The 133,283-nt window shown below is 33.7% G+C and overlaps 16 protein-coding genes across 48 annotated transcripts; 9 read left to right on the top strand and 7 right to left on the bottom strand.

The window, feature by feature from the left end:
• Positions 1-15,674: 15,674 nt before the first annotated feature.
• LOC110643972 (uncharacterized) lies at positions 15,675-19,453 on the top strand. Of its 17 annotated transcripts, XR_009151202.1 has the most exons (6): positions 15,682-16,103; positions 16,194-16,230; positions 16,653-18,330; positions 18,540-18,601; positions 18,687-18,812; positions 19,190-19,453. XR_009151202.1 is itself a non-coding variant. In XM_058152818.1 (5 exons), the coding sequence occupies exons 2-5, from the start codon at positions 16,029-16,031 to the stop codon at positions 19,361-19,363; spliced, it is 348 nt and encodes a 115-aa protein (XP_058008801.1). In that variant the 5' UTR covers positions 15,685-15,908; positions 15,997-16,028; the 3' UTR covers positions 19,364-19,453. The 17 variants fall into 17 exon arrangements, 3 of the variants coding, with proteins under 3 accessions (XP_058008801.1, XP_058008800.1, XP_058008799.1); XR_009151201.1 differs by lacking the exon at positions 18,687-18,812 and having other exon boundaries at positions 15,683-16,103; XR_009151199.1 differs by having other exon boundaries at positions 15,683-16,103; positions 18,540-18,812.
• Positions 19,454-19,912: 459 nt separating this feature from the next.
• On the bottom strand, positions 19,913-22,257 carry LOC110643970 (glycosyltransferase family 92 protein RCOM_0530710). Its single transcript, XM_058152815.1, has one exon. It carries the CDS (start codon positions 21,858-21,860, stop codon positions 20,103-20,105), a length of 1,758 nt encoding a protein of 585 aa, XP_058008798.1. The 5' UTR covers positions 21,861-22,257; the 3' UTR covers positions 19,913-20,102.
• Positions 22,258-24,502: 2,245 nt separating this feature from the next.
• LOC110643983 (TORTIFOLIA1-like protein 4) lies at positions 24,503-29,269 on the bottom strand. Of its 3 annotated transcripts, none has more exons than XM_021796540.2 (5): positions 27,952-29,269; positions 27,677-27,785; positions 25,995-26,572; positions 25,183-25,695; positions 24,503-24,724 (listed from the first exon to the last, which is right to left on the bottom strand). In XM_021796540.2, exons 1-4 carry the CDS (start codon positions 28,762-28,764, stop codon positions 25,228-25,230), a joined length of 1,968 nt encoding a protein of 655 aa, XP_021652232.2. In that variant the 5' UTR covers positions 28,765-29,269; the 3' UTR covers positions 24,503-24,724; positions 25,183-25,227. The 3 variants fall into 3 exon arrangements, with proteins under 3 accessions (XP_021652232.2, XP_021652231.2, XP_058008797.1); XM_021796539.2 differs by having other exon boundaries at positions 25,995-26,578; positions 27,952-29,265; XM_058152814.1 differs by lacking the exon at positions 24,503-24,724 and having other exon boundaries at positions 25,060-25,695; positions 25,995-26,578; positions 27,952-29,267.
• An 8,053-nt stretch (positions 29,270-37,322) lies between these two features.
• LOC110643968 (paired amphipathic helix protein Sin3-like 4) lies at positions 37,323-48,509 on the top strand. Of its 4 annotated transcripts, none has more exons than XM_021796516.2 (24): positions 37,323-37,483; positions 37,835-37,994; positions 38,547-38,729; positions 38,833-39,019; positions 39,110-39,208; positions 39,312-39,479; positions 39,559-39,820; positions 40,762-40,898; positions 41,446-41,521; positions 41,605-41,634; positions 42,156-42,436; positions 42,524-42,678; positions 43,007-43,134; positions 43,263-43,517; positions 43,724-44,398; positions 44,523-44,614; positions 44,990-45,628; positions 45,747-45,847; positions 45,926-46,064; positions 46,181-46,333; positions 46,429-46,592; positions 46,663-46,762; positions 46,931-47,105; positions 48,230-48,509. In XM_021796516.2, the coding sequence occupies exons 2-23, from the start codon at positions 37,921-37,923 to the stop codon at positions 47,072-47,074; spliced, it is 4,242 nt and encodes a 1,413-aa protein (XP_021652208.2). In that variant the 5' UTR covers positions 37,323-37,483; positions 37,835-37,920; the 3' UTR covers positions 47,075-47,105; positions 48,230-48,509. The 4 variants fall into 4 exon arrangements, with proteins under 4 accessions (XP_021652208.2, XP_021652207.2, XP_021652205.2 ...); XM_021796515.2 differs by having other exon boundaries at positions 39,559-39,892; positions 46,675-46,762; XM_021796513.2 differs by having other exon boundaries at positions 39,559-39,892.
• Positions 48,510-51,657: 3,148 nt separating this feature from the next.
• LOC110643980 (pyruvate dehydrogenase E1 component subunit alpha-1, mitochondrial) lies at positions 51,658-59,098 on the top strand. The gene is made up of 8 exons (XM_021796529.2): positions 51,658-52,545; positions 52,643-52,722; positions 53,385-53,462; positions 54,163-54,258; positions 54,357-54,428; positions 57,734-57,787; positions 57,955-58,020; positions 58,780-59,098. Exons 1-8 carry the CDS (start codon positions 51,846-51,848, stop codon positions 58,822-58,824), a joined length of 1,191 nt encoding a protein of 396 aa, XP_021652221.2. The 5' UTR covers positions 51,658-51,845; the 3' UTR covers positions 58,825-59,098.
• Positions 59,099-60,721: 1,623 nt separating this feature from the next.
• LOC110643989 (vacuolar protein sorting-associated protein 25) lies at positions 60,722-64,534 on the bottom strand. The gene is made up of 7 exons (XM_058152813.1): positions 64,132-64,534; positions 63,935-64,035; positions 63,466-63,605; positions 63,120-63,173; positions 62,278-62,366; positions 62,121-62,196; positions 60,722-61,064 (listed from the first exon to the last, which is right to left on the bottom strand). Exons 2-7 carry the CDS (start codon positions 63,991-63,993, stop codon positions 60,943-60,945), a joined length of 540 nt encoding a protein of 179 aa, XP_058008796.1. The 5' UTR covers positions 63,994-64,035; positions 64,132-64,534; the 3' UTR covers positions 60,722-60,942.
• Positions 64,535-65,154: 620 nt separating this feature from the next.
• On the top strand, positions 65,155-71,654 carry LOC110643993 (phosphomevalonate kinase, peroxisomal). The gene is made up of 10 exons (XM_058152812.1): positions 65,155-65,565; positions 65,820-65,970; positions 66,277-66,413; positions 66,626-66,735; positions 66,825-66,877; positions 67,309-67,680; positions 68,640-68,744; positions 69,495-69,722; positions 70,482-70,604; positions 71,225-71,654. Exons 1-10 carry the CDS (start codon positions 65,558-65,560, stop codon positions 71,495-71,497), a joined length of 1,560 nt encoding a protein of 519 aa, XP_058008795.1. The 5' UTR covers positions 65,155-65,557; the 3' UTR covers positions 71,498-71,654.
• Positions 71,655-77,849: 6,195 nt separating this feature from the next.
• On the top strand, positions 77,850-79,928 carry LOC110643987 (probable galacturonosyltransferase-like 9). The gene has a single exon (XM_021796545.2). The coding sequence runs from the start codon at positions 78,472-78,474 to the stop codon at positions 79,630-79,632; it is 1,161 nt and encodes a 386-aa protein (XP_021652237.1). The 5' UTR covers positions 77,850-78,471; the 3' UTR covers positions 79,633-79,928.
• A 1,045-nt stretch (positions 79,929-80,973) lies between these two features.
• LOC110643988 (germin-like protein subfamily 1 member 1) lies at positions 80,974-81,806 on the bottom strand. Its single transcript, XM_021796546.2, has one exon. The coding sequence runs from the start codon at positions 81,761-81,763 to the stop codon at positions 81,092-81,094; it is 672 nt and encodes a 223-aa protein (XP_021652238.2). The 5' UTR covers positions 81,764-81,806; the 3' UTR covers positions 80,974-81,091.
• A 1,004-nt stretch (positions 81,807-82,810) lies between these two features.
• LOC110643981 (protein WVD2-like 7) lies at positions 82,811-89,877 on the top strand. Of its 11 annotated transcripts, none has more exons than XR_002492756.2 (10): positions 83,682-83,980; positions 84,193-84,837; positions 84,974-85,399; positions 85,502-85,566; positions 86,349-86,469; positions 86,589-86,660; positions 86,893-87,003; positions 88,738-89,135; positions 89,253-89,304; positions 89,463-89,877. XR_002492756.2 is itself a non-coding variant. In XM_021796532.2 (9 exons), exons 2-9 carry the CDS (start codon positions 83,954-83,956, stop codon positions 88,762-88,764), a joined length of 1,494 nt encoding a protein of 497 aa, XP_021652224.1. In that variant the 5' UTR covers positions 83,293-83,654; positions 83,852-83,953; the 3' UTR covers positions 88,765-89,174. The 11 variants fall into 11 exon arrangements, 9 of the variants coding, with proteins under 9 accessions (XP_021652228.1, XP_021652224.1, XP_021652227.1 ...); XR_002492755.2 differs by having other exon boundaries at positions 89,215-89,304; XM_021796532.2 differs by lacking the exons at positions 89,253-89,304; positions 89,463-89,877 and adding an exon at positions 83,293-83,654 and having other exon boundaries at positions 83,852-83,980; positions 88,738-89,174.
• Positions 89,878-90,417: 540 nt separating this feature from the next.
• LOC110643994 (formin-like protein 8) lies at positions 90,418-93,231 on the bottom strand. The gene is made up of 2 exons (XM_021796557.2): positions 91,952-93,231; positions 90,418-91,866 (listed from the first exon to the last, which is right to left on the bottom strand). Exons 1-2 carry the CDS (start codon positions 93,031-93,033, stop codon positions 90,570-90,572), a joined length of 2,379 nt encoding a protein of 792 aa, XP_021652249.2. The 5' UTR covers positions 93,034-93,231; the 3' UTR covers positions 90,418-90,569.
• Positions 93,232-96,910: 3,679 nt separating this feature from the next.
• LOC110643995 (two-component response regulator ARR5) lies at positions 96,911-98,520 on the bottom strand. Its single transcript, XM_021796558.2, has 5 exons — positions 98,147-98,520; positions 97,981-98,060; positions 97,795-97,872; positions 97,641-97,711; positions 96,911-97,541 (listed from the first exon to the last, which is right to left on the bottom strand). The coding sequence occupies exons 1-5, from the start codon at positions 98,304-98,306 to the stop codon at positions 97,154-97,156; spliced, it is 777 nt and encodes a 258-aa protein (XP_021652250.2). The 5' UTR covers positions 98,307-98,520; the 3' UTR covers positions 96,911-97,153.
• Positions 98,521-107,761: 9,241 nt separating this feature from the next.
• Positions 107,762-112,318, top strand: LOC110643991 (uncharacterized). Of its 2 annotated transcripts, none has more exons than XM_021796550.2 (11): positions 107,762-107,930; positions 108,069-108,182; positions 108,297-108,415; positions 108,911-108,924; positions 109,027-109,127; positions 109,462-109,549; positions 110,470-110,578; positions 110,813-110,984; positions 111,155-111,226; positions 111,391-111,504; positions 111,608-112,318. In XM_021796550.2, the coding sequence occupies exons 1-11, from the start codon at positions 107,829-107,831 to the stop codon at positions 111,698-111,700; spliced, it is 1,098 nt and encodes a 365-aa protein (XP_021652242.2). In that variant the 5' UTR covers positions 107,762-107,828; the 3' UTR covers positions 111,701-112,318. The 2 variants fall into 2 exon arrangements, with proteins under 2 accessions (XP_021652242.2, XP_021652241.2); XM_021796549.2 differs by having other exon boundaries at positions 108,911-108,960.
• A 435-nt stretch (positions 112,319-112,753) lies between these two features.
• On the top strand, positions 112,754-117,248 carry LOC110643976 (uncharacterized). The gene is made up of 7 exons (XM_021796526.2): positions 112,754-113,410; positions 113,717-113,857; positions 113,939-114,304; positions 115,132-115,374; positions 115,755-115,847; positions 116,536-116,736; positions 116,839-117,248. Exons 1-7 carry the CDS (start codon positions 113,069-113,071, stop codon positions 117,049-117,051), a joined length of 1,599 nt encoding a protein of 532 aa, XP_021652218.2. The 5' UTR covers positions 112,754-113,068; the 3' UTR covers positions 117,052-117,248.
• A 492-nt stretch (positions 117,249-117,740) lies between these two features.
• Positions 117,741-119,379, bottom strand: LOC110643978 (non-functional NADPH-dependent codeinone reductase 2). The gene is made up of 4 exons (XM_021796527.2): positions 118,884-119,379; positions 118,542-118,785; positions 118,269-118,442; positions 117,741-118,157 (listed from the first exon to the last, which is right to left on the bottom strand). Exons 1-4 carry the CDS (start codon positions 119,210-119,212, stop codon positions 117,933-117,935), a joined length of 972 nt encoding a protein of 323 aa, XP_021652219.1. The 5' UTR covers positions 119,213-119,379; the 3' UTR covers positions 117,741-117,932.
• Positions 119,380-123,905: 4,526 nt separating this feature from the next.
• LOC110643997 (metalloendoproteinase 2-MMP) lies at positions 123,906-125,286 on the top strand. The gene has a single exon (XM_021796563.2). The coding sequence runs from the start codon at positions 124,070-124,072 to the stop codon at positions 125,165-125,167; it is 1,098 nt and encodes a 365-aa protein (XP_021652255.2). The 5' UTR covers positions 123,906-124,069; the 3' UTR covers positions 125,168-125,286.
• The last annotated feature ends 7,997 nt before the right edge of the window (positions 125,287-133,283 follow it).

The following is a 133,283-nucleotide window of genomic DNA, read 5'->3' as shown; positions in this document are numbered from 1 at the left end:
AGATTAACACAATACCCAATGGGTACCAACATTGGGCAAGTAAATCAAGCACACAAGGAAGGAATCAAAACTCATATTCATATAAAATAAGGAAATACCCAATCCAAATCCACAAATTAATCTAAAACATATTTCCCAACTCTGAAATCTAAAGGAATTACTCACTCATTATGGTATTTACAAGAAATATAGATGGAAGAATAAAGAAAAACATGATAAAAGGACTGAAATGGGAAAACCCAGGTGGAAGAACCAAAGTCTCTGGTTTCTGGAGCTCCAAATGCGTGCAGCAGCTCCTTCTTCCAAGAGAGAATGGCGTCTCCTCTTCTTTCTATTAAATTTTCTTTCCTTTTGTTTTTCCTCCTCCCTTCCTCTTCTGGCAAAAATAAGGAAATGATGAATTTATATGGTCCCTAAAAGTTACCCTAAAAGTAAATAAAAGACAAGGAGTAGATAGGAAATGAGGTGTAAAATTATCCAAGTCAGCAGCACTTTCACGTTCTGGGCATTCTGCTTAGGGTTCGGCTTAACCCTAAGCGGCTTCTTAGCAAATTTAGCCTCGACGACCGTCGCTTAAGGTTGCAGACCTTCAGCAAATCTCGCAGGACTTATAGTAAAATGGACTTTTCTCGCTCATGCTTGACTTGTGCCGCACCTTAAGCATTGCCGCTTTACTCGAGCATGACCTTAAGCAAGGTCTCAAGCAAATTTCTACTGGTTTGTTTCTCTTTCAAGGCTTGATTTCTTCAATTTTCCTCTATGGTTAAAGGATTCCAAATTTCTTCAAATCACTTCCTAATGCACTCATTGATCCTTGATTTGCCACAAAATCCTATCAAAAACAACAAAATTACAAAAATCAAATATAAAGTATTTAAATTCAACAAATAGGCTAAAATAAAGCTAAAAACATAAAATATACTAAAATATAAGTGCAAAATGAATGCAAAACTACCCTAAAATGTCTATATGAAATGAGTGTAACAAATTCCCCCAAACTCAAACCTTTGCTTGTCCTCAAGCAAATTTAAAACAATTAATGCAATTTGGGGTACCTTACCTTAAATTTATGAAAATTACTTATCCAAACTCTCAAGCTTACTTTTAGCCACCAACAAACCATATACCCACTTTCAAGATACAAAGAATTCAATCCTAACCAAAGTTATCACCGCTTAGCCTTGGGTCAATTATCCATATCATCATGCCCAAACCAATCAATCACAAAGAATAATCGTGCCTAAATAGACTATAGGGTAATCCATAAGCTAAAGTATCTCAAATAATGATGGAAGTAAATGAATGGATTAACGATATCACAATCCCATAGGCAATTCTCCTATTCCAATCTCCACTAATGTAACAAAAACACCATCAAAAGATCAGTCATCCATTCTTGAAATTCAAAAAGTTCTTTGAATTGAAAATTTACCTGACCAAACTAGTCCCATTTTATGAATTTACAATCAAGCAGCGCTTTATCAACAGAACCCGAAGATTGTGCAGCACCCTTTTTGAGTTGGGTATCAATCCCGCGCATTTTTCTCCCTTTTTCTTTTATGGTGCCGATACAGCAGGTTCGGCTACCCTAGATGGGTTGGAGGATGCACTAGTTGATTCAGGTTCTGGTGTTTTCTTCTTTTCCTTCAATTTCTCATGTAATGCGGCGACAGAGAGATCTTCAGATGGCAACGAGGACGAAGAAACAGCAATAGCAGCAGGGGTTTTTCTTTTAGTGCAAGCCATAGATGGGAAATGGAGACTATGAAGAATGGTGAAATCTAAAATGGCTTTCAGTACAGTGATGAATGAAGGAGAGATGAGAGAGATAGGTGTTCTGATGAAAATGGGTAGGTTTGCCAAAAAAAATTTTGGAGGAGTAATGCCGTAGGCCAATGCAGAGGAGAGAGGAAAGAAATGGGTGACGGTTTCGTGTAGCAGAGGTTTAAGTTTCTTGAGTCCCGCGCTTTTCTATTCTAGTGTACCTTATCTAAACTTCATATATATATATATATATAAATTTCTATATGTCTGACACAGCACTGAGAATGTGACACCAAAATGTGAATAGGTAAGTGCATTGTTTGACGCGCAGAAAGTTTCAAGCACAATTACTTTTTGGTTTGAAATTTGAACAGTACACGATATAGCAAACTAATTTTAGTCACGCAACATTAGCATACAACTTAGCAAACTAATTTCTCGAGTATATAAATAAGTTAGCTAATGTTCTTTAGAGTTTTCTCAGCAAACTTATATCACAGCAAATTACTCACACATTGGATAATATGCAGATATATTAAATTACTATGAATTAAATTTGAAGTAAGTGGTTCACTCATACAAATTTCCCTTCTAATTTTACAAAAGGTTTCCTCATTAAGTGGTTTTGTAAAAATATCAGCAAGTTGATCTTCAGAGGCAACAAATTCTTTTTTGACATTTCCATTTTGGACATGATCTCTAATAAAATGATGTCTGATCTCAATATATCTTGTTCTTGAATGTTGGATTGGATTTTTGATCAAGTTTATGGCACTTGTGTTGTCACACCTAATTGGAACAAGATTATTTTTTAAACCAAAATCTTCCAATTATTGTTTCATCCATAAAATTTGAGCAACATAACTACCAGCAGCTATATATTCTGCCTCAGCTGTAGATAAAGCCACTGAAGTTTGTTTCTTACTGTGCCAAGAAACTAGTGCAAGACCAAGAAATTGACAAGTACCTGAAGTACTTTTTCTATCCAATCTACTTCCAGCAAAATCGGAATCACTATAACCAATAAGATTAAATGATTCACATTTTGGATACCATAAACTAATTAAGTATGTGCCAATGAGGTATCTAAAGATTCTTTTAACTGCACTTAGATGGGATTCTTTTAGACATGATTGAAATCTTGCACACAAGCAAACACTAAAGTGTATGTCTGGTCTAGATGCAGTAAGGTACAAAAGAGAGCCAATCATACCTCTATAAAGCTTTGTATCTACTTCTTTACCTTTTTCATCATTGTCCATTTTAATTGTTGAACTCATAGGAGTGGCCATGCTCTTCAAATCTTCCATTTTAAATTTCTTGAACATATCCTTGATGTACTTTGATTGATTTATGAAGATGCCATCTTTCATTTGCTTAATTTGAAGTCCAAGGAAGAATGTGAGCTCCCCCATCATGCTCATCTCAAATTCATTCTGCATAATTTTAGAAAATTTCTTGCAAAGAGATTCTTTAGTAGCACAAAAAATTATATCATCAACATAAATTTACACAATGAGCATATCATTATGATACTTCTTAACAAAAAGTGTTGTGTCTACTTTGCCTATTTGGAAATCATTTTATAAAAGAAATTTACTAGGTCTTTCATACCATGCTATAGGAGCTTGTTTTAAACCATATAAAGCTTTAGTAAGTTTATAAACATAATTTGTATGCTCATGATTTTCAAAGCCTGGAGGTTGTGCAACATACACCTCCTCATCAATATAACCATTTAGAAATGCACTCTTGACATCCATTTGATAAATCATAAAATCCTTGTAACATGTAAAGGCACACAACATTCTAATAGCTTCAATTCTAGCAACTGGAGCAAAGGTTTCATCAAAATCAATCCCTTCCTCTTGGTTGTAGCCTTGAGCCACTAGTCTAGCTTTGTTTCTAGCAATATTGCCTTTTTCATCCATTTTGTTTCTAAAAACCCATTTAGTACCAATAATTGAATGATCTTTTGGTTTAGGCACTAAATTCCAAACTTTATTTCTCTCAAATTAATTTGGTTCTTCTTGCATGGCAAGAATCCAACTTTCATCATTTTGGGCATCTTCAAAACATTTAGGTTCAATTTGTGAAACAAAAGCAACATTACCAAAATATCTTCTCAATTGTGCTCTAGTCATCATCCTCTGAGATGAATCATCAATAATGTCTTCTTGGAGATGATTTCTATAGAATCTCCATTCTTTAGGTAAATCTTCATGTTGGGGCTCATTCACTTGTAATTCTTTCAAATTTGGCATTTCTTCATTGATTTGATCATTGTTGGCATTATGGATATCTATTGTGGTATCTCCTTGAGTTTCTTCATCTTTGTCATCAATTTGTTCCATTTCTTGACTTGATATTATATTTTCTTTTCCAATCACCTGCTCATTATTATCATCACAAACATTTTTCCTTCTAATAGAAGGGTTAGTCTCATCAAACAAAATATAAATAGTTTCCTCAATAACTAAAGTTCTTCTATTGAACACTCTATAAGCTTTACTCTTTGTTGAATACCCAAGAAAGATTCCTTAATCAGATTTAGCATCAAATTTCTTTAAGTTATCCTTCTTATTATTTAAAATATAGCACTAAAAACCAAATGCTTTGAAATATGAGATATTTGGTTTTCTTCCTTTCCACAGCTCATAGGGGGTCTTTTTCAAAATTAGTCTAATCAAAATTCTATTTAACACATAGCAAGATGTATTAATAGCTTCAGCCCAAAAGTACTTTGGCAAATTATTTTCATTCAACATAGTTCTAGTCATTTCTTGCAAAGTCCTATTTTTTTTTCTACAACCTCATTTTGTTATGGTGTTCTAGGGGCTGAAAAATTATGGTTGATTCCATGTTTATTACAATATCTCTCAAATAAATAATTTTCAAATTCAGTTCCATGATAACTTCTTATAGATATAATGCAAAAACCTTTTTCATTTTGAACTATTTTATTAAAAGAGGTGAATTTCTCAAAAGTTTCATCTTTGTGAGCAAGGAAGAATGTCCATGTATATCTTGAATAGTCAACAACAATAACTAACGCATATGTCTTCCCACCAAGACTAGTAGGAGATACGGGTCCAAATAAATTAAGATGAAGCAATTCTAATGGCCTAGTGGTAGACACAATATTTTTAGATTTAAAAGATGCTCTAGTATGCTTTCCTAGTGCACATGCTCTACATTGAAATTCATTTTCATAATTAATCTTGGGAAGACCATTAACAAGTTCTTTCTTAGACAATTTTGAGAGTGTATGCATGCTTGCATGACCCAGTCTTCTATGCCACAAATAACTAGAGTTATCAAAAGATACTAGACATGTACCATGATTAGTTTTAAAATTATTCATGTCAAGCAAGTAAATATTATTAGATCTATTAGCAATGAACAATGTGTCATTATCTAAGTTATTGATTGTACATAGAGAAGAAGTGAATTTTACCTCAAAACCTTTATCACAAAGTTGGCTTACACTTAGCAAGTTATATTTCAAACCTTCAATAAGCGACACATCTTCAATGCAAGGTTTGGTTCCAATTGTGCCATTTCCAATTATTTTTCATTTCCCTTTATCTCTAAATTTTACGTGTCCTCCATCTTCCATTGTGATTTTTGAAAACATGTCCTTTTCACTGGTCATGTGCTTTGAACAACCACTATCTATATACCATTTTTCACTTTCCTTCATCCCTTTGAAACAAACCTAAAATTTAATCGTTGAACTTTAGGTACCCAAGCAACTTTGGGTCCTTAGGGTTAATGACCTTAGGTAAGGTTCCCTTTGGCACCCATACCTTCTTTACCTTAAGAAGATCCTTCCTAAGTGCACAAGAACTAATCATATGACATCTTTTATTGCAATAATAACATATGATATTGGGCAAAGAGGATATAGATGCTTTAATGAAATAATTCTTATATTTGCCATAGTTCATGAAACCATTAAAACCAATTCCATATTTTTCATTTGAAATTCTTTGGTTTCCAAGAAGTACATTTAGAGTTTCTTTTCCTTTTATAAATTTTGTCAAATCATTTGTCAAAGATTCTATTTTAGCTTCAAGAACTTTATTTTTCTCAATGAGCATTTCACAAGTTTCTTTTGAGATTTTCAATTCTAAATCTAGTTCTTTAAACAAGGCAATTTGTCCTTTGTAAAATTCATTTTCTTTATACACATTGGACATGGCAATATTTTGTGATCTCAATGATTCAATTTCTAAATTCATTTTAGTGCATTTTCTCTTGTAATTTCTATACTCATCATATACTCTAGCAAATGTAAGTTCAAGTTCTTTTACATTAGGAGGTTCATAATAGTTTACCTCATTGTCACTTTCTTCTTCCTTTTGTGAACTCTCGACTTTCTCTTCAAGTGCCATCATACAAGGAAGAGCAGTCTCTTTGTCACTTGATTCATCATTTGAAGATTCTTCACTATTGCTCCATACTACTTTCTTAGCTTTCTTGCTCCTATCTTTTTTTCCTTTCTTCTTTTTGAGTAATGGACATTTGTGCTTGATATGTCTAGGTTTGTGACACTCATAACATACAATTTCTTTTTTTGAATCCCTGAAATGTTTATCCTTGGGAGTATACTTTTTCAAGAATTTCTTGTATTTGCTTCCTCCCTTCTTGAAAGCTCTTTTGAATTTTTTTGCAAGCATAGCCATTTCATCATCATCATCACTTGAAGCACTTGAATTGTCACTTGAGTCAGCTTTGAATGCAACTCCTTTCTTCTTATCTTCATCTTTGTTCGACTTGAGAGTAATGTTTTTCTTCTTCTTTTGCTCATTTTCAACTTCATCTTTCTTATATACCATCTCATGTGCAATGAGAGATCCAATGAGTTCATCATAAGTGAATGTTTTAAAATCCTTGGTATCTTGGATAACTGTTGTCTTGGCTTCCCAAGATTTTGGAAGTGATCTAAGAATTTTCTTCACAAGTTGCTTCCTCAAATTTTTTACCAAGTGCTTTGAGAAGATTTACAAGATCAGTAAACCTTGTGCTCATATCCGCAATTGATTCTCCTGGCCTCATTTCGAACAGCTCATAATCTCGGATAAGAAGGTTTGCTTTGGACTCTTTGACGACATCCGTTCCTTCATAAGTGACTTCAAGCTTATCCCAAATTTCCTTAGCAGATTGACATCCTGAAACACGATTGTATTCATTAAGATCAAGTGAGCAATGCAAAATATTAATAGCTTTAGCATTTATAGAAATTTTCTTCCAATCATTGTCATCATATACATCTTCATGTTTAGGAACTTTTATAGTTCCTGGACTATTTTTTTGAGGAACATGTGGACCATTTTTAATAATTCTCCATGCATCAATATCTACAGATTGTATGAAATTTCTCATTCTTACTTTCCAAAATGTATAATTAGTGCCATTGAAGAGTGGTGGTCTAGTGAATGAGTAGCCTTCAGCTAATGGTGCGGGTATACCGGCAGTATTGCTAGATAAACCAGCCATTATGGATCACTCTAAGGTTGTAACACCCTAAGCAAGAGAGACAGCCTCTGATACCAATTTGTTGTCCCAAAATAGTCCAAGAGGGGTGAATTGGACTTTAACAATTTTTCGGCCCTTGCTTGTAGCCTAATGAAAAATTGTAGCTTTATTCAACTAGGTGCTTCTTAATATATAATGACAGTGATATGTATTTCAATAAAGTGTTCCTAAGTTGCAAGTCAAGCTTTAATCAATATTTATGGCTATCAAAACATGCATCACAAGACTTTCAACTAATTTCTCATCATACTCATAAATCCTCAAATATACCAACTCAATATATTCAATCAACATTCAAGGTCATGTATAAAAATTAAATTGCACAAAAGTAAAGAGGTTAAGGTTAGAGAGATCAAACACAATGATTTTTATAGTGGTTTGGCTTAACTAGCCTACATCCACTCTCTCAAAGAACCCTCTTTGAGTCTTCTCTCCACTATTTGCTCTTTTAAAGGCAAGAGACCAAAAGCCCTTTACACTTTTTCAACACCAAGCTTTTACCAAGGTAGCTTGAACCCTTCACAAGTGCTATCTCAAGCACTTACTCTCTCTCAAGCTTCAATAAGTGCTTGTACAACCTCTCTTAAATGCAACTTAATGTTTTAACACTCACTCTTACTCAATACAAATCAAACTATAAAGAAGAGATGAGTTGATTTGCCAATGGTAGCTCAAAGTCTTTAAAGCTCTTGAATACTCAACTCAACTCAACTCAACTAAGCCTTTATCCCAAAAATTTGGGGTCGGCTATATGGATTTGCTTTTTCCACTCTGAACGATTTTGGGTTAAATCTTCAAAAATGTGTAATGCTTCTAAATCATGTTGTACTACTCTCCTCCAAGTCAATTTAGGTCTACCCTTTTTTTCTTTCTATCCTCTAACCTAATGTGCTCTACTTGTCTAACTAGAGCCTCCGTATGTCTACGCTTCACATGACCAAACCACCTCAATCTCCCTTCTCTCAACTTATCTTCAATTGGCACCACTCCTACCTTTTCTCTAATACTCTCATTACGAACTTTATCTAGTCTAGTATAGCCACTCATCCACCTTAACATTCTCATCTCTGCAACTCTTATCTTAGATGCATATGACTCTTTCAGTGCCCAACACTCACTACCATATAACATAGCCGATCGTATCGCTGTACGGTAAAATTTTCCTTTCAATTTATTGGGAATCTTACGATCACATAAAACTCCCGTGGCACGTCTCCACTTCAACCATCCGGCTTTAATCCTATGACTAACATCCTCCTCACATCCCCCATCTACTTGAAGGACTGAGCCTAGATATTTAAAGTGATTACTTTGGAGCAATATCACTCCATTCAAACTAACTCCTTCCTTATCACCAGTTTGGCCTTCACTGAACTTGCAATGTATGTATTCTGTTTTCGTTCTACTTAACATAAAACCCTTTGACTCTAGAGTACTTCTCCAAAGTTCTAGCTTTCTATTGACTCCTCGTGTCTCATCTATCAGAACAATATCATCAGCAAACATCATGCACCAAGGAATACTATCTTGTATATGTTTCGTCAGTTCATCTAAAACCAATGTAAAAAGGTAAGGGCTTATGGCTGATCCTTGGTGTAATCCAATTGAGATCGGAAAATCTCTTGTGTCCCCTCCCATTGTGCATACAATAGTAGTTGCTCCTTCATACATATCTTTCAATACTTGTATATACCTAATAGATACCCTCTTTTGTTCTAACACATTCCATAAGACCTCTCTTGGAACACTATCATAAGCCTTCTCCAAATCAATAAAAACTATGTGTAGATCTTTCTTCACATCTCTATATTTCTCCATCAAGCTTCTAATGAGAAAGATCGCTTCCATAGTTGAACGACCGGGCATGAAACCAAATTAATTGAGAGAGATAGAAGTATCATGACGTAGTCGATACTCCACAACTCTCTCCCACAACCTCATAGTATGGCTCATGAATTTAATTCCTCTATAGTTTGAGCAACTCTGTATGTCTCTCTTATTTTTAAAAATAGGTACTAAAATACTCTTCCTCCATTCATCAGGCATTTTCTTTTAGTTTATAATCTTATTAAATAATTTAGTTAACCATGCCACTCCCATATCTCCTAAATACTTCCACACTTCAATTGGTATTTTATCGGGTCCACAGGCTTTACCCACTTTCATTTTCTTAAGTGCTTCCTTTACTTCTAAAGATCTAATCCTTCTAGTATAATTCACATTCTTTTCTATTGTTCTATAATCTATATTCACGCTATTACCATTTTGACTATTATTAAAGAGATCATTAAAATAATTGCTCCATATTTCTTTAATGTCCTCATCTTTCACCAACACTTTTCCTTCTTTATCCTTAATGCACCTAACTTGATTGAGATCTTGACATTTCCTTTCTCTCCTCCTTGCTAATCTATAAATATCTTTCTCCCCTTCTTTAGTTCCAAGTTTCTCATATAACTTTTCAAAGGCCTGTGCTCTTGCTTGATTAACTGCCTTCTTTGCCTCTTTCTTTGCTATCTTGTACTGTTCATATGCCTCATTATTATCACATTTAGGTAATTTCTTATACCATTCCCTTTTTCTCTTCACTTCCTTTTGTACTTCCTCATTCCACCACCATCTCTCTTTTGAGGGTGGTCCATGTCCTTTAGACTCTCCAAGTACTTTTCTAGCTACTTCTCTAATCTTTGATGCTATCTGTATCCACATATCATTGGCCTCCATATCCAGCTTCCATACTGCGGACTCGAGAAGCTCATTTTTGAACTTCACTTGCTTTACTCCTTTGAACTCCCACCACTTTGTTCGAGCTATACTATTTCTTCTGGCCTTACTTGAATTATTCCTAAACTTGACATCCACGACCACCAACCGATGTTGACTTGTTAAAGCCTCTCCTGGAATGACCTTGCAATCCTTGCATAGAGCTCTATTTATCTTCCTAGTTAAGAGAAAGTCGATTTGGCTTCTATGTTGCCCACTTTTGAAAGTCACTAAATGTGACTCTCTTTTTATAAAGTAGGTATTTGCTAGTATTAGGTCGTATGCCATAGCAAAATCCAGGATGCTTTTTCCCTCCTCATTTCGATTGCCAAAACTAAAACCTCCATGAATATTCTCATAACCTTGTCTATCACTTCCTACATGCCCATTCAAATCTCCACCAATGAAAACATTCTCTTCATTCGGTATGCTTTACATTAAATCATCCATATCTTTCCAAAACTTTTGTTTACTCTCACTGTCTAGTCCTATTTGTGGGGCATAAGCACTAACTATATTTATTGTTTCTCCTTCTAGTACTAGCTTTACTAGTATAATTCTATCTCCTACTCTTTTCACAGCTATTACTGCGTCTTTCAATGTCCTGTCTATGATTATGCCCACTCCGTTCTTGTTTCTCTCCTTTCCGGTAAACCACAGTTTGTACCCTGAATTACCCACTTCCTTACTTTTCTCTCCTACCCATTTAGTCTCCTGAATGCAAGCAATATTCACCCTTCTCCTTTCCAAGGTATCCACAAGCTCCATTAATTTTCCTGTAAGTGATCCAACATTCCAAGTACCAACCCTGATCCTCCTCCTATCCTGCTCCTTCCTAATTGGTCTCCTTCTATGATATCTTCTATTGTTTTCTATGTCTATCTTGTGTTCTGTTCCACTATTTATTCTACTATCTGTCCTATGGACTAACTTCTTTACCCACACCCGTCCATGATGTGGGAACCCTTGCTCACTTAACACCACACCCGGGCGCCGGCATGGCGTGTCGCTTTAGGTGAACGCCCTACACCTTTGCATATTTCTCACTATACCCGGGCTCTGATGTAGCGTGTCGTTAGTAGAGGACGCCCCAACGTTTATATCATTTTAGACCATTTGAAATCTTTTTGGAACGTTATACACACTGCTCAAGACAAAATGGCCATTATTTTGTCTTGTTGTGCGAAGTTGAGCAGCTCTGATCATTTAGCAAACTAATGAAATTTTGGCAACAGCAGTAAACTAGTTAGTAAACTAATGTTTTAACAAACACATTAGCAAACTAATATTTTAGCAAAGCAGTTAGCAAACTAAGTCAATAGCTGCATGTCTCAACTTGTAATATTTAAAAACAAAGATTTAGACCTTAAAAGAAAAATAAGTTCCAATAGCAGTATCTAAGGTCATGATGAGAAAAAGTAATCAGAAAATAAAGTTTCATTTTTGAGCTCCATTCGACTAAATTCTCATCTATTCTTTTCACATAAGACCTAAGACTCAATCTCTAACTCTATGACTTTCATACCTTTACTTTGAGTTTTGGCTTTCATAATCTTGTTCTTTTCTCATTTTGGATTTGTCTTGAGATGCCTTTGAGTATTCTTCCTCCTTAGATGCAACTTCAAAAATTCTTTATGAATAAGAAAAGGAATCTACACATCACTTTAAAGTTGAATTAGATAGATTCTGTTTGAGTTTTGTTATCATCAAAATCAATGCTCATTTTGAGCTACACGGGGTCAACATATAGTCTATCAATACTATCAAAATTTTTAATTTGTTTATATTATTTTTTATATAAGTGATTGATTTCATTTATGTAAAAATATAAGATATTAATTTCTACTTTTTTTATTAATGAAATATTTTTAGAACACTATTTCCTATTCGAATTTGCATAGTCTTTTTAGTAAAATTCATTTGGTAGACATGTGGCTAATGGTTTTTCTATTTATCTCACCGTCAATATGTCACGACATAAAATATGAGCCGAACTGACACTAGGACTTGGGTCAGTATAAAGCCTCCAAAACCTGTAGTAAGCCTAACTAAACTCTAGCCCATCATTAAGCCCGTATCAAGCCCAATTTCAAGTGACCAACCGGACAGAATCCGGTCATAAAATGAATCATAAAACAGGGAGTCATTGACTCACCCGATCTGTAATCTCAGTAAAGTACATTTGGAGAGCTCAGCTCACCCATTAATTATCCACAACTCCAAGATAAAATCAATGGGAGCTCAGCTCCCTCAAACATCATAAGTAACCAATCACACAATTACACATACATAAAATTTATAAATTACAATCTCTGAATTAATAAACATTACAGTCCAGCTAAATATTATGGTCCTACACATGTGGAGGTCTGGAAGTTATATTTAATAGTATAAAACATAAATTAATAATAAGTAGACCTACAAAGAATGAAAGCAGGTTAGATACAAGGAAAAGCTCTCCTGTAACCTGGAAAAGTAGTGAACAAGAGTGAGCGTTTGACTCAGGGAGTAAATATTTATTTTACTTACAATTTCTATAACTATCTAATTCTAATACATCCTTATAAGTGAAATGCATCATCTTCATACAAGTCATGTCACAACAAAGATAATCTGGAGCACTCGGGCACCCATATCATATTCATACTCACACATATATATGGGGAGCTGATCCCCCTATCCAACTCTCTTAATCCAAGGTCTGCCAGCGAGATCAACTCAAAACCATAGTCACCCCGACTTTCTAAAAAAGGATCGGGCCCCAAGCGATACTGGTTCAAGTCGATTTGCCCATCCCACCCATATCCATATACACCACATGCACACCCACTCACACACACACAGCTCCAGATTATCAAGCAAGGCAACCAAGTAAATATCATCAAGTATAAATGTAAAATAGAACATGCATAATATTTAACTATATAAATATAAATATAAGTGATGCATGAGCATGCCAGAAATATAATAATATTGAAATTATATTTAAATAAATATCCACTCACAATACTTTAAAGGTTGTCGCTGTGGCTAGGTGGAGGAAGAAGGCTATCCCGGTTCACCTAAACAATATATCAAAATTTATCAATAAACAACTTGAAACAAAGCTGTAAAGAATCAAAAGACAGCCCTAAGGTTTTGCCGAAAATCTGACAGAGTTCCCCCTATGCCTAAGACCTACCCAACTTGTAAAAGGATTCAAACAACACTTATAATTCTCAATTTCCCACAATCACAACACATCAATAATAAATGGCCCCTCCTGAGCCCGCCAAATGAATCAAAACTCACAATATGGGAAAATTATAATTTAGTTATAGGAACTAACTTTTTAGCAAACACCACTTAAACAAGCTTTAAAAATTCTAAAATTTTACCTCGCAGTTCTTAGCAATATTACTAAGTTAATGCAAAAGGAATTATAATTTTCTAATCTACCATGAATATTTATAGATTTTTAATCAAAATCAGGTATTAGATAATTAAGAAAAATTAGGGTTCGAGTTTACCTATGTCAATTCCGATGCTTGGGACGCGTCCAGGACGTCTGAAAACGATAGGGTAGCCTATAATTTCGACTCGTTTCTGAAGTTTTCCTTATAGCCTGTATGTCCGGCTCGAAATTATAAACTCGAGCAACTATCGAATTTTCGCGAAACGAGGGTACCTACGCGAAACTCACAACATCAGGAGTTAGAAAAAAATATTTGCGAAATTAATTAAGCTCTAATGAAGCTCAGAAAAATACTGTAAAGTTTGCGGGACCCACCAAAATTTCGGTGTCGAAAAATTTTGAAATTTATATTCTCACGAAGCTCTCGTCGTGTAGAGTATGCTGGTACTCTCGAATTTCCCGTGGGATTTTCGCTTTTGGAGAAATTTAGCCCAAAAATTAAAATGGGCTAAAATTTTTCGGACAAAAATTGGACAATCTATTAAGTGAAAATTAATGTTTTTGATGTCTATGAAAAGTTCTTAACGAGTAAAAGGTATTTGGGACAAGACCCGATCTGATTGGTAGTCAGATCGATTGGATTTTGATCGGGAAAGTGTGCTGCAGTGCGCGCAGGGGAGAAATGGTGAGATTTCAGCGATTTGGAGGGCAGCCGATAACGGGGAAGGGTGGAGGTGGTGCGCCGGCGTGTGGGGGAGGGCTAGGTGGCAGCGACCGACAGTGGGGAGGAGAAAGGAGAGAGAAATTGCGAGAGAGAGGGAGGAGGTCGGGCACGACGTGGGGAAGGAAGAGGGAAAAAGAAAAGGTCGGTACAATTCGACCGGTCAGATCTGGTCCGGTTTAATTCGATCAGTCCGATTTAAAATACCCAAAATTAAATTTTTACTCTGTCCTGTGACAAAAAACGAAGCCCAAAAATTTCAAAAATATTTCAGAAAACTCAAAAAATTTTTTTGAGTCTGAATATATTTTTAGTTTTGTCACATGATTTTTAAATTAATTTGAAAAAATTAATAAAGTTTATTGACTTTGAAAAATCAAAATCGATTTTTAAAATTAGAAAAATTTCAAATAATTTTTTAAAATTTTAATAAAATAAATTCTTAATATTTATCTATAAAATAAGTATTTTAAAAATTAGGAGGGTTCACAATAATAATTTATAACTTTATTTTCCACGTAGTTAATACATTTTATTAATAAATGATTATTTTTTCGATTTATTTTATATATTACAATGAATTAAAATAATTGATGACAATCCATTTCGATTTTTGATTTAGCAAGAAAAAAAACTTCAGGGATTTGCAATTTTAATTAGGAATCTATCCTAATACTTAAATTAGAAAATTGAAAATCTGACGAAAGACAATTTATAAAAAGTTTGAAAAGTTTGAAACTACTAACATGTCTAACATAAAATCTATTTATAATAAAAAAAATCAGTTATATAATTCAAATAGGAAATAATCATTTAATAAATTTATCTGATGATTATATTAAATTATATAAATAACTAATTAACATCATATTCATTTATTTTTTTTTCAATTGATGAATAAAGAAAACATACATTTTGATAAAATTATGATAATTTTATCAAAAATATATTAAATCTTATATCTCTTTTATACATATTATTTATAATCAATATAAAATGCTAAAAGACTGATCTAGCTACTAAAAAAATAGATAAACACTTCATCTAACATATTCTAATTATTTTTTTTAATTAGTTAATAACACATATACATACAAAATAAAAAAGACATATCTTAATAAGACAATAATAATTTTATCAAAATATTTTAAGCCTTATATTACACATATACTATTCAGATATGAGATCCTAAAACACCCTATTCATTTAAAGTTACACTATATAAGTATGCGATGATTTCAAGAGCAATCATACTAAAAACTCCATGTTCGAAACGATTGAGGCAATTAGAACAATCAAATAATAATTAAGGCAATAAAAATACGAACAGGGTGAATTTATTAATTCACTAAAATATTATTATAAATTTATATTATTTATAAAATTATTTAATATAAATTATTTTATTTTGAAAATAATATAAATTAAATTAAAATTTTAAAATAAACAGCAACAAAATTTAAATATATATTGTGACAAATCTCGAACAAAATTTTGGTACATCTTCCTAAATCAAGGCTTTAAACCTTGAGTGATATTTCCATTGAGTGAATATTTCAATAATTTAGTTTCTATTTTATTTTAATCAGGCTCTATTTATTTACCAAAAAAACAACAAAGAATAAATCGATTAATTTATGTTGAAGTATTAGCTTTCTTCTCTCAAGCCCCTTCCTGTAGGCAAGCTATTCATGGTTGATAATGGCTTTCGGTAGTCATTCTAGGGTATGGGAATCACTTTCAGCCGTTACTTGCTGCAGATCTCTAGTTTTTGCCTATGATAGCACTTGTATCTTACAGATCGGTTTGGCAGCTGAATCCCCTGATTAGGGTGAAGAACTGGCTATGGATGCTGTCAAATTGATGCAATCATTGCTTTATCGAGCTGTTATGAAGTTCGGAGCTCGTAATAATTGCCAGGTTTGTAGGATTTTCTTGTCCTTTTCACTTTTTTTGTCTTGTTATTTCATGATTTTAAAGATACACTTGCTACTATTAATCAATTTGCAGAGAGCAATTTGGCCACCTTATCTCTTTATCCTGGCAGGTATAAACTGCTACGTTTTCCTAAAAATACACAAGTTATCATTCTTGGTTTTCCCCGAATAAGTTTATATCTCTTCCTATTTGATTGTGACAAACTGACAATTCACCACAAATTACAAGACAAATTACCCTATTGCTATTATCATGCTCAAATATTGGTTGTTTTTCACATATTCTAGCTGAAGTTGTTCGCCTTATAAATTGAAAACCATATTTTATTTCTCAATTTATAATCTATACAAACATACGTACAAGAAAAAAAAAAGGAAGCAAGCCTCATTGATATCTTTATTGTGGAAAAACTTGTTCTGTTATGAGTTCTTCTGAGCTTGAAGGCTTATTTACCAAACCAATGCATGGGCTGGTTTTTAATATCTCCTCGTTAAATGAATTGCTAAAAGAATTTTGCAATGTGTTTGGCAGTTATTTTGCAGCTACTTGGAGAAAAAAGAATTGCTATAGTTGGTGGTGAAACGATTTAGGGGTTTCACAACTTCTGACCTGGTGCTTCTTTTCATATCTTTGTCCATGTCTGAACTCCAAGGAGCAACTATTTCATGCTTCCATTTTCTTTCTGCTGATTTTAATGTTTCTCATATCCCAAATGGATTACTGCCAAGGCAGTTGAAAAGCCAGGTCAACCTGTCTGACTTGACCAACACCAAGTGAACTGACCCAAATTTATCAGCTTTACTGCACAATCTATTGGGCTTGGGTAAAATTTGCTGAAGTGCTATTGTTTCAGGTTCAGTTTTTTAACAACGGTATCAATTTTAATTTGTAAACTGACTTATAATTTTAAAAGCACAGTTTGTTTTTCCCAAATTGCTTGGTTACTTGGAGATGGGATTTCTTCTAATACTTGTTGATGTCACTCGTGTCATTGCTGTTGCCGAAGGGATTATTAGGTGTACCCGATACGCATGCACTCCTCTCTAAAAAATATGAGTCCCACCTTCCTAAAAATAAGAATAACTAATTTTTTGTATCTAAAGGAGACTACATTTTAGTTCTACCGGTGTATCCAATAATTAGCCCTGTTGCTGTTGTTGTCTTTCTAAGGATTGTAAGGACCAATGTTTGGTTAGGTATATGTTCTTGGAAAATGGGAAGTCTGTAGCCTGGCGTAGGAGATAAGATTGGCCTGAACTTAAATTAATATGAATATAAATTTCTAATGGAGGGCTGCAACTGCAGTTGGCCAATTTCTTGCTAGGAAGATGTAACTGGACATTTAAATTTATCCAATCTAATGAGTGATGGAAATCCATTCAATTTGGTTTATTTGTTTCATAACCAGCTTGAAACACAGGTCAGGCCAAGACCCAACCAAACCTGACTTAGAGCTTTTTACACTCCCTATTACCAACTTTCTAACAGGTCATGCCTTTTTGTCCCCAGTGATCTGCCACTTGATTTTAGATTATATTTTATGTGCTTTTTTTTTCTCCCAATTTTCTTCTATTTGCAAGTGTGGATTACATTTATTGGAGAGAAACTTTATGCTACACTAGGAAAATATGTGATCAACAACCCATTGGCAGTTCATGATAGATAGAATTTGAAACTAGACTCTTTCAGGCTTTTTGAACTCCCATGTGCATTATATTCACTGTATCCTTTATTCAAGGTAATTTTTAATTTAGCATTATGCTAACATCTAACTTCTTAAGTTGCTACTTTGGGAAACCAGTCATAACGCATTTTGTCCTGTTTGTTTCAAGAAGTTTTCTTTGTTACTCGTGCTCTTGGCTTTCCAACATGTCTTCTCTCCATTTGTTTATTTTTAGAATTTATGTTTGGTGGCATCTTTGATAACTATGCTTGAAGTAGGCTAGCAAGAAATTTTTGTCAAAAGCATTAGTCTTTTAAATTATCATCTTCATCCATTCTATCCGTTTATTGTTTATCGCTTAATTAAAATGTCCACTAAGCCTTGAGAGTTATAAATAGGGATAACCCAGCGGGATGTCATAATTTTTCTTGCATCTCATCCCAATGAAATTTGAACTGAGTACCCAAAAGTTGGAATTCCCTAGTTCAAACACTTGAAGCGTCTTCTCAGGAGCAAACAACGTTTAGCCCAGCTTATGTATCAAGTGTGAGTATTTCTGCATATACTGGAAGCATTGACCATCAGCTATCATAGAATAGGTGTAAAGTAAACAAATGGTCAAATTTCATCATCTGATATGGTGAGATATTTGTGTGTGTGTGTGTGTGTGTGTGTGTGTGACAGTTCTGAATACAAGCCTTATTCAAATGCTGTCTCATTTAGCTATTTATTCTTTTGTATGACGTTTTCTGCAGGTGAATTAAGTGACAATTCTATATGGTTATATTGGTTAGGAACATCCCTGGCAAATGAGCAGGTGAGGCCATTTTGCCAACTGTAGGCTATGATGCTGTTCTGAAAATTAGTGTTTAGTTTTGAAAACATTCTTTTTCCATGGCTAGCGGCCGGTGTTGCTATGAGATGGAACATTAGTGTTGAATTTTGAAAACATGCTTTCTTCATGGCTAGCTCCTAGCTTCATTGCAATGAGATGGATACAAATGGAATATCTTTTAAATATGAAAGAGGTTTGTTAACACTTCCACTTTATTTGTTGCTAACTGAGCCTTATTTCAAAATTTTGGGCCTTCGGTGCTGTTCCTGCTTCTCTATCCCAGTGGTGAGACTGAGAGCATGTAATTTGCTTTCACATCTCATCTGATTGCTTTTACGACCTATTTAAACATGAGTTCTTGGGACATTACTGTTGCTTTTTATTTGCTTATTTTCAAAACATTCACAATGATTATTTTCCCTGCCAGATACCCAGTCTGGGATTTTTTTATGTGCTGTTTCATGAATCTAGTTTGTTGCATCCATTGAAAATTTTCGTTATATTCACGTAAGGAAAAAAAGAAAAAAGGAAGACAACTAAGTTTTATCATCTCATCTTTATACAACGCAGTTTTTGTTGAGGCTGGGACAAACTTATCAAGATTCAACGTCATATAGAATTTGCCAGGCAGTTCTGTTGCTACTCCTGATCCTCAATTTCATTATTTCTTGGCTGAATATATTGGAGTCTTACCCTCTTGAGAGCATAATGACCGTTATAGTGGCATTCCTTTTTTTTGCATGAATATTGTATGGAATTGATAGCAATGTCCAGAAAAGACATTCAGAGGAGACTAGATTTTTAATATTTATCTAATCTGCCGTCCTTCGTTGACTCCTTTAGTGTCGATTGGTGAATGGAAGGATGTTATTTTGGTCTAGCACGTCCAGATTAGGTTTGAACAACTCTTAAAATAACACAAAATAGGCCATCACCGAACCGGGCATCAGGTCATATATACCTTTATAAGTATTTGGACCATTCCTCTCCAAGGCCATTTGGAAGGTTGGACTTGGATCACTGACTAGACCCGCCTATCCATGTTGAATTTTCAAGACTATCTGTTCTGCCAATAATATGATACTGAACTGGTATCATTTTGTTTGTAAATTGTAAAAGTGAAATCCTAAGGTTCTCAAACTTCCAGCATTTTAAATTTAATATAACATTCTGTCATTGGAACATAATTATGTCATTATGTGTGAACCACTGTATTCAATTTTACATCATATCTAGAACACAAAACTTCCATGACAACTGCATTTTAAAATCAAGAGCAAAGGAGCAAAAGAATGAAGAAAAGAATCATTTCATATTTTAGCAACTTTACAACTGTGTAACTGTGTAGTTTGCATGTCTATGACCAAACCAAAAAAAAGAGAAAAAAAAAATTGCTAAAGAAACAAAAGAATGGATGGCTGCGTGTATGATTACTCTGCTTTACATGGGCGCCTAGCTGCAAGCACCTTCAAGTGTGAATTTGTTAGAAAGGAGACCTCTCCCAAGGAAGTAACCCAGTTGCAGTATCAGCAAAGTTGGCCAAGACAAAATCCTTAAGACCAGTGTCCCAAACTTCACAGAACCGTAGCCGCCAATCAGGAGGTTCTATGGCCACAGTCCCTAATCCAGGTGCTCTGTCTTTTGAACCTTTGTTTTGGTCCTCTTGCCAGTTAGTAACGTATGTAGAAACTCGCCTGAAGAACTTGGCTTTGAAAGTATCCCACACCTGGTATTTATAGTGGTTCACTACAGCTGTGCTTTCAGGCACATTCAGGTACCTGTATCCACGCTGTAATCTGAAGTGATGCACCACGTTGAGAAGGGTTACATCTAGGAGTTCTGGACGCACAATAGATTTGTGCCGTTCAGGAGCTTGAAGCCTGCAAGTATACCCAACAGTTACTCCCTGCGATGGAGCTGAGGTCAAACCAGATGGTCCGAAGCTGTGACAAATTGTTCTAATTTCTGCATATATTGGTGAATTCGTGTAATTCGCAACCAGAGTTCGTAGTGAATTTTGACCCTGCATGTCTTGTCCACGGTGACGAGGGAAGTAAAAGAACTCGTCCACGTCAAAGAATCCCAGCCACTTGCATTCACTCCTTGCTCGCAAAGCACAATGCGAAAAACCAGCCTCCTGTGCTTTAGTCCAAGGCCAAGCATACCTACTAACATTGTAGTTCTGCAAATTAAGCTCATCAATCACCTCCTGAATTCCATCATCGCTATTGTTGTCATAGATGAACCATCTTTCAACACCAAGCCAAGCATGGTAGACAATCCACTCCCCGAGAAAAGAGGCTTGGTTCCACAGCATTGTACAAGCACAGAGCTCATACTTCTTCCTACTGTAACTCCTCTGCCGCTGCAAATTGGTGCTGTAAACTTTCGCCACAGAAGGCAGAGGCCCATCAATGGCATCTTCACCAGCATCAACCCGGCTAACTGTGACTCGAATCCCCTGAGCCTTCTCCGGATTCCTCCTAACACTTCGCGGCATCAAACACCTAATAACCTCTTGTGCAGCCGCAGTTGCTTTAGTAGTGAACACAAATCCTTCATTCTTGTCAAAGTTAGTTAAACCAAAGCGGCATCTGAATTGGGTTGGATCTGATTCCCTGTGTGGACGAAGATTCAATCCTTTAACGAACACAACGGCTGTGTTAAAATCCAATATCGCTTCATATACCACTCTATCCCAAGAAGGAACCGCCACCGCCGCATTACCCCGTGACAGCCCATCACCTTCCTTTGCCTCCCACGTCCGCCGCAAGTCAACGACGGCAGAAAAATTCATCGGCGGAAGCTGGCACCTCACAATGGACTTATCCTCACGATACTCATCAACAGATAAAGCCGGCTTTACAAACACATTCACAGAAGACAAAGAATTGAAGGAACTATAGTAAACACAATAAAAATTTTCATTGTTACGGAGTTTACTAGAAACAATTAGCAGCAAGTGGTCAGGCAACAAGACCCTATCTTCCACCATCAAAGACAGGGATCTAGTATCAAAGGAATCTCGAACTAGCGCTAGACGGGTTGGCAAAAGCGACAAGGACGTGGGTACAGAAAGCACTGGACGAAACGACCCAGTACGAATAGGCGAGCGATCTGAAGAAATGAAGAGAAGAAGGAAGAAGAAAGACAAGCAAACAGTTAAAGACTTAACTGAAAAGAAGTTGGCGTAGGGTTTGTTTATTCGCTTCCGCTTGCGACGTTGCTCAGAATCCATCATTAATTTCTTTGCAAGTGAAGAACCAAAGTGATCGAAAGAGGCCAAATTGGATCTTGACGATGGTTTTGCGAGCAGATCTGAAGCCAAGAGTCGGTTTCTATTGGTATCCTGATCTATGGCATATTATTGATTCGTGGTGTCGGAGGAGAGAGAGAAAGAGAGAAGATAACGCTTTGATTGCTGCTAGGCTGACTGATGATGCGTGGAATGGCGGCAGCGAAGACGGAAGGAAACTGAGTATATATTTGTATATTTATTTTTGAGGAAGAAGGAAAGGAAGGAGGGATTTCATTTGCTTTCCTTTTCCTTTGGTAAGAAAGAGAAAGAAAGGGAAGGGCATGAGGTGGACTTCGATTTTACGCTGATTAAAGAAAAAGAACAAAGTAAAGTACCCATCTTTCACTTTTGTATCGAGTGATTGTATGTGATTTTGAAATTTTAATATATATTATTTTTTTAAAAAAAATTATTAAGAAATTTATTATGGTGAGAGCGATTTCTAGCTGTTTGTATGGCAATCTATTGCTGTCTAAAGCAATTAATTAGTTGTCAATGATTTAAATGATAATCTCCTTAAAATTGTTTGATTTAATTATTGATAAAAAGTCTACACTACGACGAGGCCAGTTGTATCTAATTTTTTTTTTCTTTAATAATTGAAAGAAAACTTTATTAAAAAAAAACCATCTTGCAATGCGTATGAGATTGAACCCACAAAAGGCTAGAGACTTAGTTACCGAATTTAAAGAAGATTATCAAACTTATAACAATATAGTATAATTGGGAAAATTTCATCATTTTCTTCCACCAAAACGCACAAAAAAAAATTATTTTCATATTCTGTTTTGGAAGAGCAATTAGGTAACTTGACAGTAAAGTTTCCCTTTATTTATAATCTTCATTGGATTTATCAGGTTGGTTTTGATGATGGATGTAACTTCATGGTGACGTTTCTTTCCCTCTTGTTATTTATTTTTTTTTTTCTTTGTTGGAATTTTTTCTTTGGTTTCAGAATCCTGCAATTCTTTTGTGCTGACCTCCAAAAACATGAATTCTCTCCCCTTTGGCATGCATCCCTTATATAATAATATTTATAAGATAATGATAATTCTAATTTAATAGCTGGCCAATCAAAAGGATTAGGATGTTATTTTTTATTTTGAATTATCCTGAAAAGCACGCAATAGGTTGTCTTGTTTTTGAGCTAAACATATTGCAATAATTTTCTCTTTTGAATAATTAGAAAACTCTTATTTAGATTTAATTTACTATATATTTAAATATAAATATATAGAATTCATGATAAATATGTGAATCTATTATATATGATGTGTTTTAAATTCATGATAAATCATGTTTAACTAAGAAAAATTATTGAGAAACTTGCTCTGCTGCTGGAAATTGGCAAAACAAGTAATCAAAACGCAAGTCCCGAGCTTCTTTCATTGAGACGTAAATAGATGTTAGGTCACCAGGAAACACAACAGGAAGAGTTTTTATTCTGGTTCGGGTGGACCTAATTAATTCTCATGGCATTTAACAAAGCCAGTTGAATTGAACCCATCCTCATTCCTCCCCCAAATGCTATTCAGTAGTACATATATTTTGGGATAAGCGAAAGTTCATTGACATATGTGAATTATTGCAGCTAAGAAAAAAAAAATCTTCAACAAAAGTGAAACTCTTAAGTCGTAAATCATCATCTTTTTTCCTCTTCTCTTCCAGGCAATTGCATGGAAGTGCATACATGCACAGTAAAATTTCATGGGATCCTTGTCGTTTTTGGCAAAATTGAAAATTGATTATATTTTCTATTTAACGATGTGAGATTGATTAGATAACAACAAAGCAAAGATTTTCTATTTTCCACTGACATCAATGTGCAAAAATTCTCCATTTTTTCTCCATATGAGGAAGGGGATGGGGAAAAAATCCTTCCCCATTATGTCATGGTAGAATATACCCTTTGACTGCAGGGATCCTGGTCCGTGTATCATGGGGATCCAAAACTATACAAGTTATATTTATTTATATGATCATATATTTTGTGTTGATATCTTAATGAATAATATATTAACACTTCCATGAAAAAGAATTTTAAGAAATAAATAAAAAAAAACAAGCGAAGAACGTGGTTAGAGGAATCTCATCCCTGTTTGGAGCAAGGATGGAAATGGATAATGGCTCTTAAGCTTGTTGCCATCCCTAGTTTGCTTTCCATTACAAAGTATATGTCTTTCCAAGGGAGAGGAATGCCCTTTCTCATCACCATCCACAATGGGATTCATCAGTCTTTAACTTCAAAGTTTCATATACTTTGTGGATGTCTTTAGGAACTTATGAGCATCATACTACGTTAAAACAAGAAATTGCTTAAAGCTTCTAGTCATTTTGTTACATGGATTGCATTCCCACCATTTCACAAATTATTCATTCACGGTTGGGCTAGAAGCCTATAAGAACAAATCAAGAAATTCCCACAAAAATGGAAGCTTTGTTCACCATACAAAACAAGCACAACAAGCCGCAAAAAAGTGTGAATTGTGAAGGACTCAAGCCTACCATCTGTACAGATTGTATCAGTGAGGACGGAAGTGTTAAATAAGAATCTTATGTGCAGAGACTTGCTCTGGCACCCCATAGAAAGGAGAATGCTGCCTTTAAATTAGGGAATTTGGATAGTATTTTACATCAGTCCCAAATAATCAATAAGAATGCAGCAGTAATTCAGAAATTTCACATTCGTGACCTTCTGTAGCAGACTCACTCGGTGGCATCTTCAGGTTTTGACGGCCAAGGATGCTTTTTCTCAGTTAAGATTGCCGTTGAAACATGGTCCTAGCTACTTTGACTAAGCAGGCTATCTGAAATATTCCAGATAATGATCACAAAGATTAAAGTAAACCAGGATACTGCATTCTTTTAAGCATAAAATGCAAATTAAAATGACTGGCAAAACTAAAGTTTCAGTAAAAATGATAACAATTTTATGTTTCAGCTATAACATTCAAATAAAAATTGTACTTAAGAAAAACTGTACTGTATGGTTTCTTATTTCGCATGCGAGAACCATAGAAATTAACCAAGAATTAGGAAAATGTAAAAGAAGAAAGCCTATCATGCCATTGTAAAATTTTTTTAGGAACCATTTGCAGCCTTTGAGATATTCACCAACAATAATACGATAACAGAAGGCAGAAACATTCAACAGAATTTAGTCAATTGATGTCAAAAAGTGATGGCAGAACAGAATATAGAAAGGAAAGTTTTAACAATAGCAAAATACAAATACAGAGTGTGTAAATTTAAGATATCTAATTACCCGCTGCATAAGTTCACTTGTCCTGTACAGGAAGTTGATGAAGCTTTACTGAGCCAAGTTGGCTTTTTGAGCTTGTCCATCTTCTTGGATTATGTTATTTGACATTTGACTTGAATAGAACCCCAAATTCCTCTTTCCCACACTGCGAACATTAGCCAATGGATTCAAGATGAATCCACTCCTATTTTGATGCTGAAATCTTTGGCTATTTGCATTGAATGTTTCGGAGCTGGCATCTTTACCGTAAATGTTTCGTGCAGCATGAGGTGATTGCATGCTCCCAGGTGAAGAGAACCTTGAAGTAGAATACCGACCTTCTGTTCTCCTCCAGAACTTAGAACTCAAGAATTCTGCACCAGGAGGTTTGCAACATGTGTTATCTGCAGAGTCAGTATTAGGAATCCTTCCACTTGATAATGCCAAGTCATATGAAATTTCATCCAATGCCATCTCCAGGCCAAGAACACGTGTCTCCAGAGAATTTATCCCATGCTGGGAGCTCCCAATAAATCTCTATATTCAAGTAAAATTGAGAGAAATGAAGTCAACAAAAGGTTCTTCTAACGTTTGAGCACCAGTCTTTCACCATTGTGATACATTGTGAATAAAGCATTAGTAAATGATAGGCAATGAAATTCAATGGGATGCTGAACGCAGGATTCACTTGAATTGGATGGACACTGGAATGACGACCAATGACAAGGATTTAGTCTCTATGCATAAATTGTTGAAAGGATTTTCGTTGTTGAAAATATACGGTTGTGAAGGTGAAGAGACTATAACAAATGCAAAGAGATCAGCAGATAATGTACCTGGAGAAGGATTAATAGATTGGTTTGCTGGTTTTCAATCTGCATAAGCTGGTCACAAATCAAAGACAGATCCTCAATATCTTTATTGTTCTCAAAGAATTCTTCATTGGGATTGTTGACCTCAACATCTTTGTTGTAACGGTTATCATCATCATTGAATGGAACCACCCTCGACCTAGATCTCAAACCACCTAATTTGTGCTGTTTATCTTCTCGGATTCTACTGCACAGGACAAGTTTTGCTTCTGGCCTACATTTCTCATTGTTTGCGTCCTCCCTTGATTCCGAAACTCCATAACTGCACCTTTTGATATCATCTCCACAGCCAGCGTCATGAGATAGAACAATTTCAGTTTTCCAGGCAGAGGTTTTCTTGTGGTCCATTTTACAACTCATTGCTGTCTTTGAATTGTCATTTTTACTCTTTACAGGGTTTTGTTTTCTGGTAGTGGTCACAGACGAAGAATCAAATTGGGGGGACCTGTTTGCGGGGACTGTTTTCTTTGGTTGAGGAGATTTGAAACCGACTTCATGAGAATCATCCGAGTCAGAAGGGAAACATTCACCAATAGCATTATCTGGTGCTATGGCAAAAAAACAAAAAAACATAAATCGTTGGTAGCTTATTTCTTTAGAAGTACCAAATTCAGGATGCTAAACTCTTCAATTATTATGGAAAAACGGGACTCAAAAAAATTGCACTTTAACTGTTTTTTTTATTAATTATGATCCTATTAGAATGCTGAACTGGTAACGAACGAATTTAAGGCTCTATTTGCATGGGGTGAGAGAATGGTGTAAATAAAGGCAAGGATGGATAAGTAATTATTATAATCTTGTTTGGAAAGAGGTGAGCTAATGAATGCTTACCCTCCCTTACCTCTCAAATCTCAATTTTTCTCACACTCCCCCAAATTGGAGTGTAAGCAGTAGGAGTTAGAGAGATGATAATTATTTTATTTTCCTATTGTGTCTTTAATTTTTTATTAAAAATTTAATTATACCCATTAAAAATAAAACTAGTTCACCAATATAAACAAATATTTTTTTCTCTCAAGTGGCCGTATCTAATCTCTTCGCTCTCGTGGATTTTAAATTCTTGCAGAAAAAATATTAATTTTATTTTTCTATTTAATTTCAGTTATTAAATTATTCGTTCTTTTAATAGTTTGCTGCAATTATTATGCTCCAATTGTCAAATTTTTTTTGCTAAATAATTCATTCTTTATTCAATCATTTTTTGTGTTACTTTATCGATATCTAAGTTGAATGTTGAAATAGTACATGGTCAGACATAAAAAGACAATCAAAAATGTAAATTATAGGTCACTAAACTAAAAATAAAAGGCCTTAATTTTCTAAATAATTTATTTTTTATTCAATCTTTATTTGTATTATTTTATAGATATTTAAATTGAATGTTAAAATAGTACATGTCATAATCTGATATAAAAAGATAATTAAAAATATAAATTATAGATCACTAAATTAAAAAAGATAAAAAATAAATTTTATCTAATAAAAAAAAATATTTTTATAAATTTAATAATTATTTATCCTTCTTTCAACTCTTTTCAAACATAAAAAATATACATTATCTCTTATTATCTTTCCATTAATTTACATTCATTAATTACCGTTTCCTCACCCTTCCAAACAGTGATTAAGAGAACAAATGTTACCTACTGAAGAAGATTTAGATTGAGATGATACTGAAACTTGGTCAGAGACTCCAGGAACTTCCTTCCACAGCTCCAAGGTACGATTCATAGTCTCCCGAACCGCCTTCACCTATTACACCAATATCATGTCAGGCCAAAATTCCTAGTTAAAAAGTTAGAAGCAAAGGAAAGCTTTTTTTTTTGTTTATTCACATTCGGCAACCAAACAAAATTCAAGAAAATCCGAAATAAACAGCAGAAGTAGAAGAAGTAGAAGAAAAAAACGGGGACTGAACCTTATCAAATCTCCTGCTCTCCAGAGAACTCAAGCACGCTACTCTATGTTCCTTCGATAGCTCCTTTTCCGCTAGGGTCACCTTCCCCAACGCCTCCGCCGCCGCCTTTCTGGCTGCCCAATCCTCACTGCTCAGAAACTCCAGCAAACATGGTACTAACCAATCCAACACGCCCTTACTCGAAGCGCCGCCAACGCCAATGATATTCCCGATCACAGTCAACAGCGCTGCCTTCGCTCTAAATCCCTCGCCCTTCACCAACTTCCCCAGCCTCGGCAACACCTTCCTCAAGTGCTCCGCTTCTGGCTCCGGCGCCGCCTCAATAGCGGCGGCCAAACACATGGAGGCACCGACCTGAGCATTAAAATCCTGCTCAAGCGTTAATAGCTCAATAAACGGCTTTGACAGAGTAGAAAACGGCGGCTTGGTGATCTGCGAGGACATAGCAGAGGTGGCCTCGACGCAGGCGGATCGGACTGCAGAGTCAGGGTCGCGGAGGCGGCGAGTGACGGTGGAGATCATTTTGGAGAGGTGGGGAGAGAGGGAGTTGCCGTGGGAGTTGGAGAGGAGGGTCAAGAGGTTGACGCATTGCTTGCGAACGGGAGACTTAGAGGAGGAATCGGTATTGTGAATGCAGTTGAGGAAAGGGAAGAAGGAGTCGTGGTTGAGGTTCTTGGCGATGGACTCGAGCTCGGTGGTGGCGAGAGAGAGAGTGGCACGGTCGGAGAGCTTGTTGAGGCAGGTGATGACTCGGTGCTTGAGATCGTTGGCGGTTGAAGCAGGAGTAGGTGGAGATCTTTTCTCGGGAGACATTGTGTGATGAGGCTGAATTTGTGGGTTTGTTGTGTCTATCTCAGTGGGGTGTGCTTTGAGTCACTGAGTAGCTGGTAGTGACGGTGGAGATGTTTGTTATTAGTAGCATTTAGCAAAGACCGTACGGTGCTTCCATGGATATTTAATTTCTGAAGAAGGGGGGCAAGGGAAGGGGGCTGTGGCCTATATATATATATATATATATATATAAAGAATTAAATTTCTAAATAATAGAATCTATTAATTTTCACGCGTAGTGTCACTGTCACTGTCACAGTGTTAAGGAGGGTGTGGAATTGGATGATGATCAGCACAGCTAGCTATTGATTTTGTTGGAAGCTAACTCATTGAATGGATTTATTTTTCCTCTCAAATCTCAATCGCTTATGTTATACTTGAATCCTAATTTCGTTAATATTGTATTCATTGGGTATTTGTTGGACTGAATGCTCATGTGGTTAAGAATTTAATTCCTACCAAAAGTGCATATTCATATTGCACTATGTAAAGGAAAACTTCTAATGGTATGAGGCATGACAAAGGCATCTCGTTGATCATGGGGAACCCAGCTCTGTATTGGCACCGACAAACCTAGAACATTGAAAATAGATTAGTAGTATTTGTTATTATATGTTTGCTAATCAAGAAAGAGGAGGTAAATGTGGAGCATGTGACAGACATGGGAAGCAACGATTGTTAAAGCGATACAAGCATGGATCACGTGACACTGAGGACGGGAATTCAATGAACTGGAAGAAACAAGAGTTTCTAGCAAAAGCAAGACATGATGGGATTTTGGGGTGAGTGTGAGCGAGGAGAAGATGCCTTCCGTATATTTATTTCGCTTGGTGCAGTAAAATGATCACCCTGCTTTGCATATCTTTTTTCATCACGAAGATCCAACCGCCTCATTAATCATTTGATCAGAACCACCAAATCCCATCCATTTGATTTTTTTACTTCCTTGTTTGACTTGAATTACTTGGCAGCCAATGTGATTGCATATGATTATGATCATTAAAATAAGGAGGACCCGCCAATTGCCAATTGCAATGCAGTCAACACTCTCCACGTATACCTACCAAGGCAAAAATTGTGCTGCACAATTAGGGGATCTGAATTTTTATCGCAGGCACAGTGAAAAGAAGCCTAAAGCTTGTGCCAAAAGAATAAAAGATGCCCCGTTAATGCTACAATGATGATTTATTAAGAAACATTAAGCATCATGAATTCACCATGGAAGGAGAGAAGATAAGAAAATAAGAAATTACTTATTTTCTAGGGCAGATGGCGACACCAAATGAGCCAAAATCCGTGTGACCCTCTGATTTTTAACGAACGCCAAAAGGGTTTGACAGTTTTTGGGCGTATGCCGTAATTATCAGATTGCGTGAAGTGGAACAAGGAACCCTATATTTAGTGGGATAATTTTTTATTTAGTTTTTGAATTTTATTATTATTAATATTTCATATTTATATTTTAAATATAATTTATTTAATTTATTTTTATCAATAATTAAGTTATTTCATACATTTTAGATATATTATTTACCCTAATTTCTCTTTTCCCTCTTACTCCATGCCCTTCTCTCTCTCTCTCTCTCATTTGCATGGAATACCAAACCACCCAACTGATTTGTTTCCATATCACTAACAAAATATTGAACCTCTGAAATCAAATTTCAATTCAATTTTTAACTAGAGGATTTTCAATTTGAAGTAAATAGTTCAAAGCATATGAATTCTAAACCCATTCAAAGTACATTAATTGATGCTAACATGTATTTGAGCAGGGGAAGATCAGCAACCTAATAATAGTTATTCCTATGCTCAAGTTATAGTGTATATTAAAAATAAAATATTAGAAATTAGGTATAAAAGATATTAAAGATAAACAAAAACGTACTTTGCCTAACTTTGTTAATCTTTTTATGATATCTCTTTATAGTAGGTGGAGTTATTTTAGAAAATAAGCTATTAATTTCAAGCATCCACTTGTTCTTAGGATTTGGCTTCATGATTTTGGGGCGTGAGTCTCTCCTGTTCGAGTCAATGCGTATTTTGTATTTGAATGATAAAGGCATATGTTAAATTTGGGTGTTGAATTCTGAGTCTCCTCACATAATTAAGGTCGAACCGAGCTTATACTAAGATCAGATATCCAAAAACCCAAGCCTCCGATTCAAATTTTGTAAGAACTATATTATACATGAAACAAACAAGGATTTTCAACCAAGTTACTGTTGAAAGTCAATGTATACATTAATTAGAACTCATGAGTTCTAATGATCTTTTGTAGGCCATGCACAGAGTAATTAAATGAACCCCTTCAGCTACAATATATAGTTTTAATTTTTTTTGCCTTGATCTTGTTGTCTTTTTTAAGAAAAGGGTGTAATATATGGTCAGTGCAAATGTAATTATAAAAGGTAAACTACGAAAAATGAAGAATCTCCTTTAGCCTTTCCACCTGCATGAAACAATTACTTTGGTCGTCATAAAGTTCCATTTCTCCCAGATTTACTTTCCCAGAAGAACTGCAACTGTATAGCAGTAGTTTACTTGCTTTATATTTTATAAGATAAAAAAATAATAAAAACTATGCAGGTATAATTTAAAAAAAAATAGAAAACAATTAGGAAATTAAAAATAATTAATTTATTGGCAAGAACTTGGGATTTGATAATTTCAACTGAAATTCAAGTCCTATAATGGGTATTGGATTCTTTTTTGATAATATGAAAAAGGATGACCAGAACTAAATGACAGGTGAGTTTATAATGATGATAAGGATACGGGTAACGAAAGGGGCATTAGATAAGGAGAAATCAGCTGATGTTAATATAGAGTAAAAGGGTGGGGTATACATACCCCTTATGGAGCCAATAGCCCATGCTTGTATATGTTGTTTGACTTATAGGCAGACCTCATTTGATAAACTTGTCCCTTGGATTTGCTAGGCCATCACATGGGGAAGCCAAAAATTGTGTCCAAAACCATCGAATTTCTTCAATTTTCCTAATCACTTCCATGTGTATTTTCCTTCTTCAACGACGTTACCTCATGAAATTAGCTTCAGTGTTGGAAGCAACAAAGCCAAGGGAGCATGGACATTATTTATTTTAGCTATACTGAAATTAAACCATGTTAGGCATCCCTAAATAAACATTCCCTTTTTACGAGTAGCCTTTAATTTTGTCACATTCTTTGTTAGCTAGGAAGGAAAATGCATTTCCCTTTTATCTATAATGTTTGATGTAGGGTTTGAGATATTTGTCCTGTGAGGTGTATCTATCAATGGCCTTGGATTTTACATTTGATCTTGTTAGACAAGGGCACAATATCATAGGAGAAGCCCTTCATGATTGATGAAATGGGATGGTGACTTGACTTCAAATAGACAAATATTATTAGTTAGCTAGCTGGTGATCACTGGTTTGGAAAAATGAATTGCAGATTGTTTGAAGTGAATTCTAAATTTCTGAGCGGTTGAAAAGGAATGCTAAATATCTGCAATGATTAGTGAATGTAAGGTGTTCATCAAAACCTTAAGGATGTTTCTACTCATTTCTTGTTCATTAAGCCCAGTTCATTCCATTTTTTTACTTTTTTTTATCTTTCATTTTTTGCATGCATTTTTTACTATCAGATTTATCAGAATATCATGCGAGTTAAATAATAGAGACTAATTTTTATTTTCATCCCATCAATTAAATTCAAATTTGAATTTTTATTATAAAATTCCTAAGGTCCTACTATTAAACTAAGCTGAAATATTATTCTGTGTTAGTTCTATGATACTTCACGTTTTCCTATTCTTTGAAAATGGTGGCCAGATGCTAAATCATTAGGAGATGCCAAAGACATTAAAGCATACCAACCCATTTAGAGAAATAAATTAAAATTGAGAGATTCTCCATTATTTAGATGACTAGGCTGTATGGTGAACCTTTCTTTGAGCTACAAGGTTCTGCAATTATGGCAGGTCTGCGGCTTTGTCTTAACTCTATTATGTATATAAAAAATAATTATATAAAATGTTAGTTAGCTCTTAGCACCACTATACCAGCCCTCATAATTCCACGTGGAATTAAACTGCAACACAATCATTGACTGGTTTTGGCTTCATCTCTATAATGGGATGAGTGTTTGCTTAAAAAATTAACTAAAAAATATCTATCCAATGTTTCTTCTCTCTCAGTTTTTAATCTTCTAATTCTTGAATAATTAAAGGATCCAGTGAAGCTATCAGTGCTGGGTCTGCTGGCATCATATTAGTAGGGCATCACTTCATATTGTTTTGCAACTTGATGCTTTCAGAATAATAAATAATCCTTATATAAATATTCAGTGTAATTTACCTTAAATTATAAGAAAGATTGTGATCAAATGAAAGGGTAGGATGATAATTGGAGCAGCTTTAAGTTTCTGATCTCCATAGTTGTAATTAGGTAGGCAGGCAATTTTACTAACTAATGAAAATTTATGATGATTTAAGCCTCTCATTTCCCTCATCTCCTTTGACAGAGACACTTAATATAATTTATATGCGAAATAAATAAACAGTACACAATTGCAATGGCTAACTGATAGACCTCAGGAAAGGGATGAGTAATAAAGATCTTAAAGCATAGATACCAGCAGCCTTTGATCGATAAGAGATCTATACATCTCTATTCAATCTTCCGTTGCTTTTATTTTTAACATATTATTAAAAATTAAAAGATAATAATAGAAATATAATATTTGTATTATTTTATAATAATAAATATTTAAAATATTTTTCATAAAAATATGACATTTATTAAAAGTTTTGCGGGTGAATTTAAATTAAAATTAAATAAACATTATTGAATTAATAAAACTAAATAAAAGTGATTAGTCGAAGTTGATATTAATTATAATCCGGGCCAGGGAAACTTGAATCCGGGCAAAGTCATTTTTTTTTTCAATTTTTTTTTATTATCAAAGATAAAAACAAGGATCGATTACAGCGGTAAAAGCGCCGAAATCAATAAAATTTACTCTATTGGATTGGAGATGAATGAAGAGCAATGTAAAGCTCCATGAGCAAGAGCATGAGCTGTACTATTGCAGCTCCTCCTAATGTAAGAGAAGGCTACAAAATTGAAAGAGTTCGATAAGGATCTAATATCTGAGATGATGCTCTGAACTCGAAACGAAATTGTCTCTCCATCAAGGGTCTCTTGATCAGGATATGAGAATCCCCCCTCCACAATGATATCTTTGAAGCCTTTGACTCTGGCAACAAGAGAGCTTCTTGGCAAGCAATACCTTCCAAGCTCCATAATATCCTTAACAATCTTACAAGACTAGCGTGGGAATTGCTTTGGTGGTTGCGGGCAATGGAGGCCATTGAGCCGTGATTCCTAGCTTTACAAATCGCTACATCAAAATTCAGCTTAATGCTATTGACCTTGGGCGGCGTCCAGGAGGTAACAACTTCTCTAGTAGGACTAAAACGCTGGATTCTCTCTTGTGCTTTGATTTTATCCTAAGCTTCTTTGAAATCTTCAAAGTGGTTAATGGCCATAGAGATGGCAACATGATGTGGAATGGTTTGGTGGTTGAAAGTCTGAAAGTTTCCTCCATTCCCGGAGTGATAGAGGAGGAAAACCAGAAGGATGATGAAATCAGAACGATTTTCCTATCTTCGACGATGAGACACTAATTTAGACCAAATATCCATGATCGAGTGACCATTTAAATCATGGGATCATAGTTGAAGAGGCGAGAGAATCCAGAATTTCTTTGCTCTGAAACAATTAAAAAAAAAAAAAAAGTGCTTGTTTACTTCATGATTGCCAGAGAACTGGCACTCCTTGGGAAAGTGGGAAAGACACTTGTGGATTAGATCCTGGTTGATAATTTCTCCTGTCCACAGAAAAATGAAGAGCTTCCTTGGAAGAGGTAAATTCCAAATATCATTTCAAAGGTTTTTTTTTTTTTTTTTCAAAAGATGATATTTGAAAAAAAAATTATTAGGTAAGATTTGAAATATTTATCAAAACAGGACGAGGGAAACTAAGGTGGAGAAAATAGACGATAAGACGCTAACTATAGATGCGTCCATCACTTGAATAATAAATCGAAAAATACACACAATCACAAGAAAGTCAAAAAATTATTAAAAATTTAACAAGACTCATCTGCTATTAGAAGCAATTAAATTCAAATTTTATTCCACACATCAATCGATCAATGTAATTAAATTCAATTATATATATTTATATATCACAAGTAATAAATAACGTATTCTTGTAAAAAAAAAATTCCGTAATTTACTTTCTTTTAACATTATTAAATAGAGCTCACAACATGCAATAAAATTCAACTAGCTTATTTTAATTACAATCACTGTTGATTAACTAATTAATAAATGATCAAGTTTCTCAATTTTTGAATAAGAGCATCAATTAAATTATAATTAATAAAACATATTGATTGATTAAAATAATTTAATAAATAAAATTAATAATTTTTGAAACAATAATAGTAAAAATTAAATATTCTACAAATTAAATCATATTAAGGTTATTTCATTATTAAACATTTATTTTTATTATTTAACAACTTTTAAAAACATATACGAATGACATTTCTTTTATTATACGACTTCCATTAAATAATTAATAATTATCCAAATTGGACATTGTCCTTTTCAATTATATAAAAATAATATTTCACCTATAATTAATTCATATTATTGTAATCTATATATAATTCATTTAATCAAATATTAGATATGTATCATAGATAATATTTTTCATTTTTAACATGCATCATATTTATTAATAATCACTACATCATACTTATTAAAAATTTAAAAAATTAATTACCTACTCATTTTAATACATTGCAAAAACTAATATTGTCATAATAATAATAATCACCATGAATATTTTTTAAAAAATTTATTACCTGCGCATAAAAATATATTACCTATTTTTTAAAATTTTACTCTTTAAATTATATAATATCCTAATCATTTCTTAAACATCTAACTTCTTCTAAGAATGAAACACACCGTTTTATTATATACATGATATTAAATTTACAAAAAAAAAAAACCTTTGATTAAAATGTTATTATTCTCGTATAAGAAATGAGAGAAGTTAGCGCAAGAGAAAGTGAGAGGAGGCTGTGAAAATTTTTTTCTTCTGCGAGGGTGGGATTGCTGGACGTATGAAGGGTGATTAAGCCACCATTGGATGGGGAGTGGAATTTATTTTGCGATTTAATAGCTAGACATTACTACAGATAGCGTTCAGTAAGGAATGGCTTTAAACCTTAGTAATCAGTTAAAAATATCTATGAGTAGCGTCCACCTAACTACTTTCTACGAATGATAGAGAGCCTTACTAATTTTTTAACTTTTCTGCGATTATATATATATATATTTATTCAATTGATTGACGAATGCATGAATAGCGTCTTATGATCTCTCTCCTCCAACTTAACTTCTCTCACCTCTGTTAATAAATATTTCAAACCTTACCTCCTTTGGATAATACTTTTTTTCAAACGCCATCTTTTGGAAAGTGCCCCATTCCAAAAGGAATTCAGACTCTCAAATTCCAAAGTCAAAAGTTGAAATGATGAAAATCCTCAAGTGAAAATCGCGAAATCGGAAGCGAGTCGGGCACTCCCTACAAATTAGAGTAGCAAAGGGCTTAGAAGTTTGAACCTACAATCACCAAAACAGGCCTATGAAACCCATTGTGAGATTTTTGCTTTATGCTGGATGGGCCCAATTTCACCACATAATTAAAAGCCCAACCGCAACCCAAAAGCAAGGATTTCTTTTGTTTGAAGTGCCTTAGGACCTTCCTTTTAATTATCAAAACCCAAAAAACAAATAGATTGAGGTTAGGCCATGGTCCCTTGGTTCAATTGACGCTTTATCCAGCCCAGCCCAGCCGCATTAGCCGCAGTTGCAGATAATTTTATTTCTATTTTATTTATTTTTCTTGAAAGAATATTTCTATTTTATTTCACAACTTGAGAAAATGCTCCATACCCCATGACCACCTTAATCTCGTCCCTAATTAAAATTTTAATTAAAAAGGCAAAACTATTCTTATGCCTTGTCTCCCCTAGAGTAAGACCTAATTAAATTTCTCATCTAACCTAAAAAAAGCAAGCTACTAAATTACCAGCCAATACTAACTAACCCACACATAAATAAAAAAAAACCAACAGCAAAATCAACCCCCATAAATCCACAGACTTTGCCCTAATCCTATATCACGCGCAAAAAAAAATTTCCCAATTTTGGATCACATGAACACTCGAATGGGCTTTCTTTCCATATACCCTTCCCTTTTGATAAAATTACGGAGATTGCCACTATTCTCTGTTTCTTCTTCTGCTTCTTCCCCCAAAAAATAATAAGATTGACTCATCCCAAAGCCCTAACCGTACCCTAATTAAATTTGTACTAGGAATAAAAGCAACCGGCTAGAGCCGGTAACCCTATGATAAAGTGACCGGTTAACGGCCGTCTAATTTACTATCTCCACGCTCCAAAATTCTATTATGCTTCTCTCTTTTAAGTTCAACATCACAAGAAGAGAAGCCCCATATATATAATCACATTCTCAAATAAAAAGCTTTACGTTGCATCCTCTCCTCTGTTTCTCTCTACAGAACAAGATTTAACATAAAAGAAAGCACCACTTCTCTCCCTCCTTGAAAGGTTCGTTAAAAATTCATTGCATCTTCCATTGAGAGCTCTTTCTCGTCGTCCTCGTTTTTCTTTCTTTTTTTTAATTATTGTTATTTTTCTAGTTTTTTTTGCTAATTCTGCGAGTAAACGATCTTCTATATCTCTGCAAATTTCGCGTTTTGGTTTGCCTCTGTATGCAATTTTCGATATCGCTTTCTCTTCAAGTAAATGTGAATTACTTGTTTGCCTTTCTTGTGTTTTATATTGTGAAAGTGATCTGCTTCTTGGAAATTTTGTTTTTGATTTATGTGTTTTTGGTTTGTCTCGGTTAGGTTAGATCTGCTTGCTGTTTAAATTTGTGATTTTTTTTTTTCATTGCAGGTTTTCTTCTGGTTTAATTGAAGCTTTAGGAGCATGATTTTTGTTGTTGAAGGGAGAGAGAGATTTTGGTGAGTTATAGAAGAAAGATGAAGAGGTCAAGAGATGATGTTTACATCAGCTCTCAACTTAAAAGGCCCATGGTTTCTTCTCGAGGAGAAACGTAAGCTCTTTTCTGTCATCTCTCTCTCTCTCTCTCTCTCTCTATATATATATATATGTGTGTGTGTGTGTGTGTGTGTTATCGTCTATTTTTAATTTTTTTTTCTCATTTTAGTGTTTGATTGTTGAAGCTAATTGTGTTGATTAATATCTGTATAATTTTTAGGCGCTTTCTGTTGATTTTGTTTTTTTTTTTTTTGGTAATATGGTAGTGTTATTTGTTTTTCTTTTAAATCTAGTTTGTGTTTAGGGCATTATTCAAGCTTTGAGAATTTTCTGATTTGTTTGACCCTTGAAGAAAGATAGGTTTTTGGCTGGGTTCTCTTGCTAAATTCTGGTTAGGAGTTTGATTCCTTTTGTGGATGTGAGTGGAATACCAATTGTCATAATAACCATCCTTCTGTTATACACATCACTTTAATAATGTCTTTGTATGAGGTTACATAGTTTTGGATGACCTTTAAGTTGAATCTGGTTAGTGATCTACTGAGTATGTTTTAAATCTTGTAATTTATTCGTTTACTTATCATGTGTAAATCTTTATGCAATGAAGTTCGGTACAACCCCAGATGATGGGAGGAGGCGCAGCTAGTGGTGGTGGAGGAGGTGGAGGCGGACAGAAACTTACTACCAATGATGCCTTGGCATATCTCAAGGCTGTGAAGGATATATTTCAAGATAAAAGGGAAAAATATGATGACTTTCTAGAGGTCATGAAGGATTTCAAAGCGCAAAGGTTTGATCATGATACGCCATATAATGTGTGATAATTTTTTCCCATTATTTTAAAAGACTATTGATTATTGTTTTAATTTGTTCTTATGTTTTGTTGGTTGTAGAATTGACACTGCAGGTGTCATAGCGAGGGTGAAGGAGTTATTTAAAGGGCATCGTGACCTAATTTTAGGTTTCAATACCTTCTTGCCCAAGGGATATGAGATCACACTCCCTCTAGAGGATGAACAACCTCCTCAGAAGAAGCCTGTTGAATTTGAAGAAGCAATTAATTTTGTGAACAAAATTAAGGTAGAAATTTTGTCTACTAACCTTGAGTTCATGACTGGAGATTATAGTTTTGGCTTCAACAATTTCAGCTTTGTGAATTGTGTTATGCAGACAAGGTTTCAAGGGGATGATCATGTTTACAAATCATTTTTAGACATTTTGAATATGTACCGGAAAGAAAATAAATCAATCACTGAAGTCTACCAAGAGGTATATCATCTTATCATCTTGTCTCAACCTTTTTTTTTTTTTTTTGTTTAGGCACTCCATTATTATTTTTTTTAATCATTAATTAAATTTCTTTCTATTGCAGGTTGCGACACTTTTTCAAGACCATAATGATCTACTTCTGGAGTTTACTCATTTTCTACCTGATTCTTCGGCTACATCCTCTGTTCATTATTCTCCATCTGTTAGGAATTCTATTCTTCGTGATAGGAGCTCTGCAATGCCCGCAATGCGCCAAACGCATGTTGACAAGGTTTCGCCTTTCTTTGAAGATCTCTTTTGATTCATATTGATCAACAAGCTATAAATCTGCTTCTTTTGTCACCTTCCAGAAAGAAAGGACTGCTGTTTCCCATGCTGATCGTGACTTCAGTGTTGACTGTCCTGATCCAGAGCATGATAGGTCTCTGATCAGATCGGACAAAGATCAACGGAGACGTGGTGAAAAAGAAAAGGAGAGGAGAGAAGATCGAGATAGGAGAGAACGGGAAGATAGAGATTATGATAATGATGGCAATTGTGAATTCATGCAACGGTTTTCCCACAAACGGAAATCTGCTCGTAGGGTTGAAGATTCAACTGCTGAACGTGAAGGTGGGGATGTCGATGAAAACCTTGGAATTCTTCCTGTTTCTTCCACTAGTGATGATAAAAATGCTGTGAAAAGTGAGTTATCTATTGTGTTTTGTGTTGCTTTATACACAATGTGGTCGATTAATGCAATTGTAACTTTTTTTATGTTAAGAAATTACATGAGTTCTAGAAATGTGTTTTCTTATCTTCACCTAGAAAAGAAATGAGGTGTCACTTATTTGAGTTTTCAGTTTCATATTTCTAAGATTCTATTTATGCATGAAATTAAACTTTACATGCTATGCTCTGTTTTGGGGATGGTATTTTAACAATGCTGTCATTTTGAATCTAGTACATTTGTTTCAAGTTAACAACTACGCATAGATATCCAATAAATGGGATTGACTATTCTGATCAAAGAAATGACTTTCTCGTTTAGTTCTAGTAATACATCTGCGTTTATGTTTTGAAAATTTAAAAGGTTAAACATGGCTGCATACCTGCACCTTTTTATCCATGTATGAATGAATAAAAACATTGCATCTATATCTGCAGTGTAAAAACACTGATCACTTATGTGCTGTTTTATCATGCTTCTTCTCTATAAACTGTTCAAAACTTGTATGATCATTACTGTAGCAATTAGCTTTTAAATAACCGCTGATTTGGTTAATAAATGCTAAGATGAACTTAATAAATCTGAACTGAGTTTGTGTCCTCTCTCTCTCTCTCTCTCTCTCTCTCTCTCTCTCTTTTCATTCTGATGTTTTTCCTTTCTGTCTAGGACTACCTTTTGGTTCATTATTGTCATAACTGCTTCCGTTTTCATGTCTTCATTTTTTTAGTATTTCTTTTGCCTGTTCATCATCAACACAGGTTACTTTTTAGTTGACTTCTCTGTATATGAGTGATTATTCTTACTTCTATAATTTGCTTTATTGCTGGGTTTCATGTCATGACAGATGCATTAAGCCAAGAACTGGCATTCTGTGAGAAAGTGAAGGAAAAGTTGCATAGTCCTGATGATTACCAGGGATTTTTGAGGTGTCTTCACCTCTATACCAGAGAAATAATTACAAGATCAGAACTGCAATCTTTGGTAGGGCTAATAGCGATACTGGTTGCTTTGTACCAACCAAACTTAAAAAAATAAACAAGAAGATTTGCTGATTTCTTCAGTTGCTTTTGTAATCCAGTTGAAATGATAGATATGGCTTTTGCATACAGTGTATGATCTACTTGAACTTTGAAATATATTTTTTAAAAGGTGCATCTTTTGTGTACTTCTTGTGTGCTTGGGCTTCCTGAACAGAAACACCTAAAAGTAAAACTTAGTTAATATTATAAGTGGTAGAATTTGAAGCTTTGGCTGAATTCAGGACATTCTTTTTCTGTTCCCATAATTTCTACATGACACTCCAAGGATCATTAGTGGCAGCCATATTTTGATCAAGTTTGAGTGCACCATGTTTATTGTGTAATTTGGCAAGTCTGTGATACTTGAATGCTCTAGTATCAAATTTAATGTACTTTGTAAACTTACAAAATGGTACTGTATTGTCACCCTCCTCTACTGCTTTCCCCCTTGTAGAGTGATAGTTGTTGTAATAGAATTAGTAATTCACGGAGACTTTTGTCTGAATCAGGTTGGTGATTTGCTTGGAAAATATCCAGATCTTATGGATGGTTTCAATGAATTTTTGGCACGTTGTGAGAAGCATGGTAACTTCTTAAAACATATGCTTCAACTTATTTACTTAGGAAATCTGGCATCACTGACGCTATGTAATTGATCTGTTATGCAGAAGGTCTGTTAGCTGGTGTTGTGAGTAAAAGTAAGTAAAGTGATTTGTTTCCTTGTTTTATATATGTGTGTGTGTGCCTCTTAGCATGTCATTATTATTTCACTTGAGATGGCACTGCCCCTTGAATAGAGCATTTGGTGCATATTTACTAGGTTGTAAGCATACCTTACTGCCAAACTGAACAACTTCAATTGGTTGGTAGATTTGAATCTACGGTATAATCTCGTAACTCTTGTTTGCTTCATGTTTGAGTTTTCTAGACCAATGAAGCACTCCATTTTTTGAATCAAGTCTTTAGGTAAACTGAGTTCTTCCTAGAATTAAGCCCGATGATGAATTCTGTTCATAACATATAAGATATTAATATTTGATGATATATCATGATTCATGCATATTATAATATGGTAGCCTATATATAACATTGCAATGTGAGTTATATTTTCCTAAGCAAACCTATCTGAGTGTACATAATTCGTTATGGAATGATTTGGTTTTCTAGTAACCTTTGTTCATTTGTGGCAAGATCTAAAGCTTTTAACTTCTTATTCCAGAATCCTTGTGGAATGAAGGTAATTTACCCAGACCTGTGAAGCTAGAGGACAAGGATAAAGATCGGGATTGTGAGAGGGAAGATGGGGTTAAAGAAAGAGAACGTGAAACACGGGAAAGGGATAGACTTGACAAAAATGTAGCATTTAGCAATAATAAAGATACAGGGGGTCATAAGATGTCTTTATTTTCCAGCAAGGATAAGTTTTTGAAACCAATTAGTGAACTAGACCTATCTAATTGTGAGCGCTGCACTCCCAGTTATCGACTTCTGCCAAAGAATGTATGTAACTTTCCAATTTTCCTTTAAATGTATTTTTTCTAAGGAGATTCCTGAATTTCTATTAAATTTTCTGAAAACTTTTGTCAGTATCCCATTGCTTCAGCAAGCCAGAGGACAGAACTTGGTGTTGAAGTACTGAATGATTATTGGGTATCTGTCACTTCGGGAAGTGAAGATTACTCTTTTAAACACATGCGCAAAAACCAGTATGAAGAAAGCCTGTTTCGATGTGAAGATGACAGGTTTGAGTTTGAGTGAGATTTTTGTTGGTTTCAAATTTTGGTTGTTAACTTGTTATGTTTTAGTATGCACACAAATACACACATGTTCTTCCTTGCTTTTTTAATATTTTGGTTCTTACTTTATCGCTTGATTCACGTTGTGATTGATGTCAAAATATGAGATCTAGTCACTTGGTTTTTCTGTTTGTAGGAAGTTAACATGGAAGTATTTGCTGTCCATTCTTTTTCTTATTCATGGAAGTTGTCACTTTTGATGTTTTTGAGTTGTGTGATTATGTTGTTTTTGGCAATCATTTGATGTTCGTCACTGTTGTTGATTTGTTGTCAGGTTTGAGCTGGACATGTTGTTGGAATCTGTTAATGTAACAACCAAACGTGTAGAAGAACTATTGGAGAAGATCAACAACAATACAATAAAAACAGAGTCTCCAATTCATATCGAGGAGCACTTAACAGGTTATATAAGCTGATTAATATTTGATGAAGATTGTTTCCTTTTTTTTGTCATATGATTATATCTTGGCTGCTTTCCTTATTCTTCTTCTCTTCTTTTTTCCTGATGTTATTCTTTTCTCCTGTTGTAGCTCTGAATCTGAGGTGTATTGAACGTCTGTATGGTGATCACGGGCTTGACGTGATGGATGTATTAAGGAAGAACACTTCTCTTGCTTTGCCAGTCATATTAACTCGTTTGAAGCAGAAACAAGAAGAGTGGGCAAGGTGCCGTGCTGATTTCAACAAAGTTTGGGCAGAAATTTATGCCAAGAACTATCACAAGTCCCTTGACCATCGCAGTTTCTATTTCAAGCAACAGGACACAAAGAGCTTGAGCACAAAAGGTAACCCATTACATGATGATATTACATGCAACACAGTACATAACACAATGCAGTATTAATTTGGTATCTTGGCTCCTGGAGAGCTCAGATGGATAATAGTTGTCATCTTAAACAATCTATTATACGAAATAATGTTAAAGCAGGGCATCCTAAAATAATAACCTTTTTTTTTTGTTAACCATGCTAATAAGCCATGTATTTTGCAGCCTTATTGGCAGAGATCAAAGAAATTAGTGAAAAAAAGCGTAAAGAAGATGATGTGCTTCTTGCTTTTGCTGCTGGAAACAGAAGACCTATTATACCTAATTTGGAATTTGAGTATCCAGATGCTGACATTCATGAGGATTTATATCAGCTCATCAAATTCTCTTGTGGAGAAGTTTGTACAACTGAACAGTTGGACAAAGTGATGAAGATTTGGACAACTTTCTTGGAACCCCTGCTTGGTGTTCCTTCCCGGCCTCAGGGTGCAGAAGACACCGAAGATGTCGTGATGGCAAAGAACCATTCTTCCAAAGGTGGCGATAGTGAAGGCAGCCCTAGTGGTGGTGCTGCTACAGTCATCAACAAGCATTCAAATCCTTCAAGAAATGGAGATGAAAGTATCCCACCCGAGCAATCCAGTTCTTGCAAGGCTTGGTTGCTAAATGGAGATAATGGGGTTAAGGAAAATGATTCTCCAGATGCAGATTGTATAGTTCACAAGAGTGATACTGCCTGCAGTTCTGTTCAACATGATAAGATGCAGATTAATACAGCCTCAGCTGATGAAACTTTAGTAATCGGCAAACAAGCTACTTCCAATGAACGATTAGTCAATTCTAACCCATCACTTGCCACCGGAGCAGAGCTAAGTAATGGAAGAACTAACATAGAATCAGGTTTGATGAATGTTTTCAACAGTGTAACTTGTATTTATTTCCTTCATTCTGAAATCTTGCTTGCAAATTATGTTTCCCCTCTCAAAATGATAGCTAGATTTCTGAGACAACCTTTTGTTGCAAGGGCTTAGTGTTCCTCCTTCAAGACCAAGTAATGGTACCCTTAATGGTGGGTTTGGATTAACTTCAGGCAACGAAGTTGTACCTTCAGCAGAGGTATGGTTCTTCCATGCATGAGTTTGCATTTTGTCACTCAAAACTGTGCATGCTCTTAGTAGGCAATTCATCTGATAGTCAAGGCAAGTTGAAACAAATAAACTTGATATCATGTGACTAGGTTTTAAGCCGAATTGTTTGCCGACTCATACTGTTTCAAGTTCTGGTGGTTAACTTGGCAAGTATCTTTTCCTGGCTTTGAAATTTGACAAACAAATGGCATAACAATACTCTCTTTGACAGCTTGATTTGGCTTAAGGATATTAACAAAAATAATTAATCTAGTAAAAGGAAAGGTTAGGCTTTCTGTTTGTGGTTATGATCTTTTACTGATCTTTATGAAGGATGACTCTGTATTGGTTATTGATCTACCAGGGTGGTGATTTGTCAAGACCAACTGTATCCACAAATGGGGTGAAAACGGAAGGTGCCAAGAATCACAGATATAATGATGAATCTGGTGCACAATTTAGAACTGAAAGAGAAGAAGGTGAATTATCTCCAATTGGAGATTTTGAGGAGGATAATTTTGCAGCTTATGGAGAAGGTGGTGTGGAGGCTGTGCATAAGGCAAAGGAAAGTGCTGTAAGTAGGCAGTACCAAACAAGACATGGAGAAGAGGAAACATGTGGGGATGCTGGAGGAGAAAATGATGCTGATGCTGATGATGAAGGTGATGAAAGTGCTCAAAGGTCATCAGAGGACAGTGAGAATGCCTCTGAAAATGGTGATGTATCTGGAACCGAGTCTGGTGATGGTGAAGATTGCTCCCGGGAAGAGCATGAGGAAGATGGAGAACATGATAATAAAGCTGAAAGTGAAGGTGAGGCTGAAGGTATGGCTGATGCCCACGATGTTGAAGGAGATGGAACGATGTTGCCATTTTCAGAACGTTTTCTTCTAAATGTGAAGCCTCTAGCAAAGCATGTTCCTCCAGCATTACATGACAAAGAAAAGGGTTCTCGGGTTTTCTATGGAAATGATTCTTTCTATGTGCTTTTTAGACTTCACCAAGTAATGCCCTTTTTGCCGCTGAAGTTCTGTGCAGAATTTTGATCTGTAAATAACCTCTAAAAGTTAATTATGTGATTGATTTCATTAACATAACATCCCCTGTTTCCTAATTTGGTAGACATTGTATGAGAGAATACAATCGGCAAAAATTAATTCATCATCTGCTGAAAGGAAATGGAGAGCTTCAAATGATCCAAGTCCAACTGACCTCTATGCCAGGTGCTCTAGTTTTAGAAGTTTCTGCTGTTTGGTCAATGTTAACATGATATTCATATTAAATTGAGTCCGTTGTTACAGGTTTATGAGTGCTCTTTACAACTTGCTTGATGGTTCTTCTGATAATACGAAATTTGAAGATGATTGCCGAGCTATTATTGGAACCCAATCATATGTTCTATTCACATTGGACAAGTTGATATATAAGCTTGTCAAACAGGTAAATGCTTGTGATTTCTGTTCAGAAAACTTTTCTGTTCTCTCCAATTTTCTGTCTTTGGTTCCTTAATTTTTTATTGCGCTAAACATTCTTCTTCATTGTAATTTTTTCCTTAGCTCCAAACAGTGGCAACTGATGAGATGGACAACAAGCTGCTCCAACTATATGCATATGAAAAATCAAGAAAACCTGGAAGATTTGTTGATGTAGTTTATCATGAAAATGCCCGTGTTCTTCTCCATGATGAGAACATATATCGTATAGAATGTGTGGGTATCTAATGATTTAGCTTGATATGAAGGGCAAGTTAAAATATCGAAATTGTTAATGATGCTGATATTGTAACACATCGTCTTTACTGCAGTCTTCCACACCAACCCATTTGTCTATTCAGCTAATGGACTTTGAACATGATAAGCCTGAAGTGACTGCTGTCTCCATGGATCCTAATTTTGCAGCATATTTGCATAATGACTTCCTCGCCATTGTTCCTGACAAAAAAAAGAAGCCTGGGATATTCCTGAAAAGGTGCGTACATACAATGGGGAAAAGTTCTCTAATTTCTTTTTCCCAATGGCTAATAATGCCTGCTTTGCAGGAATAAAAACAGATGTGTGAGTTGTGATGAATGCGAGGCCACAGAAGGATTTCAAGTTTTTAATGGTCTAGAGTGCAAGATTGCATGCAATTCCTCCAAAGTATGCAATTATAAATTGACCATTTAATTGTTTCCAAAAAAAAAATTGACCATTTAATTTTGCATTCGCAGTAGATATGACAGGATGTATATGCCAATTCAGTGAAGCATGAAATATATAATATGCTTGTGGAGTTCTATTAATCTATTGATGATTTGTCCATGATAGGTATCCTATGTTTTAGATACAGAAGATTTTTTGTTTCGAACCAAAAGGAAAAGGAAAACTTTACAACAGAGCAGTTCATGCCATGACCAGGTTAATATTTCGAAAAGAGTACAGAAGTTCCACAGATGGCTATCCAGCTCATAACATGCTTTTCCGTGACCCTGAGGTGGATATGGTGTGTACTAATCCTTTGGTATTGAATTGGATTTGCTTTGGCATTATTGGTGTCCATATTCCCATCTACAGGAATGCCTGCATGCAAACGCATTTGCACACGCACACTAAAAAGTCAACTATATCAGTGTTTATATGTGATTTTATTCTTGGGAATATTACATTTAGTTCCTATATTTTAACGAAACTAACTATTTGATCCTTGTATTTTGAAAAATAAATTATTTAGTCTCTGTATTTTGCTTCCGTTAAACTATTTAGTCCCTCTTTTAAATTTTCATTATTTATGTTATTTAAACTACTATTTAGTCTCTCTATTTTAAGAAAACTAATTAATTGATTCATGTATTTTGAAAAATATTATTTAGTCCTTCTATTTTTGTGAAATTAATTAGTTAGTCTATATATTTTGAAAAATATATTCTTGTATAAATATAGAAATTTTTCTAATGTGGAAACTAAATCTAAATTTACATTTTTTTTTAATTTGCAATTTCTTGGACATTATTTTCATGTTTTCTTTACTGGAAAATAATTTTTCTTGATTGTTTAGAATTTTAAGAAACTGATTAATTTTTTTGTGTAGATAATTTGTATCATTTTTATCAGTGGATGAAAACAAAGAGAAAAGAGAGGAAGAAGGGTGTGGGTGTAAAAGAAAAAACATGTAGAGAAAAATAAAAGAGATATAAGTGGGAGATAATTAGGATAATTTAGATATAAAAAATAATTATAAGACTAAATAGTTAACGGAGTGAAATTGCAAGGACTAAATAATGTATTTTTTTAAAATATAGGGACTAATTAATTATTTTTACTAAAATAGATAGATTAATAGTAGTTTGATTGGTATTGACTAATAGAAAAAATTGATGAAGGGACTAAATAGTTTAATGAAAACAAAGGATGTGGCCTAAATAGTGTATTTTTCAAAAAATATTACTAAATAGTTAGTTTCATTAAAATATAAGAACTAAATAGTAATTTACCCTTGTTTTTTTCTCAATGTCTCCTGTCAAAACCAATATATGGATTCATCTTTTTGTTGGATTATTTAACTCCATGCCATTTTCCACCAATTAAGCGAAGGAGAAAAAACAATGAATCTAATATTTGTGGAATCAGATGTTTTTGTTCTACAGATGCCTTGCTGAGACATTACATGACCTGGCGCGAATTGATGGCGCCGCAGCTGAAATTATCTTTCATGTATTGACATAGCTGTCTCACCAAGTGAATAAAGAATCAAAAAGGAAGGAGATATGGGTCGCAAGACTGTACTATAGTGTTAAGTTTGTGGTTTTTTTGAGCCACAATCGTGTAAATAGGCATGACAGGTGATGTAATACCTGAGATATATGTTCATTCCATTCATCAATATTTTTATAATCTCGCACTTAGATAATACACAGTGCCCTCTATATTTCTTGAGATCACTCGGCAATTACGCATTTGAAACCACCTTTAGTGATCTGTAATTGTGTTTGTTTCCCTGGATCAAATCTCTCTTCGTTGGTAAATAGGAATTTATATTTGAAAGTAGAGAACAGGGAGAATATTTTTGTTCAAAACAAGGATGTGTGTAATTGTTATAGATAACTTCTTTATGTGTTTCAAATATCGAGACATTTCGAAGGCTGTAAAATGTTTGCAATTGCCGTACAGCTGGTAGCCGCAGTGTTGCTAGTTAAAGGATGAGAAATTTTTAATTTTAAATATATTAATAGAAATTATTAAAGTTTATTTTAAATTAAGTTTGATGTGTTGTAATTATAAAAATTTTTAAAAAATTGCAGAGTTTTACTTTTCTAATAATATTTAAAAGGTTATTTTTTAAAGAAGTATATTTGTACCTCAACACTAAACAAAATTCAAGAGCTCAAACTCCTGTTTCCTTTGAATGTGTTTGCTGGAATTTCCAGAATTCTTTAAATGCCAAAACTACTAACAGAATATGTCTGCAGTAGACGCGCTGAGGTTACAGATTTTTTTTTTTTTTTTTTTTCTGAACAAAGAAGTTAGTGGTCATTGAGCTATAGAAGGAATGGCAATTCGACAGTGTGCTAGGGCCAACCTAGCCCAGCCCAACAAACTGCCAGGTTTGACTTTTATTTTTTATTCTGTTGATACTTGATAAGGTCCCAGCCTGCCCAATTCAGGGGCAGTCTTGGACTCCTGGTTTTTTTCATTACTGCAGCTTTGGAAACCTTCTAGAAAATCAACTGAAGCCCGATTCAAATTCAGGGCAAACGCCGCTTATCAACAGAATATTTTATGCTGACGGAAGGTTGGATTGAGCTTGGGTTAACACCTCAAAAGAAAGTTTCTGGGAGAAGAAAATTTTCAATTACAGATAAATGCACCAATTGCTAATAAATCATTGCAATTTTAAAGATCTAAAGCACAAGCGAGGCCGACTGACTAATGCAGTTTCATCAGGCAACTCTTGAAATAAATAAATCCATCCTTACTCTTATCAAGAATTTATCAAATGAATGGGTACGTTATGCTTTCAATATAATCCTATTGACAACCACAATTTAGGGTACACTTATTATTATTTCCAACTGAATTGGATACATGTACTTTTTAAATAAGAATTAAGAACTACCTAGAAAAGTTATCGCCCTGCAGGAACAAGCAAACTTTACTAGCACCTGTTGACAGCAATAAATTTCATCCAGCCAGTTCACTTATTTGTGGACGGTCCAGGATATTATATGCAGTCTTTGCATTGCTTTGTAACACGGTCGATATCAGGCAATTTCGGAATCTGAATCCATCATCATCTCGCAGAAGCCCACGCTTCAACCATACCAGACAATTGGCCATCCAATCAACAGGGTCAATTGTTTTTCATGAAGTTGCGGAAGAGAGCTTCTTTGCTCGTGCAAGACACTAATAAATTTGATCCTTTTAATTTAGAATGGAGTCAAGAAAAATTGATCAAGTGCGAAATGGATTGAATCCAAGTTCGTGAATAATTTACCTTCCTATGAGGCAAGCACATGGTCTATTCAGAAGCTATGAGAGAAGAAGAAGAACAAAAAAATCTTTTCGATAGCGAAGAGACGTAGAAATCCAAATGGGTTGGCATTCAAGAACATATTTAGCTTTGGGACAATGGGGGACGTCCCCAACTACCCCTTTGAAAATTTTTTGTGTAATTAGGTTTTTTTTTTTTTTTTTTAATATTGTTCCCATTAAATTTATATACTTTGCTCCCACTGAATTTATTAATTTTAGCCCCATAATTCTCTTAATCGGAAATAAATATAATTTCTATTAATTTAGATTAGTTTATTTATTATAAATATAATAGATTTTTTTTTTTAGGTTCAATCTCATTATTAATAATCCTATCCTTAAAAAAAAAAAAAACTATGAATATTATAAGACCTTTATATTCAATACATATTATTTTTTTCTCAATTTTCTTTTTAGTAAAAGAACTTTCTTAAAAAAAAAATACATTACTATTAAATTTATTCTCATTTGAAAGCTCAAATAGTTAATTATAGAGATAATTAATGGCTTATTAGATAATATATGTGTATGATGAAATCAAAAAATTACAAATTCAACAATTTATAAATTATATTAAAAATTATAGTAGGTTTTATTATTTTTATTCTTAATATTTTTTCATATTTATTTTGTTTAAATATATGTGCATAGTGTATTATATATATAGTTATGTGTACTAATATGCATTGCCCTCCCTAACCAAATTTTCCGAATCCGCCTTAGCAATTAGGTGTAAAGGATAGAAGATAAGGGTTGGTGGAGCAACTGTTTTGGAGTTAGGTCGCATCTTCCATGTAAATACATGCAATCTAGCCTCTCGAGTTTACATAATAGAAGCTCAAATATTGTATAAGAATAAATTTAATAATTGTTAAATAAAATAATTATATTAAAATTTATAAAAAATTAATTAAAAGTATATATAATTTAATAATTATTAAATTTATTTTAATATAAATTATAGTTTTTCACAGTGAGGCTATCCATTAAAAAAAAAAAATTTCTAGTGGGCTAAACTTATGTTAGTTGGCTGCCCACAACATTTACTTTTGTTTATTTATTTTGGTAAAAGTCAACATTCACAAATAATACAACCTTGAATTGTCACTAATTGATTCCAAAATCAAATCTTAATTAATGCACTAATAGTAGTAATATACTATGTCCTTCCCCATTCGTTTTGACATTTTGGTGAGCTATCCTGTCCTAAGCCTAATTGAGAGATGTTCACTATAAATTATTTATCTAAATTTATAATAATTTTATATTTTTATTATTAATTTATGTGTACATATATTCTATATATGAAAAAAAAAAATCAAGCATATTTCCTATCTTAAACTACATAAGATTAGTTTTGAGTAATTTTTTTAAACTAAATTTGGAAAAAAAAAATTAACCAATGCATGGACTGAATTTATTTTAGTTATTTGACATTTAATGTATTAAAAAATGAAATTTATAATACATGAGAAAATATTTAAATAGGAGTAAAAATTGTTGATGCCAGCCGGGTCCAACAAAATGGGAGTAAAAATTAAGAAGGCATGTACGGACCCAGCAACTGAGACATAAACCCGCTTTCAAATAAAGCGACTCTTCACCCGACAACTCAGCCATTCCATTGCCTTCTCTCTTTTCTCTCACCATACCCATCCTCTCTCCACCGAAACCCAATCTCTCATATCGCACCTCAATCAATTCACCGGTCGGTATGGCTTTAGCCAACTTCTCTTCCTCTTCTAGATCCAATCTCCTTAAACCTCTTGCCCCCGTCTTGTCCTTCGCTGAGACTCTCCGCCGTCCGATCTCCACCTCGACCGATCCCCTCATTATCGAGACATCTGTTCCCTTCACTTTTCACAATTGCGAGCCTCCTTCCCGTTCTGTGGAGACCAATCCCCAAGAGCTAATCTCCTTCTTCCGCGGCATGGCTACTATGCGCCGGATGGAGATCGCCGCCGACTCTCTCTACAAGGCCAAGCTTATCCGTGGGTTCTGTCACCTCTACGATGGGCAGGAAGCGGTGGCTGTAGGGATGGAAGCTGCTATTACTAAAAAAGACTGCATCATAACAGCATACCGGGATCACTGTACGTTCCTCGGGCGAGGTGGGACCCTTCTGGAGGTCTTCGCGGAACTCATGGGACGCCAGGCTGGGTGTTCGAGAGGGAAGGGTGGGTCAATGCATTTCTACAAGAAGGAGGCAGGATTTTATGGAGGACACGGGATCGTAGGAGCTCAGGTGCCACTAGGTTGCGGATTGGCTTTCGCGCAGAAGTATTCTAAGGATGAGACTGTGACGTTTGCTCTGTACGGAGATGGTGCGGCCAATCAGGGACAGTTGTTCGAGGCGCTTAATATCTCTGCTCTTTGGGATCTGCCTGTCATTTTGGTCTGCGAGAATAATCACTGTAACATCTGAATATTTTCCCCTTTATTGATTTGCTTCTGCTTTTTGGTCGGGTTGCGTGAGTTATAAGCGATTTCAATTGGATGTTTTATGCGCAGATGGTATGGGGACGGCAGAGTGGAGAGCTGCTAAGAATCCGGCTTATTACAAGCGTGGGGATTACGTTCCTGGATTGAAGGTTAGATTGTTTAAGAATTTATCTGGTTTGTTATACTTTTTGGATTGAATTGAATTGAATCACGGTTGTGTTCCTTCTTTAAAATTAATCAAATGGCGTTTGTGATTGACTTGCTCTTTTAGCAAGTATTTGTATGGTTGTAAATATTCTTTAATTGTGGTTTTGATTATTTAAATTTAACTCCCTCTAATGATTTTTCTGTTTAGTAGCATGCATATTTTCTTTCTTGTACTGGCCATCTAACTTACCTGATGCCATATAGTACTATTGGCTGTTGGTACTATGTTAGCCTTTATGCTAACTCCCTTTTTGGATCATGGTTTATGGTTTCTCTACTTGTTTGGGAAGACCGTAGTAGAATAATGGTTTCTTAACCATCATTTTACCGCATGTTTTCAAACCACCAATTTGATGGGTTGGTATGGTTTAAAGATTTTGTATTTCCATTTTATCCTTGCATAAGACATACTTAAGTTGTTATTACGATGGACTCCAGATGTGTACTATCTGTTACTGTTGATATGGGTTTGTGTGTGCCAGCCCAGCATATGGTCTCCAGTCTTTCTGTGTCATCTAGCATAAACCATGATCAGATAGTTAATTCATATTTCATATTAAAATATTTTCTACATGTTTCTTGTCTTTCATTCTGTCTTGAACAGGTAGATGGCATGGATGCCCTTGCTGTGAAACAAGCATGCAAATTTGCAAAGGAGCATGTCTTGAGGAAGGGACCAATCGTGAGTTTTACTTTGTACAACTGTGTTTTATATATGTTCTATGTCCATGCAATCTAGTGTTGGCATTATTTGAATTATAGCACGTGCCAACCTAGACCATGAAGTGTTGGAGTATTGGAATCACTGGCTAAAGAGTTGCCTTAATAGCTTCCCAAACCCCCACACCCCCACAACCCCACCCACCCCCCCCCCCCCCCCAACCCATTGTGGACGGGAATAATTCATTATCCTAGCCAAGCTTGATAGAACTATGCTTTCCCTAGGAAAGTTAAGGATTAAATAGCGAACATCATGCTATAGTTGGTTGAATTTTTTTAAGGCACTAAATTTGGAATTTTGGATTTCAATTGAAAAGAAAATTTGACATACTCATAAAAAGTTGTAATTCTAAGTCCATATTTGATCCACATTAATGAATCTAATCACATCCGAATGCCTTAATTTGGAATCCTTCAATCTAAATGCGGGATTAACTTATTTGAATTCAGTAAGAAATGCTACATCATGGCATCTGTTTGTACCTATGTTCAATTAGATAGGCAAAACATATGTGATTTCACCAAATTCCAACTATATTTCTGGTCTTAGCAAAGCTAGTGTGCTAAAATAGTAATCTAATTGCTTGATGCGTTGAACACTTTTTCCTCTTAAGGTATTATGAATTTATTTGTTTATTCTAAATTTCTACTATTTGTGTCAGATACTTGAAATGGATACCTACAGGTATCATGGTCACTCCATGTCTGATCCTGGCAGCACTTACCGTACTCGTGATGAGATTAGTGGTGTGAGACAGGTTAGTGCATCGTTTACTTAACATTTTTGTTGTCTAAGGTCGTTTGTTCACTATTTCGGATGTTCTATGTATGTGTTGCTTTGTGGTATGATTTTCAGGAACGTGACCCAGTTGAAAGGATAAGAAAGGTGATATTAGCTCACGATCTAGCTACAGAGAAAGAGCTAAAGGTAATTTATTTTAACTTGTTGTGAGAAATATGCAAGGTTGTAGGGCATTCATTGAAAGCGACGCACCATGCCGGCGTCCGGGTGTGGTGTTAAATGAGCAAGGGTTCCCACATCATGGATGGGTATGGGTAAAGAAGTTAGTCTATAGAACAGATAGTAGAATAGATAGTGGAATAGAACACAAAATAGGCATAGAGAACAATAAAAGATATCATAGAATGAGATCAATTAGGAAGGAACAGGATAGGATGAGAATCAAGGTTGATATTTGGAATGTTGGATCACTTGCAGGAAAATTAAAGGAGCTTGTGGATACCTTGGAAAGGAGAAGGGTGAATATTGCTTGCATTTAGGAGACTAAATGGGTAAGAGAGAAAACCAAGAAAGTGGGTAATTCAGGGTACAAACTGTGGTTTACCGGAAAGGAAAGAAACAAGAACGGAGTGGGCATAATCATAGACAGGACATTGAAAGATGCTATAATAGCTGTGAAAAGAGTAGGAGATAGAATTATTTTAGTAAAGCTAGCACTAGATGGAGAAATAATAAATGTAGTTAGTGCTTATGTCCCACAAATAGGATTAGATAGTGAGAGTAAATAAATGTTTTGGGAAGATATGGATGATCTAATGCAAAACATACCGAATGAAGAGAATGTTTTCGTCGGTGGAGATTTAAATAGACATGTAGTAAGTGATAGGCAAGGTTATAAGAATGTTCATGGAGGTTTTGGTTTTGACAGCCGAAATGAGAAGGGAAAAAGCATCTTGGATTTTGCTATGGCATACAACTTAATACTAGCAAATATCTACTTTATACAAAGAGAGTCACATTTAGTAACTTTCAAAAGTGGGCAACATAGAAGCCAAATTGACTTCCTCTTAACCAAGAAGACAAATAGAGCTCTATGCAAAGATTGCAAGGTCATTCCAGGAGAGGCTTTAACAAGTCAATATCGGTTAGTGGTTTTAGATGTCAAGTTTAAGAACAATTCAAGTAAGGTTAGAAGAAACAGTGTAGCTCAAACAAAGTGGTGGAAGTTCAAAGGAGTAAAGCAAGTGAAGTTCAAAAATAAGCTTTTCGAGTTCGAAGCATGAAAGCTGGATATGGAGGCCAATGGTATGTGAATATAGATGGCATCAAAGATTAGAGAAATAGCTAGAAAAGTACTTGGAGAGTTTAGAGGACATGGACCACCTTCAAAAGAGAGATGGTGGTGGAATGAAGAAGTACAAAAGGCAGTGAAGAGAAAGATGGAATAGTATAAGAAATTACCTAAGTGTGATAATAATGAAGCATATGAACAGTATAAGATAGCAAAGAAAGAGGCAAAAAAGGCAGTTAGTTAAGCAAGAGCGCAAGCCTTTGAAAAGTTATATGAGAAACTGGGAATTAAAGAAGGGGAGAAAGATATTTATAGATTAGCAAGGAGGAGAGAAAAGAAATGTCAAGATTTCAATCAAGTTAGGTGCATTAAGGATAAAGAAGGAAAGTGTTAGTGAAAGATGAGGACATTAAAGAAAGATGGAGAAATTATTTTGATAATCTCTTTAATAATAGTAAAAATGGTAATAGCGTGAATATAGACTATGGAGTAATAGAAAAGAATGTGAATTATACTAGAAGGATTAGATATTTAGAAGTAAATGAAGCACTTAAGAGAATAAAAATGGGTAAAGCCTGTAGACCCGATGGAATACCAATTGAAGTGTGGAAGTGTTTGGGAGATATGGGAGTGACATGGTTAACTAAATTGTTTAATAAGATTCTAAACTCAAAGAAAATGCCTGATGAATGGAGGAGTATTTTAGTACCTATTTTTAAAAATAAGGGAGACATACAGAGTTGCTCAAACTATAGGGGAATTAAACTCATGAGCCATACTATGAAGTTGTGGGAGAGAGTTATGGAACATCGACTACGTCATGATACTTCTATCTCTCCCAATCAATTTGGCTTCATGCCCGGTCCTTCAACTATGTAAGCGATCTTTCTCATTAGAAGCTTGATAGAGAAATATAGAGATGTGAAGAAAGATCTACACATGGTTTTTATCGACTTGGAGAAGGGTTATGATAGTATTCCAAGAGATGTCTTATGGAGAGTGTTAGAACAAAAGAGGGTATCTATTAGATACGTACAAGTGTTGAAAGATATGTATGAAGGAGCAACTACTATTGTGCACATAGTGAGAGAGGACACGAGATTTTTCTATCTCAATTGGATTACACCAAGGTTCAGCTGTAAGCCCTTATCTTTTTACATTAGTTTTAGATGAACTGACGAAATATATACAAGAGAGTATCCCTTGGTGCATGATGTTTGCGGATGATATAGTTCTGATAGATGAGACGCGAGAAGGAGTCAATAGAAAGTTAGAGCTTTGGAGAAGTACTCTAGAGTTAAAGGGTTTAAGTTAAGTAGAACGAAGGCGGAATACATGCATTGCAAGTTCAGTGAAAGCCAAACTGGTGACAGGGAATGAGTTAGTTTGGATGGAGTGGTACTGTCCCAAAGTAATTACTTTAAATATATCGGCTTGGTCCTTCAAGTAGATGGAGAATGTGAGGAGGATGTTAGTCATAGGATTAAAGCCGGATGGTTGAAGTGGAGACATGCCATGGGAGTTTTATGTAATCGCAAGATTCCCAGTAAGTTGAAAGGAAAATTGTACCATACAGTCATACAACCGGCCATGTTATATGGTAGTGAGTGTTGGGCACTGAAGGAGTCGTATGTGACTAAGATAAGAGTTGCGGAGATGAGAATGTTAAGGTGAATGAGTGGCCATACTAGACTAGATAAAGTCCGTAATGAGAGTATTAGAGAAAAGGTAGGAGTGGTGCCAATTGAGGATAAGTTGAGAGAAGGGAGATTGAGGTGGTTTGGCCATGTGAAGCGTAGACATACGGAGGCTCCAGTTAGACAAGTAGAGCACATTAGGTTAGAGGATAGAAAGAAAAAAGGAGTAGACTTAAACTGACTTGGAGGAGAGTAATACAATATGACCTAGAAGTATTACACATTTCCGAGGATTCATTTAGAATGGAGAAAAAGAATTCATATAGTCGACCCTAAATTTTTAGAATAAAGGCTTAATTGAGTTGAGTTGAGTTGTGATATGTGATTCCTTCACTATTTGGCATGTTGCTTGAAATATTGTAAACTTTCCAAAATATATAATGCTCTATCCTTTCTTCACGCCTTGAGGAAGATTTTAGAATATTAATGTTGGGAAAAATGCAGAAATCACAGTGGAATATGTTGAAAAAACTGAATGTTCATTTATTTTCTATTCTTTTCAGGATTTTGAGAAAGAAATACGAAAAGAAGTAGATCAAGCCATTGCTCAAGCCAAGGTAAGGAGTGCCGTATTGTTTTAATTCTAAATGCAATTTATTCATGTCTGTTGAATGAAACTTTTCTTTAGCTCTCCTATTTCTAGTATGCTTCGATGTGTTTTTGAATCTTTGGGGTCCTGATGCTTTCTTCCTCTCACTTTCTTCTTTTAAATTTGTGTTAACAGGAAAGTCCGATGCCGGAACCCTATGAACTTTTCACAAATGTGCATGTGAAAGGTTTGGGAACTGAGGTAATGAATATTTTCTTGTGTCTCTGTTATTTTTTTTTCCTTCATTTTTTTCTTTTACTTTTAGGATAATTCTGTATATTAAAATGTGTTTAATCGCAAATTACTTGAGATTTAATAGGTTTTATTTCATTATGGATGATAAATTGATAATTAGGATATCCTTTGAATCAAGGATGCTTGAATGTGAAACTGCTCTACTAGCATATAATTGCTGAAGGAGAAATTATTCAGTGCTCCTGAAGTATGTGCTTCTTTTCTCTCATGTATGTGGGACTTGCTCTCTATATTTCAAGGAGTAGCTGAAATTTTGTGAGAATGAGGTGCACTAGTGTTTAGTGCACCTGGAGTATATTCTATAAATCTCCCTGCTGAAGAGTGAGAGAGGAAAAATTAATAGCATAAGTTAGTCAAATGACACCTTGTCAACTTAAAGATTGTGTATATCTTTAGCCAGTTTTATATTATGGGGTATGTTCCCAAGTGCAATGTCATTTAATCAGTATGCCTTGAAAGCAGAAAGTAAAGGTTTACTAATGAAGTCTGTGTCTGGTCTGAGTAATCTCCTTTTAATTCATCAGACTTTTTAATGCCATGCCTATTGCCTGAAGTGAAGAATTTGAGCATGTCACCACAAAATTGCCTCTCTCCTGTATTGGGACATTAGTTGTATCTTCAATTTCTTATGGAAATTTTAGTTCTATTAACATATAGCTGTTATCTTTCTTCTGATATTGGTAGTTTTCTAATTTTCAATTGCAGGCATTTGGAGCAGATAGGAAAGAAGTTAGAGCTGTACTTCCATAATGGAATATATGTGGAAAATGTTGAACCCTCCCCACTCTCAAAACCCTTTTACTCAACAAAAATGATCCAATATCAAATAAATGTTAGCAAGGATGGTCTCTTCCAGGCAATGATTTTGTTTCACATTTCTGTATAGAATACTGATTCTTCTCAAGGTGTGGGGTGGAAATGTTACTTTGTGTAGTTTTCTTTGGAGAAACTACAGTCGGATATCTGTGATCATCAATCGAATGGGTTGCTAATGTGCTCTGGAATACAAGAATATCCATTGATATGTGTAGAGTTCTTTTATTTTCTGCTCATTTTTTATCAGATTATGGCTGCCATAAGCATCCTTTTATCCTATCGCCCTGCGACTAATTATGTTGCATTTTGTTTTATACACTTTTGAGAATAATTGGGGTATGTAATGCTAAACGCATGCCATACTAATTTTGGTACAGGTGTCGTATAAAGTCTGTTGATGCGAGTAAAATATGTTGGTAAGCTGGTATCCCATGTGATGTTGTTTGGCTTTTGGTTAGGGTTGTGTTGAAAGTTACATCTGCTAGCAGATGCAGTTGGAACATGTTATGGTTACTGTCCCGAGTTTCACGAGTGGATTTAGTCCACCGGATGAGTACAACTCTTGGATGTGAGCTATTTTATTACGAAAATTATTACATAAGATGCATTAAAGGTTGGTTTCTCTCGTACGTTAGACTATGTATTTCATCTAATTAGATTTAAATATTGTTGAGAAGGAATGACGACCTACCCAATAAATAGTTATTTATTTAAAGGGGCTTTGAAGAAAGACAAAAAGAATTGGGTGGGCAATCTTCTGTTTTTCTCGGTGCTCTACAGCAATCAGGCATAAGAGAGACAATAACAGTATTAGTTACCTACTTTTAGGATTTGATCGAAGCTTTCGTTAATAGGCAAGAGATTTTAAAAATTTTTCTTCATTCTCTAACAGCTTATCTGTATTGCTGTTTATGGCACCGGTGCGCGCTTAGTTTGATTTGAGATTTGTCTAAAAATCAAAATTAAATTAAAATTTTAAGATGATTTTGATTTGATTTTTTATTTTTTTAATTTTATACAATTCTCAATTCTTTGATTTTAATTCTATAAAATATTAATTTTATTTTTAATTTTTAAAATAATTTTATATAATTATTTTCATTAAAAATCATTCTTGAATTAGCATTTAAGTTTCAAATTGAGTTATTAACACACAATTTATCATATAATATGTTTTTTAACTATTTCTAAATTATATAATATTTAATTATAAAAAATATATATAATAATATATCTTATAATATATATTTTAATTATTTATTAATTATATAATATTTAACTATAAAATATAAATATAATTAAAAATTAATATATATATATATATATATTGAAAATATATAATATATTCAAAAAATATAAAAAAACATATGTATAAATTTAATTTAATTTCGATTCGATTTTAATATGATTTCGGTTCAATTCTTAATAAAGAATTAGAACCGAACGAAAATATCAAAATAACTTCAATTTAATATAATTTTCATTAATTCAATACGATTCTTCAGTTCCATTCGATTTGATTTCCCCCGATAAGCAAAGCCCTATGCTACTCTTACCAAATAATGTGTTTTCTCAACAAGAAGTTCAATTGTTGTACCACGGAAATCACAAGCTCGAATACCCACGCCCACTTAACCAGTATTTTTTTTTTTTTTTTTTTTAATTTTCTTTTCTGTGCCGGTTCCTAGGATCAATTAAGTAGTAACAAGGGATCAAAACTTACCCGTCACATGGATGAGAGGTTATGAGTTCAAACCTCTAGTCAGCACGCAATCGACTTAAAAGAAAGCAAGTAATTGAAATGACTTCGAAATAAAACATAAATCTCAAATAAAACAAACTTAAGAAGCTGATAAATTTAAATATTGGGCCGGGGGCTTAGTAAGGCAACCTTCAGTGCCATCCAGAACCCATAAAAAACAGTAGGCCGACCATCTAAAAGAGTTGACAGCAAATTCATATTTGCAGAAAATTTAATTGACCAAGTCCATAAATAGGAAGCAAGCAGTACAGTTTGCCTATCCTGATCAGTTGAATGCGACAGTTGAAACATCACACAGAGAATTTCACACCTTCATCATCAGTTGAAGTTCCCTTAAAGATTGCAAGCTTCCCTTTGTGTTCTAGTAGTTTCAATGCCCGCATCAAAATTGTGCGATCTATCCCGTGAAGCTCTGAGGTTTAGCAAAAAGAAATTTTAATCAAAGCATGTACAACATGATGCTCAATGTATAATACTCGTGTCATGAGAAACTACAGTGGACTAGGGGTCTGTGCATGAGAAAGAGATTCTTGATGCAATGGTGCGCAGACAAGGAAAAAGATATCAGAAACTTTTTCTATCCAATTATTACTTGATTAGCATCACCATGAGGAATATATAGTTTTATTACTACATTAAGGTTAGGTATTGAATATCTCTTTAAGCAAGCAAAGTTTCCTATTTCAGTATTTCTTCAAGGTTTGGGGTTTCTCTTATGTAAGTTTTTAGTTGTCTTGTGAGGATTCACTGCAACAAATGGTTATTTGTGTTTCTGGTCTTCTCTTGGTTTTATTTTACATGACAATGGTCCTGCAGATTGATAAAATGTTAAAAATAATAAAAATACAGAATTTCAGAACCCAGTCCAATGTAGAAGCACACTCACAACACAAATTTTGTCAGAAAGGCACCAATAGAATGCCACTAGCTTTTATGCGTGCAGTGTGTATGTACTCAGCTCAACCAGACTTTTAACATGGATCAGTTGAGGTCAGCAATATAACTCCTTTTTCTCTATTCTAAGTTCTAACATCACAAGTACATCATCAAAACAGCTGCAATATATTTCTCCTTGTTTTACGCTAAAAATGGCTTCACCATTAACTACTCGAGGTAATGACATTCCCTACTTTCAAAGCTATATCCTATGAGGTGATTCCCTCTCTCTCTCCACTTTCCTTCCTTTTATCTAATTGGAATATGAGGTGATGCATTTAAGTCAGATATTAAAAGACAATCAAAGCAGTAGAGTTTAGATCCTATGTAAAGGCGGGTGCAACTCTGCAGGCGCCATCAATTAATTATAAAGTAGCATATCAAGAACTTTAAATAAGAGGGAGCAGAGCTTTGACGGGAGAGGAAGAGCCCATAATAATCCTACAGCAATACTAATGAAATCACTAAGCATTGGGGTTTCCTGAAATCATTTTCAAAACCCCTTTCATCAAAGGATCCACAAATTTTTTACCTGTTCCCCGAGATTCAATTCCTGAGCGTATTTCCTCAATAGTCATAACGCCATCCTCTAAACCATTGTCCTTCACCTAATGAGATAAGCAAATATATCATATGGATAACACACAAATCCAATGCAATGTTCACTATTTTAAACACAACTGACTCACAAAACGTAAAATAATGTCAGCCCAATCTTGGATGCGATGCCACAAAATAAGGCATTTCCTATGTCCTTTGTCTAACCATTCTGCGCGGCCTGTTAGAACATGGAATATAACAGATGAAGTATTAAAATTATAGTAGTCACAACTTTTTTTCTATATAAAGTTGACCAATTTATTTTTCAGAAAAGTTCTAAAACGGACCCTATGATTACACATATTACAATACGACTTCAAGGACTTTTTCCCCCATTATTTATCCTAACAATCCCTCCTTTAGCACTTAAAATTCCAACTTGGCATACATTGTCAAGTGTCAACTGTAGCTTTCTTGGTGTTCATGTGATTGATGTGACATTTACGTAGCAACTAGCAACCTTGTGTCCCCATATCAATTTTTTAACTATTTTGTTCTTAGGCCTATTTTTATGATTTTTTTTTAATCCGAATTGAGTTCAAGTTTCTAATCAAAGCTCCCAGCCAGTGTTCACCATGTCCCATTGCAAACAAGCAGCCACCATAATAAATGGAAATTGCAGTTTGACCACCAGTCACTGCCAATTTCTTTAGTGTCAATAGGATTTCAGGAAGAAAATTAATTCTTAAAGTCTCCTTCTATTTCTTCATTACTATTGTTTCCATAAAAATAGAAAATTAAGAAAACAATGTAACACATAACGGCATCAAACATATAAATTCACAGGATTGTCAAATGGAGAAGGAAAAGAAAACAAAAGTAGAGAAATATCTGACTCCTTGAAATATCTATGCATAGCCACGAGGTCTGATTTTGAAAATTTCACTAAAGAAAATAAATAAAGGTTAAGGCCAGCAAGAATAAAACTAACCTTCTGTAACTAATGCTGAGAGAAATGCTTTTCTAGCTTCATGACTGAGAGATCCTGCATCACACAAAGAGGAAAAAGCTGATAAAACACAATGCAGATGGAAACAAAATCCATAACATCAAGTGAGAAAGACTTCCCAAGCTTTATCACCACTAAAATCTGAAAAAGTTCATTTCTTCATCTTAAGAACTCCACACATTCCACATATCCTTTATTCAAATAATGAAACTCTAAATACAATGGTTTTGTAAGCATAATGGCATTGCCACGAGAGTCTACTACAGTTTTGGAGAACTGATTACATATGAACAACCTAGTCAGAACCTAAAGCAGATATAGGACTTACTTTCAATCACAGGGTTAGAGAACAAGGGAAATTCTTCTTCCAATTCAATCACAAATATGTGCTGTGTTTTACAATAATCAAGGATAAGATCCTTCCAGAGCTGTACTTGCTTCTCTCGAGTGTCCCTAACTGGCTGCAAACTAAGAATGATGACAAAAAATGTAGCAGAAATTTATTATATAAAAAAATAGAATCAAGAAGAGAAAAGCAAACAGTTGAGTTAATACTTAATAGTAACAGAAAAGAAAATGTGGCATCCAACACATGAATAGAGAAAGAGAGAACAACAGTACTCTCCTTTGGATTTTTTTTTTTTTTTTGAGAAGTAAATTTGGATTTTATAGAAACTCTAGAGACAAGCAAGTTTAACTGAGGTGGGATATCTTCCACCCAGTTCATCTCAGAATGAAGAACATTAAAATAATGGGCAAGAGCATGTGCCACAGCAGCAGAAAGGGCAGGAGAATACGTGAAGTATGGTGGGTAATTGAAGAACTGGGGTAGTTTGAAATCACCCAATTTCTGCATCTCTTTGGTGCTCTCTCTAGAAAAGAAGCTACAACTGCATCGCTGCAATTCAATAAAAAGACTTGGCCTTTAGCGGTAGCATCATCATAGTGTAAGTATAAAGATCATACCAATGTGAAATTCACACACAACTCTCACCTTTTTTCCCTCCTTGTTTTCCAAACAGAGAGGAAACTAGGTTTCGATTGATTAAAAAGTTTCGATTAGGCCCCAGTTGATCAGATAGCGAATCGACAATCAAGTTGCTGTTTAACGTGTGAGAACGGAAACGAAAAGACGACAAACGAAATCGAATGAAGAAGAAAGCTCCTCTTCACGCCGGAGATATTGATCGCGGTGCGAGTGATCGGCAATCACATAGAAACACGACAGATTTGGCTGCAGTTCAGAGTCTTTTATTGCCAAATCCCAAACAAAACATTACCTTAAAGTTGTAATCCTAATAAAATGAATTTTAGAGTTAACATTGAAAATAGCTGCAAATATTAGGGCTTTTTATGTAAGTAACCCTAAAGTTTTTATCACGCGAAATAAGAGTGATTTTTAGGGCACGTTCTGAATTTTGCTTCCTGTTCATTTTTATCCCAATTTTAATTTATTATTAAAAATTAAACTTTAAATCATCCTATAAAAAAATCTTTTAACCGATAATAATATTTTTTTAATTAAAATATATTTTTTATTTTCTTATATATTTAAAAATTTTTCATTATTTTTATTAATATTTAATTTATTATAAAAATATTAATATTATCATAATAATTTATTTTTTATATTAAAAAATTTAATTCTTTTAATTATTATTTAAATTTATCATAAAAATATTAATATTTTATATAATTTAAAAAAAAATTAATCTGAAATCTCATTATTACACATTAAAAAATTTTATAAAATAAAATAAGAATTTAATAATTTTTTAATAATAAATCAAAATTAAAAAAAAATAAAAAGAAACAAAATTAAAAAAAGAGCTATAAAAATGTGCCAAATAACGGCTGCAGCCTGCAAGGGATGATGGAAAATTATGCAAAATTTTATCAACAATATTCACGAAACATTAAAAATTAATAATTTGTACATTTATAATATTAATTTTTCTTAAAATATGAAATGTGAGCAATGAGTAGGGCGCGCCCTAGGCCTTGGGGTTCAGAAAGTTGACCCTTTTTTTTTTATTTTTCGTCAAAACCAAGGGGAACAACAAGTGCGAGCTGGTCGTCGTCCTGTTCGCTAGAACTTCACTTTCGGCATTTGCTACCTCAACTGCTTGCCTGTAATTGCAACTCTCTGCCTCTACCACCCTCACTCCCTCTTTATCTATTCGTATCTCTACACCATGTTGAAAATTTAAAATTGAGAAATAACTCAAAAAATAATCAATTAATCAATCAATCTGTTACTTCAATTTCATTTTAATCTCTCTCATATCTTCTTTTTAACTCGCAAATTTTGCCACTTTGACCACCCCTAATCAAATATCAGATCGCAAATTTCAGAGATTAACAGAGGCGAGAGAGATAAAAGACGCAATGGCTATGTGAGTTTGATTCCCAAACTTTCAATGGCAATGTATATTTGATTTCTTTTCTTCTTTTTTTTTTTAATTTTCTGTAGTGACTACTTTGGCTTAATTTGGACTAATTTTATAAACACTTCAAGCACGCAGGCAGAAAATTTTATTTCTTCTTAACATTTTTTTTTCATGATCAATCAGATAAAGATTCATTTCGATTATGGACTTCCTGTTTTAAATACTGTTTTGTTGTTTTAAAGCTATTTCTTTATTTGTTATTTGATATTTGGTGGTGCTGATATTGCCACAGAGTTGCTTCTGCTCCGGGTAAGGTGTTGATGACTGGGGGTTACCTTATATTGGAAAGACCCAATGCAGGGATTGTACTCAGCACAAATGCTCGATTCTATGCCATTGTGAAGCCTATTTACGATGAAATCAAACCTGATAGCTGGGCATGGGTGTGTCTGATTCTTCTAACTATTCTTTCTTTATGCATGTGTGAGTGTGTGTGTGTTGATTTTTTTTTTGGCATATTTTAACTAAATAAAGCCAATTGGATGGTTTATTTGTGGTTTGTCCAAAATATTCCATGCTTCAAATCCTTGTAAATAGTTGTTTAGTTAGTGTTACCAATAAATCTATGAAACTGATGTTCATGATGATGTTGGATCTAAAGATCTATTAGATGTGCATTTTATTGAAGAATATTGTTACAGCGTTGTGAAATTCTTTTTAAATTATTTGTTCCATTTATCACCTTTCAGGCATGGAGTGATGTGAAATTAACATCTCCCCAACTCTCTAGAGAAAGCTTGTACAAATTGTCACTGAAGAACTTAACTCTTCAGTGTGTCTCTTCGAGGCAAGTTTTCACTAATTATGCGTGTGTCTGTCTTTTATTGTAATTTGAGGTTACTGACAATCCAATTATTATCTTGTGGGTTCACCTTTACCTGCACATTTTTTACCATGCCACTTGCATTCAGCATCAAGCACATTTAGGGGTTATAGCGAAAACTGCACCCGGTTCAAATCAGCAATAGTGATAATCATAGAAAACATATAGTTAAATGAATTGTGGTGTGAGGTTTACTGTTGGCAAAAACTTTTCAGTGCATCAAGGAACCCTTTTGTGGAACAAGCAGTGCAATATGCCATAGCAGCTGCACATGCAACGTTTGAAAAAGATAAGATGGATGTCTTAAACAAGCTACTCTTGCAAGGTAATGCTTCATGTTTTCTCTTTCCATTCTAGGGACATGTGACAGTGGGGCTTTGAGAATCTGATGTTTCAACTGGGTTAGTCATGCAGGTCTTGATATTACAATTTTAGGTTCCAATGACTTCTATTCGTACCGAAAACAGGTATTTACCCTTCTTTTGGTTGTTTGAAGCTGTTTCATTTTATGAATAATCTTTTGGAGGCATCTTTATACTTTGTATGAGTGGCTTTACATCTCCTTAACTCCTTTTATCACATATAATGCCCTTTTGTTTATTTGGCTCTTCTTAGTACTTATTTCTTGGACCATGATAAACTGTAACTATCAATTAGGTTGGTCTTTTTCAGACATTCAATTTGCTTTCTCTAACATTGCATCATGTGACAAAATATAAATCCTTTATAAGAGCCAACAAATTTTCTTTCTTGAAAATGAGTGCAGAAATTTTTCACATGAGAAAAGTGGTTGCCTTTAAAGTATGAAGTTCCCATGTGATTTTCAGGATTTTTATGAATAGATTTAATTCCGTTAATTTTACCTTAATATTGTTAATGTGATTGTCCTTTTTCTCAGATTGAAGCACGTGGACTCCCTTTGACACCAGAAGCATTGGCTGCACTTCCTTCGTTTACCTCATTCACCTTCAATGTAGAGGAAGCAAATGGTAAAAACTGCAAGCCTGAAGTAGCTAAAACTGGTCTGGGTTCATCAGCAGCAATGACCACTGCTGTAGTTGCTGCTTTACTTCATTACCTTGGGGTAATTGATCTTTCGTCCTCCTGTAAAGATAAGAAATCTTCTGATCTTGATATGGTACATATTATAGCCCAAACTGCCCATTGTATTGCACAAGGGAAAGTTGGCAGTGGGTTTGATGTCAGTTCTGCAGTTTATGGAAGTTATCGCTACGTCCGCTTCTCACCAGAAGTGCTTTCCTCTGCTCAGGTCTTTCCACCCTTCTTCCCTTTGTTTCCCATTATTGTTTGGTTATTTCCACAGAGAGATTGCATTATGATAGCATGATTCGCACTGAAATAAAGAGGTCAAAGTTAAACATGCAAGTTACCTGATCAAATCTGGGGGTGAATGGAGGTAGCCCTGTTGCTTACCTTACGGTCTACAGTTCCATATTGAGATTGGTAGATTTAAGGCTCTTTCACAATTTTACACTTCTAAAAGAGGGCCATATGAGATCAGTTTGAAATTTTTTATCACAGTTGGGGATCGAATATGTCAGAGTGCATTTTTGGGAAGATGGAAGTGTCACTTTGAAGTGAGTTCACTGAGGGGAAATTGAGATGGCTTGCATGCCCATTTTAGACCAAAAAATGCACTGGAATGGAAGGTCAAGATAGTGAAGTTGCAAAAGAGAAGAAAAATGTTAGAAGTAGACCTAGGATAGCTTGGGGTGACATGGTGAAAACTGAAAAGGTCTTGGCTGCTCTACATCTTTATGTGAGTGCTCTCCCAAAACCTCATGGAATTGAGGAAAAGAATTCATTTAGTTGACCCCAAATAGATTAGGTTAGGGCTTAATTGGGTTAAGGAAAGCTAAAGAATTTTATGTTCGTTCTTGCATTCACATGCACTAGATGAGACCTGTTATTAAATGAGTAAATAGGCATGCTATTTTACTTGGGACAGCCCACTGCAACTGACCAGGATTTTTTTTTTTAAGCAAGGGCTTTATATTTTACAAAATGAAAGTGTTGAAACCTTTGTCTAGTAATTCATTTTGAGGCTTGATCATTTGGTGCTTGGCTGTTTGTGAGTCTCTGAGCCTTTTAACTTTCAGTATATCATTGGAATTTTAAGAACAACTTTGTGCAAAATTTTAGTAGTGTCTTATCAAAACTTCCACCATAATTTATTTTCTTGTAATTTATCCATGTAAAACATTGCAGGATGCCGCGAAAGGAATTCCATTACAGGAAGTCATTGCTAACATCCTAAATGGAAAATGGGACCATGAGAGGACTATTTTTTCCTTGCCACCATTGATGAGTCTGGTAAGCATCGTGAGACATACCATTTGATGCACCCTATATGAGCATGTATTTAAAATTATTTGTGTTTGTTTATACAGAGCAGGCTATAATGGTTTAGTGATGAAAGTCCCACCCATATACCTATATACTTATAATCCATTTCCTTTCATGATTTCTGACTTGCCAGAAATGTGTCTTCCCTTCTGGTTTTGGACATTTATTTCTCTAACTCTCACATGTGTGTTATTTAGAGTGACATCAACCTCTCCTCATCTTGCATTGTGGATTCTAATTCATATATTGCATAGGATGATTTGAGGGTAGTTTGCACTTGCTGTCCCAAAACTCAAAAACCAGAGTAGCAATTCCAGGTAGGATCTTGGCTGGAGGTAATGCCGGATTCTGGCATAAAGGATTTTTGTTGCAAGAAAATGGAAGTTTAAGGATTTTTTTTTTTTTAATAACAAATTAAAGTTGAGGGACTGACATGAAACATCGCCTAAAGTTCAGAAACGGCAAATGCAAATTACCCCCATGATTTGATGCTTCATTTTAAGAAACATGTGCTTCCCTGTTGAGCGCTTCTATAGATATGAATATTGCAAAACACAATGCATTTGCAGGAACACGATATAACGAAAAGACTTTTTAATTTGGCATGGAAATAGCTTTTATATTTTAAACAACAATTTTGAATTTTGTTAAGCTTTTCATCACATGTGAAAACCCATGGTGGATGTTTGCTAATGATAATTATGATACTTTCTGAAGCTACTAGGCGAGCCAGGAACTGGAGGATCATCAACACCATCAATGGTGGGTGCTGTAAAGAAATGGCAGAAGGCTGATCCTCAGACGTCCCAAGAAACATGGAGAAAGTTGTCAGAGGCTAATTCAGCACTTGAAACACAATTCAGTATTTTAAGCAAGCTCGCGGAAGAACGTTGGGATGCATATAAATGTGTGATAGATAGCTGCTGCATGAAAAAATCAGAGAAGGTATTTCTGGGGCTCTTTTTTCTCTTATCTACATTGATAGTAAGATTAAAAAAATACTAATCATATACTATTTTTCATCCTAGGAAAAAAATTATATAAACTTATGAAAATTATATTGCAATGAAGTGTGGGATAAGATCATAAGAAGTGTATTGGTAATTACTAAAATGTCTAGAATTTTATTTTTATTGGATTTTTATCGTTGCTGACATCACTTCATTGTGGAGGATGAAAGATCCTTTCACTTGAAGAAAAATAAACTCCATTTTTTTTTTTTTAATCTCTATTCCTTACTTCCATTTTCCAATTCAATGTTCTATAGGAAAGTTGAAATTGGAAAACTACTTAGTGAAGTTGAAATTCTGGAGTAACATCCAGTTTTTTTTCATTCAAATTTGGGAAACCAGGTTTCCCAAACTTGGAAAACTTTCCACAGTATTTAAAATTGTTGATAAAGAGTATTCCAAAAACTTGATAAAATTTTGTAATAGCTTAGCGTACACCTAATTATTATATCTTTATCACCAATTAACTCAAATATTTACTTTTCTCCATCAAATTTTGATGTTTAACTGTTAAGAATTGATCACAATTGAAATTGGCTTAGTTGAGTTGAGTTGGTTGATTCATGCCATCAAGTTTGAATCTTTTACATTTTAAGCTTGTACTATTTAGCATTTAATCATTTTATAACCAGTGAGATTCCTTTATATCTTCATAATATCCATTTTGGGAACAATCCATGCATTGCATGAATAGTGGATTGAGGAGGCAACTGAACCCAGCCGAGAAGTGGTTGTTGAAGCGTTATTAGGAGCCAGACATGCCATGCTTCAAATCAGAAATCACCTGCGCCAGATGGGTGAGTTTGCAGGTGTTCCGGTAGGTTCAGCTTCTCTTAATTAAACTCTTCTTTCTTTCTTTTTTTTTTTTTTTTGCTTCTTTTTTCTTTTCTTTTTTTTTTTTTTACATCTTGTTTGCATTTCCACCTAAGACGCTTACTGAAATGGTGACTATAAAAGAGAAGTAGGATTATAATTTCCTCTTGTGCATCAATTTCTCTGAGCTGCAAGTTTTACTGCTCTATAATAAGATGCTTACAAAGATGGTGAATAGAAAGGGAAGTAGGTTAATGTTTCTGGGTTGCAAGTTTTATTGCTGCACAAAACAGATGATATAATCACTTGAATAAAAAACTGTTAGTCTGTTCTATTTCGGCTACTCTACTCAGAGCTACACCAAATTATGAGTTACGGGCCAGCCTGCCCAAACCTTAAAAATGATGGGCCTGGAAAAGGATTGCCCAGCCCAACCATATATGAAAACTGGACAGCAGTTTCTGGCTGCCGGTCAATTCTCCTCTCTTTTTGTTGTTCTTAGTTTGAAGGTGGAGGCAAGATTTAGGATGCTTCTTACCCTCCTAAATTGATTATGAAGTTAATAAAAACAGTTGTATGCTTTAACATCTGTTTCGTCTGTTAATCAACTTGCAAAATTTGCAGATAGAGCCTGAATCACAGACTCGACTTTTGGATATTACTATGGATATGGATGGAGTTTTGTTGGCTGGAGTTCCTGGAGCAGGTGGGTTTGATGCAGTCTTTGCTGTGACCTTAGGGGACTCTAGCAGCAACGTGATAAAAGCATGGAGTTCACTCAATATTCTGGCCTTGTTGGTTAGAGAAGATCCTCGTGGCGTTTCACTAGAAAGCTGCGATCCAAGAACAAATGAAATTGCATCTTCAGTGGAAGTTGACAAACTATGCCCACCTTAATTATAGGTGGGAAATGTGATTTTTCAGAAAGGAACTTTGGCATATATAGTTTAACGGCTGTAATAAATGATGACGGTCATCGCCTAGCGCCTGATAGATGAAAAATTCGGTTTGAATTCCTGATTCGTTTTACGTTAATAACTGCTTAAAGAGGTAATTTCTCTGTATATTCATATGCGATGTGTGAAGGCGTGCAAGACTCGCGCCTGTGTTCACGGGCGGCGCGGATCAAAGTTTCACTCGCCCATTCTTCTTTCGTCTTACTTGTCAAATTTTAGCTCTCGGATCATAGGTTCCACTTGTCAAAATTTTAATCCACGTGCCGCGTACGACACTACAGCTACAATTACAACAGAGCAGAGCTTGTTTTTTTTCCACGTGGGAAAGTATTTATTTTTCTTTTTTTCTTGAAGAATGTCACGTGCAGACAAAACGCTACCGTCCAGGCCCTTGGTTTTGGCGTCATCCAATCAAAAACCGCTTTGCCGTATTATGAGCTGATAGTATCCAAAGCCAAACTCATAAACCGTACCAACATTCCCAGATTCCGTAGCATCTCACGCTTCCCATAATATTACATAACAAATGACTTTTTTTTATTTTATATAATTTGAAAAAATATATAATTAAAAAAATTATTTATTTTTTAATAAATTTTTCATTCAATTTATTACATTAAAAATTAAATAATTCATATTATTAAATTATTTTTAAAATTAGTAAATTTTAATTTTTAAATACATATTAAATAAGACATATTCTTGATTCTTCCAATTTTACCTATAATTTTAAGGAGTCCCTCAAAATTTGTGATCTCCTTCAAAATATAGACATTCCGAATTTTGTTTAATATAACGCTTTTGATTATTTTCTTTTTTAAAAAAAAAACATGTTAATAAATTAATTATTATTTTTTAAATGATATTTATAATTTAAAATAAATTATATAAAAATCAGTATATTTTTATAAATGGAGAGAATATCATTAATTAATAATTCCCACAATTTTTACTGTTTCACACGGAGTCAATCTTGTTGGAATTATACAAGGCAGATGTTTAATTGCATTTAATCAAAAGGAGTTGGGCTTGGATAACTTTTTTTTTTAAATAAAAAAATATAGTTTTGAGGGTTTTATTTATTTATTATACGGCAACATTGGTTGATGCTCAGAATATCCTTCCCTACCAGCTTACGAAGAACATCAACTTGTAATAGCTTTTCCAATTTTATTTTTTTTATTATAGCAATGCTTATTGAACGTCATAAAACTAAAAATATGAGAATTGAAATGAATTAATGACCAAGTCCAATCCTTAACAACCCAAAAGTGCTAAAAGCCTAAACCTGCCCTAAGTTGGTAGCCCGAGGGCCACTCAATTCTCATCCTTTTCTTTACTTTTTATTTGTTTGTAATGTCAACTTACTAGTTAAAAATTAATAATAAAACAAAAGGAAAATGCAATTTTAGCTTATCACAAACTTTTAGTAGTTCTTTATGACTTAAAAGAGATAACAGATAATTTAAGTTAGCAAATGAATTTATTTAGGATTTAAATTTTGAGATTAAATTATATTTTTTTTAGTATCTCTTGATGTAAAAATAATACATAATTTAATAATTACATATTTATAGTGTAAAAAAGTTAAGGGTCGTTTTAATATTATATATCATTAAAATTTATTATTGAAAATATATATTAATTTAAAAATATTATTTAAATAAATTAATATCATTTGAATAATATTTCTTAAAAGTGTCTCTTAAGAGTAGAACTTGTAAAATATTGTGAATGATTGAGAAGTGGAAAGAAGGAGTTGAGATGGAATAGAATTTGTCATGGTCAACGCACAACAGTGAGTTGACAAATGAAAAACTTATCATTATCCGCCAAAGTCATTTGCCAATCATTCCAATCAATGAACGAACCAAATGCCTCTGCTTTTCACTTGCGTTCTTCTAAATTAATTGCTACACGCTACTCGTGTTGTGCACCTTTAATAAAACTACTTTTTCAATTTATATAATAAAACTCAAATTTTAAATCTTATGCGAAATTTCATTGGTGAAAAAGCAATCTCGCAAATACAACATTTTAATTAAGATATGCATTTTTTAAAATAATTAAAAAAAGTCGCATTAATATTATACTTGTCACATTGAATATATTGAAATAGTCAAGCATCCTGAACCTGTATGTGTGCTTTTTTATCTTCGATTAAAAAAAAATATTAACATTTTTTGTGAATTGTGAGTGTTGATTATATAAATATATGGGTTTTACGATTAGAGATATTTAAATTATAATATTCATTTTTTTTTTATTAAAATAATTTGACAAATAAATAGTTTAATGAGGGCGCACCAGATATTAAGTGTATCAATTATGGAATTAAACTTTTTAACTTCTGAATCAAACGATTGTGAGAATTGATCACACTGAACGCATCCTCATTTTTAAATGTGATATGAATGTGAAAGATAACTGGAAATGAAAAAGTAATACTGTGTTGATTGCTGAAGGGAATTACAATGCTTTTGAAAAGTAAAATACAACAACTTGGAAATTAAGGATTGATTGGAATTGAAATTGATAATAAATGTAAAAGACAAGAATCATTAGATTATTGATTTGTGTTGTTGAATTGAATTGTTTTGATGAGTTGTTGAGTTGCTGAAGTTGTAAACGTTGCTGTTTGTTTAATATTTATATCTCTCTTGTAGATATTTTTTAAAGAATTCGGTGACAACTTTAATGTTTTGTTTGTGTTGGCAATTACCTGCCTACTACTTTGCAACTTCTTAAAAATGCCGAGAAATATCTGCTAACTTTTCTTTCAATTAACCATCCATTTATCCGATAATTCCTTTATATTTATTTATCAACTACTTTAGGTAATTAATTAATTAAAATAATAAAATAAATTTAATATAAAAAATAATTTAATTAATCTAAAACTTAAAAATAACTGATAAATTAAATTGATTATTTTGATGCAAACACATTCTTAAATAATATAGACTTTAATACATTTGAACGGAAAAAAAAAAAAAAAATATATATATATATATATATATATATATATATATATATATATATATATATATATATATATATATATACACACGGCATATGAAAATGTATTTAAAATAATCTTTGCTTAGCATGGTATGCAAAGAAGTTGAGTCAATAACTAATAAACACTTAAATAAATAGAAACATGCTTCCAATAAGGCTACAAAAAATGATTGTTAAAGATGATCCATGAATAATACATATTTCAATTCACCACTTAGTTGAATATAAAATTTGAGGACATTAATTGATTGTTACATATATGTTTATCATAAAAAAAATAAAAAAAAGAAGAAATTCCTGAGGAATCTTAGCAACAAATTAAAGCAAAATATATTCAAAATTGGGTGATGTTCTTTTCTTAACCAGAAAATTTTATGATTTTTGCAAATGATCATAATAGAAAATTAGAATCAATGCACACCAAATCAAACTTATTATCAGATGGTTGATATGTTGCATTCATCTACTTATTTATTTATTTATTGCATGATAACCACTGATATTGAGCCTGTTGTACTTGCAGTAGTTAAGGTATGATTTTTGAATCTCATTTATTTGGGAGAAAAATCCATAAATTTCAACAATCAATTAAAATTTGTTAATTATTATCTATTTAGGTTTTGGAATCTAATCTAACGTCATAAGTAATTGAAATTCTAATTTTATTGGAGATTTTTTAGAATTTTTTTTTTTTAAATATTTACCCCTCATGAACTGATTTTAATTAACCATTAAAATAATTTTTTTAAGGAGCAAATAAGCTTTAGATATGAAAGTGTTTAGTACATGTATGATTAAAACTATTTTCACACATAATTTACATATAAAAATACTAAACTTTTATTTAGAAAAATCTTAAAAAAATATTTATTCCCATGTTAATATATCACTTTTGTTTATTTTTATTTGTAATTTAAAGTTTTTACATGATAATTAAGAAAAATAATTAAATTATTTAAATTATAATAAAATATTCTTTAATTTTATTAAAATATAATTTATCTCTACTAATTAAGGAAAAAATAAAAAAGAAGAGATAATAAAATATGTTTTAAAAAATTATAAAAATAACTATATGTTTAATATAAATAAAGATAAATTTGAAATGAAATAATTAATACTCTTTAATATACTCAAAATAATAAATAATTATGAATAAAATAACACGAAGTATTATACATTTACCTAATTTATTCAGACTTTTCTTAAAAAAAAAAAAAAAACCTTAAGGCTTTTTATTGGCAAAATAAATTATAAAAATCCATGAAAAAATTGGCAGGGTTATGCTGAGTGAATCTTATTGTATTATTATGATTTGGTTTCTGTTATTATGGGGCGCAAAAAACCAAAAATGCGTGGTAGCCTTTATTGCTTCTCACGATTCACAATTCCTTTCAATCATGCATTAAGATTTTCAAAAACCTTGACTGCATTTTAAGTAAATTCCTCATTTTCATAACTCTAATAAAAGTAGTATTTTAAATATTATAAAAAAAATAATTTATAAAAAATAATTTTATTATTTTTATTATTAAAATTAATTTTAAATTATTTTTTATATTCTTTAATTAATATATTTAAAAAAATAATTTTTTTAATCGCAATCCTAATAATAATATTAAATAGATCTTAAATAAATTTATCAATTTCTTGTACGGAGTACAATTTTTTTAAGAAATGTATTAAATATGTATTTAAAATCTTAATAACTTTAAATTCAAACGGTCCATTAACTAAAAAAAAAAGTGTGGCTGTATAGAAATAGAAATGCTCAGAAGAGGAAAGAGGAGTTTTCGGTGGGGAAGCACGTGATCACGTGGGAGAGGATACAAGAAGTGGTGGGGCATTAGGAGCGCCAGGATAGATCACAGCCGTCGATATCAAAATCAGAATTAGGAAAACATACAGCTGTTTGCTTTGAAGGCACAGCTGTTATTGCATTAGTGGAGGTAAAGAATACAAGTTGTCTGACTGGGCGTTTGCTCATTGTACTTTCTTACTTTGGTTTTATGGCTATAGTCAGATTCAATTTATGGGAGAATAAATTTATCAATTATCAGATTATACAAATTTGTGAATTATATATATATTATTTAATTTTATATAAATTTTAATATAAATATTAATTTAATTATTATTAAATTTATTCCCATAAAAATTCAAATTTATTTAAATGTCATACTTTATCTAACTATGCTTTGCCTTTTTTAATCATATTTCTTTAATTTTTTTTAAAACTCCTATTTTTTAAAAATACTACTTTATTTTTTTATTAATTTCATTTCAAATAAAATTTCAACACTAAATTTTATCATTTAAAATGATTTTAATAACACTAATTTAAGATTTTTTTATTTATTTAATATACATTTAATATTATTAAAGAAAATAAATCTTGAAATTTTAAATTATAAATTCTGAAATAAATATTTAATTACAAATGTTTAATAATAATTTAGTTACAAATTTTTATTAATTATTATTACATTTACAGCGTGCGAAATACACTCCATTGCAATGGAGAAAAAAAAAAAACACATTACTCCTAGTAACAATATTAATGAATTGATAAAGAAAATACGATGCTACTTCCTTGAAAATTACAGGCCAACATACTTTCAATTTTCAACAGATTTTTTGAATTATATATATCATTTTAAAAGAAAATTCCATCTATCAGTTGGGCAAGGGATGGTGTGATGAACCTAACTTCTAACTATGATAAAGGACTCTGATGGGCGTCACTTTAGCTTCTAATTTCAGTCATTTTCTAATGTCTATTTGGCCTAAAATAATTAATTAATGCTGAGGAAATTGTCATATTTCCCCTGTCTTATCACACATGCTTTTCAAAATTTTTTCTGAGAACTAAAGAAAGAAATGATTGAATAGTTTTATTTTTATAAAATTATTAATAATTATATAAAATATTTTTTTAATATTTAAAAAATAATTAAAAAATATAAATATATTGGAGATAAGTCAAAATTAAAGTTAAAAAAATAATAATATACGCTTCCTTAATTTCTGAAGAAGCAAATTAATAGGATAATTTTTTTTAAATATCATTTAAAATGAAATGAAGGGTGTATTTAGTAATTTGCTTCACACGTAATTTCATTTACCAGAAAGTTCAGTGCAGGCGAACAAAATTAGAAATTAAAATAACAAATTTGGTGATTGAGCTTCCTTTTTTTTTTTTGAGATCGCTAAAATATTTTATTATTATTCAATTTTAAAAAAAAAAAAAAAAAGCTAAAAATTAATCCTGATTACCATTCTAGCAAAATTTTTAAACCGCGTATTTACGTTAGTCGTTAGGATCACAAAATTTGAACTTTACACTCACAAATACGCATACCGTCAAATCCAGTCGCACCCGCACCCAAAAAACGCGTGAATTACACATTCCCGCATAGAAATGGCATCAAAGTTCAAACAGCTACAGATGGATTATATACCTTCCTTGCTAGCAGTTTCCGCAAACTGTTAACTTACCCTCTGTGACACAGAGAGAGAGACAGGGAAGGGAGAAGAGGAGAGACAATATAATATTTTCTCTCTCAGAGATCTCTAATATATAAAGCTTCTGATAACCCTTTCTCTTTTGTTACCTCTCTCTCTTTCTCAGAGAGGAAAAGGAAAGATCGCGTTTTCTTGGAATGAAATCACCAAGAACGAGAAACAAGTAAGCCGTGTTGATCTTTCCCCTTGTTCTAAATCTTTGTATTTCCATTTCAATTACACATTTTCTCATTCTTTCTCCTAATCTCTTCGCTGTCCCTTTCACTTCCAATGCCAATCACTGCTGTATAACAACCATTAATACTCCATCTATCAATTTCGCCCATCAATCCTAACACTTCCTTCTTTAATCCACATTCAATAATCACAATGGGTCTTTTCCGGCTACTCCCTGCGGTTTTCTTCCTTTTGGTTGCTGTTCTTTCTGCTTCCTTCTGCCTCGGGATTCGTTCCATACCGGGGAGAGCAGTCAATGTCGGTGGTGGTCTTGAACTGGTTGGGCTCCGATTCGCTGAGGCGCCGGACTACCGTAATGGAATAGAATGCTCAGTGTCGGGCAATAGACAATTCGTATCTTCTTGTGACCCTTCTTTGGTTCACGTAGCTATGACTCTGGACTTGGAGTATCTACGAGGTTCAATCGCCGCTGTTCACTCCGTTCTTAAACACGCTGCCTGTCCAGAAAACGTCTTCTTCCATTTTATTGCGGCGGAGTTCGATCCGGCGAGTCCGCGAGTTCTGGCCCAACTTGTTCGATCCACTTTCCCTTCACTCAGTTTCAAGGTTTATATATTCAGAGAAGACACCGTTATCAATCTAATCTCTTCATCAATCCGTCAAGCCCTAGAAAACCCACTAAATTACGCAAGAAACTATCTCGGGGACATCCTGGATCCCTGCGTTGACCGAGTCATTTACCTGGACTCCGATGTGGTTGTTGTGGACGACATACACAAGCTCTGGAATACAACCCTTGCTGGGTCAAGAATCATTGGCGCACCTGAGTATTGCCACGCCAATTTCACCAAGTATTTCACTGATGGGTTCTGGTCCGACCCTGTTCTTTCTCGGGTCTTCTCTGCTCGGAAGCCGTGTTACTTCAACACTGGGGTAATGGTGATGGATTTGGTGAGGTGGAGAGAGGGGAATTACAGGAGGAGAATAGAGAACTGGATGGAGATACAAAGGAAGAGGAGGATTTACGAGTTGGGTTCACTGCCACCGTTTTTATTGGTGTTCGCCGGTGACATAGAGGCTATTGATCACCGGTGGAACCAGCACGGGCTCGGCGGGGATAATGTGAGAGGGAGCTGCCGGTCATTGCATCCTGGTCCAGTTAGCTTGCTCCATTGGAGTGGGAAAGGGAAGCCTTGGGTTAGACTAGATGGCAAGAAGCCTTGCCCTCTTGATCATCTGTGGGAGCCTTATGATCTCTACAAAGGGAACGAGAATGCTAGAGTGAAGGATCATTCTCTGGGGTTTTTGAGTTCTTCTCAATCTACAATAATGGGTTACTCGAGTTATTTATGATTCTTTTGATTTTGTTTTTTCAATTTTTAGCTTACAAATTTGAAGAAATTCTTTCCTAGATGTGTACATATAAGGAATGGGGATTGGATTGGCAACTGGGGAGGAGATTGATGGGTTTTTAATTTTTATTTAATTTCGTGATAAATTCATGTGGCTACAGGATTTTAATTCCTTATTTTAGGGGTTCCATTGCTTTGGAACATTTTTGGTGGGATAATGGTTTCTTTGTATGTAATTGAATCATTGGAGGAGATAAAGAGAAGAATAATACACAGTTTGTTCACTGTTCAATTCAATTTCCTTTTCTTCAATTTAATTTCTATGTGTTGCAATATTATTTGCTTATTGTTGGGGAGTAATGGTGAAAAGATAAATCAGAAGATGCAGAAGCCAAAAGGAAAAAGCAAAGGAGAAATGAGAAAGCTATGAATAACTTCCGTTTCAAGGGGCTTTGGACCTTTGCAGCCTGACTCTGTTTCTGCCACAATTTTCAACTACTTTTAGGCCCCACACACAACGGGGTCTTTGCTTTAACTGATTCCTGTGTTATTTCTTGTACAACTTCTTTGATTTTAATTGGCGGTGGCTTACACGGTGGTAGTAGAAGCTGCAAGAGAGTCATTTTCAAAAACAAATTCAATCCGATAGACCTTGACTTGGGAATTATTTCTGAACACTTGTCATGCCATGTAAATTTGTGTGTCAAGCCATCACAGGTAGAAGACTCACACGTCTCAAGTTGGACCCAGTCACCCGGCTGCTTTATTTGCTTGACGTAAACGTGTGCATTGGTGAGAGAAAATTTCTAATGTTTTTCACCAGATGCATTGTTGTTGGATTGGTGGGCGAGAGTTTTCAAGATGCATTTGCCTATTCCATAACCCATTTTTCTAAGGAAAGAAAAATAAAAATTATTTGTTAATTGGGAACACAATCCATGGAATTAGATGTAGATATCATGATTGGATCTACCGCAATTTGTAATCAACCCTTTTTTTATGCTTTGTTTTGGAACATGTAAGGGCAGGTCAAACAGGTATGGATTGGAATTGGATGGGGAAGAGAATGGAATTAAATTATCACCACTATGAACAAAATGAATGCATTTTTTTATCCCTTTTAATACGCTTACATCTCTCAACTTGTTTATAAAATTTATCTATTCTATAATCAATTCCTTCATCGAGTACAAATTCGCTTTTCTTTATTTACCATTTTCATACGCAGCCTAAACAAACCATCATGCACCATTAAGTCCCGCATACATTTACAATATATATATATATATATATATATATATATATATATATATATATATATATATATATATATATATTAATATAAGAAATATGTTATGGTCTCTAAGAACTGACCAATATATAATAAATGTGCTCGCTTGCATTGTACACAAAGCTGAGTCGTCCAATTCAATGGTCACAGACTCTTGCTCACAATGTAATTATCCTCCAAGGTTTTTGCGGATCTTCATGACATCTTGGGTGGTGATTTGAAATGCTTTCTTCACAACGTCATCTGGGATGTAGGGATTTGACCTGAAAGTTGCAAGAGAAGCTACTTGGGCTCCAGGATTTTGGCTGCTAAATCCAGAAATAGCTAGTGCTGGGTTTAAAGAGTCGACGTTGAACAGAAAGTGGATTAATCCTTTTGGAAACACAAATGATTCCCCGGGCCGCAACTGTTGAGTATACAAACGATTTGAAGTATCAACAAAGCCCACAAGGATTGAACCCTTAAGGCAAATGGTTACTTCGGAGGCCCGCGGGTGCGAGTGAGGTGGCACGATTCCATTCCCCGCTATATCAACCCGGGCCAGGGACAGGCCCAAGGTGTTTATCCCTGGTAAATTAGCGACAGTGGTGAGTGTGACATTGAAACCAAAAGTGTTGGCTCGAGTGTTCCCAGGCTTGGCAAGAGCTGAAGTGGTGAAATGAGCAGTAGTTGCCAGGTTTGGGTTGATACATGGTACACCATTCAAGTACAAAGAAGATTTTGTATCTGCAATGCAGTAATCTTGAAGTGAGTCTGGGTCCGGTTTGGCTAGGCCCAATAGAAGGGCCAGGATGAGGAATATGTGGAGCAAGGAAGAGGTTCCCATGCTGGCTTTGTTCATGTGACCAAGAGATTTTTTTTTTTCTTCCTAGTTTATTGGTGATTTAGGCATAACCAAATATGAGTAACGTTTATATAGTAGAAGGTAGATAGTGATGTTCAGTAAGATGAAAAATATTGTAGGATATTGAGTAGCTTAAGAGCATTGAGAAGAAAACACCAAGGCAAGTTATGTAAATGGCAGGAGCCCACATAAGTATAATGTGCTCAAAATTTCCTCTCTTTTTTAAAAAAAAAAAAATAATAATAAACAAAAGAAATAAGTTTACAGAATTTAATTATTTAATTTTTTTTTTTTTTTATAAATAGAAAGAGGGATATATCACCACCTCGTTCTGTTCTAATAATATATTTTCTTAAATTATCACAAATTATAATAGAATTTTTTTTATATACATATTTTAAGTAGCCATCCAGATTTATTATTAAATTCACTCTTTTTTATATAAGGTGGGTAGAGATTTTCGTTGTATTGCAGAAAATGGTATTAGTCTTAAGATTGCCTTTAAAGCAAAAGCAATTGGCAATGGTATATAAGATTTCTGAGGTGGTCTGTAGCTAACTCCGTGCTAATGTATAATTGCATTCCCAAAACGCTTCTCATACTAAGTCGGGCTCGTGCTTTACTTATTTAATTATTTGTCAACTTAGCTTTTATTAATTTTTTTTGTTAGAATAAAGCAACTTAAATAATGGTTATGGGAGGTCCTAAGATAAGAGATCAATTGCCTTTTTAATTTTATTGTTTAAAACATTATAATTTAGAAATCTATCAACAATCAATCCAAATATTCCATTATAAACATGTTTGTGAAAATGAGTAATGGTAATATAGGAGACGACTCCTTGGTTTCAAAATAATAATAATAACAATAATAATATGACTAACATAATTCACATGTATATGTGGGCCAACGACTCTGTCATTTCTTTTTATTGGCCCACCAAATTTATTCCGTAGATGTCAAGTGAACGAGTTCTCTTGGCAAGAAGGTGATGAAAATGGATCATTCTTGAAACAATTAGGGAAAGGGAAAATCGATGGAGGAGATAATTTGCATGCTTTGATGATCTCTAACAACAAATGTCCAGAAAAATAAAAAAGCCAAAAATTGAAATAAAAAAAATATTATTTTTGTCATGGGTGAAATGAAACGAGATGGTTATTCTCCAAAACTGGACATTAGTTTGCGGAGATAATATTGGAAATTAATAAAGAAATCGTTGGTGGGTGGGTCCATGAGAGTCCGAAGCTGGCAGCGGCTGGATGATATTTTAATCTGTCTGTACCTTACTTGGTTCTCACAGTTTCACTCTCCATTCCTATCTCTCTTCACTGTGTTAGTGTTACTTTTCCATGGTGGGCCTTCTTTTCCCATCTGTTTTTTCATGGCTGATCTGATCATTGTGTGTTGCCTTTTATCTGGATTCTTGACTCATTACAAGGAGTAATCTTATTTCTAAAAGGTAATAATGACGCATAATTTTAAATTAATCACTAGTTGGGATTTCTCCGTTCAATCGATGTGTCTGCTTTGTTTTCTTGAATATCCCATTAATTGTCCCGAATAATCTTTAATTTCCCTGCGAATACTTGCTTCTGTTTACATCTTTTTGGGTGCTTTCTTTTTCAAAGTTTAGATTTTTACTGCCATGAATCTAAAGGGAAGTTTTAATTACTCAACCTTTTTAGTTTTCTTTCACTTGAAACAATTAAGGAAACAAAAAGCTAAATCATTTCAAGAACTAATTACGTGGGTTGTTATCTGTACTTTTTTTTATATTGCACTCTCTCTCTTAAGGTAATTGTTTTGTCTTGATGGTTGGATTTATGATTTGGTAGCTTCCAGAAGTACCAGATATAGACAAGGCTGCCCATTATTGTGAAACAGGTGAAGTGATAAAAAGAACATAAAGGGAAAATTATAGTGAGAGAGAGATTAGAATGGTATCTTTACTATGAAACACAATCACATGCCCACTCATTCCTTTTTCTTGTTCAATTCTTACATTTTTTTCAAGTCTTCTTTTTGTCTTCTTTGTGAATATCTCACTCTTAATCATTGTAAATGGGATTCAACGAATTCAGGGTAATGCTAATTACAGGCCATATTGCGCACAGTTTGTGTTCTAGTGTGGTAGCTCTATGGCAACTCAGCTCTTCTGTTGAGTGTTAATCGGCGAATCAATAATGGCTGCCTCAAGTGATAAAGACAAGGTTCTCTTATCATTTGATATTTGATCTGTAAAATATGGCCCATTTTGCTTCAAATTAGGTTTCCCTTCATTGTTTTGTTGAATTTATTTTGTTCTGTATTAGATTGTTGTTTGATTTACACTCCATGATTGCAAGATTCCAATGCTGTTTGTGTAATTGTGAGTTGTCTTCTGTTTCTTACTTGGATTTTGGTTTTTGTGTTATATGAACAGATGGGGGAGACAGCTGCTTCAGATCGTGCTCTTGAAGTGTCAGTTTCATTTGGTAGATTTGAGAATGATTCATTGTCTTGGGAGAAATGGTCATCTTTCTCAAAGAATAAGTACATGGAGGAAGTTGAGAAGTGTGCCACACCTGGATCTGTGGCTGAGAAAAAGGCCTACTTTGAAGCTCATTACAAAAAGATTGCTGCCAGAAAGGCTGAGCAGATGGGTGAACATGACTCACTAGGGTCATATGACCAAAATGGCGGAGATCTCATTGAAAAAGCTCGTGGGACAGATTCTGAATTTGATATTCCCAATTGCCTAACTTCTGCTGAAGGGACTGAGCAAGAAACCAAATTGAATAGTGAGTTGGGTTCTGGCCAAGTTGATGAGGATGATGAAGATGCTGCAATCAATGTGGAAGGTCAAGGCTCTTCAATTGAAAGATTGGAAGAAGTACTGGGTAGCAGATTAGATGGCTTCACATTAAACAAGCCAGAAGAAGCTGCTTTAGCTAAAGAAGAGAAAACTTTGTGCACAGAGTCTCAGGTAACAAAGGACTCGCCAAAGAACTTGGACAAAGAGAAAGAAAGGATTGCTGTAATTAAAGAGGAAAATTTGAAGTTAGATCATCATAAGGAGTCTCAAAAGGTGAACAATTTCACTACGAACTCATTGATTTTTGTAGGGAAATTCTCAAGTGTGAAGTTTGCTCTCTGCATCTCTTGAAATATTGGTTCTTTTCTAATTTTGGTGTCTCACAAACTTTGTTGCTTTGTCCATTTAGACTTCTCCAATGAGTAAGATAAGAGATATGACGAGGGTAAAGAAGAAACCGGCATCACCTGTAGCTAAATCGCCCCAAGTTTCCACCCCAAAGGTCCCAAAGACAATGCCAACTTCTAGCACATTGTCCATGTTGCAGCCTTCAACGAAGAAAGTAACTGATTCAGCCTTAGCGAAGGGTAACAATCCATCCATGGAAGAAAGCAAGAAAGCGGCTCCTAAATCCTTGCACATGTCTCTTAGTCTGGATGCTCCAAATTCTGGTCCAGCTGCTCATGCGCCAGCTCCTATGACAACCACTCGAAAATCATTTATTATGGAGAAAATGAAGGATAAGGACATTGTCAAACGAGCTTTCAAGACATTCCAAAACAATTTAAACCAGTTGAAGGCTTCTGCTGAAGAGAGATCTTTGGGAGCAAAGCAGGTTTGTCATTACTCTTAGGAAGGGACCTTTTAATTCTACTGACTACTGCATAACTAGTCATGTCTGGCTTGCTGAACGTCGAATCTCAATTTGCTTGGGCAGGTGCCCACAAAGGGGACAGAAGCTAAGGTTTCCTATTCTATGACTCCTCAAAAGGAGAATGCAGGGTAATGTTTTGGATTCTCTACTATGTATGAATGCATTTTCCACTGCCTGCATGCATTTGTGCAGTGTATTGGTCTTGTTCATTGATGTTGCATTTATTTATGTGTCTGGAAATGTTCACTTCCATTTAGCTTTGAAGTTTAGTTTACTCTTTATTTAACAATAGAAATATGGAAGGAAATTAAATTGAGTGTTAAAAAGCCCAAATGGGAGTATATTTATTCTTTTCAGGAAATATGCATTTTGATTTTTGTTTTCTTGTTAAATGGTTTTCATTTACAAACTTTTGCCTTCTTGTAAGTCTGAACTTTAGTCAATGTGTTATTTACCTTATTTCTATTTTATGTCACCAGTACCAATTAGGTAGCTTTTAATGTAATCTAGACTCAGTTATCTGTACAATAACCTGAGAATCTCAACAGCCCTCTCCCTCAATTGGTGTTACCTCCTTTTTTCAAACCCATGAATATGGAAGGTCATCCTCTTGCCGTCTATAAATGGCTCATTCCAATTCATCATCTCAATATTCCTTTTACTTATGCTCATTTATGGATGTGCTACAAATCATGAATAGCTATGTACTATGAAGCAATTCATGGAAAGTTTCCTGCAACTTACAGGTCTGCTCGACAGACAAAATTTAACACTCACATCTTTACATAATTTATATAGTCATCATAAATTAATAATGCAGACAAGGCTTTGAATCAATGTATTGTAGTGCCCCTAAGCTAATACAAACACCAAAAAGATTGCTTCTGACTTCCTTTTCTACTGAGTTCAGAGTTGCATTGAATGTTTTTGATAGGTCTTTCAAAGCTGCCAGTATGGATAAAAAAATTGGCAAGGCAGGCCCGTCTTCTTTTGGCTTGAAAAGTGATGAAAGGGCAGAGAAAAGGAAAGAGGTATCTGTTGGACCCCTAGCCTCCTGTCTGTTTGGCAATACTTCAGATAACTTGAAGATACTAGATCATTTCCAATTAGCCATTTAAAGTTTGAATTTCTTTTACAAATTCTTTTTCAGTTTTCTAAGAAATGGGACGAGAAATCAAAAGCTAAAGAGGCAAAGAGTAAGCGCCTCCAAACAAAATCAAAGGTATGCTTCAACCTTCTAACATTTTGCATTGGTTAGGGAATGCCAATATGGTTCAAGCAAGAAAGTTTCCAAATGTATGTGTGTATACGTATGTGCTATTATATTTTCTGGTTAGGGTTTGCTTGGGTGATTGGATGTTCCCTGCATGTTACTATCACAGGATCATAAACAATGAGATCATGGGTTTCAATGCAAATGATTGGCATGTTTTGACATTTTATGCTGATCACAGCAGGAAAAAGAGGTGGAGATAAGAAAGCTAAGACAGAGCCTTAATTTCAAAGCCACACCCATGCCAGGTTTTTATCGGGGACAAAAAGTGTCAAAAAGCCCTTTAGATAAGGTATGTCATATCTGTGAGTCTTACCATTTTCACAACAGAATGTTTACAAGAAGCAATCTCTCTACAAGAAGCAATCCCTCTTTTTTGCATACATAAGTATGTGTCCGCCAACATTTTCTTCATTGGTGGAAAGCATGGGGCAATAAGCTTATACATTTCCCCATATTTCAGTCTGTCTGGAGATTTCTTTCATAATTGGAATAAAAACTTCTAAGCTTAACTTCCACTACTATTTGAAAAGTTATTAGTAGTGAAGTATAGAAGTGGAGGGGCCTATGGCTGCCCTTGCATAAAATTAAATTTATTCTCCTTCAAGTGTTAAGTGGGCATAACATTGAATGGATCACAAGGAACATGATGATAAGTTACAACCTTTACCATGTTTCATTGGATTCATGTTCCTTTACCATGTTTCATTGGATTAATGTTTATCTAAAAGTAAGATTCAATTTTTTTGCTATTGCATTAGAACTTCTGGATAAATGTTGATGCAGGATTTTCTAGATTTTAGGACTACCTATTTTAGGAAGAAATATAAGAAGTAGTCTTTTTATTATTTAGTAATTTTTTGTTGATTTGAGATTCCTTATTAGCTTTGCATTTTCTTATTTAGGTTCCAAATCCTAATACTAATAGGATAAATAATTCTATCATAAATGCCTTAGTTCTTAGGAATTTTGGTAGGCTTTTTTTTTTTTTTATGATTGACAATTAATTTGAGAATTAATAAAAGTTGTGAAATTGTTTCTTGTCCCTTATGAGAATTTTTCTCTTATTTTTTTGGTTCTAAAGGATATTGGATAATTATCATCTCAAACTAATATGAAAAGTGAAAGAATGAATTCAAATTACTTTCATTATTGCTTTATTTGGGATAAATCATTTGCAAGAAAAAAATTCAATTAAATTCTCACACAATCATGCTTAGGCTTCATTTGTTTTGCGGAAAATAGCTTTTATATAGAAAATGTTCTCCATTATTTGTTTGCAATATTAAACTAATGATAAATGTTTGTCATACATGTATAAGTGTTTTCACATTTTAATAAAATTGTCAAAGTTTGGAAAATGGCTTCCTCTAAAAAATTTCTTAGTTTTCTTTTCTGTTGACCCATTTTCTCAGTGCCCCAAACGGTGGAAAATGCGAAATTTAAAGTTAAAAATAATTGAATTCTTTCATTCCAAAAATGAGAATAGACCAAAACCAATTGAATTGAATTCTTGTAAAATTCTAGATTACAAACAATCTTCTGTTTGGTTTAAGCTTCTTTGCCATCTTCAGTTTTCAGAACAATCTAATTTGTGGATGAGAAAATAAAGCAATGGACAAAATGGTTTAATCTTTAAGGTGAAACTTTTAGATACCAGAAGAGTTAGGTTGAGGGGGGTCTGTTGTGTAATTCAAGGGCCAATGAACCTCCTAAGTCCTAAAGGATAATAGGGAGGAAAAAATAGCCCCATTTTCTTAATTCATTTTTAGGACTGAAGGAGAGGTGTACATGCTTGAGCACTGCATTTTTCCTTCTGGTCATTCTTCCCTGAATTTCTTTCGATAATATCAGATTCCCACTAGTGAACTTCCATGCCTAACATATATTGGCCAAGTTTTGATAGTTTCATTGATGAGTAGAAAAAAGATGAGCTGTGTGTATGCGAGAATGATCATCTATTTTTACCCCCTCAAAAGAGAGCTTATATATATATGCTAGTGATCTATGATGATTCTATATGCAGGAGGGTTCTAAGACACTTGAGATATAAAAGCATTCATCATCTACCAAAAACAGATGATATTATGAAATGTCTAAAGCAAATGGCAGTGGGTGTGCCATCTGCATTGGTCTACTACTTCTGCTTCAGAAGCTGCATTTATGGGCATGGGCAACATATATGGAAGAACTGTTATTCCAGTTAGGATAATCTCACCAGGCAAACATAAAAATGCAACTGATTAGTCACCATTTGTATACTGAATTGCTACAAGAAAAAAAAAAAAAAAAGGGTATGTCATAGAGCATACTTGCTAGATAGGGCTTGTTAATAATGTTTCAGGACAGGTTTGGATGACTTCTCTCACGCCTGCCTCTCCAGATGCATTATATTGGAGAAATTTGTCACACAAGAATAGAAATGTATGGACCTTGTAATTTATGGCAGCCATTTATTTTCAACTTTTATGGGCATTAACGTTTGTTGGTTTTTCAAACACAGTGATTTCTGCTGCTGGTGTTATTTTCTGTGCACTGCAGATCAATGTAACCTCTGCTGCCTCAAATAAAGCCTCTGGCACTCTATACATAAGTACAAAACTAGAAATTTGTGTCTCAGATTTATACTTTTAGTTAATTGACATCATGCATACATCGATAGAGATTCTTGGAGCAAATTTCGAACAGATATTAGTTGGTTATTTTACAGATTTCCATTTTTAGAAGAACTAAATTTTTGCTCCTTGACAGGCAATTCCTTGATGTGCAACGAAATTGTATATCCGAACCAACCTAGTTCCAGCTTATTCCTTGATATACAATAAAAGGGTAAATAGCTTTCCTTCTTTAATTCGGATCTCTATCCCAGACCAACTCAAATTACCCATTTCTGCTCAAAATGGAGACAATTGGTTGGAGAAATCACAAGGGTTTTTGCTCTGTCAAGTTCAAGCAGTTAGAAAATGGACGGCAAAGGCCATGGGATGCTCCTTTGGCCCTCTTTTTTTTTTTTTTTTTATGAGTTCGCTAAATTATCGCCACGTCTAACATGTGATAAAATTATCTTGGATTGGATCTGACTTCCATAGTGATGGCTAAGAATTCAGTGATTATTTATATTAATTATCACTCATGAATGAAGAATCTAATAGAATATAGTTCTCTCCGTTTGAGCATTACTATTCTTCTTGAGGGCTCGGCTGAGTCCTGAGTAAAAATGACAACCCTCAATTCATCTACCAAATGGTTCAAAGTAGACTCCGCTTTGATACAGTCAACTGTCATTTGTTAATGATAATGGGTCTCATGCTTTCTAGGAACAACTGAAAATTTCAACATGCCAACAAGCATAATCATTTAACTAAAAAGGAATTCATGATACTTCCCCTGATTGATGTGTGTTTGTTTGCAACGTTTTGTCGTATTCTTTTGGATCCTGGTGTGTGAATGCTTGAATGCTTTTCAAAAGCCACCAATGCTGTTACCCATGAAATGTTGTGTAAGGAGCTTTTTTTTCATTGATTTTAATCAATGGATGTTACAGACATTATTCACACAATGCTCAAAAAAAAAAAAAACCAAGCATTAGATTTTTGTGGAGGATTGGATAAAGAAGTGAATCCATCAAATGTAAGGTCTCCAAACCAAGGCCTCCGCACTTAATGAGACTAATGAAACTGGGCAAATTTGTACTAGCAAACCTAAATCTTGGAACTAAAACTTGGAATTTAATTGCTAAAAACTTGTCAAGGTTTAGAAAACAATTTGATGATTTCAAAAATCACTCAACTATGATTTTTTTTACATCTCGATTTTTTCGTATGACAACTATATACATTCGATAATTTATATATATGCTCAAAAATCAGCATATGATTCACTTGAAGTGCTAGTGGATTTTTCCTTCAAGAAATGTTCAGACAAGTTTGGGAACCTCACTGGCATTGGTGATGCTGCTGGCGAACCTGAAGAGGATCTTTTCCGTTTTTGTAGATTTCGAGCAATTTCGATGCAGACTTGATCAACCATGTTTAGAAACTCATTAATTATGAGAAATAGTTGAAGTGGGTGTGCTTCTTTGTTCTTGGAAGCTCCTGTTTGATAATATTCTGTTGTTCTCTTTACAAGCTCCATTATCCTCATTTGCTTATCTTTCAAAACCGTTAGTTCTTCCTCTGCTGCTTCAGTAAAACCTTTCATCTCTCTTGCAAATGCTCCTTCCCCATTAGCAGCACATTGCAAAGCGATTAGCCTAACTTCTGCTATGCGAGCAGTGACGGCTGAGCAAGTGCCTGCGAAGGATTCATAATCTATTTGGGCTGCTTTCTTTGCATTAGAGAATTCAGAACTGAGACCACCTACCATTGGCAATCCCAGCATTATATATTCCTTTTCTCTATCCTCCCTGGACTGTGAATTTATGCTGCTATTGCTGCTGCTTCTACTCAAACTTCGGTTCAAGCTTCGATTGCGGTTGATTACACAGCGTTTTCCCTCTGATCGCACAACCTCCTCAACAATAAAGTGAAGTAGAGTTGTTTTTCCATCGGAGCTTTTTACATCGGATAACTTTCGAAGAGAAGTTAAATTGAATGCTTGTGCATTTCCTCTTAAAGTCCCTGCATTCATGCGATTACCAGCCTTCAGGATTGCTTCTAAAAGTTTAATGAAAAGTCCTCTATTTCGAAGTTCGTTGCAGCCCAGTTCAAGTGTTTGCAAAGAATCCTTGAACTGGAGAATCTCTGAATCATAATTTAATCTGAAAAGCATTGCATTTAGGCGAGTAAAAGCCGAAGGAACAGCTTTCAAGAGATGGTAAAGGAAAAACTCAGCATCTGCAAGTCTACTGGGGTCTCCATCGAATTCAAGAATTTGAGATTCTTCATCTTTGGTTGGGGCAATTCTCATAAGCTTTTCAAGAGTCTCTCCATTCAATCCTTGTCCGTCAGTTAACCCATCAAGGATTTTTTCCCGTGAAATGCCCAGAGATTTAAGCACAATTGCTATGTTCTGGGATTTCCTGACATCAAGAATGGCAATTTGCGCTGGTGGGCTGCCATTCTGATTCTTTAAATCGCTTGTGTCCCCTTTCTTGGGGGATCTTCGATTGGTTGCAACGTATCCAAACAGGGCTTCCATGAGATCATCATCGAACCTGAGTTTGCATAGAGAAACTTTGAGAATAGACAGAGAAATAGCATGTCATTTTAGTAAAACCAAAATGATAAATTACAATTTACCTAAAAGAGCCTCCACCAATTTTGTCCCACACCATGGAATGATCAGTATTCTTGTTGACTTTATCCCAATGCAATGGCTTCAGTTTTACCTGGCCATTCCCGTTTCCTTCCCTGCCTTCTCCAGCTGAAGACTTCCCTGGTTTATCCTTGCTTGCCATCCCTTTAGCCACTGGGGGTAATTTTGAAGACGTAGCCAGAACAACTGCCTTAGGTGGCGGAGGTGGCGGTGGTGTTTTATTTTCCTTTGTTGAGAATGGAGGAGGCGGAGGTGGCGTAGGCAAAGGTGGCCCTGCTGATGGTGGTGGAGGGAGATGAGAAAGATTTGATGTCTGACTTGTTAAATTCGATTTTTCAATGGCCCTCATGGTCATCTCAGATTGAGGATTAATGTAGGGAGCCATAATTCTGTCAGGACTACCAATTTCTGGTACAGCTTTATTATTCTGTAAAACGGATGACTTCCCCCGAAGCAAAGGAATTTCTTGTATGGGCTCAGAGTTTGCTTGAACCGTCTCATCATCATCGTCGTCATCTTCTTCTTCTTGCTGAGAATTTCCATTCTTGCTTTCCTCTTCAAGTTTTCTCCAATAAAGCACATCCAATCCATTCTCATCAACAATCACATCCTTAAGACTACCATCAACTTGCGAAAAATGATCATCATTAAGCACAGGAGGCGGAGGGTGGCCTTCACCAGAAATAGTATCTATTCTCTTTGTTCTGCTCTGTGCAACAGCATACCTCTGAATGAAAAAGAAAAGCAAGGCGGCGATGACAAAAGTGCTCACCGCAGTAACAGCTACTGCCTTGGCAACGGCTGTATGCGAGGCCTTGGGTTCAAGCAGAGGCGTTGAAATTTGCGGTGGTGGTGCCGATGGTTGTGGAGACGGTACTTTTCCAGGAGACAAAAAGGAAGAGTTGGGATTGGTAGGTGAAGGTGCAGGAGAAGGAAATTGAACTGGAAAAGGATAGAAAGTTTCAAAATTCTGAGAATTGGATTGAGAAGAAGAGAAAGAAACAAGAGAAGAAATGAAGAAAACAAAAAGAAGGTGGAGAAAGAAGCATGGGAGGCTCATGTTCATGAGCGGCCACAAGGAAAAAGATAAATTTTTAATTTTATGGGTCAAAAAGATCGAAACAGAACATGTTGTAGTGTTAATATTTTGAAGGACGGAGGCAAGTCGTTTGCCGCGTCGTTGGCAATTGAGGTTGGTTTGCCTGGCAATTTCAAAGAGTAGTTAGTTGTTTCCATTTCGGTTCTGGTGAGTTCCCACTATGGTCTCTTTCCCTGGCGTTTCTATTCTATTTGTTTAACTAATAACCAATTACACCCTTAAACTATAATTTAATGTCACACTCTAGGGATTGTCAACTAATAATTTTTTTTTTTACTGTTATTTGTTTTTAATAAAAAAAAAAGATTATGTAAACTTAAGTAAGCTTGAATTTAAATTTAGTTTTAAATTATTATTTAATATTTTATATAATATAAAAATTAACTATTCGAATAGATTTATAAGCCTTTTAATTTGAGTATTGAAATGTTCAAACTGAAATATTTAAGGAGTTAAAATTGAGTCGCTAGACTCATTAAAAAAAAAAAACTCACATATGAATCCATTTTACCAGAATAAGAAGAGAAAATATTTTAATTAATCCATATGCAAGGTTTATGGTTTTTATTATTTAATTAAGAAAGTGAGTTGGCTGTGGATGGAATGGCTAATGGCTTACCATGTCAGAGACTGAAATGGGTTGCTGGTAGAGAGTTGTATTGTATACAACATTTTAAAAAATACAGGTAAATGCTTCATAATTTACGCTATTTATAGACTTTGTAGTTAATAAGAAGATATATAAAAAAGATTGTTCATATTTAGACGTAATTAACGAAGTCAGAAGGCATTATAGCAATAGGCAATAGCAAGTTTCAGGAGCAGTGAGTGAGAAGAAATTTTCCAATCCAGAATGAAAATGAAATGGCTCCAAAATGTGAATTGCTATAAAAGTAATCTAAATTCTGGAAATCAATTTCCTTTATACGAGCTTAGGATCAACAAAAAAGAGGACTTGGTTTGGCTATATATGTTGCATTTACTCGCTCATCCAAGCATGAAAAGTAAGTGGTTGAGGAAAGGTTACAAAAGTTGTTCATGGGTTACTCCATCATTTCTGACTTCTGCTATTGGCTCAAATTAATTAATAGTTTTTACAGTCTGGTTGACTAAATTCTCTTTTTCTTTCATTTATTATTATAATTAGATAATATCCAGAATATGATAAAGAAGGTTATGGTTGTTGGATATTGGTACTCTAGCAGGTTAGAAATTGGAAAGAGGTCCGTATGACTAGTTTTAAGTAGTAGGATTTGAAGCAGTTGAGAGTGCTGTAGCCTGTAAAGTGTAGTTGAAGCCAGGCCATTGTGAGTTCCCATGGGTTCAAAGACCATTTCAAATTTGGGCAGCCTGGACTGGGACCTTGAAATTGCTAATTTTATTGCCATAAATTTAATTGTGCAGAGAAAATAGAAAAAAAAAAAATTAAAGAAGAGAAATAAAAGAAAAAAGTGAAATTAAAATTTAAAAAATATGAAAACCTCATTTGAAAAAACTTTACTTTACCCCTTTCTCTCTCTAGCAGAGAGTGTAAGAAAAGATAAAGACTAACAAGTAGAAAAGAAGAGAGAGGGGGGTGTTCGCCAGCTAAGAAGTCCAAACAAATTCCGATCTGGACTGGTCTCTCTTTAAAGTTTCTCTTTCTCTAACGCCTCTCAGGACCATACCCATCAATAGTTCACACCCCATTGGTATGAATTCACAGTATACCACATTTCTTTTCTTGTTCCTCAAGTATTAGGGGTTTTTTTTTTTTTCCCCCTCAAGAAAGAAAGATTCGGTGCCGTTGGATTGTTGGATTTAGTGGGTTTTTGTTATTTTGGTTAATGGATTGAAACTTAATCCCTTATTTAATTAAATAACTAATGAAAAGGCTTAAAAACTTAAATAAAGCCAATGCACTCTAATTAATTCGAGAATTTCTCTGCATTTAAAATATATTAAATTCACATGTTTACTTCTTAAGCTGAATTAGGTCTGATCTAAGTTTTTTCTAATTCAATGATACTGTAAATATTGTTTTATTGCTATTTACTTTTTTCATATACCTAATTATATATTTTTACAGTTAAAAAAATGATTTTGAGTTTAAATTCTAATTAAAATTAAATAAATAAAAATAATTTTATTTTTTTTAATATTTTATATTGAAAAACAAAAATTCGTTGAAAATATTGTTGAAAAAAAAAATCGAATAAAATAGCATAACTGATTTCGAATAAATTATTCCTACAATCTTATCAACTATAGGACGATTTGATTGTGTCACTTTCGTTAAAAATCATCATTATTCTCTTTTTTTTTTTTTAGGGGAAAATCATCACTATTCTTAGTTAAGAATTTAGTTTGGAACAGTATTTATTTATCAAAATGACAAACATGTCCTCTCCATCTTTTACGAGACGAGAGTTTTGTTTCTCCAACATTTCCCATCTAACAGAAAAGCAAATTTTGATTTTATAGCCAGCCTAATTTTTCATCACCAAAACTACTTTCCAAACAGAGCCAACAATAACTGGACATTTCCTCAGTCATATCACAGTAAGTTGAAGCAAACAAAGCAAAAGGAGCCATTTAGGCCCAGCCCACAACATGTTCAATAATTTGATTTGATTTGTGGAAGTTCCAATTTTCGAATTATCGTGTGAAAATTGAAGCAACCTGAAAAGGCGACAACCCTAAATAAGCATGAGAAAATTATTTGCATGATTGGCAACAAATAATGTTGCATGTGATGTGTCTCGGTTCTTGCCTGGAAAATTATTACGTATGATATTATTATTATTATTATTATTATTACATATTATAATGTGTATCGCATCAGTTATGTATATTGTGAAGTTTCTTAATTCCACCACTAAAAAGAAAAAAAAGACTTTCTCAACCCTCCTATCATCTTCAAAATATTCTTTTTTTTTTTTTTTTTAAAAAAAAAGAAGCTTAATGTGATATCAACCACAAAAATAATGAAAACTCTACCATACAAAAGACATCTTTAAAATCCTTAAAAAATATAAACGATCAATTTAGTTTTAGTTGAAATTAAATTCAACAGGGACTATATTAGAAACCTCCCTTGTTGAATATATACATATATTATAAAATCAAAGTTCAACAACTAAATTAAATTAAATAATATTTAATCATTAAATATCTATCAAGTATGGTGTCGCATCAAAATTAGATTAAAGAAAATCTTTACGCATCTTGTGAACTAGAATATATTAAATGCTAATGGATTTATCTTTAATTACAATCTTTTGAACCGAAATGAAATAAATGCCAAGTTAAACACAAGGAACAAACAAGTAAAAATCTTTCAATCTTTGGGGGAAGAAAAAAAAAAGGGGATCAGTTGGTTGGCTAAGAAATAAAGTAACTTTTTTCCAAGCAACCAACAATCTGTTCGCTGGCCGCACCAATCACCCCTCCCCGCCTCTCCATCTCTCATGTAGGGGTCCAACGATCCTTCTAACCACTAGAGTCGGGATTATGCACAAAGCCCAGATGATTTTAGGAGGATATTGGCCCCCTCGACAGCGGAGCATAGGCTAAGAATAGCGGTTCTCTATGAAGCAACCAGACAAACACCGCGGTTCCACCACATACCCCACACCACCCAGCCCCTTCTCAAGGGAACATCTCCAACAAATCATCCACAAACACAATCCCATTCCAAATATTCCTTCTAGCAGACAATATCATGCATAGCTCTAACCCCTATCCCCACAGTATCACCCACCTGCCCAAGCACAACCTCATTTTACAATGCCACTCGTCCATTTCCTAAATGGCAAAAAGAACCACGGCATCATTTTCCATTTCTATTTTCATTTTCTTTCCAAAATACCCAATTCATTCATCCTTATCATTTTTTATTTGCTGATTAATCAGCTATTCAAATTTACTATTGTACTAATGAACAACATAAACAAAAGCCCCCCAAAAACAGGAAGAGCCAAAAAAGCAACAAAAACCGTTAAAACTAACGGAGAATTGCTGACATTGCAAAGGGAAATTTCCTTTTTTTTTTTTCTCTAATTGTAAGATAAATAAAATAGTTGGGCTAGGTGGGGCAGCAAAGGATCTAATCGGAGCTGCTCATTTTCAGCCGTCTGGTAGGAGAATCTAACGTAGTGGGAGAACAAGGCGCCGAATATGACAATATCGGCGGTGATGGTGATGATGATGACGACGGTGACGGTGATAGACACGGCGATGGAGACGTTGGAGAAGATAGAGATGATGGCGGGGATGGCCATGGTGATAATAATGATGATGAAAATGAGATGGACGGTGGCGATGAAGAGAGATCACAACTCTCTCTTAACTTCCTCTTATTATTGTTGTTGTTGTTTCCGACTTGTTGGTTTTTCACTCTGAACTCTCTGGCTGTCATGTAATCTCTTAATCGTTTCACGTCTGATAATTTCACCGGTTTCACTATAAAGTCCTCTGCTCCTTCCTCCAAACACCTGTTAACCAAAAACAAAAACAATTAAGTTCCAATTGCCTGCTAATTTGAGTTTTATGCACACATAAACTAAGAGTGAGTTAATTAATTGATTAATTACCGGTCGATTCGAGCCATGACGTTCTCCGATGACATAATCACTACCGGAATTTCTCTGAAAGTGGACGATTCCTGCTCACCACGAAATAGATTCTGTTAACAATCTTCTCTCACGAACTCAGTATAAAAACAGAGAAATGGATAAATTTTGATACCTTGATTTTCTTGAGCAACTCGTAACCAGTCATTCCAGGCATGCAGTAGTCTGTGATAATCAGATCCACCTTCAAGCCCTGAAACCATAAGCAATTAAGCAATCAGATGTAGAGAACAAATCGGAGGATCACACGAGAAGCGAAAATTGAGCTCAATTCAGTGAAAAATAATAGATGTTCACTCACATCGAAACCAACAGAGGAGCTCTTCTCTTCATCTAATCCCAGGAATTGCAGAGCTCGAATTCCACTATCCACTGCAGTCACTGCACCACAAAACTTAATTCAAAAACTCCATTACCTAAGAAAAAAGAAAGGTTGCAATTCTTATGTTCGAAATCAAGAGACGAACCTTTACAACATGAGATTTTGAGCAAACGTTCAATGACTTTGCGGTCAACAAGACTATCATCCACTGCCAAAACGTGCACTTGTTCATCAGGAGGTGAGAGATCAAAGCCATCCATCTTCTCGGACCTCCATCGCCGGGAAACGACGCTGTTTCTAGCCATGGAAGAATAAAACGGAGAAAAAGGAGCGTCAGCTTCTTCTATAGGTCGCAGGAAGCAGAGGCAAAAACTGAGACCAGGCGTGGTCGACGGTTGGACTGCTTTATACGATGTAATGTAAAAATGTAAATGAAAAGAGTAGCTGTCAATGTCATGAAGGCCTGTTTGTTTGCTATCTCTGAAAATCAAATCTTTGCTTTCTCTCTCTAAGAAATCTTGAAATCTGCTTTATTATAATATAATTATTAAATTAAATTAAATTAAATATATTATTATAAATGATGGCTTTAGAACGCCGAGGCTCCCAAATCAACTTTGGTGCTAATGCGATCTCCGAATCAAGGGCGAAAGGCACAAGAAGAAACCCCCCAATATCTCCGCACATGTGAACTGATGTGTCTCGCGATATTTTATTGGAATGCGTGCGAGTGATTGGTCGGGATCGAGAGGGAGTTGACCGGAGGTCAATGGAGGACCGCGCCGTCAAATCCGTATAGGGAAATGACCGACACGGAACCCTAGCCCACGGCATCTAAAAGAGGTGAAAAGCTTTTATTTTTCTTTCTTTTTACTTTTGCGGGTCGACATTTAACTGCTATCCGTTTACCATTTTACCACGCCGCACCACGCCACAGTTGCTTTGCCATGATAAAGACACGGTAGGGATGGGACGGAAACAGACGGCAAAGCTCCTCCCATTCTCATCCCACCAAAGCTTGGAGTTGGGGCAGGAAATTTTCTACCAGAGAGCGATTGGATTTCTAGTCTTATTATTTTAATTTATTATTATATAATATAAATTTATTTATTAAAAATTACAAAATAAGTTAAAAATATAATTTTAATAATATATTTATAATTTTTTATTAAAATTATAATATTTAAATAAATATATATATATAAATAAAATATTTTTTAATAAAAAATAATAATATATTATTATAGGAAGCAAATTACGGGGAATCGAGTAGAGAAAAAGTTTCCCATCCTTAACCTATACACAATATCAGCGCCAAGAAAAATTAATAGGTTTCAGAGTAATCGGATAGGATATGATAACTTTTACCATCGTACACGTGGCACACCAGAATCCCTTTGCTGCCCCCCTAACTCTAAGCCAACACTAAACCCTCGTTCTCTAAAGCGCTGCCTCCTTCCCTGTTTTCTTTTGCTAGTATTAAGCAATAAAATGTTTAAATTTTTTATTTTAATGGTTTTTCTTTTTCCCCGTAAAAAAAAAGAAAACTTTTTACTCTGTATTTAATAATATTAAAATATAATAAAATAAATAATTCACTGTTTAATATCTAATTATTATTTGTATAATATAAAAATAATAATAATTAAATTTTAATCTTAAATTAATTAAATGAATTATTTTATTTTTTCATTATTTTCTAATATATATTAATATGTATTAATATTTAAAATTTAAAAATTTTTTAATATTATTTTTTATGTCAATTTAAATTTTTTTTATTTATATTTATTTTTTAATTGATTTATCGCACTCGCGTATTAATTTTATATAACGGATATAATTAAATTATTTTAATAAATTATTTTATTTTATTTATAATATTGGTTACATTTATCTTCTAATAAAATAGATCTTAAATTTTATTTTATTTTATTTTATTTTCTTAAAAATAAATGGATAGAAAATCACAATAACCGAACACGAACACGTTAAAGAGGGGAAGTAAGAATTCATTAACTTGTACAGTAAATAACCTAATAAAGGATTTGGATGTCACCCCCATAATTGCCTCCACCGTGTTTAAATTCGAAGAGCAACTTAGTGGTTGAACTTAGAATGCGAGCAACCTCTCTGCATTTCAGTTTCTTCCCACATTTAAAGAAAGTATAATTTTTCTTTTCTTAATAAAAATTTTGACAATTTATCAATAAACGTTATAATATAACTGAAGCAATTTTTATAAAAATAACGAATTATAAGTATAAATAATTAAAAATACATGTTCAAAAATGATTAGAGCAAATGAGAATAAATATCATAAATACAACATAAATTTTCATTTATATTTTTCATAATTTAATATTTATTCTCTGAATGTGTTTTATTTGATTATTTTATTTAAAATAAAATAAAATTATTATATTACTAAAAATAATATATTTTAATAGAATTTTACATTTCATTAAATTTTTATAAAATAATGTTTTTAAATAATTAATTACAGAAAATTCATTAATTTAATAAAAAATAAATTTTTTTCAATATAATAAATTATAATATTTTTCATAATATCTTAAATTTTAATTAAAATAATAAATATTAAATATGAAATGTTAGATAAGCATATTTTATTTATTTTTTCATTAAGTTAATAAATTTTACATAATCGAGTACTTTTAAAAATTTTATTTTAAAAAATTTAATGATAAATTATAAAATTTTATAAAATTATCTTATTTTTTGTATTATTTTATTTTAAACTAAATAACTATAGAATATAACTCTCTCTCATTCTCTCTTGTATGTTGTAAGGTTGAGAAAAGATTGAAGCTCGTAAACTTAACACAGCCCTTCAATTTCTTATTATCGCCATATGTGGAGGAAATAAATAAGGCAAATTAAAAAAAATAATTTTTTAGTTTTGCACATTTTTGAAATAAAAAATTTGAAATTAATCTTCGGATAAAAAAGTATATTGATTATGCACCATTAATAAAAAAGAAAAGAAAAATTATCTAAATACTATAAAAAAAAGTTATGAATTATTGTAATTGAGCCCTTAAGATTAAGTAAAACCTATATATTTATTTATATATTTTTAAAACACATTTATTTAACATTTGACATTTTAATTAATCTACCGATTAGTCACTCTATCCATTTTTTTTCTTTAATTAGAACCAAAATGTCTTTAATTTTATTTAAAATATAAATTAATTTAATTATTGAAGTTTTATTTTATTAATAAATTAGTCATTGAATTTAATTTATTATTTTACTATTTATAATAAAAATAGTTACTTATCATTTTATTTTATTATATTATATATATTTAAATTAAAAGAATTTAATTAAAAATTTATTATTATTATTATTATTATTATTAAAAAATAAAAACAATTTAGACAATTTTCCATCCATATATGTGCAAACAGGAATTAATTTATAAATTTATTAAAATATTAATAATTGAATAGATAAATTTTAAAAATATATAAAATAATATGTAGTTTTTATTAAATTTCAATAATTAAATTATAATTTATCTTAATGATGCCTGTGCAATTTTTCCTGTTTGATAATGTCTTGTAAGCTCAGTATACTTTCTATTCAAAATATTAACCTTATAACCCTCTTTAGTAAATATGCAAAACCACATAATAATTTCTTTTATAATTTCCGTTTAATAGAATTTCTAAGCACAATTTGCGTTGACTAAGAACCCTACAGCAAGAGCTCCATGACTCTAGAAACTACAAAGCAGTGAGCCTCCATCAGTATTCCTTTCATCCTTCTCAACACCCTTCACCAATATATATAGATAAATAACCCTCGATAACAACCTAAAGTGATCAACAAAATTAAATGCCTATCAAATTATTATATAACCTTTCTATTAATAAAATTAATTAATTGATGTTTATATTTTTAAAAATATTATTATTTAATTTATATATTTCAATATAATTAATTAATTTATCAATATAATTTGAAAATATAATTTTTTTAAAATATATATTTTTAAATTAAAATAAAAATTTTACTATGTTAAATATGAATTTATATTTTTTAATTTTTAAAATATTTTCATTTAATAACCTGAGCATTATTTTTGTATCATCTATTGGTAAACCATTTTTTTTATGTTATTACTTTGATTATTTAGAGATATAAAAAAATTAATTAATTTTTTTATATATATAGCTTATATCAATTTTTATATAAAAAAAACAATAAGAAAAAAAAGTTGTGCATATAAAAAACAAGGAAATATATATATAAAAAAAAAGAAATATTAAGACAAAAATAAAAAGAAAATGATTATGATAAGTATAAAAAATAATAAAAATGATTAAATATTTTATAAAATTAAATTATAAAAATTAATTAATATATTTTTTAAAATATAAAGAATTAGTTAATTAATTTTATTAAAAATTAAATAATATAAAATATTAAATAATATAAAATAAATAATTTAATTTATTATAATATATAAATTAAATAATAAATTTTTTATTTGAACATAATTTACCGTAATCGCAATTCGCAAAAAGGTAGAGAGGGAACAGTGATGAAGGGGCGTGATAATTGATATCCGCACTGTGAAGCAAATTCAAAGTCATTTACTGGGAATTGGCAGAAGCAGACGCGACGAGTGAGAGAATGACGAGATTTGGGAGTCCCAAATAAATCTTTTGGTGGGACCAAAACGCCCTTTTTCATGCTTGGACTTTTGCTTCGTTTTCAATATTTTCAGACCACTGCACATCAATTCTCGCATTTATTTCATCATTCATTTTATCGTTCCTTAACCATATTATTAATATCGCCGATCCTATCCATTTATTATAGTATCGCGTAATGCTTCCGTTTATCGCTAATTAAGCTAACCTCACCCAGTTAATTTCATGTTTTGTTGTCACAGTCACCTTTGCCGTCTGATATGTGTAACGAATATTTTATCAGCTGCACATGGAACTTCGATTTCCGGGAAGGGAAGTGTCACTGCTTTCTTAACTTTTTCTCCCCCTCAAAATTTCTCCCTTTTTTCCACTTTTCTCTCAAATTAATAAAATTGATAGCAAAAGAAAATTTCCGCTTCGCCATCAGAACTGAACATGTGGCGATTTCTATTTCCGCAATTTGCGTTGCCCTTTAGCGTTGGTTATTGCTTGCATATTTCTATGATATCCTTATCAATTGAAAGTTTGTAAACAACGTGTGTTAAGAATTCATCAACCCTTAATATACAGAAGAATAAATATGACATAAAATTATTCTTAAATTGGATAAAAAATGTTACCAAATGCGAACATGAAAATTTGTACACATCCCTTGATTGAGCTTTGTAGGTCCTCTAGTGCCTAGGGCGCCCCCCCCCCCCTTAAAATTTTTTTTAGGGCCGCCATTGCCGGAGTGGCTCTAACCCAACCTAATGCACCCTACTAATTAAGATAACATTTCACGCATATGATTATCCCAATTTTGATCGGGGGTCTCCTCGTGCTCAATAATTATTTAGTATCTATTTAATATTGAGTTTAAAATAGTTAAATTAATTTTTTGAATAAGGCAACAAGCATGTGAATTATCCAATTCTAACATGAGAATGTAATAACAATAAATAACAAGAGTCTAGTATAAGAACAACAATAAGTTAGATTTTTACGAGTATTCGATCCGATCGAATTTTAATAGGATGAATTTGGATATTATATAATTGGATTTGAGACGAGTTTAGGTTTAAAAAATAATATCCGTGGTAGGTTTTGATCGGATTTGAGTTTTATATGTTGGGTATCCGTTACCCGAACCCATTTATATAAATACTTAATTAAATATAAAATATATATTTTTATAATAATATTTATAAATTTTTATATATTTTATTTTATATAAAATATAATTTAAATATTTTATAAAATTATTAATTAAAATAATTTTTTATACAAAATATTAATTAAATATATAAAATTAAATAGGTTCGTATTTTTTTTGAGTAATAATAATCGGATTTGGAATGGGTTCAGGTAGTTGATAATAAATTTTAATCGGATTTGGGACGGGTTTGAGTTTTGATAATATTAATAGGATTCGAGTTCGGGTATGATGATTTTCTCAAGTACCCTACCCGTTGCCATCCCTAGTCTAGTAATTTGAATGAGTATAACCTAAATTCCTTAACGAGGATTCATTGGAGGGTAAGTCTGGTACCAGCAGCCACTATAATTCCAATTCTAATAGCATATATTTAAGTTGTTGCAGTTAAACAGCTCGTAATTAAATATTGAGTTAGGTCTATTGGTTCACCTCATAGTGTGTACCTGTCGGCTAGTCCCTTCCACCAGTGATATGCTTTTTGCTTTAACTGGTTGGGTCATGCCTCTAGTGCCGTTACTTTGAAGAAATTAGAGTGCTCAAAGCAAGTCAACGCTCTGAATACATTAACATGGGATAACATCATAAGATTTCAGTCTTATTGTGTTGACCTTCGAGGTCGGAGTAATGATTAACAAAGAAGGTCAGAGGCATTTATATTTCATAGTCATAGGTAAAATTTTTGGATTTATAAAAGACAAACAATTACGAAAACATTTGTCAATGATGTTTTCATTAATCAATGGTTGTTTTATTATTTTAATATTCTTATAATTAAAAATTATTAAATTTAATTTTATATTATTTTTTAATATTCTCTAACTAGTATATTTAAAAAAGTAATTTCCTCAATAGTAATTTCAACATCAATGTCAAATAGATCCTCAATATTCTACATATATAGTCTATATTTTATATTATTTTTCATCACATATTATATTTTACACGATAATTAAATTTTTTTTTGATAATTTTATTTTTTTAAAACATATTAATAATTAACTAAATCATATTTTATCTCACCTAATTACTTCTTATATGAAAATTTATTGTATTTAATATATATTAAAGATAAAATTGAAAAAAATAGTATTATTGATTTTCAAAATATGATAAATAATTTTAAATAAAAAAATATAAATAAGACAGACAAAAATAAACTAAAGTAATAAAATTAAAAGTATTCACTCTAATGATTTTTTGATTAAGAGCCCTCAAATAATTAATAAAATAAACTCAAATACGGCAGATAAAATAGACAGAGCAGTAAAACTAAGGAGGTCACTCTAATGATTATTTTGATTAAGAGCTAGTGAGTAATTAATAATTTTCATCCATTTAATTATAAATTAATAAAATGAAATTTAATTAAATCTGATTTTATTACTTTATATTTATGAAAAAATAAATTATTATGTATTTTATATGATTTATGATAGAAAAAATTTATTATCTCCGTCCCATTATAATAGATGATTTAGAAAAAAAAAATATATTTCATTTTTTTTTGTTATTTTAGAAAATCAATAAAGTATTAATTATTTTTAAACTTTATATTATTATTTTCAATGCATTTATCTTTTCATAATATCTTTTCATAATATCTTTCTGCATTCGAATAATACTATTAGCATATTATTTATTTGAAAAATAATTTAACTAGTTACCGTTTAGAAAAGTGCAGGCATATCAGATGCTGAGCGTATCAATTGTGAGTTTTCAAATTTTTATCTTTTATCTAATAAATATTGTAGCTAAAATATTTATTTTTTCGTAATACCTTTTTACATTTGAATAATACTATTAGCATACTGTTTATTTGAAAAATATTTTAACTAGGTAACAATCTGAACATATTAATTTTATACTTTTTTATTTTTATTAAACTGTTACAGAAACTTAATTATGTTAAACATAATTTTATTAAAATCTCATATAAATTAAATAGTAAAATAGACGATAATTATATTGATTGTTAAGAAATTAAATATAAAATTTAAAAAATAAAATAAAATAAAATAAAAATAAATAGGCGATTAAAATTTGTTATTATTATTGAATTAGTTGGCCTCTTTCCCGCTGTACCGTAATAAATATTTATAGCTACACATAATGACCTTGGAAGTCTTGGAACGCTTTCCACGTCTTAACAGTTTTGGATACTTACTATCCATCACTTTTACTTATTTTTAATTTCTCCTGCAATTGAAAACTTCCCCGCAAATGATTCTTCAACTTCTCATTATTTAATAATTTTCTGTAATTTTCAATTAAATATTACATTCTAATAAATAATCATAAAAAATAGCTAGTGAGTAATTAATTAAATCTCATAATTAATTAAATCTCATAATTAAATTAAATCAAAAAAATTATTTTTTTGAGTAAATAGATACTTTAATTAATTATTAATATTTTTATAAAAAATATTATTTAATTATTTTTTAATTTTCATATAAAAATCTTAAAAAAATAATAAAAGAGGACAGAAAAAGCATCGCTATAACACTGTTAGTTGACTCGATAAATCGTGAAAAAAGCTCAAACGGCACAATACAAAAGATGTTGCAAATAAAAAAAGAATCAAATTTGCTTTAGTCAAACAGAATCTGTAATTGGCGTATGGGAGGACCCACAAATCTAATTTTGCCTCGCTTACTCGTGATTATCAAAAGAGCATTGAGTAAATTGTGGGGTCATCATCTTACAAAATTTTCTATCATATCTTCGTATCCTATTTTTATTTAATACTTATTTTTTTAAATGAATTAGTTTATTAAAATATTATGTATATGTGATAAGTCATGGCCGACCAACTTAATTAACTGTATGGATTGTATCAGATCTTATCATCCATATTAAGGTTGCAAGCGGATCATGGACTATCCATGGCCAGAGGTACATAAAGATGAAAACATGTCCTGAATTCATCTTCCTTTTTAAAAAGACAGAGGTTTTCATCTAGTAATGGCATCTCCTTTTGCAAAAATAAGTCTCGATTTGGGGCATCTTTTTTTACCTTGTTTCTAGTACAGGAGCCAAGGATCTTTCTCCCTTTTACCAAACAGGTAATCAGATCAAGAAAATTTTGACGTACCAAAACCCACATCTTTTCATATACTACAGAATATAGATGATTTTGAAGGGGACAATAAAAGATATGCTATAGTAATGAATATTAATAATTTACTACTAGAATATCAAATGTTGATGCATAGATTAGGCACAACTAATGAATCCCCTTCTATTATCAAATTTCTAAGATTAACTAACACTAAGGTCGTAGTTTGATGGACAGTGTTGACACTTTTTGCGCATTCATTGGTTAAGATAATCAAATCATGCTTGAAAATATAACAATGTGTAAGAAGAAAAGAATTGATACTCTTTAATCTATTGATTAAGCGACGTTCAATGGCAATGAGGTCATTGATTTGATAATCTCATTTATGTGGGTGAATTTTGTTTAACTACTTAAACTGTTGGGTTTGATTTGAGAGAAGTGGTGGGGAAATGAAAAGAAATGCCCGAATCTGGCAGCCCCACTCACTTTCAAGTAGTATGTTATTTTAATAGTTGTATCGTATCTATTTCAGTTCATTATACCTAATAAGGAAGCATGCATTGCTTATAGAGAAATTGGCGCCCTTTTGCATGTCCACTCACTCCCCACTCCTTAAAGCTGACGATTCAAATCTAGATGAAAAGTGTGACACCTCACTAATTAACATGCATCCTCTAATGACATTGGGCTAATACGTGTTTCTGGGCTCACGTTAGGACTTAATGGATTCTGATGCGGGCCGTTTCATGCTTCACTCGACAGTCGAAACGGCGTCGTTTTTTTTTTTATTTTATTTTTTAAACTGTTGGATGTTGCAGACCAAGCATCAGAAGAGGAATAAGCCTGTACAGGAAAGGAGAAGATTGCGCACTCAGACAAAATGGAGTGCGCCGGTAAAGGACGCGGAACTCGTTGCATTGGCCCGCCAACGAGACGCTGTGGACGTTGTGGCGCTGTTTCTTATTGCTCCGTCTCTCACCAGGTAACCCCAATTTCATCGAGTTTCCTTCTTTATTTGATTGATCCTATAACCGGATTCTGTTGAAGTTACTTGACAAATGGCACTTATTGATCATTGGAGCCTTGTTTGAGCGATTGAATTGTATTCCCCTGGCGCTAGATTTCTCATTGGAGTGACCATAAAGAAGAGTGTGAAAGGCTAGAGCAACACATGAAGCGCGCTGATGACTTGAATGATTTTCCTTTCACTTTTACTGCAGAAGCTACACTTCTGGTAATTACTAATGGCGTTTGCTTTTTGACACTTGTTGATACCATTTAGATTTTCTTATTTGATTGATGCTTTTTTTTTTTTTTTTTTTTGGGGGGGGGTTGGTGTTGTTGACAGGGGTTTGAAAAGCGGGAGAGTAGATGTTCGTTTTTGAGCAAAAGAGGCATTCATCGACAGGGGATGTGGGTATGTGAATGCCGTTGTGGGGCATCACTTACTTCCTTTGATTGTTTAAGGTTTATTCTTTATCTCCTTTTGCTGTATCGCTGCTTGTTCATGTTCACTAATGTGGGTCAGGATGACTCTTCCTTTTCCTATCATTTTTTTTATGTTACAAGGAAAGGGGAGTGTTTAATAAGTAAATTTTGGAGTGGAGCTAGTTTAACAAGGAATCGAGATGTTAATAAAAGGGACAACCATTTATGCTATATTCTTACCTCTGTTGTGGGTAGAAAAATTCTTTATATTTTTCGATTTAGCTGCAAAACCTGTGCATTGTAAAGTTGATAATTTGTTAGTAATGGTGAAAAGAAAACCTCTTTCTGGGCATTTCTAGTTATTCCCTGTGTTTGCTGGTGCAAAAGGTTAAGCAATGAAGTGGATATTAAATAACTTCATCAATGAAGATAATAGATACTAGATACTTTATTCATTATTAATAAAACTTTTTGCAATTTATTTGAGCTCATTTTAAACCATATCCATGCCCATGCATTTTGCTTGGTTGACAGGTCCAGGGATGAAGGTTGGAATCTCTCCAGTGATTTATGCCCATGTCGTGGTATTAATTATGTTTCCAGATTTTTTTTTTTTTTGTTGGCTGTTCAACTTATCATATATTATGCAGGGCCTCCATCTCCAATTGCAAAGCATTTAAAAAGCTGGGCGGATTACTATGAGTGGAGATGCATCCCATTACATTCGCCTGTTGCTTTACTTCTTCATTGGGTAAGAATTTGGGTTATATCAGTAACTAGTTGAAAGTAGGGATTTGTATGATTATTCCATGTTCTACTGGTACATTTGTGTAGTGGATTTCTAAATTTCCTGATGGACCTTTTAGAAGTGACTTGAGAGACTTGAGATATTAATTTAACTTCCATGATTTGTGAGTTTAAATTGTTTATGTAGATTTGGCTAAAACGTGAATGCACATTCATTCAAATAATCCCAACAGGATCTTTGAATCTAATTATGAACTGCAACCTTAACTAACTGCTAGTAATTCCATTCCATCATGAGCGCATAAATGATGAACTGATTGTAGGTTTTTCTGTATCAGCCACTCATGATTTACCATGCCACTCAAGTTGCTTCTGTAAGAAGCTTGACTGTTGAAAACTGTAATGAACTGTGCATACACTATCTTGGTAAGTTTTGCAATATAGAAGTTTGGTGAGTCTTTTGAACTTTTAGCTTGGTGTTGCATTTTGTACTATTTGTACTATTGAATTCGAACGATCTCATGCTCTTCATTTGATTCTATTTGGAATTTTTATCAAAATAATCTTCATACTTGTCCTTTTTCTTAAGGAAATTATAGTGATGCTATTTTGTAACTGTGGCTAATAGGAGTGACTTTGTTCTACTGGAACAAATAAAGTTAGGCTGGAGAGTTTTGACTTTTGGCCCTAGGACAAGAATTTAACAAAATTGCTGTTGATTAAATATTCTATGGCAGGTGATGAATATATACTTTACTGATTTATCATGAATTGTTTACTATGTATTTTTGGGTTCCTTATCACATAGGTTCAAATAGAGTTTCCTTGGATTTTCCCAAATATCCCAACAGCCCAGCCTCCAGAATAGCAATATAATATCAAGCAATGTATTTTCTTCCATGTCCAATGGAATTATGAAATATTAATGCCACCATCTGAATTTTTATTCAGCTTTACAGCAAAATCTCTGCGAGTTTCAAAACATGGTAATGTTATTTTTTAGTAATACACATCAGACAAGGGTATTTAATTTTTATTAAGACATTGAACTTATAAAAGATTCAAAAAACTCATGCAGTCTTATGATTTCCATTTGAAAGAGGCTTCTCACAATTTTTTTCAACTTTTTATTTTAAGACATTACTTTTTTTGAAAAAAATCATTTTAGAGCTCTTGGATATAGGGCTATAGGTTCTAGGTTCTCTCTTCTCTTATGTCTTCTATTGTCATTATAAACATGGAGTATTACATTTGTGTGCCTTTTGAATATGCTTAGTTAAATGTCCATGTTTAATGTAGCTTATGTGTAGGTTTCTGATTTTAATATATCAATTCAATTTTTAAAGGGCCTGAAAAAGAGCTTTTACAACTTGCTGCCTTCTGGGAGTTGCAAGCACTTTTCCCTGGCATGAAGGTTCATATACAATTCATTGGACCTGCAATTCCAGAACATAGGTCAGTGATGCACTTGAAGATAAAATTTTTGAACACTGTATTTTGGTCATTGTTGACATTGTTAAACATTAGCATTGTGGGTTTGGCTCCCTTCCACTTCGTGTCCTCTTCTCTCAAGAATGTAACAGCCCTTTCTGGATAGTATACGAAGTTTAATTCAAGGATTTTCTTTCTTCTTTCATTTTTGTTTTATCTATTGGAGCTTATCCTCTTTCTATTCTTTTCCATGAATAGGGATGGTCAGAAAATTGATCTTTGCAGTTATGCTCATTGTTTGGATACAGATTGCATCTGTAGGTCCTTAAGTGAAAATGTGAACAGGGGGGCAGTCACTGATAAATCCTCAAATGTGACAGTACAGCTTCACAGAGGATATTACCATGACCGTTACAGAGATTTTGCAGAGGTCTTGTTTCCCCTGAACTTCTCTTCGCAAAAATATCGCTATGCATATGCATATAATCATATATACTCATGCTTCTTTCTCTAGTGTTATCTGTTCAGCGTTGTATCATCTGGGAAGCTATCGCAGGTTGGTTCTCCTTAGTGCAGTGTCTCATGACGTTTTTTGGACAGGATTCATTTCCTCACTTAATTATTGGTCCAAATGCTGGCATTGCTGCTTATCCGAGTTGGTTACCTACCATTGTAAGCATTTCTCTCTTTCTCTAGTTTCCAAGTACTTTTGTTTGAGAGAAGGCTACTAAGGGACCTGTTAATTTCTATATATATATATTTTTTTCCAATTACATGATTTATCTCCGCTGCTACTACTATTCACTTTATTCTGGTTGCTTGGATGGGCATGCCAGGAGCTGATAAATGAAATAGGTGTCCCAGCCGTATTTTCTGATTACTGTGAAGAAGCTTGTCATCTAGCAGAATGCTGCATAACCAGGGTAACTGGCCATCCTCTTGCCATTCCGGTGTGTATTCGCATTGTTTCTTCCTTTTTCAGTAGTTTCTTTAATAATTTTGTTTTAATGTGTTCAGTTTGATTAGACCTTAACTGATGTCTACGTCTATTAGATTCAAATAAATCCATTCAAGCAGCCAATGGTTGTAGAAGACAACGCCCTTCTGCTTCCCTGCTATTCAAATTGCTTTCTATTTGGGATGTAAGAAGTGGCCATCTTATATGGAGGAAGGGTGGCTTCAATTGTTGTTGTGAACTTACGGCCATGATTGTATAGTCACGTCACGACTCACGTCAGATAATTCCAGAATTTTTCACTGGCTTCTTAAAGCATGTTGATTGAATCAAGTGACTAGGAACTGAGATTATGTTTTGCAATTGAGACATGTTCAGTGATGGAGCAAACTGGGAGCCTGTCCTAGCAGGAGCTCATTAAGGCTTGGTAAGCATCACCAACGTTGTTTGGATGCTATGGTAATAGAGATCTACAGGTTTTGTGGCTGTAGAATCTTGATGTCCATACAATTTGAGCAAAAGATCAAGAAACTTTTGACCAGGGTAAGTTACATTATCGATAGTCCCGCTTCGTTCATGATGGTGGAAATTTCAGATTCTTCCAGTGATTTTGAGGATGTCTTGGGAAGCTGTTACCGGCTAATTGACTCAGTAGCAAGTTTATGATGATGGAGCCTATTATAATGTTTCGGGATTGAATATTTTTTTAATAAGTATTTCTTTTTTATTTATGAATTTCCAAGATAAAAGAGTAACGTGTATCAATATTTACATTTCATGAGCAGGGGTATAATATTTGATGGTACAAATACTACTATTTAATTATCATTAGTAATATTATTTTTAAAAAAATGTCATTAGTAATATTTGAATTGGTTGATTCGTTTTTAATAAAAAACTTAAAGCTCCAATTAATTCATTAGTCCCCATTTTTTCTTCCCTCTCATTTAAGCAGGGTATCGCAAAAAAATATGAAAACAAGTTAAAAAAAAAAAAATCCCACAGATTCAATTTATTAATTAATAAATATTGTGCAAAATCTAAAATCACAGTTTATTAAATATAAATTGCGTGAATGACATCGGCATTGATCAAAACTTTTTGGATGTTATAGGGGAGAGGAGGGCGGCGGCTCACAACACACAGCAACATAAACAGAATCTAGCAATTAGCAATTGTAGGTAAGTTTTAGTACGATACACTCAGAATACATGTTTTATTACACATAAACATGAAAGTGAGGAAAAAAATGCACCTACTGACACTCGTACACCAATGGTAATAATTAAGATTCGTTTGGGCGTATACCGATTTCCATAGAGAGAACACATACTTGTCTAAGTGCAAATCCGACACGTGGTTTCCTCAAACCCGTCAGCGACGGAACTCCTCATCGTCAACTACCGAAAAAGGGGTCAATTTAGGTTTGAGGCACTTCTCCTTTTCCAATCCACATGGACCCAAACCCAAATCCTCTTCATTTCTGACGCGGTTTTGTCCCTCTGCAACTCAATCTATCCCTTCCAAAGAGTTGCACCAATCGAAAACCAACCCAATCCATGTCTAAATCACCTCAAACGACATTGTCTTTTTTGCTATCGGCTTTTGTGTTGTTATGCTTTCTAGGATTAGGGTTTGGTTCAATTTATGCGGAAGCTTTGAAGTTGCCTTTTAGGGTTAATGATGTGCTTCCGGTCTTGCCACATCAGATATCATGGCCTGTACTGAACAATTTTCATGGTGCTGTTGATTTGTTGCCGTATTTCGTTGGATCGGTGTCTCCCAAAAATGGCTCTATTCAGTGGAAAGGAGCTTGCTTTTACGAGAACGAGGCTCGCCTTGACTTCATCCAAGGTGATCGTGACCAACCTGACTTGGGAGGCGGCGTTCTCTATCTCAAGGTCTGCTCTCTCTTGCCTTGCTGCTTTTGTTGATAATTTTTAATTGCTATGTGAACTAGTGAAATCTTAAGCGTTAATTTGATGTTTTTTGTGTATTGTACTTCTGTTACTCCTTGTTTCGACAGCAGAGAAAAAGAGCAGAAAATGATATACTTTGGTTTTATTTTTCAAACCAATGGCACAGTGGTTGGGTTAAATATTTAACAGTTGCATTCTATTGGTATAGGGAATGGAAATCTTCTTAGTGTAAGGTGTATAGCACTTCCTATGCTGAATTCGCAATTCTTTTTCTCTCCACTTTTACAGACATCTGCAGCGCACAGCTGGACCTGTATGGATTTGTATGTTTTTGCAACACCTTATCGTGTTACGTGGGATTACTACTTTTCTGCACGAGAGCATACTCTGAAGTTTAAGTCATGGGAAGAGGCCGCAGAGCTGGAATACGTATGCTTTTGTTTCATATTTTTGTTTGAATTTTTTGTTTAACAACTTCAATGGATAAGGATGCCATTGACCATTATGCAGGTGAAGCAACATGGGGTTTCTGTATTTCTCATGCCATCAGGAATGCTTGGGACCTTGCATTCTTTAATGGATGTCTTGCCTCTGTTCTCTAACACTGCATGGGGTCAGAATGCTAACTTAGCTTTTCTGAAGAAGCACATGGGTGCCACATTTGAGAAACGTCCTCAGCCCTGGCGTGAAATCATTAATCCTGATGATGTTCATTCTGGTGATTTTCTGGCTGTGTCAAAGATTCGTGGTCGTTGGGGTGGATTTGAGACATTGGAGAAATGGGTGACTGGTGCATTTGCTGGTCATACAGCAGTTTGCTTGAAGGATGAAATGGGGAATCTTTGGGTTGGTGAATCAGGACATGAGAATGAAAAGGTATGCTTTGATCAATGTTACATTGCAGACAGAGATGAATGTGCATACGTGCACACATGCACGGATATTGTCTTAAACTCTTACATATGCTTTAGGCATATTGATGTCACATGGTCCTTTGTTTGTTCTGTAAATGACATATGATTCTGGTTTTACTTTGTTTCTTCTCATGCCCGCTTTTGTTGTGTGGTTAGAAGAATATTTATGTTTATAATTGTGGGAAATATTTTGCATATTGAAACAAAAAAAGAAAAGAAATTTGTTTGGAAAACCTGATTTAACTTCTCTATTTCATTGTGGTGGTTGTTAATGTTTTCATTAAGTCTAAACTTTTATTAACGGATAAATGCAATGGCATATGAATGCTTCATTTCCATACTAGGTTCCCCAAATTGATTTAACGTTTGATATCTTAAAAGAAGCAGTAGAAGTCAAGGATGTTGTTTTCTTTATTGATTCATCTGAAACAGCACACTAGAATCTTGCCTACTTATACGCCATGGGGGGAGTGAAGTCATTCTCTTGAATTGCTTTAAACTGCGGCCCCCCCCCCCCCCCCTAAAAAGAAAAAAAAAAAGGGTTTTCTTCCTTGTCTTCAGTGTTGTCAAGGGGAAAACAGGGAAATATGGTGCCATTTGTGCCCAGAAATGACAGATTATAAGCATAGAAACATTGTTTGATAACTTTTTTTTATTTGCTTTAAGGCATCAAAAATGAAATTGAACTATTTGGTAAGGACCAGAATGTTAGACTGAGGGGATGTCCTCCTTTCAGGTTGCCTTGTGAAGAGAGTTTTCCTTACAACATATTCTCATGTGAATTTGCAGGGTGAAGAGATTATAGCAGTCATCCCATGGGATGAGTGGTGGGATTTGTCTCTAAAGGATAGTTCTAATCCACAAATAGCTTTGCTACCTTTACATCCAGATGTGCGTGCAAGGTTCAACAACACTGCAGCATGGGAGTATGCTCGGAGCATGTCAGGCAAGCCATATGGTTATCACAACATGATATTTAGTTGGATTGACACAATAGCTGACAATTACCCACCGCCTCTTGATGCTCACTTGGTATGACTCTCCACTAAGAATTTTGTAATTCTTATATAATACAAATCATAGACGTTGTGTTATACACTACAAACATGCTGCACTATTAAAATGTTGGCACACATGGACTTGCGTGCCTCAGAATGCTTGTTCGTTTCATATGCATGGGTGCATGTCTGTGCATGCTTATCCAGCATGTGTTAAGTGTGTGCATGCTAATGAACCTTAATGCATGTGAAAAAACTGAAGATGATGGTGTGCGATACCTTCTTGTTTAGTCAAAATTTGTTAATTTCTTTTCCCCACAAAAATATAGGGGGAAAAAATCATCATTCAGCTTTTCAGACTGGATTTTCTCCACTTCTTTTATTATTTTTTTAACAGGGTAAATATGATTTCAGGTCATTTCTGTCATGTCTATGTGGACTCGGGTGCAGCCTACTTATGCTGCAAATATGTGGAATGAAGCTCTAAATAAACGGCTAGGGACTGAGGTATCTGTCTTAATTTACCTTTTTATTCTTTTTTTCCTGAAGTCAGTATTTGTTTAAGCTAATCATTAAACCTGGTGTTATGCAAAGATAAGAAGGCTCTTCTTCAGAATTTAGGGTTTGATTTTGCCACCAAAAATGTATGACATTCTTCAATCAAATGATATCAATGAAAAGTAGCCATTCTAATAATCAAAGCATAGCTATTGCCTGCAGTTCCATGTATTTCTAAGCGGGAGTCATTGTGCTCTTAACTTTGATGATTTTTAAATTCTGGAGACTATAATTTCATAAAAGTAAAACCACAAAACAAAATAGTTCTGCTGCCTACAACTTTCTATGAATGAAATGAGCTTATTTCAAATTTGTACTTGTCAAAAGGATGAGTTATATTACTGATTTTCATTTCATGATGCCCTGGGCTCTAGCTGTATTGGACAGGAAAAAGGTGATAGATTTGTCTCCAAAAACTCAATTTTGTTTTTTCATTTTCTTCTTTGGACATAATTGCAATGTGTCTACTGTTTGCAGTACTTTGTAGGCTAAATACACACATGAGATATGTTTAAGAATTGTGGACAGTTATGTCTTAAGTGTAACATGATTGGATGGATGCAGGCTTTAGAATGCTGTTGTCATTTGAAGTTTTGCTGTTATGGTCTTCAATTGAGGTTTTCCTTTCATCTTTTAGGATTTGGACCTGTATGGAATCCTGGCTGAGGTTGGAAGGCGTGGCATAGCCTTTGATGAATTGCTAACTACACCAGAACAAGATGAATGGATATACAGTGATGGGAAATCAACAACATGTGTTGCCTTCATCCTTGCAATGTATAAGGAGGCTGGAGTATTTGGTCCCATTTCTAGCTCTATTCAAGTAACTGAATTTACTGTAAGTTATAAATGATTTGCACTTTCATACTTATTTAAATTACCACAACCTTTTAAACACAAATTTATATGTTGGATGACATGTTGTCTTAACTGTTGACAGATTCGGGATGCATACATGCTTAAAATTTTTGAGAACAACCAAACGCGTCTGCCTGCCTGGTGCAAGAATAAGGATGGGCTGCTCTCATTCTGCCAAATTCTTGGCGAGTATCAGCTGGAATTGCCTGGATATAACAGCGTAGAGCCATATGCCAATATGAATGAAAACTGCCCATCCTTACCTCCCAGTTATGATAGACCCGGGCGTTGTTAATTTGAAATCAACCTATTTGTTAGTACTAAAATACTGTCTTTCCTCCAAGTTTACAATGTGTCCGTTCCTAAGCTGCCAAGATGTATTTCTAGAAAAACTAGTAAGATATGTGCTACATATTCTCTTTCCCACGTTACTGGAGATTATGCAGTGCTGTACATAAATGTTTTTCCAGTAAAGACATTGCTTACAGAATAGCTTCCTTCTTTATTCTTTTTTTTTTTTTTTCAATTATTATTTTTTATGAGGCATCCTCGGAATCATTGTCCCTCAAAGGTCCAGGTCACCAGTTGGATGTTTATGTCACGATTTAACCCACCCGAGCATCTTTTTCCAATTGTCTTTGTGCCTGTTTCGCATTGGAGGAATCTCTGAACGATTGTTTTATTTTACATTGAACCGTTTTTTAACGGATTGGACTAAACAACATTAAGTTAGTAATAAAAAAATTACTTAATTGATTAAACAATTTTAAAAAATAAATAATACTCTCTGTCTGCTCTGCCCTTCCTGTACACGTTCTCTCTCTCTCTCTCTCTCTCTCTCTCTGTAAACGTCCCCATATTAGTTCTGTTCTTATCGCTTGTGATTGAAAATTTTGACCTCATTATTAGAACAACTTTTACATATGTTAGTTGCCGCAAAGAGAGATTAAAATAACACTAAGAACATTAGTTTTCATATGTTCATAGGCTTCAATGGAATATATATTATTAATGGCTCCAGGATTTGATTTGATTTGCAAATTTAGGATTTTAACTCTATAATGATAAAATGGATCGGAGGGCTAAAGTTAGAGAACTGTTAAATCTAACTAATAATTTATAGATCGAAATAAGAATGTTGAGGAACAAAAGTTGCATCTTGTATACGTGTATCTGTCAGATTTCTCCATCCCATAGTTCCTCAAGTGTCTTGAAAGGGCCTTTATCTGAGATGTAGTCTACTCCGCTGGATCCTCTGCTCTGAGGAATCTCACTGATTTTCTTTAATTCTTCCTCACTCAATGTCCAGTTGAATATGTCAAGGTTTTCTTTCATCCTTTCACTGTGGAAACTCTTCACCAATATGCATACTCCTTGTTCATATGCCCACCTCAGGCAGATCTGTTTTTATGTACAACGCCAAACCTTTCAACTTCTCGTGTTTAATTACAATATAAATCACAATTATCACTAATCCTAAAAACATAATTATGAATGTGGTGAAGAAAGCACCTGAGCAACACTCTTTTTTTTAGCATTTGCGATCTCCTTGAGCACTTCATTCTCCATAACCCTGTTGCTACCCCAAATGGTTCCTCCTAAAGGAGCATAAGCAGTCAAAACAATTCCATTGGCCTTGCAGAACTCCATTTGCTTCTTTTGTTGCCATAGTGGGTTTATCTCTACCTTTCAAGGTCCCAACATTTTTCACTTAATTACCATAACACCAAATAATTCAGGATTAGAAACAATCCAAGGAGTCGCTAGAACAAGAAAAAAACTTACTTGATTAATTGCTGGAGGTACCTCTGCCATGGCAAGAAGGTCTGACAGCTTTTTACAGGAGAAATTGCTCACACCAATGGATTTGGTAAGGCCAAGTTTATGGCACTCTTCCATAGCTGCCCATACACCTTTAAAGTCCATTGGTAAAAAATCTTCCTTCTTTATTGGGAACTCATAGATCCCTGGTCTCGAGCTCACAGGCCAATGGATCAGATAAAGATCAAGGTACTCCAACTGAAGAGCCCTGCACAAAAACAGAAAAAAGGTTCACGTATTAATATGCAATAATGGGTATTGATCTTTTCTTAGTTTTATAGGCTTCAAGATTAATTTTTGTGTTACTTGAGACTCTTCTGAAGGGCAGGAATAACAAGATTACTGTGAGCATCGCTGCACCATAGCTTGGAGGTGATGAAGAGCTCCTCTCTGGATTTTATTAGGCCACGAGATAATGCTTCAATAATGGCTTCACCGAGTGGCTCCTCTGTTCGATATAATGTGGCTGTATCGAAGTGTCTATAACCAAGCTCGATTGCTTGGAGAATCGCTGTTTTAATTTCATCTGAACCTACTAGAGGAGAAGTTGCTGTTCCCATGCCCAGTAGTGGCAATCTAGGACCGCTAGAACCAAGAAGCACTTCTGGGATGTTAACCAATGAATTGCCATCCATCTCTGATCTGAAAAGTTTTCTTTTTCTTTTCTTAACAAGTTTACAGTATAAGAAGTTTCCAAAATATGCTGTTTGATCCTTTTTTGTGCATCATAGGATACAATATTGGAACATATACAGATTTTTTAAATGAGTGGTTGTTGCGTTGTTTAGTAAATGTGGTTTAGATGTAACGTAGGTTAATTAGTTGAGTGGTGGATGATACTAATATTTCTGAAAGGGCAACGGTTTCCGCCATGTAAGTAGTGCCATTCGTTGTTTATTCTTCTTATTATTACAAAAATTCATTCAATTAAACGGAGAAATCACCAAACAGTGGGTTTATTAAGAGTGCTAGCGGAAAAAGCTGATTATGTTATATTGAGAAATGGAAAGTTGTCCCATCAACTTGAATTAATGGAAATTAAAATTAATGTTACAATTTAAAAAAAATAAAAGTAAAAAGATATTATTAATCCTATACGGATGAAGAGATATTAATAGTTTTGTAGATTAGTGCTTGGATGAGGTCTTACGGCACTTGTGCTTGATCCAAAGAAGACTCACAAAGATACCTCCCTTAACTTTCCTGACGCCAGAAGAGGCTGCTGCTTTTGTTCTTGTTAGTCCATCACCCACTTTCTTCAAATACTTATTAGCCTTTTCATCACTTTTATTCTCTCTTTTGTTAAAATCCAATTGATCAACTGATGAAGCCATTTACAATCTTTCTTTAATTCTTTAATTTGCACCTTCAAAAATACACCTTTTTTTTTTCCTGCTGATGCTTCTTATTACTTCTATGGAAATTAAAGAGTTGTTGCTGCTTTATAAAGGGATCACTTCTGGTTCGTTCTGTTACTGTTTCAGTCATGCATGCACGTAATTCTAACAATGCAACAGTTTTTATTTTCTTCTAAAAGTGAAAAAATAAAAACTAGAATTTGTTGATGAGTGTAGATCGAGGGGAGTTAATTAAAAACTAATCAAATTTTTTCTTTTTGGCTTTTTGGTATGTTAATGAATTGATTTATTTATACAAGTTAAATTCTTTAATTATATTTTTTTTGTTGGCTGGTGCAGCAGGAAAGTTGTCTTCTGTTATGAAACAATTAAGAGCATGATTCCAGCTATGAAAATAATAATAACTCCTACCTGTTATAATCTATATATCCCATTATCATATCATTATCGATCAATTGCAGCTTCTTCAAAATGAGTATTATCAAACTTTACCTCCACCAGAAGATGCATGGTTCTTGGTTACCAGAAATTGCTTCCTCAATGGCGATACGTCACCCTCTCATCTCCCCTGGTTTTTTTTTTTGGTTATTCCTGTTACTTCCTTTTAATTTCCCCTTCCAACGATGATATAGGGCTTTTCTTTATCTTCTGGCACATAATTTCTTTACTTTCTTTATCTTCCAACGATGAGCTGGGCCTATGTGCAATGAAACTGAGTTCTTAACCGTGTTACACTGTTTCTAATATTTAATTTCTATGGCAGTCAAGATTACCATTTTCAATTTCTAGAATCAATTTGATGCTGCAAGAAATGTCAGCAATGTTAAAACAGCAATTATTATTTGTTGATTTGTTAAAAAAATAAGATAAATAAAATTAAAATGATAGATTTATAAATTATCAATTTATAATTATTTTTTATTAAAAATTTTATTAAATAATTTGTTTATATAATTTTTTATAATAAAAATCTATGCATTGTACGGAATACAAATAAAGGAAAGAATTATTATTTTTTTTTAATCTGTTACGGGGAATATATTTGAGGATTATGAGTTGGTCCCATCTGACATTCTTTATAATTATTATTATTATTATTAACACTTGATAATTAAAGAAACATTCCTTTGGATTAATTATTTTTTCCATTTTTGTTAAAAGAAAATGTATGTGGACAAATTAAAAAACACATGTCCAAGTTCTCTGCTTTTAACATATATATGGTATAAAATTAATAAAAATGTCATGGCAGGATTCATGTTCCTCCAATTTAATTATTTTTTCATAATAATGCAAAATATTTATTAGGAATTTAAACTTTTTTTTTCTTCAAAAAATAATAATTCAATTCTTAAATTAAGAAAAATATTTATTTTTCCGAACAAAAATTAATTGCCTATAATATACTAAAAAGATATCTTCAAGCAGTAAAGAGATAAATTACTTTATTTAATTATTTACTTATATTTTAAGTACTTTTATAAAATAATAGAGATGAGGGATGTGAGGAGGATGTTAGTCGTAGGATTAAAGCCGGACGATTGAAGTGGAGACGTACCACGGGAATTTTATATGATCGCAAGATTTTCAATAAGTTGAAAGGAAAATTTTACTGTACAGCTATAAGACCGGCTATGTTATATGATAGTGAGTATTGGGCACTGAAGGAGTCGTATGCGTCTAAGATAAGAGTTGCAAAGATGAGAATATTAAGGTGGATGAGTGACCATACTAGACTAGATAAAGTCCGTAATGAGAGTATTAGAAAAAAGGGAGAAGTGGTGTTAATTGAGGATAAGTTGAGAGAAGGGAGATTGAAGTAGTTTGGTCATGTGAAGCGTAGGCTCCAGTTAGACAAGTAGAGCACATTATGTTAGAGAATATAAAGAAAAAAAAGGGTAGACCTAAATTGAATTGGATAAGAGTAGTACAACATGACCTAAAAGTATTATAAATTTATGAGGATTTAATCCAAAATCGTTTAGAGTGGAGAAAGTGAATTGATATAGACGACCCTAAATTTTTGAAATAAAAGCTTAATTGAGTTGAGTTGAGTTTATTAATACAATTAAGATAAAATCAAAAAAATTTTTTCTCCGTGTCTTTACGGGTATTTTTTATTATCAATATTTAATTTAATATTAAATATTAGTTTAAATTCTTGAACTATACTTTAATTGGAGTATGAATATATTAAGGCTAAAAGGTTGTCCTCATTTTCCTATAAATATAAATATATGAATATTTGAGATAATAATAAAAGAAGAATATTCAATGAATTCTGAGATAATTGTATGTATGTATTTTTATAGCATAAAATTTTTTTTATGAAGTTATAATAATAAAAAAAAAAGAATATTCAATGAATTGAAATATTTAATAAATAACTATTAATCAATACTTATGTTAAAATTTATAAAATAATAATAAAAGAGGAAGTCAAGAAGATTCAATGAATTAAAAAATAATTAATAGATAACTATTTAAAAAGTTATTTTATTGTTGATAGTATTTTAATTACATTTAATTTTTTTTTAAATGCATTAAAATAAATTGTTTATATAATTTTTTATAATAATTGGTCCACGTCTGACATGCTTTATAATAATTATTATTATTAACACTTGATAATTAAAGAAACATTCCTTTGGATTAATTATTGTTTACATTTTTGGTAAAAGAAAATGTATGTGGACAAATTAAAAAACACATGTCCAAGTTCTCAGCTTTTAAAGTATACATGTATAAAATTAATAAAAATGCCATGGCAGGATTCCTGTTCCTCCAATTTAATTATTTTTCCATAATAATGCAAAATATTTATTGGGAATTTAAACTGATCTATCCATTCCCTTTTTTTAAAAAAAAAAAATAATAATTCAAATCTTAAATTAAGAAAAATATATATTTTTCTGAACAAAAATTAATTGCCTATGATATACTAAAAAAATATCTTCAAGCAGTGAAGAGATAAATTATTTTATTTTAGTATTTATTTATATTTTAAATAGTTTTACAAAATAATAGAGATAGAATAATTTATTTAAATAATAAAATTAATAAAAAAATAATAATTGCAAAGTGCAACTAGCCAGCTACAATTTAGGAGCATTAACAAATATTGTTAAATTTCAATTATTCTTTAGATTGAAAAGAGTGAACTCCAAAAAAAAAAAAAAAAGTAAACTCTATATGATATGAGAAAAAGAATATCTGATAAATTAAAGATGATATTGGAAAGGTCCAACTCATAGAGATGTGAAAAGTCAAAACTCAATAGGTAATCTGTCTGCGTTTTCATCTTAAAATTTCTCCCGCAAATGTCAACAAATTGATGCAAATCTGACCCTTCGCTTGCGTGTCTTGATACACCTGTCTTTCTAGATTATATTTCCTTTGTTGAAGCCGTCAGCCCGTCGTCACTCACTGCGTTTTCATGGTTTTTCTTATTTTCATTTCACCAACTTTCTTTGTTTTCTTTTTTTTTTTTTTAACACATACCCAATCACAAAAGCAGTTGAACCGTCCAACTTTGACCTCCTTTGGAAGAAATAGTGATCATTAAATCCAAATATTCTATGAATTGGGATTTTTTAATATAAAATAAATGGCCAGGAAAATGCAGCAAAACGGCTATGACGTCGTTTCGATAATCGCAATTTCATTTGCTGCGACCAAGAAGAAACATAGAAACCCCATCGATGCACTAAAAAAGGTGGAAACTTCAACGCGCTTCAATTGAATACAATAATTTTGCCTTGGCCAAACCAGATATTATACAAATGGTTAATCAATTATAAAAAAAATAATTAAATATAAACAAATATTTTAAATATAAAAATAAAATTAAATTTTATAAAACTCAATTAATTATTAATTAATAATTAATTTATCATCCCGTATATGACCGCCAAGGGTCACAATATATTTTGAAACAAACACCTACAAAATACCAAAACTCCATTCTGCGTGTCAATGTCCACGCCGGCCTACAGCTGCCTCACATCCCTTTTATATTCTGCCAACTTTCAAACATAATTTAGCCCAATCCTCCTCCTCTTCTTCTTCTTCTTCTTCTTCACCTTTGTCTGTATTCTCCATTTCTCTGTCAATTCAAACGGGAAGCATAACAACATGAGGTTGCAACTTTTTGCGATTGCAGGTTTACTGTTACTTATGTTACCACCAATCTCCGCTAGATTCTTCCCCAACGTTTCATCAATTCCACCGGGTTTTGTCCCTAACGCCACAGCCCCTGCTTGGGACTCCTTCAAGAAATTTGCTGGCTGCCGCGCCGGCGAAAATTTCGATGGCTTATCCAAGCTCAAGCAATACTTTCATTACTTCGGCTACATTCCTAATTCCCCCTCTAACTTCACCGACGATTTTGACGACGCTTTTGAGTCTGCTCTCAAAACCTATCAACAAAATTTCAATCTTAACGTCACTGGTGAGCTCGACCAGCAAACGCTTAACAAGCTTGTACAGCCAAGATGCGGCAACGCCGATATAGTTAACGGTACCACCACCATGAACTCCGGCAAGTGGACGGCGTTTAACAGCACCTCTCTCTTCCACACCGTCGGTCACTACACGTTCTTTCCCGGCAATCCACACTGGCCAGACAGCAAACGAGATCTGACTTACTCGTTTTTCCCCGGTAACGAATTGACTGAAGAGGAGAAGAGCGTCTTCGCACGCGCTTTTGACCGCTGGTCGACAGTCATACCTATGACTTTCACGCAGACCGATTCTTTCACCACCGCCGATATCACGATCGGGTTTTTTAGTGGTGACCACGGTGACGGAGAGCCGTTTGATGGGGTTTTGGGGACTTTAGCCCACGCTTTCTCCCCGCCAAGCGGGCGGCTTCATTTGGACCTCGATGAGAACTGGGTGGACTCCGGCGATGTTAGCACCTCGCCGATATTATCGGCGGTGGATCTAGAGTCAGTTGCCGTGCACGAAATTGGGCATTTGTTAGGGTTGGGACATTCCTCCATTGAAGAGGCGATCATGTACCCTAGCATTCCTTCACGAACGAGAAAGGTTGAATTGGCGCAAGACGATATCGACGGGATACAGCAGCTTTACGGTAAGAACCCGAATTATAACGGGACGTCAACCTCGTCCATTCAGGAGAGGGAGACCAGTGGGGCCGATTATGTACATTCTAGGTGGAGCCTTATCAGTTTCTTGATGTGTGTTGGATTTCTTTTGCTGCTTTTGTAATTTTTTTATTATTATTTTGAATTTGTTGGATTTATTTGTATGCAGATACTGTCACAGTATACCATATACCATTTTTACGATTTACATTATTTTTATATAATAATAATATTTTTCTAAAATTCTCTTCTTTTTTTTTAATTTTTTATGTCTATAAAATTTTAAATTATCTTTAAATGTAATTTTTATCTTCATTTATTTTAAAAGAAAAAAAAAAACTTAAATGACATAATCCTTAATACTTTATGAAAACTGAAAAATTTAACTGATTAAAGTGTTTTTTATCATATTAATTTAATATCAGTGTGTTTGATTTGAGTTTCAATCAAAATAATGGAGAGTTGAATTTTGCATAGCATAAAAATAAATATGTAATACTAATGCTCTTATATTGTAACTAAAAAAATATTAATACGTTGGGAAATTTTCAAACATTAATATTTAAGAAGAGCACACCTTGAAATAATGATAATAATAATTAAATTTCAAGTGTTATGTAATTGATCGGTGGGACGGCGATCATGCGCGTGTCCCACATCGGAAATGGGAGAAGGAATGGGCCATATATGTAACCTAAAGTCATGAAGCGAAACCTCCCAAGGGACAATCCGTGAGGCCCACGCCAAAGCGACAATACCGACGGGCCGGGTCGTTACAATTGGTATCGGGCGGACTCCTCCAAGACGAGTGGGTGCGAGGGGACTCTCCAAGACACCGTGAGCGGACGCCACGAGTTGGTGGGTTGTAACTGTGGGGACGGCGACACGTAACGCTCGCAGTGCCGCCCGTCCCACATCGGAAATGGGAGAAGGGAATCGGGCCATATATGTGGGGTCACTTAAACTGGTCAGCGCTTTTGGGAGCGAAACCTCCCAAGGGATAATCGTGAGGCCACGGCCAAAGCGACAATACTGGCACTAAATTCGTTACATGTTATTAAGGGAAAATTTCAAATGAGTGTCCATTATTGTAATGTTTGTAGGATAATGTTAAAAATGGTCTTGAAAAGGATAATAATAGGTAAGCAAAAAAGTTCATGTGGTTTTCATTTAATTGATATTAATTTTTTTTTTTTTTATAATGACAGAATTATGATTTTTAATTTTAATTATAGTCCAATTTTTTCATTAAAAAAAAAAAAAAAAAAAGCTGATTTTGGTAGAATGTCCACGACTCTTTTTCTTTCAAAAGTTATGGACTAGTGGTTGGACTCAAGCCCAGTTTTCTGCTTCTAAACCTGATGAATTGGGCCTTCGGTTATTAACTGTTTTCCATTTAGGTTGATTATCCACGTGAAAAATGATTCATTAAAAAAAAGTTTAATTTTTTTTTTTTTTTTGTTTAAGTTGAAAGAATTTTCCCCCATGCTGGATCCGCACCCGGACCCCGACCCATTTAGATTCAGTCATTCAGGTCACCAGGGAAATTCAGAATTCTGAAACACATCTACAAATTTTTTCCCCCAAAATGAAACATTGGAAGCACTCAGTAACACAAAAAATGTGCACCGGTTGGCTGGTTGCGTTCCTTAAACACGGTGGTGGAACCCAATGTGATTTGCCAGACGGTTCCACATTTCCGTCTGTTAAATGTTTAATTTAATCTTTATATTTATTGAAATGTATAATTTAGCCTATTAAAAAAATATTTAAATTAACTTAAAATTTTTAATTTAAATTAAAAATTATAGATTAAATTTGTTGATTTTTTAATTTATATTGAAAATTAAGAAATTTCTTATTTTTAGTTAAATTTTAATTTTCTTAATTTTTTCTAAAAATCATAAAATTAATTTTTATATAACTAATTTAAAATTCATAAATTTTAGTTGAATTCACTAGAATTGTGTACGTAATTATAGAGTTTTTAAAACAAAAATGAGAATTAAATTATATATGTATATGTTCATAGAAATTTATGAATGGATGGACTCTTCTATTTTCCAAGTAAAAGGACAAATCAGATTGCAGCATCAATCTATTAATGAAGTAAATATTGTTTAGATGAGTATACAAATATAATCATATTTAAAAAATAATATAAAATTATACATTGATTATAAATTTATAAAACTCACTTATTTATATATATATTTCTTTATTTATTGAAATTTTTTTTAGTGATAAAAACTAAGAACTCTCCAGATACGATGGTAATAACTCCCATAATGTTCAACAAACCTCCGGTACACCGCCAATGCGTGGCCACCCTCAGAGGCCACTCTTCCTACGTATTTTCCCTCGCCCTGCCGAGAAGCTCCTCTACAGTCGCTCTTCAAATAGCGAGATATATACGAGCAAGGGGCCGAGACCCTTCTGCGAATCCAGACTCAACTGACAACATTGTAGCTACCAGTAATGGAACCGTTAAGTCCCTAGCTATGATAGGAGATAAGCTCTTCAGCACTCACCAGGATTGCAAGATCCGCGTATTGAAAGTTAATAACAACAACAGCAAACACCAAAAGTATAATTGCATAGCCAGTACCCTCCCCACAATGAACGATCGGTTCTTGATGTACAAGTAAGAAGACACATAATCATCTTTCCAATGCCTCTCTGACTTTTCTTTGTCCAAAATAAAATAAACTCTAATTAAAATGGGATTCGAAGGACCTTTGCTCTGCAAGAAACTACAAGATTTATTTTTTTGCTGGACTATGAGAAGACAAAGATTCAACAAACCAACTTTTGATGCTATGGGCAAGAAATTATTATAATTTATTACTCTTTAATCTTTTCTCATATCACGTGATCACATGAGTATATTCTTTCATAATGATTTTTAAAGCTTTTAGCCATTTAATTTAATCAGAAGTTGGGTGGTCTGATCTAGTTAGGCTAAAAGTAATATTTCAGGTCTGTATTTTATTGTTCCATCCCTTTCTTCATATATCGAAGATGGGTCTTTAGGAGACAATACAATTAAAATCTATCACATAGTCTCTAGATCGTCTCTCAGGAAATTATACGATATAATTATGAATGTAATTTTATTAATTTTTTTAAATTATAATTTATGCAAATCAAATCAATTTCGTTTCTTGTAACAACAATGAGATTTTATTTTGTTTTATTAATATAAAAGAATTAATCAATGTGCTTTAATTTAGCTATTTATTAGAGTAGTAAAATTTTAATTAAAGTAAATTATAAAAAATAAAATAAAATTTAAATTAGACTTAAATTAAGAGATCTGCATTTATGAAGCGATCTGTTAGGCAAGGGTGAGGTCCAATGGCCCAATTATGGGGAGTTTGGGCTAGTGCTGTTTTTCTTTGGGGATGATTAAAGAATATATTTAAAAACAATGTGAACTCATTTAGGAGTGGCAATTGTTTTGGACCCGATTTAGAGTCTGTTTGGTTTAACTGTTAGATACAACTGATAGCTGTTAGTTGGTAGCTATTACTGTTAGCTGATAGCTGATAGCTGATAACTGATAGCTGATGATAGCTGTTTTATGTTAAGTGTTTGGTAAAATTATATTTAGTTGTTGCTGTTGATATGTGAAATGACTAATGAGAGTATATATCATATAATTTATTTAATTTTTAAATAAATATAAAATTATAAATTTATTACATTATATTATTTATTTTATTATTAAATTAAATATATAATTATTAATATATTATATTATATCATTTATTTTATTATTGAAATAAGAAAATAATTATTTTTTAAGATAATTAAATAATTTTAAAAATATAGATAAAATAATAAAATAATTATTATTGTTAATAGAAAAATTTATAATTAATTTTAAGTTTTTAGATATAAATAAATATTTTATATTTTATGTTATTAATAAAAAATATTTTAACAAAGTTACAAAATATTAAAATTAAAATATTAAAATTACAAAATAAAAAATGAAATCAGTAATAATATTAATTTTTAAGTTAAATAAAAAAAGATAATATGGCCAAAATAAAAAATAAAATCAAATCAGCTATCAACTGATGAGAAACAGTTCTAAAAATAGAGCTGATACAAACTGCAGCTGATGGGTATCATATCAGTTGTCTATCAGCTATGAGCTATATTTTTTAAAACTTGTTAAACACTATAATTTACCTGTTTGAGTGTCCATCAGCTATCAGCTGTACCTAACAGGTAAACCAAACACCCCCTTAATTCATTGCGCACTCAACTAATTTTCATCGACTCTGTTTTGCTTTGATGTTACCCGGAATGAAGATGGAGATTGTTTCCCCGCCCCAAATAAAAAAACTTATCTTGATAATAATGTATTATTATTTTTATTGAAAAATTAATTTATTTTTATATATCTAAATACTTAAATATTATAATTATATATATATATAAGACTAATTTTTTTAAAATAAAATTTGTGATTTAATTTTTTTATATAATTTTCTATTAATTTTATATATTATGTAATATTATCGTAATATTATAAATATTATATTTAATTATTTAAATTAAAATATTAATTTTAATATTATTTTAATTAATTATATAAATAAACATATTTATCATTTTGAGAATTATTTTTCATTTAATTATATTTTTATGAAAGTTATATGTTATATTATTAACATATAATAATAACTTAACTATAAACTTAAATGTAATATAATAAAAAATATAATAATAAGTTTCAAAAATATAAATTAGTGAAAATATTTAAAAATTAAAATAAAGTAATAAGAGATACAATTTAATTCATTGATTGTAATTCATTTAAATTTTATTATTTTATTTTTTAAAAAAGATATATATATATATATATATATATAAGTTTATAATTTTAAATTAAAAATTATAACAAAATTTTTATATAATAATTTTTAAAAAATAAAATTTATAAAAGAAAATTTTAATTTAAATTATTAATATTTATAAGAATATTTTTATTACTTCAAAAAGTAATAATAATTATAGGATTATAATTATAGAATTACTATTTAAAAAATTATAATATATTTTTAGTGTATATAGAATTATTATTATAATAATATTAAATTTTAATTGTCACGACCCAACCTATGGGTCGGACCGGCACTAGGACCTGGGCCAGCCTAAAGCCCCCGAGGCCCGTAGTAAGCCTAACTGTTCATTAACCCAACTCTAAGGCCCATTTGGGCCCAATTTCAAGAAACCAACCGGACAGAGTCCGGCCATAAAGTGGACCTTTCAACGGGGAGTTTTTGACTCACCCGACCTGTAAACAAAATATATCATCAATTGGGGAGCTCAGCTCACCCTCCACATACTCATATCAGCATAAAAATAAATGGGAGCTCAGCTCCCTCATCCAATCCATCAAACATGCATATAATTTTACAGGTCCACATGACAATTTATATTACAGACCCGAATCATTTAAATATTTCAAACACATGCGGAAATTCTAGGAGTAAATAAAATTACAAAACTATTGATAAACAACCTGCGAAGGAGAAAAGCTGGTTAACCACAATAAAATCCTCCTGTAGCCTGAGAAAAAATATTGAACAGGAGTGAGCGTTCGACTCAGAGAGTAAAATATCAATTTTAACCATAATCTCTATAACTATCTAAAACTAATGCAACATGTGGAATGAAATGCAATATCAACAATAAATTCACATCATAGCATCAAAAAGGTAATTTGGAGCACTCACGCACCCTGTAGCATCAATCATAATATATGGGAGCTGATCCCCTATACAGCTCTCTTAAATCCAACTCGTGCCGTGAAGAACTCAGCTCGGACTTCCACTTAATAACCAAATCGAGGGTCCCAGCGAAGAACTCAAGCCGTGACTACCCCTTGAAGGATCGGGTCCCAGCGAAGAACTCAAGCCGTGACTACCCGTCCTATCCATAGTCCACACCACATCACACGCACGCCAACGCACGCACACTGCTCCAAATTACCGCAACAACATTCATGGCACTTTAACAGTTATCAATGCAATATAAATCGTGCCTAGAGTTTAACTACATAATTATATGCATATAAGTGATGCAAGGGCATGCCGAACATATAATAATATCGAAATTACAATTAAAATTAATATTTTACTCACAGACTTGACGACAATCACTGTGGCGGCTGGGCGGAGGAAGAAGGCTGTCCCGGCTCACCTGACAATTTTATTACAATCATTTAATAAATTTGACTCAATACAAACAAAGAAAAAGACCAATACATCCTAAGTCGTGCCGAAAATCCGGCAGAGTCTCCCCTATACCTAGGATCTACCCAACCTGCAAAAGGGCTCAAATAAGCTCTAAAAATTATAAAACTCTGCCCCGCGGTCCTTAGAAATATTAATAAGCTATCGCAAAAAGAATCGTAATTTTCTAAGCTACCACGAATATTTTATGGATTTAAGCACTAGAAAATTACGAAAAAGCAAGGTTCTGGTTTACCTTTGCCGATTCCGACTTCGGGAACGCGCTCGGGATGCATGACAATGGTGGGGTAGCCAAAACCTCGATCCAATTCGGAGACTTTTCCTAGAGTGGTTCATTCGCCGAAAATTCACAGATCCGGACAACTGTCGAATTTTCGCGAATTGAGGATACCTACACGAAACCCAATAATAATATATAAAAAAAATCAGGGGTGTTACATTCTTCCTCTTACGTAAAAATTCGTCCTCGAATTTTACACAAGGCAGAATAAAGTACATGATTACACATTGAACAGATAAGGGTACTTGCTACGCATGTCCCATTCTGACTCCCAGGTGCACTCTTCCACTGACTGGCTCCTCCAGAAAACCTTAACTATAGGGATCTGTTTTGATCTTAGCTGTCTCACTTGGTAGTGCACTACGGCTACAGGTTGCTCCTCAAATGTCAAGTTCTCCTTTAGTTCTATTACATCCGATTGTAGTACATGAGAAGGATCGAGAATGTATTTCCTGAGCATGGAGATGTGAAACACGGGATGAACGTGAGAAAGGTTGGGTGGTAGCTCCAACCGGTAGGCAACTGCTCCAACTCTATCAGTAACCTCAAAAGGTCCAATATACCGAGGTGCCAACTTGCCCTTTTTTCCAAATCTCATGACTCCCTTCATTGAAGAAACCTTCAGGAATACATAGTCGCCCACTGCAAACTCCACATCCCTCCGTCTGGGGTTTGCATAACTCTTCTGCCTACTGAAAGCTGTTTTCAGTCGTTCTCTGATTAAAGGAACTATCTCTGAAGTGTACTGCACTAGGTCTACATCATGCACCTTCGCTTCCCCCATTTTCATCCAACACAGAGGAGACCTACACTTTCTTCCATATAGTGCCTCATAGGGTGGCATCCCTATGCTGGAGTGATAACTGTTGTTGTAGGCAAACTCCACCAAAGCTAGCTGCTCATCCCATTGACCTCCAAAATCCAAAACACTCATGCGAAGCATGTCTTCCAGTGTTTGGATTGTCTTTTCGGACTGTCCGTCATGCGAGGGTGGAAAGCCGCATCGAAGTTCAATCAGGTGCCAAGTGCCTCCTGCAACTTTCTCCAAAACCGAGAAGTGAACTGGGGCCCTCTGTCAGATATTATGGAAGCCGGAACTCCATGCAATCTGACTATTTCTCGAATGTAGAGCCGGGCGTACTGTGCCACAGAATATGTAGTCTTCACAGGCAAGAAGTGAGCTGATTTGGTTAGGCGGTCTATAATTACCCATATCGAATCATATCCTCGCGTGGTACGAGGCAACCCAGTCACAAAATCCATAGAAATCATTTCCCACTTTCATTCTGGGATAGGGAGCTCTTGCAACTTCCCTGACGGTCTCTGGTGTTCAAACTTCACCTTCTGACAAGTCAAGCACTTGGACACAAAGTCTGCTATGTCTTTCTTCATGCCATTCCACCAGTAACTATCTTTCACATCATGGTACATTTTGGTGAAACCTGGGTGGACATTGTACAGTGTATAGTGTGCCTCTCGCATGATTTCATTCCTGAGGTTGTCCACATTGGGCACACATATCCTAGAACCTTGCACTAGGGCGCTATCATTGGCAAATCCAAACTCACCACCTTCACCTTGCTGTACTCTTTCTCTAATCTTCATTAATTGTTGGTCTCTGCGTTAGGAAACTCTAACTCTATCTCGCAAGTCTGGCCTCACTGAAAAATGAGCCAACAAGACCCCTT

This window comes from Hevea brasiliensis, chromosome 9, assembly GCF_030052815.1.
Source record: "Hevea brasiliensis isolate MT/VB/25A 57/8 chromosome 9, ASM3005281v1, whole genome shotgun sequence".
Classification (NCBI taxonomy): domain Eukaryota; kingdom Viridiplantae; phylum Streptophyta; class Magnoliopsida; order Malpighiales; family Euphorbiaceae; genus Hevea; species Hevea brasiliensis.
Note: the sequence above shows the minus strand (reverse complement) of the source record. Positions and strands in the feature narration are given on the sequence as shown.

Bases quoted from the DNA above. Each gene is read 5' to 3' on its own strand.
- LOC110643972 (XM_058152818.1), top strand. From the start codon at position 16,029: ATGGATGCTGTCAAATTGATGCAATCATTGCTTTATCGAGCTGTTATG. The intron at 16,104-16,193 runs GTTTGTAGGATT...ATCAATTTGCAG, and splicing joins GAGCTCGTAATAATTGCCAG to AGAGCAATTTGGCCACCTTA. The intron at 18,602-19,189 runs GTGAGGCCATTT...TATACAACGCAG, and splicing joins CATCCCTGGCAAATGAGCAG to TTTTTGTTGAGGCTGGGACA.
- LOC110643970 (XM_058152815.1), bottom strand. From the start codon at position 21,860: ATGATGGATTCTGAGCAACGTCGCAAGCGGAAGCGAATAAACAAACCC.
- LOC110643983 (XM_058152814.1), bottom strand. From the start codon at position 28,764: ATGTCTCCCGAGAAAAGATCTCCACCTACTCCTGCTTCAACCGCCAAC. The intron at 27,786-27,951 runs GTTCAGTCCCCG...TTGGTGTAATAG, and splicing joins AGAGCAGGAGATTTGATAAG to GTGAAGGCGGTTCGGGAGAC. The intron at 26,579-27,676 runs GTAACATTTGTT...TTTTTGCCATAG, and splicing joins ATCTAAATCTTCTTCAGTAG to CACCAGATAATGCTATTGGT.
- LOC110643968 (XM_021796513.2), top strand. From the start codon at position 37,921: ATGAAGAGGTCAAGAGATGATGTTTACATCAGCTCTCAACTTAAAAGG. The intron at 43,518-43,723 runs GTAACCCATTAC...TGTATTTTGCAG, and splicing joins AAAGAGCTTGAGCACAAAAG to CCTTATTGGCAGAGATCAAA. The intron at 46,065-46,180 runs GTAAATGCTTGT...TTTTTTCCTTAG, and splicing joins TATATAAGCTTGTCAAACAG to CTCCAAACAGTGGCAACTGA.
- LOC110643980 (XM_021796529.2), top strand. From the start codon at position 51,846: ATGGCTTTAGCCAACTTCTCTTCCTCTTCTAGATCCAATCTCCTTAAA. The intron at 52,723-53,384 runs GTTAGATTGTTT...TGTCTTGAACAG, and splicing joins ATTACGTTCCTGGATTGAAG to GTAGATGGCATGGATGCCCT. The intron at 53,463-54,162 runs GTGAGTTTTACT...TATTTGTGTCAG, and splicing joins TCTTGAGGAAGGGACCAATC to ATACTTGAAATGGATACCTA.
- LOC110643989 (XM_058152813.1), bottom strand. From the start codon at position 63,993: ATGCAGAAATTGGGTGATTTCAAACTACCCCAGTTCTTCAATTACCCA. The intron at 62,367-63,119 runs GTTAGTTTTATT...ATGTTCTAACAG, and splicing joins CTCAGCATTAGTTACAGAAG to GCCGCGCAGAATGGTTAGAC. The intron at 62,197-62,277 runs GTGAGTCAGTTG...TTATCTCATTAG, and splicing joins CTGACATTATTTTACGTTTT to GTGAAGGACAATGGTTTAGA.
- LOC110643993 (XM_058152812.1), top strand. The intron at 66,414-66,625 runs GTAATTTGAGGT...AAAACTTTTCAG, and splicing joins GCGTGTGTCTGTCTTTTATT to TGCATCAAGGAACCCTTTTG. The intron at 66,736-66,824 runs GTAATGCTTCAT...TTAGTCATGCAG, and splicing joins AAACAAGCTACTCTTGCAAG to GTCTTGATATTACAATTTTA.
- LOC110643987 (XM_021796545.2), top strand. From the start codon at position 78,472: ATGGGTCTTTTCCGGCTACTCCCTGCGGTTTTCTTCCTTTTGGTTGCT.
- LOC110643988 (XM_021796546.2), bottom strand. From the start codon at position 81,763: ATGAACAAAGCCAGCATGGGAACCTCTTCCTTGCTCCACATATTCCTC.
- LOC110643981 (XM_021796532.2), top strand. From the start codon at position 83,954: ATGGCTGCCTCAAGTGATAAAGACAAG. The intron at 84,838-84,973 runs GTGAACAATTTC...TTGTCCATTTAG, and splicing joins ATCATAAGGAGTCTCAAAAG to ACTTCTCCAATGAGTAAGAT. The intron at 86,661-86,892 runs GTATGCTTCAAC...TGCTGATCACAG, and splicing joins GCCTCCAAACAAAATCAAAG to CAGGAAAAAGAGGTGGAGAT.
- LOC110643994 (XM_021796557.2), bottom strand. From the start codon at position 93,033: ATGAACATGAGCCTCCCATGCTTCTTTCTCCACCTTCTTTTTGTTTTC. The intron at 91,867-91,951 runs GTAAATTGTAAT...ATGCAAACTCAG, and splicing joins ATTGGTGGAGGCTCTTTTAG to GTTCGATGATGATCTCATGG.
- LOC110643995 (XM_021796558.2), bottom strand. From the start codon at position 98,306: ATGGCTAGAAACAGCGTCGTTTCCCGGCGATGGAGGTCCGAGAAGATG. The intron at 97,873-97,980 runs GTGAGTGAACAT...TTATGGTTTCAG, and splicing joins GCTCCTCTGTTGGTTTCGAT to GGCTTGAAGGTGGATCTGAT. The intron at 97,542-97,640 runs GTAATTAATCAA...TTTGGTTAACAG, and splicing joins GTCATGGCTCGAATCGACCG to GTGTTTGGAGGAAGGAGCAG.
- LOC110643991 (XM_021796549.2), top strand. From the start codon at position 107,829: ATGGAGTGCGCCGGTAAAGGACGCGGAACTCGTTGCATTGGCCCGCCA. The intron at 109,550-110,469 runs GTAAGTTTTGCA...CAATTTTTAAAG, and splicing joins ACTGTGCATACACTATCTTG to GGCCTGAAAAAGAGCTTTTA. The intron at 110,579-110,812 runs GTCAGTGATGCA...TTCCATGAATAG, and splicing joins CCTGCAATTCCAGAACATAG to GGATGGTCAGAAAATTGATC.
- LOC110643976 (XM_021796526.2), top strand. From the start codon at position 113,069: ATGTCTAAATCACCTCAAACGACATTGTCTTTTTTGCTATCGGCTTTT. The intron at 113,411-113,716 runs GTCTGCTCTCTC...CCACTTTTACAG, and splicing joins GCGGCGTTCTCTATCTCAAG to ACATCTGCAGCGCACAGCTG. The intron at 116,737-116,838 runs GTAAGTTATAAA...AACTGTTGACAG, and splicing joins TTCAAGTAACTGAATTTACT to ATTCGGGATGCATACATGCT.
- LOC110643978 (XM_021796527.2), bottom strand. From the start codon at position 119,212: ATGGATGGCAATTCATTGGTTAACATCCCAGAAGTGCTTCTTGGTTCT. The intron at 118,786-118,883 runs GTAACACAAAAA...GTTTTTGTGCAG, and splicing joins GCCCTTCAGAAGAGTCTCAA to GGCTCTTCAGTTGGAGTACC. The intron at 118,158-118,268 runs GTGCTTTCTTCA...ACATAAAAACAG, and splicing joins AAAAAAAGAGTGTTGCTCAG to ATCTGCCTGAGGTGGGCATA.
- LOC110643997 (XM_021796563.2), top strand. From the start codon at position 124,070: ATGAGGTTGCAACTTTTTGCGATTGCAGGTTTACTGTTACTTATGTTA.